Source organism: Notolepis coatsorum (assembly GCF_963971535.1).
Source record: "Notolepis coatsorum genome assembly, chromosome: 1".
In the NCBI taxonomy this organism is placed as follows: domain Eukaryota; kingdom Metazoa; phylum Chordata; class Actinopteri; order Aulopiformes; family Paralepididae; genus Notolepis; species Notolepis coatsorum.
This window is the reverse complement of record NC_140165.1, coordinates 293,666,289-293,788,184: the sequence shown is the minus strand read 5'-3', so window position 1 is coordinate 293,788,184 and position 121,896 is coordinate 293,666,289. Positions and strand designations below refer to the sequence as shown.

Sequence of the window (121,896 nt, the reverse complement as noted above, 5' to 3'; positions counted from 1 at the left end):
TATGGATCTTTGCCATAACTCAATAATCTACATGATTTGGGCGTGTATTAGTAATATACAAACCGGAAATGGATCGCCTCGATCCCCACCACATAACTGGGATCTGTTTGCTCCACTCTCATCGCCCAACGGTACGAGGAGACTGACGTGAGTTTCAGCGTTTTTGTTTATCATTTTCTATACAAACTGCTCTGATCAATATATCACCCATACTACATGAAGCATCGAACGACTATCACGGAATTATAAACGACCCCCCCCCTCCGTTCACCCGCGCATGATCAGTCATACCGTTTAGGACCATGTACAGTTGACATTTTTAATATAGCGTCGATCGGTATCAAACTGCATTTGATGATCTAATATATGCATTTGTGCCTATATCTCACGTTCTGGGAAATACTGCAGAAAACGTTAAAAACATATTTATACTCTAGATGGTATTTTCGTATGAATGTGTGAATGAAAAAGTTAAATGTTCCTACATCCTGAACGATAGATAATCGATGTTGAATGGGCCATAGTAATGTCAATTTAGCAATACAATTTAAAAAGTTATAGCCCTGCAAAGAAGGTGAACATCTCCATAGACTTACAGTGCTGGCAGAGATCAAACAGCGATGGATATAAGCGTGGCAGAGAATGGGTTAAAAAGGAACTGAAAATGTTCAGATGGCAAATCCAACTCTTCACAGTGACTCTGAGCAGTGCACTGAGGAAGCGATGTCGTTGCAGATGGCCCTGGCGGCTGTGTGGGTCTGCGAGCTATCCGGCGACTCGTGGCCCCGCCGCTCGGCTCCGCTCACCAGCCTGGCGTGACAGAGGAGCAGCTGTGCCGACGGCGCTCCGCTCCACGTCTCATGGATGTACAGGGACAACAGGAACAACCCGGCGTCTGGGAAGGAGACGGCGACATGCTGTAGGAACTCTCCACAATGACAACATTTAACACATCCAATGACAACAAGAACACATGCCACTACTGAGGTCTGAAAGTACAGAATACAGTAAAAAAATAAAGGGGATATTTAAAGGAACACGCCAACATTTGGGGAAATTAGCTTATCGTCTTCTCCAGAGAGAGACAAGAAGATAGATACCAGTTTCCTCTCTGTGCGTTCAGTAGAAAGCTATCTGGCTGCATGTTAGCCTAGCTTAGCACAATGAATGGAAAGCGGACATGACCGGTTAGCCTTCGGGAGAGGTGTTAGTTGGACAATGCCTAGGCTAACCGGTCATGTCTGCTTCCATTCATTGTGCTGTGCTAGGCTAACATGCAGCTAATTTCCCAAAATGTTGGCGTGTTCCTTTAAATGTTCTTTACAATGAATGTACTTTATAAATATTATTGGCAATAAAATATTGAATCTAAAGCTGTCAGCAGTAGCGTCTGTATATTTTCTGTATATTTGCCGTTCGCTGTATATTTATAACTGCTCAGATATAGAACAATAAGGTGCTCAAATAGATGGTATATAGCCTCTTACCCTTTCTGGACTGGTCATGTGCGGTTTCTAGCGAGCAAGCGCTTAGCACCGCCTGATGCAGGTCATCTTGGGGACAGCCTTGGGACTCTAGGAGATGCACCATGATGGTGGTGAACAGGTGAAGGATCTCCAGCCTTGACCGGGACCAGCCCTGATCCTGGGACTCCAAGGCCTGATGGTAGAGTCTGAGGAGATCGGCTCTCAGGCCGCGGTCGAGTAAAACCACTCCCACCGTTTCTTTGTGTGGCATCACAACCTTTTGGAACCACCGCAGGAAGTCCGCCATTCTGTTTTCATCGTACGGGCCCTCCGCCACGAACCTCAAGGACCACTTGGTGAGCAGGTGTGCGGTGTCACTGTCCAACCCGTCAGGGCCCTGTTTGTCGCTCGGTGGGGCGGGTTGACCGCTCCGGGGTCGAGCGAGGGCCCGCGCCGCAGGCCTCCAGTGTGTGAAGATGTTGCAGAGGAGAGGTTTACACTCTGTCAGCACACGCTGCTGTTGTTCCTCTGCTTCGGCGTCGTCTCCCAGCTCCTCCGCTCTGACGCGGCCCTGGGAGCCTTTGCCTCTGGCCTTATCCTTCCCCGTCCCTGAAGAGAGGATAAACAAATCTCCGTTTACTTTCAGACGTTTACTTTACACGTCTGCTACAAGGTAAATGGACTGCGTTTAAATAGCGTTTTTATCCAACTTATGCCTCACATTCACTCACACGTTCAAACACGGCGGAGGCAACCGTGCAAGGTGCCAACTTGCTCATCGGGAGCAGTTAGGTTAGGGGTCAAGTGTCTCGCTCAAGGACTGCAGGGAGGAGCCGGTAACCTTCCGATTACCAGACGGCCGCTCTACCTCCTGAGCCACCGTCTCCCCACAAGGAACACACTTGATTATGAAGTAGGGAGCGACTCTAAAGCTCCCACTATATGTACAAGGAAAGCATCAGGCGTCAGTCATGGTCACAGGATTTCGTAGAACTCACCGAGCAGGTCTTTTAATCGGTGCTTCTCAGCCGTGGTCTGTAACTGGCTGAGGAGGGCTACGTCGTGGGACAGTAGGGCCCAGTGCTGGAGCAGAGTGAGAGCTTGGGCACAGGAGAGAGCCTCTGGGTGGAGCGTCAGCCAGTCAGCCTCTCTGTGCACACCGAGAACCGTCCCACGATGCTGCAGCACAGAGTCCACGGTCTGCAGTAACAGGCTGAGCTGACCGGCCTTCACACCGATCCTGAAGAAGAAGACGACAGAGCAAATATAGGAAACCTTGAGGACGGGCTACAAGATCTATTGTGCATCGTGTTCGCTGACGATACAATCTCTGCTTCTCACAGGGTTCAGTGTTTTCACTTCAGTAAATCCATGGACAAAGGGCGTCGAGATTAATTGTCTGAATCCAAATAAAATCGATTACAAAAAAGGACTGATTCAAAATGACAGCATCGATTGCTGAAGCATTTCTCATTGGTGACGGTTAAATGTTCCAAAGCATATAGTCTGACAGAAATACAAAAGAAGAAGAATATTTTCATTCAGAGTATTAGAAGAGCATCCACACACTCAAATCTGTGCAAGAATCGTATTTATTTCCAAGCTTTCGGGGGTCAGAGACCTTCTTCAAACCTCCATGATCGCTTTGAAGAAGGTCTCTGACTTAGCTTGCAAATACATATCATTCTTGCACAGATTTGAGTGTGCGGATGCTCTTTTCATTCAGTCTGCTATTCATTAGCTCCTGCACCTCTCTGTCTGATATCGGGCGAGCGGTCTGTTTTTCTCTATTTTGATTTCAGAAGATATACAAGAAAAAATGAAGAAAAAATGCTCAAGACCCTGTTCAAGTGGACGCTTTAAAGGAAAACTGAAGTTAGACAAGAAGATACATACCTTTTTCTTCTCTGTGCATGCAGTAGGAGTAGGAAGACGTTGGGAACTAGGCTAATGGAGGAACCTACTTCCAGTGACTGACGCTAAGCTAGGCTAACGGTGCATGTCTTCCTACTCCTACTGCATGCACAGAGAAGAAAAAGGGTATGTATCTTCTTGTCTAACTCCAGGGTAGATGCCAAATAAGCTAATTTCCCAAAATGTTGGAGTTTTCCTTTAACATATTTCTGAAAAATCGAAATGTTCAATTGTGTTTTGGGGTGAAAATATGTCATTTAGATGCACCAATTAAATCATAAAGTAATCGTTGGTAGCAGCTCTATATACACACACAGAGTGTGAGCCAAGACTGGATAGGTTACCTCAGGTGTCTGATGACGCTGGACACGGCACACAGGAACTCGTTGATGAGTGGGAGCGGGAGGCACTTGGTGGAGCCGTGCGGCTTGTCCTCCGTCTGAGTCTCCTTCTGCCCCAGGTTGGTGAACCACAGCACATGGAGCAGATCTACGACCGTACCGAACAAACACTGGTCCAGATGCCTGAGTAGGGATGTGCGGTAAACAATGTTATTGACGATGACAACTCTTTCCATTTATTATCATTGATAGGCTATTTTCAGATACAGCCATTTGCATTTACAGACCAACGCTTCAGGCCCCTCTATATATGGCCTACACTGTAGAAATATTCCACATGTAAATGCTGGCTGCCCCCCCCCCCCTCAATCATTCTCAACCTTTCCCAATTCAATGCCTAATGTCTTATAGAACAATTGATTTCATTGCAGGACACTTTTACCACACTTGAGCCCACCTTCTCTCCACCACCTGTAGTATCCAGATCAGGAGCCCGTGGCTCTTGGTGAGGTTATAGGCAGCTTTGGTCACGTGGGCAGCCTGGCGCAACACCCTGGCGATCTGAACCTGGTGGATAAAACAAAAACATGACGTATGGTCAATGCACAGAACAGACTGATCAGGGTCATATTACGGTTGGGGCCCAGAGACCATATTAGGTAGGAACCAACTTAGAGAGATCAACTGGCTACCAGTGGAATCCAGGGTTACCATGGCCAGATTGACCATGGTACATAAGATCAGATATGGCGCGGTCCCCATATTCTTAAAGAGATGCTTTACTCAGGTAAGCAAAGTGCACAATTCTTTCACCAGAGCCAGTGTAGCAGATGTCATTAGTATAGAAAAGAGGGAGCACATGTTATTGTGTATCTACTGTATATGTCATATGTTTTTGTATTGAATGTATCTTTAACGTATTAACTGTTAATTGTATGAGGAGTTGAGGACCTCAATGGAAATAAGTCGCAGGACTTTCTTGTGACATCCTCGATTTGATGTAAATATGTTTTTACTGCTTTTCAAAATAAATCAAATCAAATCAAATCATCTTCAGACATCTTGCTTCAGGGACCGTTGGAGGCTCACAGAGCTAGGTTCCACCACGTCATCTGTCTGGCTCCCACGGTGTGTACCTGCGTGTGCTCGTCACAGAGGGGGCTGCTGCTGAAGCCTAGCAGGGTCTGGAAGATGCCCTGTTGGTCACACAGCTCATAGCAGTATCGATCGGTAACACCTTCCTCCAGCACGCCGAGGATCCACGCCCGCTCCACCTTGTGCTGCGGAGGAGGAGTCGCACGGTATTAGTTAGGCATGAACGGTATATCGGTGACCATATCGGTTATAGTGATTATTTTTATTGATAGCATTGGTCCAATGAGCAAAACTGGGCCGATGCTTATTTCACTGTCTAGCTGTATGTGTGTGTTTTTTTTTGTTTCTTTTGGCCACACAGTTTGTTTGGGTAAAGTTACTTGCATGTGACAATGACGCATCACAGGATTGCGGGCCAACATTGTACAAAATGTGATTATCGTAGAAATGAGTTTTATTTATACAGATCATAATATCGGTTATCGGCCATAACAGACATGTTAAAAACGGTTATCAGTGCATCCCTAGTGTTAGTGGTTTTGGCCAGAGGTGGTCCAAGAGAGATGTAGGCTTGAATCTCCACCGTGGCAGGAGGATATATCATTGGTGGAATAGTGAATGAGAAACACTCTACCATCCCTCAACGACAACCACGGAAGTGCCCTTGAGCAAGGCACTTAATACCCTTATCTGTGCCAAATGAGGTGCTCAGAGGCCGGCAGTAGAAGACTGGGCAGCTCCGAGGTGTAACTGTGTGTGTGTGTGTGTGTGTGTGTGTGTGTGTGTGTGTGTGTGTGTGTGTGTGTACAGCCTTGTTGAACAAGAGCAAACATGCTCAGCAGATCTTCGCATGATAAATAAAAGTTAAAATATATATATATATTAGGAAGTGTAACGGTACACAAAAACCATGGTTCGGTACGTACCTCGGTTTTGAAGTCACGGTTCGGTACATGTTTTCGGTACAGTGGGGGAAAGTTTAAGTTTATTTATTTGGCTTTCCATGTTCCACTCAGGGGTGATGCAGTAACTGTTAAGTAGGGCTGTCATTGAATATTCAAATGAATAAAAAAAATGTAAGATTGTGAGTGTGGTCCTGAATGCGCTGCATGACGGATAGGAGACATTGAACTGAATACAACAACAACCGCGACCACCATCCCTCAGGGTAAAACGTTATTGAATAGAGAAAGAAGCGTCATGCAGGTCCCCTAATGGTACATATTTCCTGTTTCATGCAAAGGAAAATATATCAATTCATGTTTATCACACCTTGTTTGGAGGCGCGTTGCTGTGTATGAATGTCCGTTATATATGCCGCAAACTATCATTAATTTGATCTCCGAGAGACGGCCCCTTCTCAATCTAGCACCAATCCTCCTCATGCACTGAGAGAGAGGGTGTGTGTGTGTGTGTGTGTGTGTGTGTGTGTGTGTGTGCGTGTGCGTGCGTGTGTGTGCGTGTGCATCTGTGTCTTCGCCACTCTATGAGGCTATGCTAAATTACAGGTCATCTCTCAGTGTTGTGCAACTTGTGCGTGGGTTGAACGAACATCCGGCCCTTTGCGCAAGTTATATTTTGGGAAGGGGTGAACTTGGGAGTTTTGAATTCAATTCTGCACGCAAAAAAAGGTTCTGCATGCGCGTTCCATTGGTGGTTAACATACCGTTGCATTCGTTCGGTACACCGCGCATACTGAACCGAAGGTCCAGTACTGAAACGGTTCAGTACGGATACGTGTACCGTTACACCCCTAATATATGTAAAAGCTCTCAAGGCTAGCCCTCTGCTCTCTTCAGATATTTTGACAGATAACGTGAGTCTGTATAAACATGAGGCAAAACAAACCACAGACGAAGGTTGTCTGCTGTTGATGTAAGCAGAGTGTGTTTGGACAAACAGTCAGTTTGACAGGCTGAAGTCCATCGGTTGTAAAAACAGCAGCAGCCTGCCTGCAGTACTTTACCTCCAAGTCGAAGCCGTAGAAGAGCTTGAAAAACTCAGGGACTCGGTTGAAGTCCAGACTCTGATGGGACAGCAGGAACCTGTTCACCACCATGTACATGTGATCCTCTGAGAAACGATCAAGACGACAAATATCAAACAAACACCCTTATTTAAAAATTCACCAACGTTCGCAATCACACAGGTCATCGACAAGTAAATAGACATTTATATATTGTAGTCTTCTGGTAATCTGGAGGTTCCCGGTTCGATTCCCGCTCCTCCTGGTAAGCACGTCGAATTGTCCTTGACACTTAACCCCTAACTGCTCCCGATGAGCAGGTTGGCACCTTGCACGGTTGCCTCAGCCGTCTGTGTGTGAATGGGTAAAAAATATATATATATATATTTGGATAAAAGCGCTATATAAACGCAGTCCATTTACCATTTATATAGCACTTTTATCCGAAACGCTTTACAATTTACATCTCACATTCACTCAGACATTTACACACTGATGACAGAGGTGATATGGAATAATTGTATCTCCCCCGCCATCCCAAATTGTAATTCCCCCCCTCCCTGACAAACAGCCCATTGTCCCCAATACTCAAGTTCTGTCTACCCTCCCCGACTCTCTCACCTTCAACCCCCTCACCTGATACCACCCCCCCCCTCTCCATCTCCTAACCCCCCCCCCCCCCACTTCCTTACCTCACCCCTCCTCCTCCTGATTCCTCCCCCCATCTCCCCTCTAATTCACCCTAAGCCTCATCCAATCCTGAACCTAGCAATTCTACCCAGAATTCCCCCCTCTCTCACCCTATAAAGAGCCACGCCTGAGTGGACTCGTGACATCACCTGGGACACACCAGCTGGTGTCCCAGTTTGGGTCATCCAGACCATATTACTCTGATCGGGTTGATTTCCCTCACAGTGGCAACCTGCTCATCGGGAGCAGTAAAAGTAAGATTTTGTAAAATATATATATACAGACCTGGCTTAAGCATCTGCTGGGCAACCTTGGCGATATACGTGGTTAAGACGAACGGCAGTCTGAGATTCTGCTGCCGAATGCCATTCTTCGCCATATCCAACAAGTAGAGCAGCTGCAGACAGAAACCCCTCGCTGTTATTGTGTTCATTATTACGCTGGTGTTTATGCTCGTAATCTATGGTGATTCTGATTTATACATTTGTGAACATTAACTCAAGATCCTCCGTCTACCTGTCTCTTCTCTCTGAAGCGGGCTCCGTCTAGGTGCTGGTAGAAGGCGCCGAGTACATGGTAGGCCGCCGCTCTCAGTTTGGGGTCGTAGCTACTTAGGGCCATGACGGTCACCCCGAGGGCATGGCTGGATACAAACTTCACGCAGTCGATCACAGATTCTGTCACGTAGAGAGAGGGAGGAAAGGGTGGCCGTCGTAAGCATTAACACTTTCTGTGCCGCGCTGTTTTCGGGCGACGGCTATACGAGGCCACGCATTAAACTAATGGAGTCCGTCACCTTGTTTGTAGAGCTATAACTATATTCTATATTATAGCTATGGATACAATACTATGGTCATTTGACACTGAGTTTCTAACGGTCAAGATGCAAAAAAGAAAAAAAATTCCATCCATACGTTCCCGTTTTATACCGTGGTGAATATGAGTGTTATTTCGGAATGATCTGGGCTAATTCCTGGGAGGCTGGTTATAAGCCAGAACGTGTATTATACTAAATCCATTGGCGTTTTGTCCCTACACATGCTACAATTAAAAAATCAAATGCATATGATAGGTATTATGTTTCATCATGAATGCATGAAAGGGGGGGGGGGGTAGTTTTTTGATGCGGCATACATTGTGGACTATCGTTACACACATACTCTCGGATCGCAATGAAAACATTCTTGGATCAACGCAAGATTGATATCATATAGCCCTTACCTTGACTAGGATGTACCCCGAAAAGAATATTCCAATTATCTGATCGGCATTCCAAGTATTGATGCCCATCATGTCGCCAACATAATCCATCCCACAACACCGATCTGGAGTATCTGACTTTTCTCAATCCGAGCGTTCTAAACGCTTGTCTTGTCCGGAGAAAAATAGCCAAGCCGGACCCATATAATCGATGCACAGCCCAAGAAAGACACAATGTTTCAAAGGGTGCTCGATGTCGCCGCCTGGTACGATGCGGCCGGTACTGCACCTTCGGAGTCCCAGTATGGCTTTTACAGGCAACATACAGCTCCCTGACATTGAATAGGGTATTAAAATCGAAAAAAAAGGAAAAACGACCCAGAAATTAGGCTATGGTTAGACTAGTGTATTCCTGGCGTTTTTTTATACGTTTTTGACGACGTTTCATGTCCTATCTACACAGAAATGCGTTTTTTGGCGTTTTTTTGTGGATACGGCTGAAACGCAAAATTGTGTTTGCGTTTGGAGATACGCAAAAAAAACGCTTCGGCAACAGCGTGTAGTCAGCACGGAGCAGTTGTTGCGAAAACGCCCATGCGCAGTAGATACCATCTGCGTGCCCTTCCTGTGTACAGTGTGTGTGTTTGGGACAGAGCTCCGTGTCCCAAATAGCTTCAGCTACCATGTGTTGTCAAGTTATTGTTATAAGGACCCCAGTCCAAGCTACAACAGTCTGCATTCCCTTAACAATTGTTTGTATTGAGCCGTATTGTATTGTACCCATATGCAATATGTTAAATAAAGTTTACATCCATTCATTCTGCTAGCATTACCGATTGCATGAGCAGCTGGCTAACGTGAGCTATCAGGATTCAGACCCTGTTAGCTCAGAGTTCCTCTTTCAACTTAAGAAGCATTAAACAAAATGGCCCAGTCATCTATTCACCTTTGTTTAATACACACAGCGTTGTCTCTAATGTTATCTAACTACTGATAGCTCGCGATATCATCAGTTTTGATGCTGGCTAAGTAGCGTGAGCTAACGTTAGCTTCTAGCCACAATGCTATATTGTTATAATGGCATACTCCATTGACGTTAGCATGCAGCTAACAATGCTACAATGCTACCGATCGTTTTTTAGCCTAAACTATCCGCTCTTGGTGGTCACTTGTGTTGATGTTAGTTTTGTTTCATCAACAAATGACAGGCAGAACACACAGTGAATGTATCCGTTTTGTTTATTGCACTTTTATTAGGCTTTGCTGAAAAATTATTGCTGCATTGAGTAAAGCAAGATGGTGGCGCGGCATAGGCGCCTGCCTTATTGACATTTTCTTTTGCTGGAGCTTCCACCAGGAAGTGTATTGGCACATTCGTTCTGATTGGTTGAAATTGCCTTCATGTTTGCCACCTACTGCCACCTACTGCTTTGGCAGTGTACTACATCAGTGTGCTTGGCTGACAAAAACAAAAAAAAAACGAAAGTGTGACTCGAGGCGCATGACGTTGCGGCGATACGCGGCGATACGTATAAGAAAACAATACGAAGATGATACGAAAGGTGTAACCTCAGCCTTAGAATCTTCGTTTATGGCACTGAACGACTTAGGCCCAGAAACGAGAATCTTCGTTTATGGCACTGAAAGTGTTAATAACTCAATCAATTGACTTGACGTAAAAAGGAAAAATCCACCACTCAGAAATATCGGCAGTGGGAAAGTGAACTGAACTGGAAGCTACTCATTTGGAAGAGCCATTATGTCATAATGACACATAGCTCTACCCTCATTCCGTTTTGAAGAACCACAGCAATGGAGTTTCCCCCGATACTTCGACCGCCCTCTCGATCAGCTTCCCACGCTCTCCCTCTCGCCAGGTAACATGAGTAGCCGGAGGTAAAAGCTCAGCCCCTCCCCTCCTCGTGTGTGTTTGATAGGAGTGGCGACCTTTGACTGGCAATGTCCGACGCCTGGCCCGCTTTCACCTCAGTTTAGTCCTTTGTAAAGCAGGAAGCAGTAGTTCAGGAGCAGTAGTTAAGGGCTCTATATGTGGCCTGATGATGAGTACAGAGCTGGCTGTGGCCTCGTTTTACTCTGCGGTAAAGCAACTTTACAGTCAATACAAGAGAGTCGCGACAGTGGAATACGCTCACCTGGCCGCAGCATGGCGCTGAACAGAGGCAACAGGAAACAGGGGTCATAGGTAGAGTTCCCCAGGTCCTTTGTGTCACCTTCGTCCTTGTAAAGCAGCTCTTTGCCCTCCTGTAAGTAGGAGACCATGAACATACATGTCTTAAAGGCCCAATCAGTGATCCAAATGTAAACGAATGGGTAGCCCCACCACAAGAAGAAATAACATTGGAGACATCTTTTCATTCTCTAGTTGAATGAACTGGAAAACAGTTAAATGTGATTAGATTAGATTGACTAATATTTAATTCGGTCGTTAAAGAACCCAGGACGCCTAACATAAAGAGTAGGGGGTTCCCCAACGTTCCTGGCCAAATTCCCAATCAGGTCTCTGACATCAAGGCCACCTAAATCATCCCTTCCTCTTAATTGGCTGATCAATCCCCGTCTCCTGAGCCGTTCAGCCATTGTGTAGTGTGATGTGTGCCTGGTGCCAGTGTATGGTAGCCATTGAGCCTGGTAGCCCAAGGTTGGGTGCTACCAGTGGTGGTGAAGGAGGCAATTTCCGTAACATCCTACGTTGTAAAGCGATTTGAGTCTGAGAAAAGCGCTATATAAATGTAATGAATTATTATTATTAGATTAAAATGTATTGTCATTATACAGCACCAGTACAGTACAATGAAAATAAGTTTGGCATCCAACCAGAGTATTATTAATATGTACAGTGATACAGATATAAAGACAGTATGGTAGTAGTCATACTGGCCAGCAGCGTAACTAGTAAGAGTAGGATATGTACAGATATATACTATGGTGTCTACAGATATGTAAAATGATTATGCGCAGGTAATTACACACAGGAGGGGATAGATATAAATGTACAGTGAGAATAAATATACAGTATATGGTATAGCATTATTGTGGGTTATGGGTTATATGTAGGTGTATATAGAAGTATATAGAGGGATTGTATACCATATCAATTGTATTCACTGAATTTAGTGGCTGCAAGAAGTCAGTTTATAATATTCAGTTGGTAATATTTGTACACACTAGAATAAAACAGATCTATATTATCATTAACAATGGGTTAAGAGAGAAATGTATGTGAATAATACCATTGAAAAATACCATTTATAAAAATCAAAGAAAATTCTGGATTAAATGAAAACAAGTGCAAGTGAATGAGAGTCGGATGCCAACCTGGAGGATGAGTCTGCGCTGCTGGGGGAAATGTGCGACAGTGTGGAGCATCCTGTCCTCACTGAGCAGAGCCAGCAGGTCCTCAGCGCTGGGCTGCTGCCACAAGGAGGCGCCCATGCTCTTCCTGGCCTTGTGGTGCTCCACCGCTGCCGGGCCCCACAGCAGAGACCTGGAGGTCAGAACACAGCGTGACATCCATGGCCCCTTCTCACACCAGTGTTGTAGGACTCCACTCCGAGTCCTGGACTCATTTTCAGGACTTGTGACTCGACTTGGACTTGAGCACTGATGACTCGGACTCGAGCATTAGGACGGGCTAACTGCCGTGGACTGGAGGAGCTGGGTTGTGGACTGTAACCAATTCATTGAATTATTTAACATCATGATTGGACTTGTCTCTTTTTCTTTTCACCACTTTTAGCTCTATTTTAGCTCTTTTTTATCCCTATGTATTTGTCCATCTTGTTTTTAACACATACTAATAAGTGTATGTTATGTATTAACTGTTTCCATTAACTGTTTTTACTGTTTTTAAATTGCTGTTATGCTGTGATGGACATCTGAATCTCCCCTCTGGGATAAATAAAGGTTTTCAATCAATTGACTGCATTCGAACTCTGAAGGTTAATTGATAAAGTTATTTTATTATTATAATAATTTTTTGTAATAGGCATTAATAATTTGGCATAAGATATTGATGGCTAGTGCATTAGTTTGGCTATTGTGTCACAAAGTAAATAAACTCCCTTTGAAACAGTGACCGCTGTGTCATTTAGGTTTAATGTAGACTTTTTTTTTTTTTGTATGTCAGCTCTTTGACTGCCAGAGTGGAGTGGACTCAACCTTGATGATTTGGACTCGGACTAGGGTAATGGGGATTCTACTCGGACTCTTCTTTGGTGACTTGGACTTGGACTCGAACACTGGGGACTCGAGACTCGACCTCGAGATTTAGTGACTCGACTACAACACTGTCTCACTCACACGCACGCATGCATTACGCACACTGTGTACTTACTGGAATTTCAACAGACTGATGTTGTTCTTCTCGTACTCCTGAAGGAGCAGTAACACTTTCTGATCTGCAAATCAAGAACAGGTGTGAGGAGAAGAGGAGACGGGAAGACCTTCAAAAAACACCAGGGTTTGGGATCAATTCACATTCAATTCTGTGAATTCAGGGAGTGGATTTTCTGTCTAATTAAAATACAGAAAAATGTATCACATGTATCAATCAACCTATTGGCAGGTAAATTAGTAAAGTAAAAATGTATTTGTTTAAATTTTTTATTTAAAAGGTCAGTTGAAACACACACACACGCACACACACCAATAAATGTATTTACCTGTAATGCTCAGTGTGGCTCCATATGCTCCCAGTAGAACAACAAAGTGATTGATGTTACAGACCGATGGACATTTCTTCACCAGACAGAGAAGGAAGGACACCAACGCTTCTAGAATGGGCGCACAGAGAATATATTTGTGTTTAATATAATTTGCAGGACATTGGAGTATTGTACTCCATCCCTTTACTACATTCAATTTGTTTTTAGGGTTGAAACGATACACATGCCTTCAGATTATATATGAATTCCAATGATGAGGTCACGATTCCATTCGATTTTCGATTCTTTATTCGTTAAAATGTATTCATAAATCGTAAACAATAAAAATGTGTCTGAAACTGAACGCCAATAGTGGTAGCCGTACGATACCACCAGTTACACTAAGAGAAAAAAAACCTAGTGAAGAGAACAAGAGAAGTTGAATCATCCACACAGTCTGAAATTTCGATACATTGAACCAAAGGCAATTTTATTTTGTGAACTTTCATTACACCCCCAACTCGTAATAATTTACCTTTGGCCTGGTGATCCCCACTAAGGTCCTGCTCGGAGACCAGCATGGTGGGCAGGAAGAGGGAGTGGCTACTGGCCATCATGTGCATGGTCGCTAAGGGCAGCAGGTCCCTGGGGTCATCGCTGCCTCCATACATCAGCTCCAGCAGGTGGGTCAGGGCGCTCAGGAAGCGGTGGTCTCTATAGCGATATCTTTGAGAGGGAGATCGACGTTTCAGGTTAAGACGTGATCTTTATCACAACGTCGAGCAAAATGGATGAAGCGGTGATTATATGAGGTATTTATATCGAACATCTCACTTCAGTCCGGTCTTCACAAAACTGTTCCATTTGGACGCCATGATGTCTTCAGGAAAAGTCTGAGGAAAGACATTTTGGGATCAATTATCACTAGGAATGCACCGATCCGACTTTTTCAGTCCCGATACCGATACCTGGGCTTTGGGTATCGGCCGATACAGAGTACCGATCAGATACCCATTGTTCAATCAATAAACTGTATGCGTCACTGTGTGGAAGAGACTGGGATCATTCTTTTGTGCAAGGCAACATCGGGCTTGACTTAAAACATTACTTTCCTAACTTAGTGAAACCAAATGTAACAAATTAACACAGAGATATTAATGTACTGAATTGTTATTTATTATTTTATTTATTATTATAATAATAAGAAGAAATCTGGGTGGCCGGGTAGTACAGCAGACTAAAGGGTCCGTCTACCACCGCAGAGACAATGGTATCGAATCCGGCTGTCAGCGGTGCCTCCGGCTTGGCCGGCCGTCATACTGACACAATTGGCGGTGTCAGCGGGAGGGAAGCCGGTGGGTGGTAATCTGGTCGTTGTAAACAGCAACTCCTACAGGTCGGTCAGGGCGCCTGCACAGCGAGGGAGGGAAATGGTGAAGGTAGTGTGACCTCCCACGCGTTACACTTCACCAATGAGAGTCCGCGTTGTCAGGTGAAAAGAGGCTGCTGGCTGTCTCCTATGTATCGGAGGAAGCATGTGATAGACTTCAGGGCTCCCTAGACCGACCAGTGGGGGGCACATGCGCGCAACGACCATGAAGGGGAGGGGGGAATTGGCATAACGACTAAATTGGGATGAGGAGAGGAAAATACAGAAAAACAGGAGGAGAAAAAGTGGACCAAACAAATAATAATAAAAAATCTGATATTAAAAAAAATTATTTATTAGATACCCGATCCAGCTATTTAGTCATATCGGGGCCGATATCCGATATCAATATCGGACCATCCTTAATTATCACATGCATGAAATAAATGTTTTTACATTCTTAAAAAAAAAAGTGAGGAAAATAAACCCACGACAAGTCGTTGCAGTCTCTCCAGGATGCTCTCTTCTTCAGCAGACGGGGCACTGGCCTGCTCTTTGGAGTGATTGTAAGAGGAGATCAGCCAGTTGAGGGCAGAGGTCACCACGGATGTCCTCCAGGTTTCTTTCTCCTCTGGAAGATCAGCCAGCTTTTCAGTGACTGCATCCACTAGCTGCCACCTGAAGATGAAACCAATTAATTTAGGAACAGCCAAGGAATGTGACGGGCAAGCACATCACAACAGAACATTTCTGACAAGTTTTTTGAGTCAGTGAGATGTTACCTTTCAAAATGGCCCACTGTCTGAAGCGCCGTTGGCAGTTTGTTGATCAAGTCCCCGATGTCCTTGACTTGTGCGACCAGCTTGACTAAGCTCGCCAGAGTTTGGACATTCTCAGACAAAGAGTCTTCTGGCTTGTCACACAGCACTGACGCACACAACCTGGCCAGCAGAGCTTGTTTCAAGGCTTCCAAAACACTGATTTGCACTGAACAACATTGGCACAGGGGGGGGGGGGTAAACAAAGGTATGAATGGCAAATGCAATCAAGTAATGTACCGTATTATTTTAATTTTTTTATATATATAAAATAATAATTCTGCCATCTACTAAGGCTTCTAGTTTAACTGAACTTGTCACTACAAACCATCTTTAGGTCTGGCAGGGTCCTCCCTGCTTGCCATCTGTAGGTATGTGTTGACCAGCGGGAGGAAGGCCTCCGTCTTCACGGAGAGCTGCTCCATGTTCGCCGGCTCCAGGCACCACAGCTCAAAGCGGAGGCGGTGGGTGGAGCAGTTCTGCAGCAGCAGGGAGCCGATGGCCCGGGTGGCCGGGAGAGGCTCCCGCAGGCAGTGCAGCAGCACCTCCTGCTGGAGGAACTTGGCACTGCCCGGCTCGCTGGTGAGCATCTGGAGGAGGAAGGCCTCCAGCGAGGGGCTGGAGCAAGACAGCAGCAGGGCGCCCAGGCCGTGGAGATGCGCCTGGGACAGAGACAGGTGGGGGTCCCGGGAAGGGTTGGCCGTGCTCTCTCTGAGGACGTGAAGCGCCGCGAGACCGTACTCGCTGAGCTCGGCCGAGCGGTCGCCGGCGCCGGCGGGGGTGATGAGGCTCTCCCGGGGGAGGAGCAGCAGGGAGGATATCACCTCCCGCAGACGAGAGGAGTCCATGTAGCCGTGCAGAGAGAGGAGGGCCTGGACGGATCGGGACCGCTTCTTCGGGGCCCGGGAGCCCTTCTCTCGCAGCTCTCGGAGCACGGCACTCTCCACGGCCCTCAGGTAGCCGTCGAGGACCTCCGGGTGACCGGCGTCTCTCAGGGCGGGAGCGCCGGCCTCCAGGAGGCCCAGGATGTCGTCGGTCAGCTGGCCACACAGGTGTTTCAGTGTGACGGGGTTCAGAGTGTGGGGAGGCAACGCAGACTGTTCCAGAGCCAGAAACCACTGCTCCAGACACGGATGCTTGAAGATGGAGCTCAGCGCGGCCACGAGGATCTGAAACACAGAAACGTGGTGATGTCATGTACAGTGTCACGTAAGGAAAAGAAGAAATTAACTCGATATGGTCATCAAGAGACATTTCCTCTATCAAACAACATGAAATCAAGCAAGTGGACTAATAATTTAAAATCTACAGTGCGCTATAGAGCCACATTCGACTGGAGCAATCTACCAGTCTCCACAAGGCTAGTAAAGAATAAATATATAGTTTTAAAAAGATATTAAAAGGTGAAATGATGTAAATTTGACTGATGTGATGTAGTATGATGTGATTAACTATTTAATGTTTTTATTTTACTTTTTAAATTAAATTGTTCTTGTTTTAATTGTATTGCTAATTGCATTCTGTATTTGGTCATTAATTTGACAGCTAATGTGGATCCTAATAAAACAAACAAACAAACAGACTTGGCGTCTCCAACCTGCTGGTTGTTGGTCTCCGGTGCAGATGACGGGCTGGTGTCCAGGAAGAGGTCAGATCCCTCTTGGACGCTCACTGCCACCGGCTCCGAGGGTACAACCTGCTGACATCCCTGGAGCTTGGTCACCACGTCCTTGAGTATTCCCATTAAAGCACTCAAAACCGGAACCGCTGTGCCTTTGGGGAGCTGTGTGTAAAGAAAAAGGAACAATACTCATTAAAATACATTTGGTTGGATTTGAAAGTTGACTTTGTTGGGAATACAACGCTGATTTCCGCGCTCACCGTGCCAAAGTTGTCCACTGTGGACTTGACGTAGAGTAGAATCTGCTTGATCGCCACTGGAAACTCGTCCATCTCCATGGTGACCAGAGACGCCTCCGCGTTGCTCCTGAAGGTGTCGTCCAGGAAGGCCGGGGGTCCTCGGATGTATGTAGCTTTCAGGGATTCCGCGAAAGAAGTAGAGGCTGGTAAGTCTGTGGAAGGGCTTTCAGACTCGAACTGTGAAACAGAAAAAAAGTTCTTAGATAATTGTTATATCAGATTTGGGGAAAATACATTTCGATATAAGGGATAATGATGACAAGTATATTTTTAACACATTAACTCGTTGACTGCCACGCTGTTTTCCCATCTTTATTCAATGGCGCCAGCGTTATTGACCATTTTCGCGATGTTTGCGGACCCATCGTGTATTCTGTATTATAGCTATGGAGACAATAGTATGGCTCATTTGACAGGCATTGTTTATAGTGCAACACTGACAAACCAGTTCATTTCTACATACTTTAGTTTGTGCGCTATTCCACGCTAAACATCGCCCCTTTCCAAAATAATCCAGTATTTTTTTCTAGATTGCGAGATATGACGTGTTATGCATATGCCCAAATCGTTCAGGTTGCCCGCCTGAAACCTAGATTATTTCCAAATCAAAGGTATATACCAGGGCTATTCAACTAAATTGTTCAGGGGGCCACATTGTCAGAAACCCAAGGGGCCAGGGGCCGGACTGCCACGGCGCCTCCCCGTGCTATGAATATATGTACACTTGACACAACACGCAACCACATTTTCACAACTTTTATTTAACTACATTGCAAAAGTAGTATACTTTTCAAAAAAAGTGATTCATTTATGTGCCACATCTGCAACATCTCCTGCAGAAAGTGCTTCATTTATGACTGTGCAACAACTGCAACATCTCCTCTTCAACATTTCAATATAAAAATAAAATAAAAAACAAACAAGTGCATGATGTGCATCTGAACATTCTAACATCAACACTTGAACAAAAAAACACATTTATAGTGCAGCTGAGCTTATGAAAAAGTGCTTCATGTCTGTGCAACAACAGCAAATCACAGCATCTTATTAGCACTTATTGTCCACTCTTAACTCTCAAACATCAGGGGGGTGGGGGGCAGACAGGCCTAGCCTACATACACACATCTAATGAGAGCGATTGCACTTCTTTGACTGGGCAATGGCAGAGAAAGAGGGTTCATAGGAAGTGAGGGCTACCCGCAAACAGTGATGCAAATGCTCATTTGTCAAGGAGGCACGTTGCTTGTTTTAATGGCATTCATGTGAGAGAAACTGGATTCACAGGTGTATGTTGAGCCAAACATTGTTAGCACAGATATTGCCAGCGTTTTTATTTTGGGGAATGTCTTGACATGAATACACTTTATCCAAAATGTTGTGGTGGATTCATTCTCCAAGTGCCTGCTTCAGAGCAGATGATGCTTGCATGTCAATTATTTCAAGTTGCAGGAGACCTTCATCAATGTGAAGTGATGCAAGGAACTCTTGTCCTTTTGTGGAAATAGCAGCTACATTGGCAAATGGGTTGCTCACAAAATGCATCAATTCTCTGGACATGTCAAATTCATCAAATCGACTTGCAAAGTTTTCCCTCAATTTATCAATGAGATCTGTCAATAATTGAGTGACTTTAGGCTCAATTGTGCGTGTTAACGTTGACATAAAAAGATTTTTTTTTTTTTTTTTTTTTAATTTTTTTAATTTTTTTTTATTATCATGTAATCTTTGGCGGGCCGGTCAGTTGAATAGCCCTGGTATATACCATATATAGATGTTTCTTCACAAAATCATCACAGGAACACACATGCACTGAGTCGCCGATGAAATGTCTCTCTGCACTTTTCCCATCCCGTTGTCCTTCCCCCCATGGGCAGCCAGGAGCAGATGGACCAATCCAAGTGCTCCTGTCCGTCTACGTCAAGGACGCCACAGCGTTAGCGATCTGTTGTTCATGTTTTTCCATTGGGTTTATCTTATCGGGGGGGAAACCCTTGCGAGCACGGGGAGAACATGCAAACTCCACACAGAAAGGCCTGGGAGATACCCCACCTGAGTACCTGGCATCATGGAAACCTGGTCCCCAAGCGGGAATCGAACCCTGGACCTTCTTGCTGTGAGGCGACAGTGTTAACCACTACACCATGTGCCGGGTTTGGCGCAGAAAGAGTTAAGGGTGGCAACCAAAGAGACTCTCACAAGGAAGTGGATGAGTCAGGTGGTGCTGATGGAGAGAGAATGGATAGATCTATGAGATCTATGTGATGGAAAGGTTGACGTATGCATTGAGACAACAGAGGGAGGGGTTTGATGAGAGGTGGGGGAGATGGTGGGAGTTGGTGAGGCCCACAAAGCGAGTATGTGTGAGTATTTGTGTATCTTGAATGGAAAAGAATAATGGTCAAATAAAAAACATATATATTAATTTTTTACTTAAGTGTTGTTTTTGTTTGTATGATTGAAGTGTCATAATACTAGGAAATACTGACCAGTTCCTTCTGGCACTCTTGGGGCAGCCATCTGGAGTAATACTGTTGAAGGCGTATGATAGAGGAGTGGGGAGCACCAGAGCCCTCCAAGGATCCAAGCTCTTTGTCGTACTGCAGCAGAGCCAGACACAGGGGGAGCGCTTCTCTCTGGCAGTGGAGCACATCTGAGAGCACTGCTGCCATGTATTCATACACCACACCTAGGGTTAAAAACGTACTAGACATTATTACCAATGGCATACTTGTCCCATCTCAAACCCTGTCCTCTTTTCTTGATCCTCCAATCACAACTGTTGCTTCCCTCGGGATCACTCATTACCTTTCCTTGACAAATGTCATAATACTAGCCCCAATAAAACTATTCTGAAATGGTCTCATCATCCATACATTTGCCGTGATATCTGAGGTAGGACATCTTTACCCTCCTGTGCCTTCAAGGCTGTGGGCAGTTTGTTGCGGGCCTCGAGAGCAGCGGGTACCACCGCGCTGAAGGGGAAGGTTTGGACGATGAGGTCGTCGCTAAGGGACGGCCCAAATTCCTCCGTCTTTCCGTCGCCGCTTTCCATAATGACGTCCACCATGTCGAGAACATCTGGAGGACATCGGCAGGTTAGTATGGAAGCCACACATTACACATAGGTTTAAGACAAGTCGACATCTACTGAATTTGTCGTCTCACCGTCGATGTGTGAGATGGGGATGCTGGCGGCGTCTCCCTCCTGGCCGCTCAGGTTAGCCTGCAGGTAGGCTGCCTCCTGGACCAGGCTGGCCACCTTATCCGTGTACGTGTACGGGTTGCACACCAGACGCACCAGCACCTGGGGAAAGACCCAGCCAGTTAGAGAAGAGGAACACCTGGGGAAAGACCCAACCAGTTAGAGAAGAGGAACACCTGGGGAAAGACCAGTTAGAGAAGAGGAACACCTGGGGAAAGACCCAGCCAGTTAGAGAAGAGGAACACCTGGGGAAAGACCAGTTAGAGAAGAGGAACAGGGATGGAGAACTGGGTTTTGGGGGGGTTGAAGGAACACTGCAACGTTATGGGAAATTTGCTGACCGTCAGAAAGGATAGATACTAGTTTCCTTTCTGTGCGTTCAGTAGAAAGCTATCTAGCTGCACGCTAGCCAAGCTTAGTACACTGAATGCTTCCTACTGACTTGTCGTACAAAACTTGTAAGTCGCTTTGGATAAAAGAGTCAGCTAAATGACAAAATATAAATTTAAATGAATGGAAGGGATTTGAAGCGATTGGTACAGGCTAACCTAGCTTAAAACTCCGGGACGACGCCTAGGCTAGCCTGGGCCAATCGCTTACATTCATCGTGCTAGGCTAGGCTAACGTGCAGCCAGAGATCTTTCTACTGAACGCACAGAGTAAACTGCCTGGTATCTACCTTCTTGCCTGACTCTGGAGAAGATGGTAAGCAAATTTCCCATAATGCTGGCGTGTTCCTTTAAGATTAAAATCTGTGGGAGTGTGGTCTATTGGAGCTTACTCCTAACCAATATGGCTGCCCATCCCATGTTCTAGAATACTGATAGACTATGACATGCCCACTCCCATAACCTCTGGACAAAAGATTTAATAGGTAGGGAATAGAAATAGGGACAGAAAAGGGATTTCTCTAAAGAGGACAGAGATGGTCTCACTCTTTCTAGGAAGTGGATGACAGTCTCTTGCTGAGCCGTCTCCAGCCTGGCCAGGTGGTTGAGCCAGAGCTCCAGCTCAGTCCAGGTGTATTCAAAGATACCACTGTCCTTTAGCACCTGTATTCAACAGAGGAAACACAAAACATTATTATGACTGTATTAGGGGGGCCATTTCCACCAGAAACTGTGCTTTAATCAAACCATTACATGGTGAAATGTATTTGTATGTAAAACGCTTGTGATTTAAAAAAAATAATGCATTTAATTGAGCATCATTAGTAATGTATAGAATGCATGTAAAGCAGTGCCTCCTGTCACATGAGGTTGGTCTCACATCAAAGATGAATGCCTCCTGCCACATGAGGCTGGTCCCACATCGAGCCACAATGCCTCCGGTCACATGGGGCTGGTCCCACATCGAGCCATAATGCCTCCTGCCACATGAGGCTGGTCCCACATCAAGCCATAATGCCTCCTGTCACATGAGGCTGGTCCCACATCGAGCCATAATGCCTCCTGTCACATGAGGCTGGTCCCACATCGAGCCATAATGCCTCCTGTCACATGGGGCTGGTCCCACATCGAGCCATAATGCCTCCATTTATGTCAAATGTAACATAAATAAAATGTCATGAAAGCATCACTGTGCTTCAAACTGTGCTGCCAAATGGCATGGATGCTTTCCTGGTGCTGCATCCTGATTTAAAGCTAAAGAGACTAGCGAAGTGGGGGTACTTCAATTTAGGGTTGATTTTACAGCAAGGGGCTATTACTGCGTGGTTGCAATGTTGTAACAAATGCAGATGAGGCGATATGACAGATTGCTATGATATTGTTATGCTTGTTGTGACTGTGCCAGGAGAGAAATACTTCCTTACTTTGAGGACCAGCATCCTGGTGGAGGTTTTCAGGTGGCTGTTGTTGTTGCTACTCGCAAACATCTTGAGGAGCAGGTAAAACACAGACTTCTCTCCAGATGTTGATTCTGTGTCTGCAATATCCTGTAGGAACAGACATACATTAAATACAACAAGAGAAAAGACATGCTAATAATAAAACATATAATAGCTACTTATCAAAAAAGATAAACAAAATAAGAAGAAAAACGGAAAGAATAATTGCGTTTTATTACATGGCGTTTTCACATTCGCCGAAATGCTTGCTTGTGATTGGTCAATAGCCCCCCGACAGCGGTCATTATTTTTCAATAATGACCGCTGTTTTTTCAATAATGACCGCTGTGCGCAGCTGTTGGCAATCAAGCCCACATCAGTGCAGCAAATCAGACACACCTGCCGCGCTGCACTGACAGCGGAGTGTCAGCGGAGCCAGCCCAGAACAGAGGCTGCCCGCGATAATAATAATCACTTTATTTGGGCTGACAGAGCCACAGAACAACTGCGATTTGTCAAATGAATTAGGTATATTGTTAGTAAGTTAGCCATGTAATAAGCGGGATAATGTATAGCGCTGCACTGACAGCGGAGTGTCAGCGGAGCCAGCCCAGAACAGAGGCTGCCCGCGATAATAATAATCACTTTATTTGGGCTGACAGAGCCACAGAACAACTGCGATTTGTCAAATGAATTAGGTATATTGTTAGTAAGTTAGCCATGTAATAAGCGGGATAATGTATAGCCTACTCGGTCATTGTCGCAAAATAATTGACCTTCACTACGTTTAAAACACCTCGGCGCGGCGCCTCGGTATTTTAAACTCCGTGTCGGTCAATTATTTTGCGACAATGACCTCGTAGCCATACATTATCCCTTACATATTTGGTGCGAGGTCTGTTACTTCATCACCTGTACGCTGAACCAGGTGAACTTGCTGGCAGGAAGATCCAAGGCCAGCTGCAGTATTTGATACTGCAGAACAGGGGGAACCCCTTCCCTCACCCCTTTCTCCGACACAATGCCTGGAGAGGGTAAACAAAACACGCCGCTCAAAGCCCTGTCATCACATGATCTAACCTACATGATCTGAATGCGAACCATGTCTATTCGGCGGAGAAGCCGTTACCTTTCAACAGCTTGCTGAAGTCGAACTTGCACTGGCTCACCAGATGCGGCACGACCTTCTGATACAGACATATGACCCGGAGGATGAGAGCCTTCAGCACGATGACCTCAGCCGTGTCTGTGCCCGCTGACACTGAAGGAAAACAGGAAGAGGACAAAAGACATACATATACCCATATTTATATTTGTTCTTTTATTGATATTTGATTTGTTATTGTTCTATATTTGTTTGTATGTCTGATTTTGATTTGTTTATTGTTCTATATTTGTTTGTATATTTTATTGGTGTTTTATTGATATTTGTTTTATTTTATGTTGTTTTATTGATTATTCTTGTTTGATTTGTATATGTTTGTATCCAGACCCCAGGAAGAATAGTCGCTGCTGAGGCAGTGACTAATGGGGATCTGAAATAAAGAAATAAAGAAATATAACCCCTCTATATACACTTTTACACCTGCATATAACCCATATAATAGCATGTACAATAACGCTGTATATACCATACATTTATTCTCACAGCATATATACCCATCCTCACCTGTCTGTACTTACGCGCACATAGTCCTTTACTATATCTATATCTGTACATATCCTACTCTTACTAGTTACGCTGCTGGCCAGTAGTAGTCATAGGGTCTTTATTTATTATACTACATCTCTGTACATACATCTGATTAGCACTACACTCAGTAGTAGTCATTTGTATATTTTCTACACAGTTTAATCACCTGTACATTGTATATTGCTGTTGCACTTTACTGCTACATTTGTACTCTGGTTGGATGCCAAGCTTCTTTTCTTCATTGGACTGTACTTGTGCAGTATAAAGACATTACATTTTAATCTAATCTAATCTATTCGAGAACACTGTTCAGAACACGCAACAGACATGCGATTAATAATGTTATTATTACCCAGCGCTTCAGGTTGAGCATCCACCTCTATGGAGACGTCTTCATTCTTGCCCTTCTTCTTATCCTCCCCCTCATCCTTGCCCTTCTTCTTATCCTCCCCCTCGTCCTTGCCCTTCTTCTTATCCTCCCCCTCGTCCTTGCCCTTCTTCTTATCCTCCCCCTCGTCCTTGTCCTTCTTTGTGAGCGATTGCCACTTTGACACGATGCTTCAATGTCTGGCAAAATCTAAAAACAGGGAAGGTGGCAATTTTAATCCATTAACCTTAAAAAAAGGACCACATCGGTCTAGAGATGAGTTTTAGCCTGTTTACTAATTAGCACCACATATACATTAGCATAGCTTACTTTTTAGATTTTGTTTTGTTTGCCTTTTTTGAAAAATGTTAACATTATGGTGATAAACCATAGAAATATATAGAAGAAACCTACTCAAAAGGATCTCCTGGTCGGGCTAACAATAGCTCTTTAGAAAACGTGTATCTCACTCTGCGCATATACTTCTTTGTTTACGATCATGAACTCTTTCCGTGGCATCTTTCTGGTTCCAACCTGCGCACTGATTTCTTTGATAAGAGGCAAACTATTCGTTAGAGCGACCAGGAGATTAATTCATCATAGGTTCATCACCACACCGGTATGATCCTTTAAGAAGCACATTGTCAAACACAGGAAAAATACAAAAACACATAATCACTTCTCTGCAGGTATCATCGTGGGGCACTTCCATTACCTTGCTTAGTGTCTCCCTGTACTGCTGCACCAAGTCCTCCATCATGTCCGCAGAGTATATGTCTGACCTCTGCCACTCTGACTTATCTAAACAGTATTCCATGTTCTTGTGGGCTCGTTTCAAGATGAACGACGCCATAGACAGGGTTGTGAGTTGTACGGCTGTGTTGGCCAGCTGTCAGACACAAGCCAGAGAGAACAATCAGAAATTACATGTTTTTCTTGGGTTTCTTTATGGGGGGGGGGGGGGGGGGGGGGGGGGGGGGGGTCCTAACATTGCGATATCGTATACACAATTCTATTGACTAAATTGATAAGAACTATAAAACTTGATCAGAAATATTTTGAGGGACCGTCATTTGAATATTGTAGATTTGGTTTTATGTCACACTTTACATTACCACGCAGTTCAATGAGATTAACTGGATTACATAACCCTGTGATTTCACACACGCGAGATAAAAGCCCTTATGAATATTGTGATATTGATTTCTTCCATATCACCCATATATATATATATATATATATATATATATATGAGGATTACTGACTTACATTGAGGCCTGTTCTGAAGAAAGCCTTGTTGCAGACTGGAGGTAGAGACGTCACCAGGACCATGGACAGCAGACGAGGTAGAGGAATGAACTCTCTGGTCCGGAAGACTTTGGACACATCTGGCTGAGCCTCATAGATCTGAAGAGCAATTGTGAGGAGGTTAACTATTACATAAAATCCCAGCAAGGTATCCATATAAGACTCCACACCAATACATCCTCACCACAGACATATTGGTAGGCAAACAGGTGAATGAAATAACAGGAAACGACAGGTCATTAAATGACCGTTTCTATGGCATTGCACCATACCGACAGGAGAGGCAAAGACACGTCACGAGAAATGAATTAGCAAATGTTAAAACCTGAGATTTTTTTTTTAAATATATATATATTAGTAGTAGCAATTATTACCTTCTTAAGCAGATTGATGTTGTCCTGCCAGGCACTTTTGAGACGTGGGGCGAATGAATACTGAGTCTCTTTGAAGTATCTGGTCAGAATATCAGGGCTAACTCTCAGTATGCTGACTAGCAGCTCTGCCACTAGCTCGTCCTCCGTGGCCTGCTTCAGCCCCACCAGGAACTGCAGTAGGACGATGTTACCAGCCCTGGTGGACAAGTAACACAATTACAAGTCAATAACCAAAACAAGTTGCCAGGAGGACAAGTTAAAAGGTGCTAAAGATAACATTCAGCCACTAGATGTCGCACTAGAGCACCAGCATGTTTTTATCCAATTGTATCCAATCAGGTGCATTCCACGTGGTCAAATTGGAACTAGGGAGGGGATACATGTAAACAACAACATTCATTTTGGACACGCCAATATTTTGTAATGATAAATTCAAGAATTATTTGAGGGGTAAATACTTTTTACTTTTATTCTGCACATTTCTAAAAGCTCTGTGGATGTAATATTATTTTTAAATGATTACTCGGGGGTGCCCGAGTGGCGAACCACGTAATGCGCTGCGTCGCAACACGGCCAACCCGGGTTCGATTCCCGGACCCGGTGTTCTTTGCCGAATGTCTTCCCCTGCTCTGTCTCCGATTCCTCGTCTCTCTCTCTCTCTACCGGACTGCCCGGTAGTAAAAACCCAATAAAAAAAAAAAATCTACAAAAACATAACTTGTCTGAAAGTAGGGATGTCCGATATTATCGGCCTACCAATATTATCGGCCGATATTGGCATTAAAATGTGATATTGGAAAATATCTGTATCGGTTTAAAATATATATATATATATTAGAGCTGGGCCGTTAACGGCGTTAACGTGCTGCGTTAACGCTATACTAGTATCGCGCGATAATATAATTAACGCATTAATCTAAAAAAAATCTAAATAATTTTTTTTTTTTAATCTTTATTTACCCAGGGTAGGTTCGCTGAGCACAGATGCTCTTTTTCAGGAACGCCCTGCTTCACATTCACACAGTTCCATTCACACCTGGGAGCTGCCCAGTACAACCACAGTTGACACCATTGGCCACTGAGCAACTCCACTGGAGCAGTTGATTCAAGCCATGTCACATAGTTAAAGTTTGAAATGATTCTTTCTGTTTTGCTCCTGAGAGTGTGCTAGATACTGTACTGTACTGGTAATATTATTTATTTGTGTTAACTTCTGAATAAAACAACTTATTAAACACAAGTACATCTTATTGAACATTATTTTGATATTTCATTACCAATTATCATAGCAAAACAGCTTTTTCAAACAGTCTGTAATGCATTTTGGAAACGGGAGATGGGCTCATGGTGTAATGGGCCACCTGGCCTGAGAAACATAAGGAGGAAAGAAAAAGTAAGGACTTACTTCTGGTCATTATTTGGGTAGAACACACATATTTTGAATGCCTTCGGCAGGTTTTTTTTAGGTTTTTTTTAGCCATTTTAATCTAGATTAAATCCAGGATTGCAGATAGATGAATCTAGATTAAAAAAAATTATCTATGCCCACCTCTAATATATATATATTTTTTTTCTATAACCTTTATTTACCCAGGCAAGCAAGTAAGAACAAATTGATTTTATTTATTGTCAAAAGTATGCATAATTTTGTGTTAATTCCACAACAAGAGATATGTAATGTTAATTACCTGAAATTATTCCGTTTTTTGGGGGGGGGGGGGTATATATCGGTATCGGTTGATATCGGTATCGGAAATTAAGAGTTGGACAATATCGGTATATCGTATCGGTAAAAAAGCCAATATCGAGCATCCCTATCTGAAAGGACAAGTAACATTTAAATGATTACTCAACATAAACATTTTATCTATAGCACCTTTAAGGCTCTCCGTTGCTCAGTCTAAATTACCTGCCGACTGTTCCAAAGCTGGCGTCGTAGAAGCTGAGGCCGTGCTTCCGGGAGCAGCACAAGTCCAACAGGAAGTTGTGGACGAGTTCCCGCACCACTGTTTTCCCAGAATCCTGGTTCTAAAACAATTAAGATAAAAGTAGTCCGAGGCTCAGTTAAAAATGACAACCCCCAGAGGGGCTTTTATTTCATGCACAACAAGTCGACCGCACTGCTACATACATACAGCTTTCAACATGAATGCGGGCGGTGTGAAAACTTTTGTTCAGGCATTATGAATGTATTATAAGCCAGAATTTATGTTTATTATTATAGTTGAGTCTCACCTTGCTCTCATCGGTGCTCACATCCATGATGCCGTTCCATTTATACAGAGATGCTATGTTGGCTAACACGGCCGGGGTGAAGAAACGCACTTTCTGGGTCTTGCTTATAGCCTTGTTCTGTACAACCTGCAGTGATAAACATAGAATTACAATACCTTAAAAAAATCTATTTTCTTTCTAGGCCTTTTAGTATTATTCTATCAGTCCAATCCCCCAATTTTGTCGTTATGCCAATTCCCCTCTGGTCATTGTGTCGGTCTGGGGAGGGTGTAGACTACCACATGCCTCTTCCTATACATGTGGAGTCGCCAGCCGCTTCTTTTCACCCGACAGCAAGGCGTTTCACTGGGAGAGCGCAACGCGCAAAGGGGTTCACACCATCTCCCCCAGATCCCAGGATCCCGACCGACCAGTAGGAGTCACTATTGCAACGACCAGGACTCATACCCCACCGGCTTCCCACCTGTGAACACTGCCGATTGTGTTTGTAGGGACGACTGACACTGGGATTTGAACCCCGGGTCTCTGCAGTGGCAGGCGAGTGCTTAGACCTCTACACTACCCAGCCCCCCCCCCCCCCCCCCCCCCCCCCCCGAGCATCAACATCTTCAATGGTGAAATTGTGCACATCGCAAATATGAACTCCCATCTATTATAAAATACATTAAAAGTTGAAAAACAAAAAAGAGAGTGTGACAAATAGCTAAGCCATCAACTTACTCTCGTCTTCAGTGTAGATAAAATCAGATTGACATTGGAGACCCTATCCTCCTTCAGCCCAGTATTTAGGATCTCTGGCAAGAAATCTGAAATTCAAAAAGTAGACAGAACGCACAGCCAATGAGGTGGTGACTATTGGGAATGAGACTGATAAAGAAAAAGTCACACACTCCTCTCCACACATTGCTTTCGTCAAGGTGTTATGAGGTTTCACTATGATGAAAGTCTATTTTCAATGCGCTAAAACATTGGTGCGTTAACGTGTTAATAAATTACACAGAAAGTGGAGGAGTGTGTGACTTTTGAATCAAGAAATCTGAAATACCAAATAAACAACTCATCGAGAAATCCTGATTTGTATAACCCCACAACAAAATATTACCTTTCATCTCCAATAACTGCCCGATTATTGCATTGTCACCGGACACCAAGAAGGAGAGGGCGAACTGAATAAAAGCCATGCGAACATCAGGTCTCCCCTGGAAAAAAAGCAGAAGAGAATCTGAGCAGATATACAATATATGGTATCTAAAAGCTTCAACTGTAATATGTACCGGCAACTGAAAAGGGCAGCTGTCAGATATGAGTTTTAGGGGGGGGGAAATGTGTTAGGCCTCTTCAATGTTGAGTATTTATTTTCTTGCGAGTACCCCAGGAAGACCAGCGGTCCTAATGAAAAACGCTCTCACCATCTTGTCTTTTCTCCTTGCCATCCCAGACAGGCTCTTGTTGAAGTGTATATGACTGTACACCTCTCTGGCTGCCTCTGGGCCCTGGGACACCATGGCAGACAGGAAACTGAGACACTGGCGAACAAACCTGTTACCAAGGAAGGAATACACAGTGAGAAGCGATGAGTGGCAAGTGTTGATAACATGACAGGCTTCCCCACTGGTTCTCTTAGGCTCTTTGCGGTGGCAAGCTGGGACGGGTAATAATGTTATTCTATCAGTCCAATCAGAGACAGGCAATAGTATTATTCTATCAGTCCAATCAGAGACAGGCAATAGTATTATTCTATCAGTCCAATCAGAGACAGGCAATAATGTTATTCTATCAGTCCAATCAGAGACAGGCAATAGTATTATTCTATCAGTCCAATCAGAGACAGGCAATAATATTATTCTATCAGTCCAATCAGAGACAGGCAATAGTATTATTCCATCAGTCCAATCAGAGACAGGCAATAGTATTATTCCATCAGTCCAATCAGAGACAGGCAATAGTATTATTCTATCAGTCCAATCAGAGACAGGCAATAATATTATTCTATCAGTTCAAGTTGGGACAGGCAATAGTATTATTATATCAGTCCAATCAGAGACAGACAATAGTATTATTCAGGAAAGCTTTGTGGTGGGCCACCACAAATACATCCATGCCTGGGGGAACAGCATACTTTAGGATGTGGCAGTGAGCTCAGTCAGCTCACCTGTGATCTTCAGAAGGGAGAGAATTCTGTATGAGTTTCATGTAGTTAGAAACAGCCTTTTTCACAATGGTGGTGCCAACCATGCTGAAGTGAGACAGGTCACTGGCTGTCCTCAGTAAGATCGTCTCCAAGCTCTGGAAGATCAGCATCATCTGGAAAGAAAAGCAATAGACTTCCTCCATCACAGGGTCACAACAACATGACTACACTGCTGGTAAAGTGGGTTGGCAGAAGTGAGATGATCACTTTCACTTACCTCCTTTTCGCTTTGCTTTTCTCCATCCAGCAGTTTGAATATGTCGGCACACTCCATGGATATTTTAATGTAGCCTTCAACAACATCGTACAGATCAGAACACGGCAGTTTCTTTGCAGTTGATACGAATGTCTCCAACCCTGCCAGCATGAATGAATGAATGAATGAATGAATGAATGAATGAATGAATGAATGAATGAAAACTTTATTTAACAGATTGCAGAATGGGTACAATACAGTACGGCTCAATACATACAATTGTTAAGGGGATGCAGACCAGAGAAAGACGTTTGTCTTGTTTACATCAGGGTCCCCCATTTTCAATTCATAGTGACATTTATGACATACACAACATACTCCATCATGACATTTATGGCATAGGGACATACATGACATACAGGTTCAATAAAGAAAATAAGAATTGGATGTTTAGCAAAGAAAGGGATTGCATATCACATGAGTCTAATTACTGTGTCAGGTGGACAACTTGTTATGTGTTTATTAAGATAGCGTTCATTCATACACTTACCCTTCATTGCTTTAATTGGGTCTTTCAGCATGGCTTTAAAAACGGTTCCATTGAACTCTGTCAGTTTCTCTTTTTTAGCGGGTGTGTTCGACCCTTTCGCGTCTTCACTAGGACGTTTTGTTGCCATGTTTTCACAGTGGATCCACGTTAATAACAGTAGTTATTTAAGTCATCAACGTTACATTGACTACAGAAGCGTCAGCCGGGTTGCCACACGCATGTTGTGGTAGGAACAAACAATTGAGTAACTCAATAGTCTTCCGTACAAGAAACGCTAGCGGCTGTACTTTGGTTCCGGACAGTGATATTAGCCACAGTAATAAAACGATCGATGATCATGAGCACAACTCGTACTACAGAGGAATATCCATTGACTACCTATAATAGCAATAAAACCATAACATTTATGTTTTTAACCTCATCATACATCTCTTGACCATTGACTTCTGTACACATTACACGAGTCACGACACGCGTACACACGCACGCACTCACGCACGCACGCACACACACACACACACACACACACACACACACACACACACACACACACACACACACACACACACACACACACACATAATAATACAATATCAAATAATTATCTTGTAATGAGAAAGACTTTCGTCTTGTTTACATCAGGGTCCCCCATTTTCAATTCATAATGACATTTATGACATATACACACAATATATGTCATACATATACAGATATAAAAATCTAATCTAATCATCTAATCTAATCATGACATTTATGACATACAGATATACAGTAATGTTACATTTGTGACATACAAAATATGCAAATATCAGTGGTGAATATTCCTGGAAGCCAAGGGAAGCCAGGCTTCCCCAAAAATATGAACAGTAAAAAAAAAAAAAAAATAATAATAATGTTTTTTTATATAGTTTACAATAATAATAAAAAAAAATCATTATTTTTCATCTCTGTGTTATAATTTTTTATTTTTATTTCCCCTCTTCTCCTTCTCACTCTCTCTAACACTCTGTCAGACTCAGAGACAGGGCCTGGCAGCGTCTGCTTTTACCAACGCGTTCGTGTTTCCGGGTTCCCGTTTTGCGCTCTGATTGGCCAGGTTATGTGCCATGTGCGCCAATCGTGGGACGGCAAGTTCTGCGCCTATTTCCGGGTCGAACAGCCTGCAAACTACCTAACGCCTAGTTTATCACTGGTTAAGCTTAGGCGACTCTTTCGCAGTTGGTTAAGGTTAGAGTTTGGAATCAGGGCAGGCGTTCTATCGCCATGCTCTAAGACAAACTCTAACCTTAACCAACTTCGAAAGAGCGCCTAAGCTTAACCAGTGTAGAAACTTGCGGTCCCACGATTGGGCGTACCTGTCACATGACCTGGCCAATCAGAGACACGGAAACACGAATGCGTTGGTAAAAGCAATCAGGCGGCCTGGCAGTCACTGCAGCTCAGGCAGAATAGAGAACATTTGCAGAGGGGGAGGTGTCTTTTTCTAGCGTCCACATTGTGGTTGTGGACTCCACAACCAATTATTAGCCAATAAGATTCGAGCTTAATAAAGGGTTCCCACGCCTTAACACGGGGCAGTCTGACAGCCAACTTCCACCCTACATTGTGGTGAGCGCTTTGTGTCTAGAAAAGAGCTATATAAATGTAATGATTCAATGAATGAATGAATGAATTATTTATTGGATTTCTGGATATTCTGGATATTTTAACTTCTTCAGCCTGGGAGGCGAAAAGAGAAAATGTACACCTTCACCCCAGCACCCATTGAGAAGTAAATAATACACTAGTACTCGCTGTGATGAGGGGACTGACCACAAACAGTCCTGTGGCTGTGACCCATGTTGGTTTCAGACCCAGAGTTTGACCACAGTGGCTGTGGGGTCCATGCCTTTATGTGCCTCTGTATGAACATGCCTAGTTCTTAAAGGGGAACACCACCCCAAATTCAGAATTGCAATATGTTATTCCCATGGTCCAGAAAAGTTCAATCAATATTTGTGAACATGAGCTACTCTCTCACAAAGCACAGGAACCAGAGAAGTAAGACTCAAACGTCATGGTATAAAGTCTGAAGCTGCTCCATTGATAATGAATGGGAGACTGATTTCTTTTTTCTTTTATAACCAAATGAGCCTTATTCTATAGTAGTGTTCTCAGTCCTGGAACAGAAAATGTACCAGTATACTCAGAACATTCCCCTGGGTGCTCTCAGTGTCACCTTTACTATCTTTCCCAATTCATTGAATATGGAGCAGCTTCAGACCTGATGACATCCTTGAGTTTTAGCATTCTCGTTTTTGGATTTGGGAAAGAGTTTTATGTGTTCGTTCATTTGGCCTGTCAACCATATGAATAACATGTATGATTTCTGAAACTGGGTGTAGTTCCCCTTTAACCTCTTACCTTGTGTGCTTTGAAATCTCATCACTTAACTGCTGTCTGTCAAATTCCAAATGGGAATAACATCTCATTCATAGCCTATGAGTTTATTTTTTATTTATATTTTGTTTAAATTTGTATTTTTTCCCCCCTCTATTATGGTTCCATTTGATACCTTTTTGTGTCTACAGTCAAAGCAAACTTGACTAATTAAAGTGACACGTTTGCTCTTGAATCATGTACAACAGTAGTTCTCAACCAGGGGGTCGCAAGATTATTTTGGATGTTGCAGAAAGACAAATCATCAGAGCTTTTTATATTAAACACAGGTTTAATATACCCAAATAGGTACAAGTAAATCAAAGAGTTACAGCTGGATGACTCAGAGTGGACACTGGCCGAGTGTATCCAAAGTGAGCTCCTGATCGCCAAAGTTGTTTGATTGATTGATTTAAAAAATGTTATTGCAGAATGGGTACAATACAGTACGGCTCAATACAAACAATTGCTAAGAGGATGCAGACCAGAAAAAGTCTTTCGTCTTGTTTACATAAGGGTCCTCCATTTTCAATTCATCAAGACATGTATGACATACAAGACATACAAATATACAGTACTACTGTGTAAGAAAAAGAGATCATAAAAAAATATACAGTACATCTGAAGGGGAAGAAACTGTACATTGGAGGGGGTTGGGTGGGTGGGGGGTGGGGATTTTGACATATACCGGGGCCAGTTTCTAATCGCAGCCACCCGTAGGTGCTCTTTGAGAGCGGTTTGGAAGGAGGGTAGGGATTCACATTCCTTTACGGCTGTGGGTAGGGCGTTCCACATTATTGTGGCATAATTGCGAAACGTGTTTAGTCCCTTGTTTGAGCCGAATCTGGGTTGCCCATGATTTGTGGAACTCCCTCTGGTGTTGTGGTCGTGGACTTCAATGACCTTTGGGAAGTATTTCGACGTGTAAATGGGTTTCTTAGTGGTGTAGTCGTGTATCTTGTAGACCAGGCCCATTGCAAGTTTCTGTACTCTGTCGTCTACTGCTCTAAGCCATCCTAGGTTGTCAAAATGGGCAGCGGTAAGGTGGGTTTTAGGAGTAAGGTCAAGCACTAGTCTGACCAGTTTGTTTTGTGATGTTTGTAGCCTTGTTTGTAGCCTTTTGTGATGTTTGGGCCTTTGAGGTGCTTTGGTACCATGAGGTGCGAGCATAGCCTTGAAGGAGTGCTCCTGTTATCTTCAGGGTATTCTTGTTTACCAGAGAGGAGATCCTGTACAGGAGGGGCTAAAGGTGTGTCCATTGTGTAGAGGTTTCTGTCGCTCGAGGTGCCCTGCTTCAATATCTCTGGGATCTGTGGAGAAAGAGGACATTATTGAGATGGTAAACAAATGCATGAATAAAACCTCCACAGATGGGGATGACATTGATATGTCTCTGGTAAAAAATATTATTCAAGGAGTTGTGGAGCCACTATCTCATATATTCAATTTCTCGTTCAAAATGGGAGCATTCCCTCAAAAAATGAAAATTGCAAAGGTTATACCATTATTTAAAGCTGGAGACAAGCATTTGTTTACCAATTATAGACCGGTATCCCTGCTATCACAGTTCTCAAAGATACTCGAAAAACTATATGTTGCAAGATTAGACACTTTCATTGAAAAACATAATCTCCTAATGGACAGCCAGTATGGTTTTAGAACAGCTAGATCTACCTCCATGGCATTAATGGAGCTTGTAGAGGAAATAACGGACGGTATAGAGAGAAAGAAATATGTATTAGGAATATTCATTGACCTAAAAAAAAGCTTTTGATACAATAGATCATGAGAAAGGACAAGTAACATTTAAATGATTACTCAACATAAACATTTTATCTATAGCACCTTTAAGGCTCTCCGTTGCTCAGTCTAAATTACCTGCCGACTGTTCCAAAGCTGGCGTCGTAGAAGCTGAGGCCGTGCTTCCGGGAGCAGCACAAGTCCAACAGGAAGTTGTGGACGAGTTCCCGCACCACTGTTTTCCCAGAATCCTGGTTCTAAAACAATTAAGATAAAAGTAGTCCGAGGCTCAGTTAAAAATGACAACCCCCAGAGGGGCTTTTATTTCATGCACAACAAGTCGACCGCACTGCTACATACATACAGCTTTCAACATGAATGCGGGCGGTGTGAAAACTTTTGTTCAGGCATTATGAATGTATTATAAGCCAGAATTTATGTTTATTATTATAGTTGAGTCTCACCTTGCTCTCATCGGTGCTCACATCCATGATGCCGTTCCATTTATACAGAGATGCTATGTTGGCTAACACGGCCGGGGTGAAGAAACGCACTTTCTGGGTCTTGCTTATAGCCTTGTTCTGTACAACCTGCAGTGATAAACATAGAATTACAATACCTTAAAAAAATCTATTTTCTTTCTAGGCCTTTTAGTATTATTCTATCAGTCCAATCCCCCAATTTTGTCGTTATGCCAATTCCCCTCTGGTCATTGTGTCGGTCTGGGGAGGGTGTAGACTACCACATGCCTCTTCCTATACATGTGGAGTCGCCAGCCGCTTCTTTTCACCCGACAGCAAGGCGTTTCACTGGGAGAGCGCAACGCGCAAAGGGGTTCACACCATCTCCCCCAGATCCCAGGATCCCGACCGACCAGTAGGAGTCACTATTGCAACGACCAGGACTCATACCCCACCGGCTTCCCACCTGTGAACACTGCCGATTGTGTTTGTAGGGACGACTGACACTGGGATTTGAACCCCGGGTCTCTGCAGTGGCAGGCGAGTGCTTAGACCTCTACACTACCCAGCCCCCCCCCCCCCCCCCCCCCCCCCCCCGAGCATCAACATCTTCAATGGTGAAATTGTGCACATCGCAAATATGAACTCCCATCTATTATAAAATACATTAAAAGTTGAAAAACAAAAAAGAGAGTGTGACAAATAGCTAAGCCATCAACTTACTCTCGTCTTCAGTGTAGATAAAATCAGATTGACATTGGAGACCCTATCCTCCTTCAGCCCAGTATTTAGGATCTCTGGCAAGAAATCTGAAATTCAAAAAGTAGACAGAACGCACAGCCAATGAGGTGGTGACTATTGGGAATGAGACTGATAAAGAAAAAGTCACACACTCCTCTCCACACATTGCTTTCGTCAAGGTGTTATGAGGTTTCACTATGATGAAAGTCTATTTTCAATGCGCTAAAACATTGGTGCGTTAACGTGTTAATAAATTACACAGAAAGTGGAGGAGTGTGTGACTTTTGAATCAAGAAATCTGAAATACCAAATAAACAACTCATCGAGAAATCCTGATTTGTATAACCCCACAACAAAATATTACCTTTCATCTCCAATAACTGCCCGATTATTGCATTGTCACCGGACACCAAGAAGGAGAGGGCGAACTGAATAAAAGCCATGCGAACATCAGGTCTCCCCTGGAAAAAAAGCAGAAGAGAATCTGAGCAGATATACAATATATGGTATCTAAAAGCTTCAACTGTAATATGTACCGGCAACTGAAAAGGGCAGCTGTCAGATATGAGTTTTAGGGGGGGGGAAATGTGTTAGGCCTCTTCAATGTTGAGTATTTATTTTCTTGCGAGTACCCCAGGAAGACCAGCGGTCCTAATGAAAAACGCTCTCACCATCTTGTCTTTTCTCCTTGCCATCCCAGACAGGCTCTTGTTGAAGTGTATATGACTGTACACCTCTCTGGCTGCCTCTGGGCCCTGGGACACCATGGCAGACAGGAAACTGAGACACTGGCGAACAAACCTGTTACCAAGGAAGGAATACACAGTGAGAAGCGATGAGTGGCAAGTGTTGATAACATGACAGGCTTCCCCACTGGTTCTCTTAGGCTCTTTGCGGTGGCAAGCTGGGACGGGTAATAATGTTATTCTATCAGTCCAATCAGAGACAGGCAATAGTATTATTCTATCAGTCCAATCAGAGACAGGCAATAGTATTATTCTATCAGTCCAATCAGAGACAGGCAATAATGTTATTCTATCAGTCCAATCAGAGACAGGCAATAGTATTATTCTATCAGTCCAATCAGAGACAGGCAATAATATTATTCTATCAGTCCAATCAGAGACAGGCAATAGTATTATTCCATCAGTCCAATCAGAGACAGGCAATAGTATTATTCCATCAGTCCAATCAGAGACAGGCAATAGTATTATTCTATCAGTCCAATCAGAGACAGGCAATAATATTATTCTATCAGTTCAAGTTGGGACAGGCAATAGTATTATTATATCAGTCCAATCAGAGACAGACAATAGTATTATTCAGGAAAGCTTTGTGGTGGGCCACCACAAATACATCCATGCCTGGGGGAACAGCATACTTTAGGATGTGGCAGTGAGCTCAGTCAGCTCACCTGTGATCTTCAGAAGGGAGAGAATTCTGTATGAGTTTCATGTAGTTAGAAACAGCCTTTTTCACAATGGTGGTGCCAACCATGCTGAAGTGAGACAGGTCACTGGCTGTCCTCAGTAAGATCGTCTCCAAGCTCTGGAAGATCAGCATCATCTGGAAAGAAAAGCAATAGACTTCCTCCATCACAGGGTCACAACAACATGACTACACTGCTGGTAAAGTGGGTTGGCAGAAGTGAGATGATCACTTTCACTTACCTCCTTTTCGCTTTGCTTTTCTCCATCCAGCAGTTTGAATATGTCGGCACACTCCATGGATATTTTAATGTAGCCTTCAACAACATCGTACAGATCAGAACACGGCAGTTTCTTTGCAGTTGATACGAATGTCTCCAACCCTGCCAGCATGAATGAATGAATGAATGAATGAATGAATGAATGAATGAATGAATGAATGAATGAAAACTTTATTTAACAGATTGCAGAATGGGTACAATACAGTACGGCTCAATACATACAATTGTTAAGGGGATGCAGACCAGAGAAAGACGTTTGTCTTGTTTACATCAGGGTCCCCCATTTTCAATTCATAGTGACATTTATGACATACACAACATACTCCATCATGACATTTATGGCATAGGGACATACATGACATACAGGTTCAATAAAGAAAATAAGAATTGGATGTTTAGCAAAGAAAGGGATTGCATATCACATGAGTCTAATTACTGTGTCAGGTGGACAACTTGTTATGTGTTTATTAAGATAGCGTTCATTCATACACTTACCCTTCATTGCTTTAATTGGGTCTTTCAGCATGGCTTTAAAAACGGTTCCATTGAACTCTGTCAGTTTCTCTTTTTTAGCGGGTGTGTTCGACCCTTTCGCGTCTTCACTAGGACGTTTTGTTGCCATGTTTTCACAGTGGATCCACGTTAATAACAGTAGTTATTTAAGTCATCAACGTTACATTGACTACAGAAGCGTCAGCCGGGTTGCCACACGCATGTTGTGGTAGGAACAAACAATTGAGTAACTCAATAGTCTTCCGTACAAGAAACGCTAGCGGCTGTACTTTGGTTCCGGACAGTGATATTAGCCACAGTAATAAAACGATCGATGATCATGAGCACAACTCGTACTACAGAGGAATATCCATTGACTACCTATAATAGCAATAAAACCATAACATTTATGTTTTTAACCTCATCATACATCTCTTGACCATTGACTTCTGTACACATTACACGAGTCACGACACGCGTACACACGCACGCACTCACGCACGCACGCACACACACACACACACACACACACACACACACACACACACACACACACACACACACACACACACACACACACACACATAATAATACAATATCAAATAATTATCTTGTAATGAGAAAGACTTTCGTCTTGTTTACATCAGGGTCCCCCATTTTCAATTCATAATGACATTTATGACATATACACACAATATATGTCATACATATACAGATATAAAAATCTAATCTAATCATCTAATCTAATCATGACATTTATGACATACAGATATACAGTAATGTTACATTTGTGACATACAAAATATGCAAATATCAGTGGTGAATATTCCTGGAAGCCAAGGGAAGCCAGGCTTCCCCAAAAATATGAACAGTAAAAAAAAAAAAAAAAATAATAATAATGTTTTTTTATATAGTTTACAATAATAATAAAAAAAAATCATTATTTTTCATCTCTGTGTTATAATTTTTTATTTTTATTTCCCCTCTTCTCCTTCTCACTCTCTCTAACACTCTGTCAGACTCAGAGACAGGGCCTGGCAGCGTCTGCTTTTACCAACGCGTTCGTGTTTCCGGGTTCCCGTTTTGCGCTCTGATTGGCCAGGTTATGTGCCATGTGCGCCAATCGTGGGACGGCAAGTTCTGCGCCTATTTCCGGGTCGAACAGCCTGCAAACTACCTAACGCCTAGTTTATCACTGGTTAAGCTTAGGCGACTCTTTCGCAGTTGGTTAAGGTTAGAGTTTGGAATCAGGGCAGGCGTTCTATCGCCATGCTCTAAGACAAACTCTAACCTTAACCAACTTCGAAAGAGCGCCTAAGCTTAACCAGTGTAGAAACTTGCGGTCCCACGATTGGGCGTACCTGTCACATGACCTGGCCAATCAGAGACACGGAAACACGAATGCGTTGGTAAAAGCAATCAGGCGGCCTGGCAGTCACTGCAGCTCAGGCAGAATAGAGAACATTTGCAGAGGGGGAGGTGTCTTTTTCTAGCGTCCACATTGTGGTTGTGGACTCCACAACCAATTATTAGCCAATAAGATTCGAGCTTAATAAAGGGTTCCCACGCCTTAACACGGGGCAGTCTGACAGCCAACTTCCACCCTACATTGTGGTGAGCGCTTTGTGTCTAGAAAAGAGCTATATAAATGTAATGATTCAATGAATGAATGAATGAATTATTTATTGGATTTCTGGATATTCTGGATATTTTAACTTCTTCAGCCTGGGAGGCGAAAAGAGAAAATGTACACCTTCACCCCAGCACCCATTGAGAAGTAAATAATACACTAGTACTCGCTGTGATGAGGGGACTGACCACAAACAGTCCTGTGGCTGTGACCCATGTTGGTTTCAGACCCAGAGTTTGACCACAGTGGCTGTGGGGTCCATGCCTTTATGTGCCTCTGTATGAACATGCCTAGTTCTTAAAGGGGAACACCACCCCAAATTCAGAATTGCAATATGTTATTCCCATGGTCCAGAAAAGTTCAATCAATATTTGTGAACATGAGCTACTCTCTCACAAAGCACAGGAACCAGAGAAGTAAGACTCAAACGTCATGGTATAAAGTCTGAAGCTGCTCCATTGATAATGAATGGGAGACTGATTTCTTTTTTCTTTTATAACCAAATGAGCCTTATTCTATAGTAGTGTTCTCAGTCCTGGAACAGAAAATGTACCAGTATACTCAGAACATTCCCCTGGGTGCTCTCAGTGTCACCTTTACTATCTTTCCCAATTCATTGAATATGGAGCAGCTTCAGACCTGATGACATCCTTGAGTTTTAGCATTCTCGTTTTTGGATTTGGGAAAGAGTTTTATGTGTTCGTTCATTTGGCCTGTCAACCATATGAATAACATGTATGATTTCTGAAACTGGGTGTAGTTCCCCTTTAACCTCTTACCTTGTGTGCTTTGAAATCTCATCACTTAACTGCTGTCTGTCAAATTCCAAATGGGAATAACATCTCATTCATAGCCTATGAGTTTATTTTTTATTTATATTTTGTTTAAATTTGTATTTTTTCCCCCCTCTATTATGGTTCCATTTGATACCTTTTTGTGTCTACAGTCAAAGCAAACTTGACTAATTAAAGTGACACGTTTGCTCTTGAATCATGTACAACAGTAGTTCTCAACCAGGGGGTCGCAAGATTATTTTGGATGTTGCAGAAAGACAAATCATCAGAGCTTTTTATATTAAACACAGGTTTAATATACCCAAATAGGTACAAGTAAATCAAAGAGTTACAGCTGGATGACTCAGAGTGGACACTGGCCGAGTGTATCCAAAGTGAGCTCCTGATCGCCAAAGTTGTTTGATTGATTGATTTAAAAAATGTTATTGCAGAATGGGTACAATACAGTACGGCTCAATACAAACAATTGCTAAGAGGATGCAGACCAGAAAAAGTCTTTCGTCTTGTTTACATAAGGGTCCTCCATTTTCAATTCATCAAGACATGTATGACATACAAGACATACAAATATACAGTACTACTGTGTAAGAAAAAGAGATCATAAAAAAATATACAGTACATCTGAAGGGGAAGAAACTGTACATTGGAGGGGGTTGGGTGGGTGGGGGGTGGGGATTTTGACATATACCGGGGCCAGTTTCTAATCGCAGCCACCCGTAGGTGCTCTTTGAGAGCGGTTTGGAAGGAGGGTAGGGATTCACATTCCTTTACGGCTGTGGGTAGGGCGTTCCACATTATTGTGGCATAATTGCGAAACGTGTTTAGTCCCTTGTTTGAGCCGAATCTGGGTTGCCCATGATTTGTGGAACTCCCTCTGGTGTTGTGGTCGTGGACTTCAATGACCTTTGGGAAGTATTTCGACGTGTAAATGGGTTTCTTAGTGGTGTAGTCGTGTATCTTGTAGACCAGGCCCATTGCAAGTTTCTGTACTCTGTCGTCTACTGCTCTAAGCCATCCTAGGTTGTCAAAATGGGCAGCGGTAAGGTGGGTTTTAGGAGTAAGGTCAAGCACTAGTCTGACCAGTTTGTTTTGTGATGTTTGTAGCCTTGTTTGTAGCCTTTTGTGATGTTTGGGCCTTTGAGGTGCTTTGGTACCATGAGGTGCGAGCATAGCCTTGAAGGAGTGCTCCTGTTATCTTCAGGGTATTCTTGTTTACCAGAGAGGAGATCCTGTACAGGAGGGGCTAAAGGTGTGTCCATTGTGTAGAGGTTTCTGTCGCTCGAGGTGCCCTGCTTCAATATCTCTGGGATCTGTGGAGAAAGAGGACATTATTGAGATGGTAAACAAATGCATGAATAAAACCTCCACAGATGGGGATGACATTGATATGTCTCTGGTAAAAAATATTATTCAAGGAGTTGTGGAGCCACTATCTCATATATTCAATTTCTCGTTCAAAATGGGAGCATTCCCTCAAAAAATGAAAATTGCAAAGGTTATACCATTATTTAAAGCTGGAGACAAGCATTTGTTTACCAATTATAGACCGGTATCCCTGCTATCACAGTTCTCAAAGATACTCGAAAAACTATATGTTGCAAGATTAGACACTTTCATTGAAAAACATAATCTCCTAATGGACAGCCAGTATGGTTTTAGAACAGCTAGATCTACCTCCATGGCATTAATGGAGCTTGTAGAGGAAATAACGGACGGTATAGAGAGAAAGAAATATGTATTAGGAATATTCATTGACCTAAAAAAAAGCTTTTGATACAATAGATCATGAGATTTTACTGAAAAAGATGGACAGTTTTGGTGTCAGAGGGGTTGCTAACTTGCTCTAGACTGGCTGAAAAGCTATATTAGTAACAGGCAGCAATTTGTTCTGATGGGTCAGCACAAGTCACAATGCTTAAACATTACCTGTGGTGTTCCACAGGGGTCAGTATTGGGACCCAAATTGTTCATTTTATACATAAATGATATATGTAAAGTATCTGACATACTGAAACTTGTTGTCTTTGCGGATGACACAAACATTTTATGTTCGGGGGATGACTGTAAGAGCCAAACCTTGAAAGTGTATATTTTGAATATATTTGTATTTTATATATTTAGTTATTGCATAGAAAACGAGCAGTAGTTTAATTTGTAATGCTGTGGTATGCTATAAGCCATATTTATAGTTTAGTTGCGAATTATTTCTAAGAATTAACATTACATGTACGTTAGATGTGTTACTGCGCATGTGCGAGAGTCTTTATATGCAGTGAACTTGAAGTGCCTAGTTAGTAGTGAGACAGTGCCCATGCAGTTTGGAAGCACATAACTTTTTGACCGTAGTCCATCGATCCTAGTTCGATCTATATCCTATGAAGAATGATGTTGTATATTGTGTGACTGCCCAAAGAAAGTAAAGAACCTTCAAACGTAATCCTGGAGTCCGTGAGTGTACATCATAATTGTGGATACAGATTTGTATTAGCCATTGGACACAAGTCTGAAACTTTTTTGCTGCACGCACTGAAAACGAAATGGTAAACAAAAGTCCAAAGAAATTCTGCCATTAAAATGACCTTCAGCAGCTTTTAGAAGTGGCAAACATAGAAATGGACAAATTAAAAGGTTGGTTCAACACAAATAAGTTATCACTCAATTTGAAAAAAACCAACTTCATGATATTTGGAAATTGTAAAATAATCACTGATCCTCAACTGAAAATTGATAATGTAAAAATGTAGAGAGTATATACAAACAAGTTTCTAGGGGTCTTAATAGACCACAAACTCTGCTGGAAACCCCATATAAAATATTTGTGTTCAAAGTTAGCGAGAAGTATTGGTATACTGGGCAAGACTAGATATATCCTGAATCAGAAAACTCTATATACATTATATTGCACACTCATTGTACCATATCTATCATATTGTGTTGAAATCTGGGGAAATATATAAAAGCAACTTACAAAAGATATGCACTGCAAAAAAGAGCCATACGGATATACATCATGGTAGATATTTAGATCACACAAATAGTATGTTTGTAAGGAGTCAAACATTAAAATTCATGGACTTAATCAAATTCAAATCTGCACAAATTATGTTTCTGGCAATAAAAAACAAATGACCAAGCAACATTCAAAAAATGTTCACGGCAGAGAGAGTGTTTATAATTTTAGAGGGACATTAGCTTTAAAGCAACCTACGTTATATACGTACAACTCTTAAAAGTATGTGCATTGCAGTTTGTGGGGTATCACTCTGGAATGGTCTGGATGCGAATATAAAATTAAGCAAAAATATCAATACATTTAAAGGTAGCTATAAACAAGCACTTATGGACAGATATAAGAGAGAGGAGCTTGAGCAGTAATGTGACTGCCTATAATTTTTTCTCATTTGGATATTTGGATATATAAAAAACTGTACCTTTATTTTATTTTTTATTTGTTATATTATTTTTATTTTTATTAAATTATAATGTCAAATATTGTAAGGAAGGGGCAGGGCTTGATAAGTTGTTTTACTTCCCCCTGTTCCTTCTCGAACACTTATTGGAAATAGTCTTTGACTATTTACCTTTTTGTTTTTTAAACTTGTTTTATGTTTCTATGTTCGAGACAAATAAAAATCAAAAAATCAAAAGGTGTGAGGTGTCTGGTCTTCGGGGGGGGGGGGGGGGGGGGGGGGTTCCGTGAGGGGGGGTGGAGGGTTTTGGGGTCGTTGGTCTGGAACGTGTTTTGGGCTTGTTGATATGGAGAGTGAGTGGTGTGGGGTTTTTGGACACAATGGAGGGTGGGGTATAGAAGGAGGAGGGGGGGGGGGGGGGGATTTTAGGTGAAGGGGGCGAGGTGAGGAAGGGCGGTAGAGATCTCCAAATAAATAACTTGATTTTCAAGATTCAAGAGATTTATTCGTCACATACATACACAAGAGATATAGTGAAATGAAGAACTAGTTACGTTACTTGTTAATTTTGCTTACCCCCCCCCCCCCCCCTCTGAAAAAGTAATGTACAACCTGGTTAGCTTCTGTTGTTAGCTGTCCAGATGTCAGCTCAGCTGTGGTGGAAACAAAGTCTAGCTCTCTGAATGTGGCCTTCAAATTTGCTTTCATTGCTGCATATTCTCTGTGCAGCTTGACATTGTTCTTTGTGGGTATTTTCTCTATGATGTGATCAAATGAGGGCGAGTCAACCATGGAAATAGTTAACATCTCCACAACGATATATCCAGCGACAAGCTTCTTCAGACCTTCTCCACTCAACGGGTGGTGTTTGCTCTGATCTTAGATCCAGTTTCTGTTGTTTCTCTGCATGGAGCACATCCATCACTGCCACTGGTAGACACTTCCCTGTCAGCGTCGGGGGGGTTTTATGCATCAAGTTTCACATTGTTGCACTGGCTCGACAAGATGTAGTATTTTTTGCGGTTGCAAACTTTTTGCTCCCTAGTTTACAATAGACAGCTATTGAAGGCGTAACATTACCCCATGCTGCTTTTTGGCTAGTAGCCGTCAAGGAACAGAGGACAGAGCAATCACGCATTAGACAATGGTGCGTCTGTTTCTAAGCTTTCACTATACAAATTTTTATTTTTATTTTTTTAAAGCACATGGTAGCACTGGCACATTGTCATAGTGGAGCTGCGCCCATATACCATTGTTTAGGGAAAGCCCTGTGATCATCATTTACAATCTTTGGTATACTGTATATTTATACCTCCTCATACTGTACTTTTCATCTGTACTTGTGCTCTCTCTCTCTCTCTCTCTCTCTCTCTCTCTCTCTCTCTCTCTCTCTCTCTCTCTCTCTCTCTCTCTCTCTCTCTCTCTCTCTCTCTCTCTCTCTCTCTCTTTATTTTTTATTTAACAAAACTAAGTTGTATGAATTGTCTGAAGATGACCCTCACAACCCCCCCTTTAACTGGAGGACATTGAACAATCAGAAAATGAAAAAAGTATGTACAACAGTATTACATAACTGTAACAGTATACATTCACTTTATTTAATGGCTGTTTTATTATTAATAATAACAATACACTTTATTTGTATAGCACCTTTCATACAGGGGATTGCAGTTCAAAGTGCTTTACATCAGTAAGAAATAAGACATAAAATCAGTGTAAAACAAGCAGCAAGAGCAGAGCATAAAGTGGGATAAAATAATGCAGATATATTAATCAACATCATATCAGAACCTAACGTTCCAATAGGCTTCTTGAACTTCTGTAATCTGTTACAAAACAAGATAAAGATCATATGCACCCAGCGGTTAGTGAGGCGTAGAAATAAAAGTAAAAAATAAGTAAAATAATAGGGTAAGACAGGGGAATAAAATTATAATATTGAGAAATGTAATTACGTCTCTCACCCTTTGTCACTTCAGCAACTTCAAACTGTCTGTTAACTGCGCTTACATGGAAAAAAAATAATGCTGTCTCTTTGGTTACCAACATTCCTTTTACAAAACATACTAACATCATGACAGTGGCGTCTTTCATTTCTCCTGATGAGAGATTAGACAATAATACCCTCCATACCGGAGGTGACTATAGCACCACACCAATACATATTATCGCTGTCTCCCATACTTTGACTTTGACCCTTCTAACCTCCTTCTCAGGGCGAGCCTCCCTCCCTCAGGGCGAGATTCCCTCACTCCCTCTCTTGGGCGAGGCTCCCTGTCAAAACGCAGTTCTAGACATGGGTCCCTTTCAACTCCAATTAAAGGCACCTGATGGTTAGTGTCCATATTGTTGCTGTCTCCTATACTTTGACCCTTCAACCTCTCTCTCAGGGCCAACCTCCCTCCCTCGGGGCGAGATTCCCTCACTCCCTCTCTTGGGCGAGGCTCCCTGTCAGGGCGCAGTTCTAGGCTGATTATGCTGATTATTTAATCTTTTTATAATTTTTTCCTTGCTAAAGAAAACATTTCCTGTTTATTGCTGCCTTCAAATGGAACTTGTGAGTTTGTGGTCTCGACTTAAAATGGGTCATGAGGACACTGTTGCTAGACAACTGGGCAATGTGTCTTGAAGCCACTGAGGCTAATGATTTTCAACTTCCACTTCGTTCATATGGACTATTCTCGTGAAGACGGAAAACACAAGTTCTATTTGAAGGCAGCACTTAACCAGATATGTTTTTATTAGCAAGGTTTACCGTTTTAGCGAAAATGCATGCGTTTGTGAAGTACTGTATACGACTGGATAAATGAGACTCTATTAACTTCAATTCATGAAGTATTATACCCTTTTTGGGATTCTACGTTCACTGTGGAGAGATGTGAGAAGAAGAAAAAATCTTCATGAATCCAAGGCATCACGAGTGAGTAATTACGGTGGCGGCATGGTGGTGTAGTGGTTAACACTGTCGCCTGCACAGCTAGAAAATCCGGGGTTCGATTCCCGCTCGGGGACCAGGTTTCCGCGTTGCCAGGTACCCAGGTGGGCTATCTCCCAGGCCTTTCTGTGTGCATGTTCTTTGCATGTTCTCCCCGTGCTCGCAAGGCCCCCCCCCCCCCCCCCCCATAAGAGAAACCGAATGGAAAAACATGAACAACAGATCGCTAACGCTGTCGCATCCCTAACGAAGACGGACAGGAGCACTTGGATTGGTCCCCGGGGCGACGCCCCTCGCCGACGCCCCTATCTGCTCCCGGCTGCCCTTGGGGGGAAGGAAGACGGGATGGGTCAAGTGCAGAGATTCAATCGCATCGGCGACCCAACTAATTGCATGTGTGTGTGTTCCTGTGTGTGTGCCGCCCATCGCATGTGTGTGTCTGCCTGCATGCCAAATAAAGACTTCTCCAAAGTCCAGTTATTATTATTATTATTAAAATGTTCTCCTTTAAATTGTAGACACTGCCACCAAATTTAACATGATACTTCCTAACAAAAATATCTGGTAATTTACAGAGATTTTACCCAGAGCCATTTATTACCATATATGGGGTATTTTATGTCCCCCTTTTTACCCTATACATATATTATTTTTAAATAAATCACAACAAAATAAAACAAATAAACCTCTGTAAATTAACTATTTATTTTTTCCTCACATGGAAATGGAAAGGTGAACTCTTGATTTAATCCACTGAGGGGAAAAAGGGTTCTCACATGCAAATCTTCTAAATATTCTATTAAGTATTAGCTAACATGGGTATTTTAAAGGAAAAACATAACAAAACTGCTATCTATCCATCCAGATCGTTTCGGTGTGATTCACCTATAGTTTGTGATCTGCTGTGGAGATATCTGCCTTTACTCCAATACAATTAAATGGAGCTGAATGACACTCAAATGGAGCTGAATGGCATTCGATTTGTGCAAATAAATAATATAGACAATAATAAAAACCCTAAAGCAATGGTTCCAGAAATCATGACCTATATGGTTACTCAAAATAATCCACAGACCTTGTTGTGAGCAGTTTCATAATAGGAAGCACAATATACAAGAGCTCTCTGACACGTGTTAAATAACGTAAAATGCCAAATATTCTGCCATCAGAGCATCAGGGTACACAGGACTCGGAGGACTGCTCCAATACAGTATGAATAAAATAACGAATGCTGATGATGCGACAATGCGACACACATGTCACCGTTAGATACTATATGAATTGAAAATGGGGGACCCTGATGGAAACAAGACAAACGTCTTTCTCAGGTCTGCATCCCCTTAACAATTGTATGTATTGAGCCGTACTGTATTGTACCCATTCTGCAATCTGTTAAATAAAGTTTTCATTCATTCATTCATTCAGATCTCCTCGATCTATTACCATAGATATTGCTGATTGCTCTGATTTGACGCTCCTTTCTCAGTGACTAGAGAGGCGCCCCACCTGAACCCCGCCCACCTGAACCCCGCCCACTGGGACATAAATAGGTCTCTCGGGACACCGGTGAGTAGCGACAGGTTTCACACAGACACTACACGTTTGACTCGAATAAGGTAGGTGTACTAGTTCGTTGATATTGTGCTGGTGATTTAAGTTCCACAGATTGAAAACATGCAGTGGCTCTTTCTAGTTTATTTATGTATCTGGTTTGTGTAGGCTACAAAGGGGTTTGTGTTTAGCAAAGGGGTTTTCAGGTAAAGTTTCATTGGCAGAGGGGATGTTGTGCTGCACTCTTATATATCTGCACTCAAGGTATACAGCGGTTTCATTTGAAACACCCAACACTTATTTGGGCTGCCATGAAATACCAAGAGAGATTGGGGAGTTTAAACCACCCTCTTTTGTGTGGCAATTTGGCAAATAATGGGTCAGGTGTAATCTTGGTAATTTATCCTTCCATAGAAAATTATGAATTAGTACATTTTCATTTAGTTAAAGATTGAAATAAATACAGACATTTTGAGAAACATTAAGAGGGGGCACTCACATTTAGAGGTTTTAATATGAGTATAGTGCAACGTTGGGGGAAGATATATGTCAAATGCCTCTTCCACCATTTCCAGGATTTGGGGCTTCCTTGGAAGATTTGATAAATGTCAATGGGAATCCTGCCAGCACCCACTCTTGGAGCTGTATTGGCCATCCTTCCCTCTTTGGGTAGCCTATAGGGAGGGAAATTCGAGCTCATGAACTTTGTTTGCAAATTGGAGTCCGAAGGAGTGTATATTTTCATAAATGTTTTTGTTATTTCTTTAGGGTCAGATGTTTTACGGTGCCTGATTTATATTTAGAATGTCACTTGTCACCTTCTCATGTTGTATTGCCTTGATATGCCAATATTTTGCCCACTTTTTCACCCTGGTCATAAAATGATTGTCTTGTCAGATTAGCCAGGGCTTTATTGGAAGATAGTTTAATTGTAATACGCTCTTTTTATGGCCACTCTATGAAAACCTGTACAAAAAAACCTACTCACCCTATTGGAGGTTATATTACTGGATTATGAGGGCTATTTAGTTGACTTCAGGATGTTTTAATTACCGTACTTTAAAATTAAAGGTTGGCCTGAATGATTCTCTTTAACATTACATAATAATTACTCTACATCAAACGCATGAATAATGCTCTCTCTCTCTCCCATCCAGAACTCCTGTCCGTGTGTCTGTCCATCCAGCCAGCCAGCCATCCATCCATCCATCCAGCACCATGAATTTCTTCACGGAGACTCTGTGGTTTTTGCTGTTATCTCTGCGGTACCACATGCAGGCCATCGTCCACCTGTTCATCCCAAAACAGAAGAAGAACATCGCCGGGGAGGTGGTTCTGGTCACAGGGGCGGGCAGTGGGATTGGGCGGCTCATGGCCCAGGAGTTTGCCCGTCACGGGGCAGTGCTGGTGCTTTGGGACATCAACCAGGACGGCATGCAGGAGACGGCCCAGCTAGCCAAGGATGCAGGAGCCAACAGAGTAGTTCACTATGTCTGTGACTGCAGCAATAGGGCAGATGTGTACAGGGTGGCTGACCAGGTAAGAGAGAAAGGGGTGTGTGTGTCTTGTTTTTACTATCCTCTGGGGTCCAAATGCCCCATAGGCTCTTTTTACAGCTGCCATTTTTACATGTCATTGCAGGGTAAACACGCGTGTAATTATATTATGTATTGAAAATAAGTTTGGCATCCAACCAGAATGCAAATATAACAGTAACATGTATCCTGTAGCTCAGTGAAGTTGACAATAAAAAGCGATAAAAACCAATACAACAAACAATAGAAGTCAGCGCTGAAGTTAAAAAGTTCCTATGAATAAATAAATAGTGAGCATTATTGCACAGTGTTAAGTTAAAGAATTGCAATATAAAATTGCACATTGTCCAATGGAGGAGGGCAGCTTGGAGCCCAGGTCATGAAAGAGACTGACAGACAGACAGACTGTGTTGAACAGTCTGATGGCTGTGGCAACAAAGGACCTCCTATACCGTTCAGTCCGTGAGCACAACCATAATATGAGCCATCCACTGCGACTACTCCTCTGTCCTGCCAGGGTGTGGTGGAGAGGGTAGCTGTCATTGTACATGATGGCCGCCAGCTTACTCCATGTGCGCCTCTCCACCACAACAAGTGAGTCCTGCCAAGGACTGAACCAGCCTTTTTTACCAGCTTGTCCAGCCGCTTGGTGTTCTTGACTGACATGTTGCCTCCCCAGCAGACTGCAGCATAGAAAATAATGCTTGCCACCACTGACTGATAAAACATGTACTGTTTTACTGCAATGTCACTGCAAACATCAAATGACCTGAGCCTACTTAGGAAAAACAACCGGCTCTGTGCTTTCCTGTAGAGAGGACATCTGTATTCAGGGACCAGTCCAGGTGCACACCCAGGTACTTGTAGGACTCCACCATCCCGATGTCTTTCCCTCTGATGTTGACTGGGTGAGGAGGCCATTCTTCTCACTCCCTCTCCTGCCCACTCCTCACACCAGCCACAATAGTTGTGTGATCCAAGTACTTCTGGACGTGGCAGGAGTGCAGCCGCAGTGATGGGGCTGTGACGGAAGGGAGGAGATGGTGGTGGAGGGGGAAACTGCCGCTGAAGAGGGGATGGGTGAGGCTGTGCCGGTGGCCGGTCAGACACAGGCCACCATGTCAAACCTGTTGTAGAACCGGTTGAACTCATTGGCCCTGTCCACATGCCCCACTGCTGCCTGGCTGCTGTTCTATTTGTAGCCAGTGATGGTCCTCATACCCTCCACACCTCTCTGGTGTTTGTAGCCAGTGATTGTCCTCATACCCTCCACACCTCTCTGGTGTTTGTAGCCAGTGATGGTCCTCATACCCTCCACACCTCTCTGGTGTTTGTAGCCAGTGATGGTCCTCATACCCTCCACACCTCTCTGGTGGTGTTCTGCAGCTTTCTCTCCACTTTCCATTTGTAGTCCTCCTTGGCCTGCTTTAAGCTCCTCTTTAGCACACGCTGCACTTGTTTGCGCCTCTCCTCGTCTCCGTCCCTAAAGGCCTCCTTTTTCTGGTTGAGTGTCTTAATGTCACTAGTGATCCAGGGTTTATTATTGGGATAGCAGCATGAAGTCCTTGCTGGTATCACAGTGTCCCTACAGAAGTTAATGTAGTCCGTGGTGCAGTCAAGTTGTTTTTCCTGTCACTCCAGCGGTACATCCCAATCCGTGCACTCAAAGCAGGCCCTCAGGGTCTCGCTAGCCTCTAGTCTGTCCACTTTCTGAATGTGCGGGTGGTTGCTGGCTGACTCACTAGACTGGGTTTGTAGGAGGGCTGAAGAAGGACCAGGTTGTGGTCTGATCCGCAGAGTGGTGGAAAGGCTGAGGCAATGTATGCCTCCTTGGTATTTGCATACAGCAGATCAATTGTCCTGCTTTCCCTTGTGGGGCAGTCAACATGCAGTGTAAAGCCTGTCAGATGGGAGGTGAGGCTGACATGATTCAAATCCGCTGATATCACAATGAATGCATCAGGGTGCTGGGTCTCTATTCTGGCGACAGTCTCGTGAGGACGTGAGAGAACTCTCTCTGTACATAGAAAGGTCTGAGTCCGACACAGATGGCTCTTCATTGGTAATGTACACTAGCTTGTTTCCAGTTCTTTCATTAATATATATATATTTTTTTGTGACTAACTTTTTATTTTATCTAAAAAATAAAAAGTTCAGAGGAAAGAGACATTCACATCAGCAGTTCATACAAATTCCCACAGTGGCATAAGAACGTGTCTTTTCAGTATAGTATATTTTTTTTAAGGAAGGAAGACGGAACTGAATACCTAAAGGCCAACTCGCATAGTTCTGTCTGGATCTGGCACAGATAATAAGTACAGGTTGGACGAGTGTCACTTATAGTTGCCAATGTGGCGTGATATGATGATAGTGCACAGATAGGAGGGGAGCAAACCATGAATGGACTTAGGAATAAACGTGAGCAATGAGTGACTGCATAGACGGAGAGGGCCTATTAGCTTTTGTGTACAAGGTACAGTGATGTGTGAGAGCTGTCACCAGTCACAAACCTCAGTGCACTAGTCGATACACAAATCAATACACAAGATCACAGCCTGGGCGAGCGCCATCTGATGGGACCTTTTGACCTTTCCCCCCCCTGCAGGTGAAGCATGACATCGGTGACGTGACTATACTGGTGAACAACGCTGGCGTTGTCACAGGGAAGAAGTTCATGGATGCTCCGGATGCATTGATCCAGAAAACCATGGAAGTCAACGTTATGGCTCACTTCTGGGTCAGTACACACAGGGCTACAGCAACACACACACTCACCACACATCACCACACACATGCATATACACACTACAGCCCCACTTACAGCTCAGCACAGACTTTCTAAAATAACCATGGAGGTCTACAGCATGGCTCTGTTCTGGCCTAAGTCTGTCAACACAATCGGAATAGGACTTGGCTTTCAAGTTTTGTTTTATTTGTTACATATAAAGTACATGTACATTACAGTGAAATGCTTGGTTCTGTATGAGCCCCTGAGAATGTGCTTCATACAGTAAAAAAGTAAAAAGAAGAATAAAGTCCCAACACTATACAACTAAAGTAAAACCTAAAGTACAATGAATTAGAAATGCAGACGATGAGAGAAAATGCTAAATGGATAACATTTTATGTACATATCATTAATGAATCAAGGTCTATGACTTATTTAGCTGTAGACGATGATGATATTCTGTGTCTCTGTGCCCCTTTAGTGGGGCTAGGCCGTATGGAAGCAATTAAAAACAGGATTCAGGATAATCATAAGGAATTGTTTTACGTGACTAGGAATAGAATCTATTCATAAAATCCCAAGGTTGATCTTTTGATCTGTGCCTTTTTTTAGTGGATGTGGGAAGAGCTAAATGTTATTTCTAGGGTGCCTCCTGTCCTGCAGATGTTTGCCTTGCGAGTTCCTGCTGAATTACTACTGAAACTCCAAATGACATCTTTCGACACAACAGTGGCAGGTGCTGGCCCCCTGAAACCAGCGCCATCAAGTCTAATTGAATCGATATGGAATGGAATCTCATTTCATTTAATTAAATCAAATTGGGACCATGTGAATGGAAATTGAATAGATCGGGTAATACAGATTTTAGGGATGTTCGATATTGGCTTTTTTACTGATATTGTCCAACTCTTAATTTCCGATACCGATATCTATCGATATATGCAGGGTTCCCCCCCCCAAAAAACGTAATAATTTCAGGTAATTAACATTACATACCGGGTATCTCTTGTTGTGGAATTAACACAACATTATGCATACTTTTGACAATAAATAAAATCAGAATTTGTTCTTACTTGTTTGCCTGGGTAAATAAAGGTTAAATAAATGTAATTTTTTTATTTATTTTTTGAAAACCGATACTTTTCTATATCATATTTTAACCCATTCTGTGCCAATCACGATGAATCACGAGTATAGTCGGGTTTTAATCGTTATTTCTTTTATTAGCGATATCTATTAATTTTCATCCATCCAACCTGATGTTATTGTTGGGAATGGATCTGAGCTCATTGCACATCATTGGATTGGCTGGGAATGTGCATCAGAAAAAAAACTCCGGTCCGGGTTTCCCTTCTCGGGCATGCAGTATCGTGTTACTTACCACATTGACTGGGGAGGCTGGGAGCAGCGTGGATTATGTGTTTTGGACTATAACGTTGGATCAATGGACGCGATCGATATTTGGATATATGGCGATCAGGAATTGGATTAATCTTTTTGCAGAACATCTGATGTGAGGTAAGGACTCCATGTTACCAGTCTTGGGTTAATCAGATGTTCCTTTCACCGCCATCGGAGCGTGTGTGTGCGTGCCGTTGGCGCGGAGCAAGACACGGATAAACTATTTTTCAGCCCGCTTCTCTAGCGTGCATAAGGACACGTATACTATCGATAATCTAGCGTTTATTTGAAAACTATTCATAAATCAGCAGAAAAATGACCGTGTTTTGTGTATTCCACTAAAGGGCTATTATCGCGTCTTTCTCTGGAATTACTAGAAATCTCAAACTATACTCGTATTCAAAAAGGTATAAAACGGAAATGTACAAAAAACAATCCGCTTCATACATGTTGACTGCAAGCAAGTCATTGATAAGCGACGGGTGTATTAGACCCATAGCCATAATTTAAGATATAGTTTAAGCGTTCGCAAATATCCCCGTCCTCCCATTGATTAAAGCGCTGGCCTACAAGCCCTAATTTGGTCATATCCGGCCGACTCTGAATGTGTTAATGCCAATATCGGCCGATCATATCGGACATCCCTAATTTTTGCTAAATGTTTTATAATGTGATTAATATGATATTCATCATATTTAACTGCATGTAAAGTGTGATCTTGAAACCAAAACTAATTTAAAAATATTTCCTCTTAAATACTGTATTATACGACGTTTTAGTATTTCATCGGATCTAATTTTGTGAGATATTGAGTTGACATGTGCTTGTTGTCTTTAATTTAGATTAAAGCACTAATGTTGTACCATGATATCACAAACGCACGCCTCCATGTTGCTCCCCACATCAAAGCCTTTGCTGTTTCTAGGTCCTGTTCTATTGTTTCTGTTGTACAATACATCTCTGATGTATTATACAAGGTGTTCTATATTAAAGGGCAATTTTGTACCCCTGGCCTTATTTCCTATTTACAATGTACATGATGATCGCTGTAGAGTCCTTTCTCGACACAATCCATGCTATTCTTCATACTGGATGCCTGCAGCTCCTGCTGGTTAGCCACAAAATGTGAAGTCAAATAGACTCTGGTCTGTACAAGCCCTAACTTAAACGCTGAAACCTATTCCACAGTGCAAAGTATGTTTCAGTGTTTATTTCAGGGCTTGTACAGACAGACTGAAGCTTGGCCCCATTACCTTGCTTTAGTATGTGGCTAGCTTGCTGGAGCTGCAGGTATCCAGGATGAAGAACGGCATGGATTGTGTTGAGAAAAAAACTCTATTCGACTTTTGATTCACCTCATTCTAGCTTAATTAGATGCATGTTTTATTCACATGGACAGATTCTCATTGGTTGCAGAGCATTCAGCATACTGTATATATGCTGTAAGGCAGACGGCAGAATGTATATAAGACTGTATATGTAATGGAAGGCAGACGACGGAATGTATATTTACTGTAAGGTAGACGGCAGAATGTACAGTATATAAGACTGTATATGTAATGGAAGGCAGACGGCAGAATGTACAGTATATAAGACTGTATATGTAATGGAAGGCAGACGACAGAATGTATATATACTGTAAGGTATACGGCAGAATGTACAGTATATAAGACTGTATATGTAATGGAAGGCAGATGGCAGAATGTACAGTATATAAGACTGTATATGTAATGGAAGGTAGACGGCAGAATGTATATAAGACTGTATATATATATATACTGTAAGGTAGATGGCAGAATGTATATAAGACTGTATTATGTAATTGAAGGCAGATGGCAAACTGTATACAGTACAAGATTGTATATATACTGTAAGGCAGACTGCATATATATATATAATGTACTGCAGACTGTATATATATATATATATACTGTAGGGCAGACGGCAGACTGTATATGAGACTTTATATATATATATATATATATATATATATATATATATATATATACACTGTAGGGCAGAGTTAAAGTTGGCTGTGGTATTGTGTGGTTACTCAGGCTCACTACATGGATGAATACAGTCTACTGGTCTTGTAGCACGACAATAAGTAGGAAATGGGGCTTAGGGGTCCAAAATTCTGAACATACCCTTTTAATGACTAATGAAATGTAATTTTCCACATTCACTGTTCCTAGTATGTCAGTTGTTGATGCTTTTACTAAGCTTTCCTTTCCTATGTTTTGTCCCGTCAGATGTACAAGGCCTTCTTGCCTGCCATGATAGCTAACAACCATGGCCATCTGGTCTGCATTTCGAGCTCGGCAGGGCTTATTGGACTCAATGGATTGGCAGGTAGTGTGTGTGTCTACACCTGTACTGTATATGTTTTGCACTTGGCTTAGCATAGCCAGCTCTGCAGGGCGTGTGTGTGTGTGTGCCTGGTATGCGTTTTCCAAATTATGGCTTTCTTTCATGAGGCAGGTCTGTGGGTCACCAGTCCTGTCAACATTATTCATCTTAATTTTAACATTTAAAATGTGGGGGAACAAAACTACTACTAAAATATGAAATGGTTATTCTTCATAATACAGGGAAACTTCTCTTAGAGAGAAGAGCTGCACTGGGATTTGATGGGGCCAGTTTCCAGATACCCTGTGGGCTGGAACCCAATTTTTAATAACCTCAGTAAGTCTCGTGCAATTAAACTAACATGCATTGTTGTCAACTTCCTGTTTGTCCCCCGTATCCTGTGATGTCAGACTACTGTGCCAGCAAGTTCGCGGCGGTGGGGTTTGCAGAGTCTGTGAGTCATGAGATGAGGATGATGGGCAAAGATGGCATCAAGACGACCATAGTCTGTCCATACTTCATCAACACCGGATTGTTCGATGGCTGTAAGACCAAGTAAGATATGAATAAATATCACTATATTCAGAGGCACTTTTTATGTTGATATCTGCTCAGGTAAGGAACATGACATGTTGGATAGTATTAGACTGCATGGTAATGGGAGTCGGGAAGTGTGATGCAATCGGAGACAGCCTTTATAATGAAGAGACTGAATGCCATGTATTGGTGTGAAGGCAGACATCTCTAGAAGATATAACTAGGAGAATCACACAGAAGCTATCTGGATGGATAGATATTACTCTGGTTGAGGGGGAAAATATATTTTTATTTTACGTGAACTGCCCCTTTTAAGCTTTTTAAGCAGATGGCATAATGAGGTAATGTAGACATGTACATTACAGCAGTAATGTAGACATAAAATAGACATAATGTACAATTGTACATAATCTCTCTCTCAGATGGCCTAGAATGATGCCTATCCTGGAACCTGGGTATGTGACTAAGAGGATTATCAATGCTGTTCTGACTGACGAGGAATACCTGCTGATGCCTAAGCTCCTGTACTTCATCTTTGGCTTCAAGAGGTTAGTAGTCTGCCCGCCTGCCTGCCTATCTGTTTGTCTGTCAAGCAATCTGTTATCGATCATCACATCCATCTCCGTTTGTCTATCTATACATCCGTCTTATCTATCGGTCTATATGTCTATCTTATCTATCTGGAATGTGAACGACAGTTATTTTTGCTAGTCGATGTGTCAGAGGTATCTACACTACTGAGTGTAGTGCTAATCCGATGCATGTACAGAGTTATATTAATATGTACAGTGAAGACAATATGGTAGTAGTCATACTGGCCAACTAGTAAGGGATATGTACAGATACACATATAGTATCTACAGAAGGATTACCTGTAGGTATGTACAGACAGATGTGGATAGATAGACATGTGTACAGTAAGAATATGTGTTATATACATCATTATTGTACATCTTATGGTTATATGCAGGTGTATATAGAAGGATTATTAACCAAGACACTTACTTAACCCCTAATTGCTCCCGATGAGCAGGTTGGCACCTTGCCTCTGCCGTTGGTGTGTGAATGTCTGAGTGAATGGGTGAATGTGAGGAACAAAATAAAATGTCTAGTCGTGCAGATCCGGTTCAATATCCCCTAGCTGTCACTCACCCTGATAGAACACCTACGGGAGACTGCAATTCGAAACTGGCCCATGTAAATGTCCTAACCCAACCCCCTCCAATGTACAGTAAATGACCAAGTATGGTTGTCAATATTCCAATGTACAGTTTTGCTTGTACAGTTTTACAGTTTCCCCCCCCCACCCCTCCTGCCCAACCCCCCCCCCCCCTCCAACGAACCACCTCCAATGTACAGCCATCCCCCAACCACCCCACCTACCCAACATCCCCCAATGTACAGTTTTTACGTCAAATGTGTATATACTTTTTTCTGGACGCTTTTTGTATCACAAACGGTACTGTATTTGCAAATCTGGTATGTCATAAATGTATAGATGTAGCAGTACTGTCTATCTGTATGTCATGTATGTCCTGATGAATTGAAAATGGGGGACCCTGATGTAAACAAGACTAAAGTCTTTCTCTGGTCTGCATCCCCTTAACAATTGTGTGTATTGAGCTGTACTGTATTGTACCCATTCTGCAATCTGTTAATAAAGTTTTCAATCAATGCTGCTTGACTGCAACAAAATGTCAGATCTCCAGAGAATATTATCATCACAGGTATTGTTGTGAAGCCATGTGTGATGTGAACGAGTCATATTCTAGTTCATTAGAAGATTTGGCCTAAGTATTATCTAAATGATAGCAAGTATATGATGTATAATGACTGCTTTAATCCTGTTAACATTCTACATTTTTAAGAATAATCTATTATTACAAAGAAGAGTTAAATAGACTCGGCAGTAGTTTACTAGATTAAGGCCAAACTCTCTATCTAAACATACGCAGTTTACCAAAGAAAATGACCATCTAACCCTAATATGAGAGAGGGAGATCTAACTTTCATCATCTGTGTTCTCTCCCCAGTATCCAGTCCATGAAACAAAGCATCCTGATGGGAGATTACTTGGGGGCTTTCAACTGCATGGACTCGTTCAAAGGACGCTCCAAGAAGCTGGAGTAGAGAGGTGGAAGAGGAGGAGAGGGGAAAAGAGAGTGGACGACGGCTTGAAAAAGAAGGGGCAGATGAAACCTATTCAGAACCTGTTGCAACGTTTCAAAGATAACATCACTGTCAACCTGAAAGTGACCGTTTTCTCTTATTTTAGGTTTATCATCCTCTTTTTGTTGTTAATCTATAATCTAAAGGGTCATTAGCTGTTGTGTTGGACAGGAGTAAAAACGAACGTAAGAATGACTTGATATGCATTTAATGCACTGTTACCAAGATATTATGCTCGTCATGATGGTTTCACCCGTCCACACGAATACACAGGTCTACTTTAAAAATGTTTCTGAAAATCTTCACTCTGGCAGGAGTTTTCAAAAAGGTCTGTTTTCAGTGACCTAAAACTGTTTGCGTGTGGACGAAAGGCCAAACCGCAGAGAAAAAGCTACAGTCCAAGAAATACCAGCGTACGCATGGACTAGGTCTTAATCCTGAAAAATAAAACTGTTAATGACCAAAAAAAATAGAGAAGATTATTCAGATTGATAAAATGCTCATTGCTGCTAAGATCTTCCCATTAACGACAGGGGCTCGGTAGGTAGAGCAGTGAATCACTATCACTATGAATTGAAAATTGGGGACCCTGATGTAAACAAGAAAAACGTCTTTCTCTGGTCTGCATCCCCTTAACAATTGTGTGTATTGAGCCGTACTGTATTGTACCCATTCTGCAATCTGTTAAATAAAGTTTTCATTCATTCGTCAACCATTTACCCGCTTCCTTTACCCTTGGTTCTCAACTTGGGAGTCTGGGCCCTCAAGGTTCTACAGCAGGGGTAGGCAACCCTAGGCACGTGTGCCTGCACGCGGGGGCATTTTCATAGGCACAGGGGGCAGCATTAAAAAAAATATATATATATATATATTTTTTTGCTTTGAAATATTATAGTGAAATATTTTGCACTGTTGTCGCATTTATCTTGTTGAAATCCTCCCACAGGTTCTTTTTACTACCACATATTTAATTGAGACCCTTTATTTGTTTATTATTTCAATTTAGCTGGAAATACATTGCTACATCATTCAGTAACATTTGCAGAGCCTTATAACAAAAACATTATTACGGTCACCATTGTGACCAGTGGGATTAATCAACACGTTTTATTATTTATTTTTCTATCTCATTGAACATTGCACATGTTAAAAGCTATTTGTTTTAATCAAAATGTGAGTATTACCTAGTCAACTTGTGTTCTTAAAACAATGACAATAAACATAGTTTTATTAGGTTGAAATAATGTGGTTGTGTACTTATTTTTCTGTTAACTTATGGATTTAAAACTGAACCTTAATGCACAGTAACTGAACTCAATATTTTTAAGTTCTGGTAACTTATTATTATAATTTTTTTTACAGTGTAGTCTTGCGATCAATCAAAACTTATTTACACGATATACCTCACATTCACCCTCTATTCACATCCTGGTGTTCTCTATTAGGCCTGTAGGTGGAGCTATGACAGCACACGTACAGTACACACACCGATGTTGTGTGATGTGTCCAAAAATGAATGGGCAAATGTGAGTGAAATGGTCGCACTGTATGCAGCTGTTTGTCTGCATTGCATCCCCCCCCCCAACTCAGATTTAGGGTTGATACAACCATCATAATAATATTGTTAATAATAACAATAACAATAATGATGTAATGTATAAATTATCATTAAAAATACCTGATTATGAGAAATATTTACGATGCATGGAATATTGTTGAGGCACACTAGTTACAACTATATTTCAAACAGGCACTCCATGTCAAAAAGGTTGCTGACCCCTGTTCTACAGTATAGATTCCTACTAGTGTAGCAATGTAAAATATATACAGTACACACACAGAACACGCAAATCCATTGTTTATAAAGTCTCATTATGAAATTGAATGATTTGGTTTATTATAAAACTATGCAAATAATGTACAGAGCTAAAGCAAAGTTACTCCCAGACGGGGTGCAACGGTTTTTTTCAATACATGAAAGAAAATAATGATTTGAGAGATATTTGTAAATTTACTGTTCAAAAAGCTATAAGGAATTAAAAGGAGGTGTATCTCTATTATTGGGGTTACTTGTGGAACAATTATGATATACAGTTAAGAATGAGTAATTCACTTTTGGGTTTTAAGAAAATTGTAAAGCAATTTTTGAAAACTATAAAGGTGAATAATACTGTTTTTTGCTATTTTCATTTAGAATACTGTTTTGGAGTCTTAATTTTGTTAAGAATATAGCACAGGCATATATAAGCATTATGCTTCAGTTTGTACCTTTTCAGTCACTGTAAAATCAAATATTGTTAAATGATTGTGTATATTGTATTGTGTGAGATGATGACTGAAATAAACTACTACTACTATATATTCCTACTGGCATAGCAATGTAAAATACATACAGTATATATTTATACTGGCATATAAACATAGGATTGTGTTGATACTTTGGATCAGGGATTTCTATATGGGTGATGTATGTGATCAGCCACTGGAGTTCATACAGTTCCTCGTTTAACTACCTTTTTATTGGATGCGATGTCTGATCGAATGTATTGTCCTATGGAGTGTACTGCATGCAGAGCGAGCTTGCTGACGGTCCATGGGTCTGACACATCGAGCTAGGATGTAATGAAATTAAAAGATTGACATTGAGATTAAAATAATAATGTACAAAAAAAATTAAGATTAGATTAGATTCCAACCTGTTAAGCCTTAAGGTCCCCCTATAGGACCCCCTGCTTTTCTTTATCATAAATCGTTCAATAGAGGCCTTATTAGATCCCCAATTATCATATAATGGGGTATCATTGGAAAGCCACACTCATTGGCTACAACCCTGTGCAAAGATCTTCGAGATCGCCAAATGACGGAACTAGAGCCCCAGGAGTCGGGGGGTGGTAATGTGTACTTTTGTGTACTTTGGGGCACGCCTCACATATCGGCATGTAACTCGAGAACCGCTGAACGGATTTTGTCACCTGAATGGGCAATCGACAGGCAACAAATAGGGCTTTAATTATATCTATATATTGTATTAAAAGAAATGCACACCCGAGCCACTAGAGGTCGGCAAAGAATCGTCCACATGTGGGCCCTTGGATGTTAAGAGGTTAATGTTTTAAAATAAAAAAAATTGTAGCAAAGAGTAAAATCCATAACCCTATCAAAAACAGTAGTCAAAGTGTATATTTTCATTTTACCAATGTTTTATACGATTTATCGGAAATACGAATTTATCGGAAAATGCAAATTATCGTAAAAACCGCAAGGAAATGACTGAATCCAGATTCAACCCTGCCATTGGAAAGAGGAGCATTTTCAGGTCAAATATGAATTTATAATTCAAATCGATTATCATTAATTACTGTATCTACAAATCCTTCTGTTTAATCATCTTCCCTTTATTCATTTGCTTAGATTTTTTGTACACATGATCTCAATAAGGTGGTGAATGAGCTCAGTGAGCATTTTCTCCTACCCGTATACATTTTTGATCAAAGATGCAAAAATCATAAATCATAATTTATATTCTCCCTTTCTTCATTACAATTTACTCAGCCTAGTAACAGACACAATATTTCTGACACTGGAAATACATACCCCCAGGTCCCTAGATGTGCCTAGATACCAAGAACATGCAAATTGACCTTGCAGAAGTGGAGCAATCTTCCATTTACTTAGGCATGTACCTTTAGGCGAAAACGGTCTACAGATTAACAGGGACCACACAGCCAGGCTGGTGGAATTTGTTTTCAGTGCATAATCATTGTTCCAACATAGAACATCACTTACAGTTCATACTACATGCAGTTAAATACATAAATACAAAAACCACAATATCACAATTTATGTCCATAACAGCAGAGGTAGAGGGATTGTTATAGAGTTATAGAGTGTCCGTATGGCAGTGGGGAAGAAACTATTTTAAAAATGGGATGTTTTGGTGGTCAGAGATCTGTAGCGCCTCCCGGAGGGCAACAGCTGGAACACATGGTGAGTGGGGTCAGTCAGATATGATTTTTCTTGCTCTTCTTATTATTCTTTGGTGGTGGAGTGACAGGAGGGGGGGGTGCAGATTATTTTGGAGGATTTATTGATTATTTGCCGTTTGTTTTTGGAGTGAGTGTCCAGACTGCTGTACCAAACTGTTATGGAGAAGGTGAGGATGCTTTGTATGATGGCCTGGTAGAAACGGAGCAAGAGATGTTTTCTAATTCTGATTTTTTTTAGCTGACTGAGGAAGAAGAGTCTGTGATTGGCTTTTTTGTAGGTGTGGTCTGTGTTGGTTTTCCATTTGAGATTATTGCTTATGTGGGTGCCAAGAAATTTGAAAGTGTGGTGATTATGGGTTCGCTGGAGATGAATACGGGGGTTTTGGGGTTTGGCTGGCGTCTGAAGTCGATGATGAGTTCTTGGGTTTTGGATGAGTTGAGGAGGAGGAGGTTATTGTCTGTGCACCAGGTAATTGTTTGGTTGATCTGTGTACGGTATTCTGTTTCATTATTGTCTGTGATGAGGCCTATGATGGTTGTGTCGTCTGCGTATTTGTAGAATTTGACGGAGTTGTAGAGGGATATGAGCAGGTTGGTGTATAGAGAAAAGCCAGGATGAGAGGACGCAGCCTTGGGGGGCTCCTGTGCTGAGATATAGAGTGGGATGTGATGTTGTTGATTTTGACCTTCTGTTGTCTGTTAGAGAGGAAGCTGTGGATCCAGTGACAGATGCAGGGGTCAATGTTCATGTCCAGTAGTTGATGAGTTTGGCTGGGTTGATTGTGTTGAATGCAGAACTGAAGTCCATGAACAGAATGCAGGCATAGATGTTGCGGGTTTCCAGGTGTTGCAGCAGGTGATGGGTGGCTGTGTTGACTGTGTTATCCACATACCTGTTGGTTCTGTAAGAAAATGTATGTGGGTCTATGAGGGGGGTGGTGCTGGTTTTGAGGTGGGTGAGAATGATGCGTTCAAATGATTTCATGACTACGGATGTAAGGGCAATTGGTCTGTAGTCGTTGAGGCAGGAAATATTGTTGGATTTTGGCACGGAGATGATGGAGGACTGTTTGAAACACTGGGGGACTGAACAGTTACGGAGGGAGGTGTTAAAAATGTTGGTGAATACGGGGGCCAGTTCTTCAGCACAATGATGGAGGACAGATGGGCTGATGTTTTCTGGGCATTATATATATATAACGTGACACAAACATGCAAATGTAATATGTAGAGGCCCAAGGCTTACTTCTCTGTGATAGATTACAAAAATATAAACAAACATAAGACTTTAAATAAATGTAACTCACATCTTTAAGGTACAAGATACAATAATTAAATAAATGATAAATAAAAATACAATAAACAGAACCCTCCCAATCAAACAACCGGCTGAATCCCCCCACCCCCACTCCCCAAGAATACAGGGCCCTGGTGGAGAGCTTCGTAGGGTGGTCGGACAGTAACCAGCTCCAACTCAACGTCAGCAAGACAAAGGAGCTGTTAGTGGACTATCGGAGAGGTAGGAAGGGTCCGGGTCCCCCTTCTCCCATAATCCTCGGAGGGAAGGAGGTTTTGATTGATTGATTGATTGAAAAGTTTATTAACAGATTGCAGAATGGGTACAGTACAGTACAGCTCAATACATACAATTGTTAAGGGGATGCAGACCAGAGAAAGACTTTCGTCTTGTTTACATCAGGGTCCCCCATTTTCAATTCATCATAACATATATGACATACATGACATACAGATAGACAGTACTGCTACATCTATACATTTATGACATATCACATTTGCAAATACAGTACTGTTTGTGATACAAAAGTGTCCAGAAAAGGAGTGTATATACATTTGGCGTAGAAACTGTACATTGGAGGAGGTTGGATGGGTGGGGTGGGGTTGGGTGGGTTGGGTGAGGGCTGTACATTGGAGGTGGGGGGGGGGGGGGGGGGGGTTGGGTAGGGGACACACACACATTTTACACTGTACATTGGAATACTGACAAAGCCTTACTTGGTCATTTACTGTACAACTAGGTTAGGACATTTGTAGGGGCCAGTTTCGAATTGCAGTCTCACGTAGGTGTTTTTTGAGAGTGTTTTTGAAAGTGGGTAGTGATTCACATTCCTTTACAGCTTTAGGTAGGGCGTTCCACATTGATGTGGCATAATTGCGAAACGTGTTTAGTCCCTTGTTTGAGCCGAATCTGGGTTTTACATGATTTGTGGAGCTCCCTCTGGTGTTGTGATCGTGGTATTCACTGACCTTTGGGAAGTATTTTGACATGTACATGGGTACCTTGGTCGCATAGTGTATCTTGTAGACCAGGCCCATTGCAAGTTGCTGTACTCTGTCGTCTACTCTAAGCAGGGAACAAACTTAACTTTTTGACTTACCAGCCATTTGGCTGGTAGATTTTAAAAACTACCAGCCATCCAGATTTTTTACAAGCCAAAAATTATAAATAGCTTTTTAGTATATCGCCATGTGTTATTATTACTATATAATACTCTCGTATGCTATTTTCAATTAATATCATAAACAACATAAGGAATATTAGCCTAATTTTGAGTGGACTGAAGGAATGAGTCAGCGTTAATAGTTTTAAATGCAAATAATTTATTGCGAATTTATTTACAATATGGAAGCAAAAGAATTAAAGAACATATTAAAACAACTTCAAACAAGATAAACAAATCCATACTTGCCACCTACAAGGCAACAAGGGATGTTAGCGGAGTCTGTAATGCATCCAGCCTTGTATGGAATAATAATATAATAATATATAATATCATGCATTGTTATGTAAACAATTCCACTGGGTAGGCTTTACAACCATAATTAGCTGAAAGTGAAAGCCGACACACCTATATGAACATGCTGGACTAACGTTATAAAAAAAACACAATAAACTTACTCGCACATCCAAGTCCCTGTATGGTCTTGATTTTTTCGCTATAGCGTGGGCGTTACGGAATAGTATCCGCATTTTAGCCAGTCGACTCTGACAGCTTGGTCAACAGTCGGAGCAGCCAGGAGCGGAGTAGACTGTGCTTTGTATACAACAGAGCAGTCCCTGTGACAGCGTGACGTCTCGTGGCTTTTGATGGCTTCCAGTTTCATCACCGACGTCCCGATGACAAATGAATTTCGTTTTCTTTTATCCGTTGCTTTGGCACGACATGGTATACAAAACTTTACCCCCCCCCCCCTCAAATTTAAGCCATTCTCGTGGTTTCCCGGAATCAGATGTGTACCATTTCTGGTTAAATTTCCTAACTACACCGACGCTAGTAGCAGGTGCAGTGTTATCGGTGGTGCTGGTGGTAGCAACTGACTCGTCAACGTTAATGTTGTCGCCTGTTTTTCTTAATTTTGAGGGGGGACCCGGGGGAGCTACTCCGGGAATATGCCTCCACATATTTGGTCAAATCAAATGCAAAATTAAATATCAGAGCACAATCAAAAACGCGATTGCAGGTTTTTTTTGTAGTAGGCTAAAGAACGGATGAAGACAGATCTCATGTGCGTCTCAAACTCTCATGTTACAAACTTGATCTCGTGAGCAGAGCGCATCTCACACACACACACACAGTTTCACTTTCGTTTCAACTCACCACGCCCGCATCCAATAGGGTCCAGCTGCAGCCCCGGAGATTGTTCCAGATTGGGCAACTTCCACCCGCTCCCACGACATTTCTCCCGCTCAGCTGGACTACTCCCTGCATCATGCAGTGGATTTAGTTGGCCGCCAGATGGCGCCCAGGCCTTAATTTATGACGGCCAAACATTATATCTACAAGCCTGTGGCGGTGGGCGTGTGACTATTTTGTCTAAGCCGTCCTAGGTTGTCAAAGTGGGCAGGGGTGAGGTGGGTTCTAGGAGTCAGGTCAAGTAGTAGTCTGACTAGCTTGTTTTGAGATGTTTGTAATTTGTTTTTTAGTGCCTTTGAGGTGCTTTGGTACCATGAGGTGCAAGCATAGTCGTAGTACCCTTGAATGAGTGCTCCTGCTAGAGTCTTCAGGGTATTCTTGTTTACCAGAGAGGAGATCCGGTACAAGAATCGCGTTCGTTGGTTGACTTTTTTTTATTACATTGGATGCCATTTTGTCACAGGAAAGATTAGCCTCTAGGATGGAACCCAGGTAGGTAATTTCATCTTTCCTTGTGATAATATTGTCACCCACTGTAACCGAGAAGCCGTCGGTCTTGCTGAGTTTGTTATTTGAACCGAAGAGAATGGACTCTGTTTTGCCCATGTGTAATGATAGTTTGTTGTCGGCGAGCCATATGCAGATTTTGCCTAGTTCCGAGCTGAGGGCTTTTTCAACCTGTAACTTGTTCTTGTCAGAGACCAGCAGGGCTGAGTCGTCCGCAAACAGGAACAAGTTGCAGTCACAAGCTGACGACATGTCATTTGCATAAATTAGGAATAGTAGCGGTCCTAGTATGCTTCCTTGTGGAACACCACAGCTCACTGTGAGGGGGGGGGGGATAGGGTATCGTTTACTTCCACCATCTGTTCCCTCCCCTCCAGGTAGGATTGTATCCAGCTCACTGATAAACTATCAAAACCAATTGCTTTTAGCTTGTCAATCAGAATGGTGTGATTGACAGTGTCGAAGGCCTTTTGTAGGTCCAGCATGACCATGCCGCAGTATTTGCCCGCGTCCACCTCTTGTTTGATGTGGTCGTTCAAGTAGAGAAGGCATGTGTCAGTGGAGTGGGATGTTCTGAAGCCAGATTGGAATTCGTAGATTAGATTTTTTTCCACAAGGTACTTTTAGATCTATTCGTATACTATTTTTTCCATGACTTTCGAGATGGATGTAAGGATAGAAACAGGGCGGTAGTTACCCGGGTCTAATTTGCTGCCCTTTTTGTGCAGGGGTGTTACTCTCGCAATTTTGAAGTCCTTGGGGACGTGTCCCTGTTTTATGGAGAGGTTTATTATGTGTGTGATGACTGGGGTGATGGCTGCTGCTGAGTCTCTGAGGAATTTGGAGGGGATGTTGTCATGGCCAGTGGCCTTGTTTGGTTGGAGGGCGCTCAGTTTTTTGAGTACCTCATCTGTAGTTACCATTTCCAGTTTGATAGAGGTAGAGATGGTGGAGTCCTACAAGTTCCTCGGAGTTCACCTGAACAATAAACTGGACTGGTCGGACAACACTGAGGCCCTCTACAGGAAGGGACAGAGTAGGCTGTTCTTCCTGAGGAGACTCAGGTCGTTCGACGTGTGCAACCGACTGCCGCTATCTTTCTACCAGTTGGTTGTAGTCAGCGTCCTCTTTTTTGCTGTGGTGTGCTGGGGGGGGGCAACATCAACTCGAGGGTCTCCAGCGAGCTGAACAAGCTGGTGAAGAAGGCTAGCTCAGTAGTGGGTGGTGAGCTGGATAACCTAGAGGTGGTGGCTGAGAGGAGGATGAGGAAAAATCTAGAAGCCATCCTGGAGAACCCCTCACCCCCTCTACGAGGAGCTAACCAGAATGAAGAGCACGTTCAGCCTGTATTTGTATCTATACTTTAAGTGTACCTATAGTGTATATAGGACTGTTAAGCTATGCATCCCCCACACTGTATCCCCCCCCCCCCCATGCTGCTTTGACACCCGAATTTCCCCAAGGGGACCAATAAAGGATCATCTTATCTTATGATTCTTGTACCGGATCTCCTCTCTGGTAAACAAGAATACCCTGAAGACTCTAACAGGAGCACTCATTCAAGGGTACTACGACTATGCTTGCACCTCATGGTACCAAATCACCTCAAAGACACTAAAAACAAGATTACAAACATCACAAAACAAACTGGTCTTGTATTTTTCAAATTTGTTTTATTATTCATGTCTTCATTACTAGTGATGAGTTAAATTATCCAGTTTGTTGGGTATCTTAATGTTGTGTTATAGTTACTGTCTTGCAAGAGGTGTTCATTTTATATGTACTTTAAGAGTTGTTGAGAGCCAAGTCTGTAGCTGTTTTTTCGGCTGTTTCCAGAAAGCATGCACAATGGAATAATTTTAGTTTGCCTTTAATACATGTATCTGACATGACACTGCTTTTTATGTTTTATTTTGTCTAGAGTATAATACTAATTTGGATTAGTCTTACATTTTAATTTGTTATGTCACTGGTCATCCCAGTCCCAACATTCACCCTAATTATTTATTGGGCCCCTCTCCAGATCTTACTGTCAACCTCCCCTAATATATTCACATCATATGTACTCAACTCTTTGTAGATTTTCTTGATACGTTAGGAACTAGTCCCTCTATAATAATGGTGTCTATTTTACGTATACAAATTATAGTTGTTTCATTTAAATGTTTGGGCGCTACCTTCCAGGCAGCAAATGACCAATTGATCACAGTTGCACGTCGCATCAGCAGCCACAGGACTCACGCCCGTGATGTGATCTACTCTTTATGGTTTACTTTGGGGTGAGCTGACATCTGTTGGCCATTTAACACTTTGAGCGCCACACCTGGTTTTCCGTTTTACCGGCTGAATGCCACCATCGGCGCCAATGTTAACGTTAATATCGCCTAATCTATGTTTTAAATTATGGCTATGTGTCTAATCTGCCCATCGCATTATCAAAGACTATTTTCCAGTCAGTGCTGTCAAGGCAGATTGTTTTTTATCGCGTCGTTTCCGTTTCAGAGCAGTTAGAAAAGCCCCCATTTTGATATAAAAAACAGCTCATTCTGGAGCATTCTATGAAAATCGTCTTTTAGTGGAATATTCCACAACGTTGATATTCGTCTGCCTTTTTATGAATCGTTTTCAAATAAACGCTAGATGATCAATATTATACGTGCACGCAAGCACATTACGGCCGCGCACGGATAATCGCTCCGTTGATTTCCTCACGGACTTTTACAGTGAAACCGAAAGAAGACATTTCACAAAACAGCTTATAACTTCATCAAACTTACTCTGATTATCCTAACACTGATAACATAGAGTCCTTACCTGACATCAGATGGTATCCAACTGGTATATTCCAATTCCTGATCACCATTCGAAAAAATCGATAAGTGTATGGATCCAACGCGATACTGTAGATCTCCATGATCAGCGGGGATCTGAGGTTCCAGAATGAACTGTGGTAACCCCGGCTGGATCAGTGAACTGGAAAATGTGGAGTACCGGATTTTTTTCCCCATTCATTTTCATTGAGTCCATTCCAAAATCACTTATGTCATCTGGGAGACGACAGGGGGCGCTTTTTTCCACAGTGATCGCCGGCGCCGCTCGGCTATACTCGGGTAGGCTCGGGTGATGCAATAATTTTTCAGATCGAAAAAAAAAAAAAAAAAAAAAAAATCTGAGAAATCTCGTGAGTGGCTAGCAACCACCTATAAAAAAACCAGAGAAATCTCGTGAGTGGCACTCAAAGTGTTAAAGGCACTACTTTATGCAAACATAAAGTCATTTCAGAGAATATTTGACTTCAATGCCATTGATTTATTTCCCATAAATATTTCTTCCTTGTCGTTGGTTCATGATTTATTTGGTTGTAAGTTAACGCTTTGTTTTGATATGAATTCTTGCTAAACCATTTTCTCTCTTTTAAAGGGAAGATTTTGAAGATTTTAATTAAACCCAATCCTATTGTCCTGTTACGAGGAGGACATGTGAATCAGACATCATCATCATCAACCTTTATTTATTCTCGAAATTACAATTGAGGTCACCCTCATTTTCAATGTAGTCGAGACTTTACAGACATTTCAATGCACACATTTCTACAATATAACAATAATAAATATGAATAGCTATCTACATAGTACTCTCAGTCCAGAGTGCACCACAGCAATTAGTATACATTTTTTTTAAATAAAATAAAAATAAAAATGAACATGGGCATAAAATCAGCACACAAATTGACAAAATAAAAAATTGCATAAACTTCAGACATAAGAATAGGTATAAAAGACAATAAAAGTAGTGTAATGTAGACGTGCAGATTTAAGAATAGGCATAAAATAAGTACAATAGTATAAGGTCGCTCGATAAAACGTACTAATGTTCTGTGTCTCAAGAGCCTGACCGCAAGGTGACATCATCTGGCGGACTTGGGGTGCCGGTGTGGCCAGGCTCTCCACACACAAAACATGTCATTGATGTGACATAATTGCGAAACGTGTTTAGTCCCTTGTTTGAGCCGAATCTGGGTTGAACATGATTTGTGGAACTCCCTCTGGTGTTGTGGTTGTAGAATTCACTGACCTTTGGGAAGTATTTCGACATGTACATGGGTATCTTAGTGGTGTAGTGTATCTTGTAGACCAGGCCCATTGCAAGTTGCTGTACTCTAAGCCATCCTAGGTTGTCAAAATGGGCAGGGGTAAGGTGGGTTCTAGGAGTAAGGTCAAGCAGTAGTCTGGCCAGTTTGTTTTGTGATGTTTGTAGTCTTGTTTTTAGGGCCTTTGAGGTGCTTTGGTACTGTAGAGCGACTATTTTAAAGTGACAACTGAAAAGCCGCTGAGAGGGCTTGGGCAGGGAGATCTGTCCGACACGCAAGTCCAATGAATGAGCTTGAGTCCGTAGCTGCAGTTTAAGGGTGTTTATTTTAGCCTTCGGTTACATGCTCTTGCAGATGGTCATGGTCATTACCACCTCTTGTTTGATGTGGTCGTTCAAATAGAGAAGGCATGTGTCAGTTGAATGGGATGTTCTGAAGCCAGATTGGAATGAGTAGATTACCTTTTTTCCCGCAAGGTGCTTTTCGACCTGTTCGTAGACAATTCTTTCCATAACTTTCGAGATGGAGCTAATTTGCTGCCTTTTTTGTGCAGGGGGGTCACTCTCGCAATTGTGAAGTCTTTGGGGACGTATCCCTGTTTTATGGAGAGGTTTATTATGTGGGTGATGACTGGGGTGATGGTCGTCAAGGTTGATGCGGTGGATGGTCAGTCTTCTCCATCTGGGAACAAAGGACAAATGTGTGAGCTCTGGTGTGAGGTGAGTTCTAGACTAACCTGTCTTCTTCCCTTCATGTGGGTGCTGCTGATGAGGCTCGGTGAGTTCCTGGCATGGGGAATTGGCTACCAGCTGTATAGGTGATAATTGCAATGCTGCCTGTCTGACTATACCTTCAAATATAATCCTTTTTACATACCTGAATGAATGAATGACTTTATTTGACAATATATAAAAATAACATGTGGCAGATGCACAGTAGTACCTGTATATACTATATCTATATCTGTATATATCCCTTACCATAGTTTTTTTTATACCTGTATGACTACATAATATAACGCTGTAGATAGATCTGATTATCATTATTACGCAGTAGTACTCTTCCTGTTTTTAACACTGATTCAAACACCAGTTATAATTGCTGCAAGTTATAATTGTTCTCGGGAGAAACTACTTCTAAATTCCCAGTGACATAATATACTGTATGTAAGTGAACACAAGGACATATCCGGCATAAGCCATTGCCTATCCTAAAAAGACAAGTTCAACTGGTTCTTTCTCAAGTCTTTTGCATTCTCACTACAATTTGACTGGCAAATATCACTTTGAATGCTCAGTTTAAGATGAACTTGTATGTGTCACCTACCAAGTATCAAGTGGGTACATTTAGTAAAACATTCACAGGTAGGTAATTTTTTTTATCTATATTTCAAATTAACGTGACCAGCACAGCGTAAGAAAAAGTTACACAAATTATTTTATTCACGGCATCTTCTAACTCTGTAAAGGCCATATGAGTGTTTTGTTTATTTATATTATTATTATTGTGCTTAGGATAGTGTCTTATTTATGTTTGAACACTAGAGGGCTCTCCGCCTCCATTATAGCCACTCTTCTATAAATAGCCTAGCTAATTAACGTAATCCCATGCACCTGTGATGAGGATACATTTTTCTTACCTGTCTCACCGTTTGGAACTGACAATGGAGCACTTGACAACTGTTCTGATTTAACCCTTCATTCACCATCATTCACCTTTGGACAACAATAAACCCTGTAAACCGAACCGGCGGCAACTTTGGACATTCAATTCATTCAACATCACAAACTTTGGGACTGAGTAAGATAAGATAATTGCGGGTGCATCGTGGACTCAATAATCTTTTTTTAAATAATAATACTTTTGTTGGCATTACTTTGGGAGTCCTGTTCAGTTGAGGATTAACAAAGAAAAGAATGATATACGGGAACAAATCTTGGTCATACTGATACTGGTGGGCATGACGCTGTTATAGCAGAATACCTTTTTTTCTCCCTCTCAAAAGGTGAGATATCCCACATTAGACGCTGAACCTTTCCATCATCATGTTGCGGCTCAGCTCATAAGTGAGGAAGAGTGCTCCGTTGGCAGGGAACGTCCGTATCAAGGTAGGGGTCAGGCCTGAGTATAGAGGACGGACCCCTGTGGGACAGAAGAGAGGGACATATTATTGATTTGAAAGCTTATATACAAATCCATAAATGGTTTAGCACCTTCATACATTACTGACTTCTTGTCATTTTATGTGCCAACTCGAGCTCTTAGATCGACCACAGCCGACCTCCTTAATGTACCCATTGTAAAAAACAGTGTGCTTTCAGCTACTACGCCCCAAAACTTTGGAACACTCTCCCGTAGGTCATTAGGACAGCAGACTTGGTTGGCACTTAAAACAGCTCAAAACATACCTTTTTAAACTAGCTTTTAAATAAATTATTATCTTTATGTTATTGTCTTAGTTTGCTTTATTTCTATCGTTTTCATCATTTTATTTGTTATTTTTTAATGTCTTATTTTTCTGTTATTAAATGTCTTTCTTATTGTTTACTGTCTAATTTAGCTATTATTATTAAAAAAAAAGTAATCAGGGGCAGTATTTATACCTGCCCATTACTGACTTCCTTGTCGCGCCATTGTTTTGTTTCTACCCTTGTGTTCGGTCACGTACTCTGTTCACCTTTGTAAGGTTTTCCTGTATTTCCCAGTGAGTCCGTTCCTTATTCCTAGTCCACATTTTCCAGCTTTGCTGAGGATTTAATTTCCCGTGTTTTCAAGTTCGGTTTTGGTTTGTCCTTTGTAAACGTTGATTGTTTACTGTTGCAGTGCTCAGTAAAAGCCTGTTTACTTTCACTCCATCGTCTCTGCCTCCTCTATCTGTTATCGTGTTCAGCATTTGGGTTCTCCTCACCTCCCCTCGCCACAAACCATTACAGAAACAGTCTGGGCGAAATTGGAACGAGATGCTTCATGCATGTCTAATTGAAGATCACTTCATACAGAACCCAGTAGTGTTTACACAAAGGAGTCAAAAGAGTCAGGGAAAGTGATAATTGTGATTTGGGTGGATGATTTGATCATCGCAGCAGACAACACTAGAAACCTAGAGCAGGTGAAAGGTATGCTCTCCACCAGATAGAAAATGAAAGACCTAGGTAGGTTAAAACATTTTCTAGGCATGGACTTCGAACAGTCTGCCAGTTGTGTAAAAATATCCCAGAAGAGATATGTGGAAAAGATCCTGAATCGTTTTGACATGCAGGAGTGTAGAACTAGGGAAACACCATGTGATCAAAAGCTAGACTACAATGAGGATGCTCAAAAATTTACAGATGTAAAAATGTACAGAGAAGCTGTAAGCAGCCTCATTTATTTGACAACATGTACTCGCCCTGACCTATGTTTTGTAGTGAGTAAGTTATCACAGCATTTTGCTGATCCCACAGAAGAGCACTGGATTACAGTAAAACATGTTTTTCGTTATCTAAAAGGTACAGCAAATAAACAGCTTTGTTTCAGAAAGAGCAGCGAGGGCTTAGGGCTTCAAGCCTATAGTGACGCAGATTGGGCGGCAGACGCCACAGACAGAAGTACCACAGGGTATTGTGTGAATATGGGTACAGACAGCTCACTGGTTTCATGGAAAACAAAGAAACAGCCCACAGTGGCACTATCAACTTGTGAAGCCGAATATATGGCTCTAGCCTTAACAATACAGGAATGTATTTATCTAGAACAACTGCTCGAAGGGATGGATACCTATGTATATAAGAAAACTGTTGTTTATGAAGACAACCAGGGAACCATTGCACTTGTCAGAAACCCTGTGTGCCCACAGAGGTGTAAACATATGGATATAAAATATCACTTCATTAGATCTGTCATCAGAGAAGAAAAGATGACACTCGTTTACTGTCCTACAGATGACATGGTTGCAGACGCTATGACCAAGCCTGTCTCCAAACTGAAATTGAAAAAAATAGCAGGGGTCATGTTTGGTGGGTAAAATATTGCCTGTTATGTAATATTGACTGCCATGTTATTTTGATGTTTTGAACTGTTATTTTTCTTGGAAAAGTTGTACAATACACGTCATTCATAAGTGGGAGTGTTAAGTGTAAGTATTAGTATGTTTGCATGTAACTGCACTTTAACTGTTCCACAGTAAGAGGGCGCTATAGGCGTAAGGAGACGCAGCTATTGTAGCTGACGTCAGGTAGCAGGTATAAGGGATTGTTCCCTCCCCCTCTGTCTCCCTCTCTCTAGCTCTCACAGAGAGCAGGTCTAGTGGTGCAATGTACAATAAACCACGCCAGTTAATGCTAAAGAAGACCTCATCGTCATGACCAGTTATTGCTCCCCATGTGACTCTGTCAGTGTCAACAGTACCTGTAGGAGCTATTTGAATCTCAAACAAGCCTCTTGTTAAATGAGATGGTCTGGTCTACGGATGAGATTGGGGAATCCCCCATGTCATGGCAGCATATATGCCCATATATGGACCAAGAGCGGTTCAAAATGTCTGTTATATTTTGTATTAACTGGCTACGCGTCTTGCTCGCTCTATTGGATAGCTCGTTTATACTTATTGTATACATTGAAAGCATTTACCATGTACCCTACATTTACCCGGCCACGCCCACTCCTCATGAATATACTCACGGCTTAGAACGCTCTCGACCAATCACTGTTAGTCATCTGAATCAGATGGATAAAAGCGATGGTTTTGTCCAGATAATTAGATTATTGACACTTCCACTAAATATATTAATCTAGCTACTAACTGGGGAGACTGATCAATTACGGATAAAGGAATATAGCGGGACGATCGATTACGATAGTTAACCTTAGTTAATTCTTGATTAATTGAAAATGGAGGACCCTTATGTAAACAAGACGAAAGTATTTTTCTGGTCTTCATCCTCTTAGCAGTTGTTTGTATTGAGCTGTACTGTATTGTACCCATTCTGCAATCTGTTAATAAAGTTTTCAATCAATCAATCAAACCTCACATTGTTAAACTGGGCATGCGTCAACCAAAGTCCTGTCGCAGCCGCCCAATCTCCGAAAACGTTGGAGCAAATGTCCAAACAAGCGTTATTTGGACGAACTGACTACATAATTGGAATCTAAATGGGCACATTCTCACTAGATTTTTATAATAATAATACAAATAATGGTCCTAGGCCGTACATTAAAACAGCATTCCACCTTGGTAAATAGGTGGTCGGACCTACCTGTTGTATAAATTAGAATAATACGTCATTAGTTTGCGTTGCCAAGCTGGTTGATAGCCTACTCCATTTGAAATTCCATAGCAACGATACATCTTTAGGAACTATTTTTCTACGCCAAGTTCACTGAAATCAATACAAAAGACCCTAGAATTGTCTGTATTCATCCTATATTTTCCCCGACGGTGCAACTTGCTGTATAAAAGCAATAATACACTCGAACCAGTGGAATATCAGGAATATTGGCACTCTGTGATGCCTACGCCACTCGAGCTTCACTCTCGTGGCTGCGGGCGCATCACAGCCATGTCAATATGCCTGATATTCAACTGGTTCTTGTGTATTATTGCTTTAAGTGTATCATGAATATACTCACAGCTTAGAACGCTCTCGACCAATCACAATGCGTGGTCGGACCTACCTGTTGTATAAATAAAGTTATTATTATTATTATTATTTACACCTGTGTCATTTACTAACGAGAGGAAAATCTCCCCTAAACATTACGTCATCTGGTGGACACCTTTATGAGATAATACAGCAAAGCCGAGGTTGTAGAACAACTTAATAAATGATGTACAAACTGATGACAAACACAACATAGCTGTCTGGAGTGGTGGCCCTTATTAATAACTTACTGATTTCATATAAATAATTATGAAATATGTATTAATAGAGGCAACATAAATGAATAGTCATTACAACTGTAACAGCACAATCCGCGACTGCAGTAAAGTGCCTTTTATTGAAACGGTGTTGCCCCACTACTGGGTCTGTTTTTAAAAATTATCTTTATTAGCTTTTTCCTTAGTCGCGCCGGACCGACAGCTTTTTCTTGGCCACGCAGCGCCGACAGAGGAGAGAGGGAGAAACGGGAGGAGAAGAAGGGAAGACATGCGGCATATGGTCACCGGGTTTGGGAAACGAACCCGGGACGACAGCTTCACGACTCAGCACGCTATGTGGTGTGCTACTGGAGCGCCCCACTACTGGGTCTGTTAATGATTTATTGGATTTAAGTAGTTTTTTCACTCAGAAATGTATTGTTTGAGCACTTACGGTGTGTTATGGCTTAACATGAGCTTTACCTGAATATTCAGGCTGTAAATGGTTTGTTTGTAATGTTAGAGTAAAAAAGACCTGCATTTTGAGTTGTGATGGGCGGATAAAGTCAAGTCCAACTCTTAAAGGGGACATGCATTATAAATGGCTTTTTTCTGTGTTTAGCATGTTTTTATAGTAATAGGAGTTAGTATCAATGAGTCTGTGTCTCTAATTACCATATTGACTCATCAGTCTAGTCTCGAGTTCACGAGATCCTCCCTCACTCAACTAAGCTGTTCTGATTTGACGGTTTCTGTGACGTTAACATAGCACTGATTTGCATAACTAACGCCCCCGCATAGCGCACAGTGAAACCCGACACTTCCTCAAACGGGAGGCAGAGGGAGGGAGAGAGAGAGAGAGAGAGAGAGAGAGATAGAGAGAGAGAGAGGGAGAGACAGAGAGAGATAGAGAGAGAGAGATAGAGAGAGAGAGGAGAGATCGCTCCGAGAGCACGCGTGTGCGCGCTTCGAGTCGCGATGCAGGTGGACTCGGGGAGAGACAGAGGAGAGATTGCTCCGTATGAGCCTCTCTCTCTCCCTCTCTCTATCTCTCTCTCTCTCTCTCTCTCTCTCTCTCTCTCTCTCTCTCTCTCTCTCTCTCTCTCCCTCTTTCCCTCTCTCTCTCCCTCGAGTTCCTTAAGGTCCATGTTACACTCTTTACATACCTTCAGTGCGTATGATGCCCATGAATGTCTTGAGGAAGCCTGCTTGCCTGCCAACTAAGGAATGCACCTGGATCCTGGACTTGACACAGTCTATAGGGTAGACTACCAGCCAAAAACATTCTCCTCCTAACCCACCACTGATCATAAGTGGAAGAACTCCTGTAAAGACAAGGGTAGGAATGAACAACCCTCAAATGTAACTGTGCCAATCACTCAATTACTCTCAGGTTCTGTGGCCTTTAATAAACAGTTGCACCATAAAGATGAATACCCTACCCAGTAGGCCTACTATCAACCTGTTATTCGTTTTAACCAGAAAGATAAAAAGAGTTGTATTTCTCCTGGGGAGGAAATTGTGTCATTGTAAGCAGCACCACACAGCAATATACAGTATGGCAGTACTAAGAGATAATCTCACATTGACACAAATACGTCCCGTACAGTACGTTTTTCATTCCACTGAAGAAAGCTGCGCTTAGACTAAACAAGGGACAGTAATTCAACAATACCCGTGCCTATGGCTATGACAATTTTTTTTTATAATAACTTTTTTATTTTTATTTTTTAACATGTGAACATACAAATATGTAGCCTATGACGCATATTCTGAAATCAACTCAATAATCACTATTTTGTTATCACCCTTTATGCTGTTGAGGCTCTTTTCTGAAATGGTAGGTAGCACAATTCAATGCCACGCCACTGTGGATAAATGGGGCTATCGTGGACAGGGTGAGCAGTTTTAAGACTCCACATCACAGAGGACCTGACATGGACAACACACATAGACTCTGTGGTAAAAAAGGCGAAACAGCGCCTCTATCACCTGAGACAATTCATTAAGGAAGTTCAGAGTATCGGGGAAGATACTCCACTCCTTCTATTCCGGGGCTGTAGAGAGCATTCTGACATCACTGCCTGGTTTGGAAACAGCACGGCCCAGGACAGGAAGGCCCTACAGAGAGTGGTGCGCTCAGCAGAGAGTACTACGGGTATTGCATTACCGCCCCTGCAGGACTTATATAACAGGAGGTGCAAATCCAGAGCCTGCAGAATAATGAAAGACCCCCACCACCCCAACAACAGCCTGTTCAAGCTGCTGCGGTCAGGCAAGCGCCTACGCACACACACAGCAAGGACAGAGAGACTAAAAGGGGCCTTTCTCACTCACCCATTCGGTTCCGTTCCATTCCGTTCTAATCCGTTCCGAGATCTGATGCGAACTCCCCCCCCCCCTCTCCCCCCTCTAGTTTGTGTACACACTCAGTCTTGGTGCGCTCTGGGTTTTGTTTACGGTTTGCGTTTTGACCTTGTAAGCTTGCCGTAGGCGATGATGTCACGCTCGAAAATGTAAACAGGAAGACACGGTGGAGACTGGATGCTGATATAAAATAAAACAAATAACTAGGGATGCCCCGATCACGTTTTTTGCCACCGATACCGATCACCGATCGTCGTGAGCCATATCGGCCGATACCGATCCGATACCGATCGTTTTTGATTAAAAAGAAATTAAAATGTTTTATATAAAAAGTTTTTTTTTTTTATAAAATATATATATTATATAATTAGACTTGTACTTGTATTATCTGCGAGACATCGCCACCACGCAACAAGTCAAAATGCTCGCTATCTGCAAACAGCTCCACTGTCTGTGTGTACTCTAGTAGCCTCGACCAGCTCCAAAAAGGATTCTCCGGCGCTGCAGCGGGACCCTATTGGTAACGTTATGCTTTGGTCATTTCACATTCAGCAAGCCCTCAGCTCGAATACGCATTCAATCAATGTTATAAGACATTGATATCAGGAGCTATCTGTAGCTACTGCTAGCCGGCTAGATGACGTTAAGACAACTATTTAGTTCAATCGGACATTTCGTTTTTAACAGTGAACTAACGTCAGCTAACGCAAGCTAACGCAAGCTAACGGAGATATCAACATGGATATACTAGACTTCCTGGGGCATTTGTTGATATCCGGAGCTATCAGTAGCTAGCCGGCTAAATACCGTTAGACAATGCCTACTAAAAGTGAATAGTTGACTGGGTAATTTTGTTTAAACAGTAACGATAGCTAGGTAGCTAACGTTAGCTCAGGTCGAATGCACTATCTAGACTCAGCAGAGGAGGTCCGCCTCCTCTGTGTTTACAAACTCTACACGGGTACGGGCGGGGCTAGGGAGGAGGAGCAGTTTGCAGGTCCTGTGCGTCTGAGACAAGCGAGTGAGATATCCACTTGATCAGTTTCCGCGATCGGCGAATATGACTAATTATCGGAATTCCCCGATCGCATATTTATACTGATTATCGGCCGATAACGATCGGTGGCCGATCGATCGGGGCATCCCTACAAATAACCAATAAATATGAAGTTATATTTGAACCTCTGTTGTCAAGCCTTGTCAATATAACCCACCCCCTTTTCTCACGAATGGATGGTGTTGTAGAGTTCGCTTTTGAGCGTTTCCCAGGGCTAACGCTAAGCTAACGCTAGTTAGCTTAGCCTAGTACTAGTCTAGTATAGCCACTGTAGCACTTATTTTTCAGCAAAGAACGTGCAATAAACAAAACGGATACATTCACTGTGTGTTCTGCCTCTCAAACTAACATCAACACAATTGAACACCAAAAGCGGAGTTCAGGGGTGCAGTCGTAATATGGGCGAAGGCCAAACGCCTGTGCACGCGCGCACGTGCACGCGCATACATGTTCTCTCGGTTGCGCACAGAACAGATGATACACCTTGTCTCATCCTTCCAGTCGGTAGATCAAGCAACCCCCCACCTACAGGGCTTGTATTTGGTTGTCGGTATCCTATTATTATGCAAAGTCTAGGTGATAAGTGCCGCGACGAGTCATTTTTGTGTCGTCGCGCCGGCACTTATCACCTAGACTTTGCATAATAATAGGATGCGCGCACTTCGGCCTCAGTGACGAAGCCCAAACGTCGTTTGACCGCGTATGCCCAGCACTGCACCCCTGGCGGAGTTTAAGTCTCATAGGCGCTGATTTTGTTAGCTTACATGCTAACGTGAATGGAATATGCCAGTATAATAGTATAGCATTGTGGCAAACGCTAAGCTAACAGCTAACGCTAGTTGGCTTAGCCTATTCAGAAGCTAACATTATCCCATCGCTCGTGGCAATTATATAGCATGTCATTGATCTACTGGTCGACCACGGCCGACTGGTTGGGCACCACTGGTCTAATAGAAATAAATGCATTTGAACATTGTCCAGTTGTTGCTGTGTGTTTTTATCTGCCCAAAATTCAAGCAAGCATGAAGCATGACAGTAACGATGCTGTGTGTGTCAGCACGTTGATACAGAAGCCTCCCGTGTTTTGGTACAAGCTTGTACACCACGCCCCCCGCTCCCACCGGCGCGCACTCGAAACCACCTATTTCAAGCGTCCCAGGTTCACCGCCCCCGGGGACGAATCAGCGAGGGGCGGGGACGGGGGTGAGCGTTCCCACTCAGACAGACACACCCCTTTTGGGCGCGACCCGGCGCTGATTCGGCCCCGAGTAGTGAGTGAGAAAGGCCCCTAAGGCTCAGCTTCTTCCCCCAGGCCATCAGAACATTGAACACTGAACTCTCCACACACAAGTATACATGAGCACACACATACACACACACAACACACATTCTGCATTCGCTCACACACAAACGGTCACTTTAAACACAATGGAAAGGACACTTTAAAGGAAAGAGGCAAATAAAGGTCACTTTAAGGAAAGAACTGTTGTGGTTCTTGTATATAATAGTTTAGAAATAGCAAGTATAGCATAAGGATATAGAGTAAAAACTGTATATTGTATAGTAGTGTACATAGGACCCAGTGCCTTAATTCGTAGCTAACATTGTATTGCATTATCTCAGGACTTTAACATGTCTATTTTATCATGTCTATTTTATGTCTATTTTATTACCTGTTTATTATGTCTATTTTATTATTTAGTATTATTGCACAATAAAAGCGCTGCAGGCATTTCACTGTATGCCCTGGTATGTATGTGACAAATAAACCTCTTGAATCTTGAATCTCAATTGCTCATGGATGGGGTAGGACCGTTTATTAGACCTATTCCAAATACAGGACATTGAACAGCCTCAAACTGAACAGTGACATCTCCTTAGCAAATTATCTCAATACCTTCTATGCAAGGTTTGAGGCTGTGAATAACAACACCAGCCTACAAGCCACGGCAATGGGGAGGGGGGGGTCTGCCGATGGAGATTCAGTGTTCAGAATAACAGAACATGAGGTGAGGAGGACCTTTAAGAAAGTGAATATCAGGAAGGCAGCAGGACCGGACGGCATCCCCGGCCGCGTCCTAAAAGTCTGTGCCGACCAACTGGCCCCAGTATTCACTGACATCTTTAACCTGTCCTTAGAACAGGCTGTCATCACCACCTGTCTGAAGAAGTCCACTATCATCCCTGTACCCAAAAAACGACTCAACGACTACCGCCCTGTAGCTCTCACCTCCATAGCCATGAAGTGCTTTGAGAAGCTAGTGAAGGGCTACATCTGTTCCTCCCTCCCCATCAACCTGGACCCCCTGCAATTTGCATACCGCCCTAACAGGTCCACGGAGGACGCCATAGCCCATGTGCTGCACACAGCAGCATCACACCTGGACAAGAGGCAGGGGAACTATGTGAGAATGCTGTTCATCGACTACAGCTCAGCATTCAATACCATAGTCCCCTCCAAACTCATAGCCAAGCTCAGGGACCTGGGCTTGAACTATGACCTCTGCCAGTGGGTCTTGGACTTCCTGACGGGCAGACCCCAGGTGGTAAGAGCAGGCAACTGCACCTCCTCATCCATCACGCTCAACATAGGGGCCCCCCAGGGCAGGCCTGTACAGTGCGATATATATGTCGCACGTGCGACACTGACGTCAGTCTGTGCGATGAATGAATTGACTTCACTAGCACGGGTGCGATGGCCCGTGGCGCAAGCAAAAAAAAATAAAAAATAAGTGTGACGGTAAATTAATGGACCACGGCGCTATCCACTTGGTACTTGTAGTCTTGTGCGATTAAATACAATGTCCCTTCTGCGTAAGACTCCATATATCAAACACCAAATCCCATAATCCCTAGCGAACAATATCCCCGCGAGTTGCGAGCAGTGACTCTATCCGCTCGGCTCAGCTCACAACACAGCAGGTGAGCAGGACTCGTCTCAGCAGCAGACAGTAGCCTTTGGAACGCGGACATTGAAACAGAGCTAGTGGATAGTGTTGTCGCGACCCAAAACAAATCCCTGCTGTTTTATTCGGCAACAGGGCAAATGCATATAATATGCTTTGCAATCCTCGCGTCATAAAGTCCGAAATGAACGTTACGTTAGCATGAGCTAACAACAAGCGGTTCATAGCCATATAGAGAGAACAGAATGCTCTACTAGGGGTGGGAATCACCAGTTTCATCACGATACGATACGATATAGATTCTTCAGAGTGAGGAGGAGGGGGCAGACATTCTCCCTTCTCTGTGTGTGTGTGTGTGTGTGCGCGTTTGGAAAGATCACATGAAGTCAGACGAGTATATTATATTGATAGTAAATGTACTGAGGGTGGACAGATAATGTTGATATTTAAACATAAAAAATACAATACAAAATAAATGTATTCATGATCATGCAACATAAAACGGTTGCGTGTTGTGAGTTCCAAAACATTTAACTTAAAGTTTAAAGCTCAATATATCAAAACGTGGCACTTTACAGTGAACAGGAGGTCTATGTGTATTAAAAACAATAGATTGTTTTTCCTTTAAAAGTCTGGAAGAGGTCAAAAATAAAAATGTCAAATGATATTTCCGTTGCCTTTTTTGAGTTGATCTAAATGTTACTGATTGTGTTAAATGGGCTTATGTAATTATGATATCGTCTCATCGATTGCAGGCACCTGCATCGTATCATATCGTGGCATATATCAGCAAATATCGTATTGTTGTCCAAAGAATCTATATCGTATCGTATCGTGATGAAACTGGTGATTCCCACCCCTAGTAGAGTCCATACACCCAACACCAAATCCCATAATTCCTTACACGTAACGTGTCTGGCTGTGTGATGTCAACTTGTCAGCATAAAATGACAGCCAAACATGGCACTGCAACTAAATAACACAAATACAATAGGCACATTTGTGACTGTTACAAATATAACACATTTTATACTTGTGCTACAAGATTTTGGCCTGTGCTACAAAACGATCAACCTCTGTAGCACCAGTGCTATGTGCAAAAAAAGTTAACGTACAGCCCTGCCCCAGGGCTGTGTTCTGAGCCCCCTCCTCTACTCCCTGTACACACATGACTGCGTGGCACAGCGGAACAACAACACAATCATCAAATTTGCTGATGACACAGTAGTGGTGGGCCTGATCTCTGCCAACGACGAGAGGGCCTACCTGGAAGAGGTAGAGAATCTGTCACAGTGGTGTCAGGAGAACTGCCTCTCCCTGAAAGTCAGCAAAACAAGAGATGATTGTGGACTTCAGGAGGTCGGGGGTCAAGGACTACAGCCCCCTCAGCATCGACGGGGCACCGGTTGAGAGAGTGAACAGTTTCAAGTACCTCGGAGCCCACATATCCAAGGACTTGACATGGACCACACACATTGACAGTGTTGTGAAGAAGGCACGACAACGCCTCTACTTCCTCAGGCGCCTAAGGAAGTTCCAAGTCAGTCAGACGATCCTTAAGAACTTCTACTCATGTACAATAGAGAGCATCCTGACTGGCAACATCACCTCCTGGTTTGGGAATAGCACCGCACAAGACCGTAGCAGACTACAAAGAGTGACACGTTCAGCCGAACGCACAATTGGAGGGGGGCTTCCCACTCTCCAGAACATTTACAACAAGCGGTGCAGGGGTAAGGCTAAGAGAATCATCAAGGACTCCAGCCACCCGAACAACTGCCTCTTTGAACTGCTGCGGTCAGGCAAGCGATACCGGAGTCTCAAGGCGAGCACAGAAAGACTCAGAAGAAGCTTCTATCCCCAGGCCATCAGGCTGCTCAACGAACAATAAACACCTTGCAACAACCATCAAATGCACACAGCACACACACCCACACTCACACACTCACTTTAAACAAACAACACACTGCAGCACCCACTCTCCACACTTTAGATCACCTAAACACACTTTATATTTATTGGTAAAAGGATTTGCACTACAACTCGTACACCTTACTGTAAATTGTACCTAAATTGTACCTCATCCCATTTCTGCTTTGCACTATATAGTATTGTATATTAGTACATTGCATAGTATATTGTATATTGTATGGTAACTCAGTTACTTCTATTCTGCATCGAACATTGTACATATGTCTATACTGAACACTGTGACCTCTATTTTTACTTCTATTTTACATGCTATACTATTTTATTTCATACTTATCTTGTCTAGCACAGTCTCTGGAGCGTAACAGTAAGAAGCATTTTGTATAAAAGTATTCTGTACTTCTGTATGACAACTATTAAAGAAACTTGAAACAATGTTCAACTTACTTCAGCCAGTGGTATTGCAATATTACCCAAAACTGTGACATCGTTTGGAAGTGATTTGGAAGATGCCACACCGTAACAGCCATACCTATGCCATCCTTGTCCGTGCCCATGTAATTGGCGAATGTAGAGCGGCTAAGTTCATAGGCCCCGAAGAAACAGAAGTAGCCTGGTATCTCCCTCACAATGGTTGTTGTCAAGCCTTGGTAGAACCCCAGGGGGCCGTTATTCTTCAATACAGTCTTCACTACAGTCCACACTGTGCTGAAGATCACACCAGGAGACACCACACAAACAACACCAGTTAGAATCACACTAGAGCTCAGGGTGTAAAACTGAGAACCCCCCTTTAAAGGAACACGGCAACATTATGGGAAATGAGCTTACCATCTTCTCCAGAGTCAGATAAAAAGACACCCATTTCTGTGGGTCTAGTTAGTAGAAAGGCTGGCTGCACATTAGCCTAGCTTAGCACAATGAATGGAAATGGATGAGAAGTGTCTAGCCTAGCTTAAAACTCTGGGAGAGGTGTTAGTTGGCCAATTCCTATAGCCTAGCTGCTGTTCATCCCCTTTCATTCATTTGTGCTAAGCTAGGCTAGTGTGCAACTGGATATCTTTCTACTTGAACGCCCAGAGAGGGAATTGGTGTCTAACTTTTTTTTTTTTTTTATACATTTTTTTTTATTACATTTTTCAAAAACAAACACAACATTGACGACAACAATAATTTCAGAATTGGTGTCTATCTTCTTGTCTGACTCTGGAGAAGAAGGTAAGTGAATTTCCAATAATGTTGCTGTGTTCCTTGTATTTTTTTTATAACTGTACAGCCAATTGAACCACAGTTAAGATCATTTGTATTTTTTTCTTGCAAATGCAACATACTAGATATGTAATATTTGCTTTAATGATAAAAAATTACTTTGATGTAACAGAATTACAGGAATTAATGTTCATAAAAATATCTAGTGATTGTGTTTTTTCTTTCCTCCATCCTAAGACCCACTCTGTGATTTATTTTGTATCATAATGTGTGATATATTTATACATTCTTGAAGAGTTTGATCTGTAAAGGGAAAATAAGAGTTTTGGAACTTTGTTAAAATATCATAAAGCAGAAATTATACTGTAGGTCTGTTTTACCCCAGTGTTTATAAACACTACATTAAAACATTTTACATCCACAAAATACCGCAAATAAAATAGGAAAAAAAGTCATATTTAGGCTACCTGTCTAAATAATGTCTTCATTCCTATTTCTTTTTATTTTTGGTCATGAGGCTTCCTATTGGTTGACTTTTGGATCACAGATAGGGCCTTTGATGTAACTGACAAAACAATGACAAAAACTTTCATCCAAACATCTCATCTCCTTCTGATCTCACTGACTGACCTCTTCTGTCCGCTTGCTATCTTGCCAGATGCCTGCATTTCATGCATGGCCTGCAGGCGACATTTCACCAGCCCTGTAGGACATGACGCCAGGGAGGAGAAGATGGAGGACAGGGACCCTGCACACGCCTTCTGGATATCACTGATCACAGGGAACAAAATTACTGTAAACAGATGTACCAGGTAAAGAGGAACACTGCTGAGCAGTTATCCATAAGAGTGAATGTTCCCCTCACTCTTTAGCTTATTTCTAGGGCTAGACAGATATTATCGGTCAATGTTAGCCTTTTACCAATGTTGTGAAGGATCAGATTAAACCGAATATATATATTTATTTATGGATATATATTGAATAGTATTTGTATATCGTTTGATATCCCTTGTATATTCCTTGTACATATACACGGAATACCCCTTTAGTCTACTATAGCCCATAATAGTTAATTCTCTTATTGGACAAGGAACTGGCGCCAGGAGACAAGCCCCTTGGAGCCAAGTTCAATGGTACCGACGAAACATGTCCCTACTAGCCCCGGCTCTGCGCAGGAATACGGCTACCGAAAAGAGAGTGGCACTATTTGTTCACCGTGCATATAAATATGGCGCAAGTAAATGTAGAAGTCCTCTTATCCCTTAGTCCTTTACCCTTCTACCCAACTAAGTAACAGAACGTGAAGCCTCACCCCACGATACCGCGTGCGGTGTAGTATGGCCTGTTTGGCCTTAGAATAGCATTGAGACCTCGTGCGAATTAATAGCTGAATTGTCAGAGTTTGGCACCGTATTTCTATTAAGTAATAATAGTCTATTATGTATGGTGCATCGTGCGGTTAGAGTTCTAAAGTGAGCAGCACCCCCATCGCTTCCTCGTGTTATCTAGAGTCTTAACCAGGTTGGGCAGACCACACGTGGTGCTTTCATCCGAGGAGTTCTAGGCGAGGACCGAGTGGACCTGTACATTGGATTACCTACCCGACGACTGCTGAGCCCTATGCGGCATGGAATATATATTTGCTTTGGTACTTTGATTTGTGGAGCGGATAATCGCCAACACCGGTGAGTGTTGGATTTACCCCGGGAGGAGTCAAGGTGAGACGGCGCTCAGACCAGACTGAGGTCGCCTCGCTTCTTCTTCACTGTGGAGCTACAGCTACAGCTACAGCCTACAAGAGAGCCAAGGTGTATTCATCTGTGGATCAAGATTCTACTGCACTGTCTTCTGTACGTGAAGTCTCCCTAGACATCGTTGACCAGACGGGATACTGCCGACGGCTCTCCTACCCCCCCTACCGGCTTACAACCGGGAGGACCCCTACAGTATATCCAGCTATAATCATTAAGTGTGCCATCGTTATAATTCCCTAAGAGCCAGGTTGTATACTTGCTTCCTGCGTAACCAGAGATTGGACATTCAGTGTTGATTTGCCTACGAGTACTCATTTGCCTTACAAGTGCATTCAAATCATAAACGTAATAGTGAATGTTATATGTACCCTTTGCTATATATTAAATATTTGATTATTACCTTTGTGTGGACCCGATTTCATTGTGGGAAAGTGTTCATCATATTTAGATATCGTGTACTGTATGGCCAGTAGTTAAAGTACATAAAGCGGTAGTGGTTTAATGATACCATACTTATCAATACAGTCAGGGAATTGTACCCCTCAGTTACAATTGGTCCTTCGAGCCGGATGGTAATTAGTGTAATATTAATATAGTGGTATTAATATTGAAATGGCCTATGATGAACACTCCACGAAACGGTCCTCCTAAAGTAGAACGCCCGCAGCGTAGACGACAGCCACCTCAGTACTTAGAGGATTACGCTGCCAGTATACTACCTAGCCTTCTACAAACGGTAAACGCGGTAAAAGTAGAAAGTAAAATTATGTCCCACCCTATCAACCAGGATACCCCGACCACAGAGGCCCTAGTGGGTTCTAATGTAACTGACCAAGCTCACGGTGGGGACCAGGAGGGAACTGACACGACTTTACCCCCCGCCAAGACCGAAGAAGTAGTCCCCCAAGAGCTCCGGGAGGAAGACAACCCTCCAGAGATGGAACTCTGCACGGAACAAGAGGAGGAGAGCGCCGAGGAGATAGAGCTCCAGGACTCCCCGCAGGGGAACGCATCCCCAACGGGTACTGCCAGGAGCGGCTCACCTCAACAAGCGTCTTCCCCCAGCGAGGCAGAGAGGATGCTGTCACAGGCGTTCCTCGCCACCCTGGCAGCCTCTACCGAACGCGATCGACTTCAGGGTGAACGCGATCGACTTCAGGGTGAACGCGATCGACTCCAAACACAGCAACGGAGCGAAGAAGAGCACATACGTCTGGAGCTGAGACGCCTTCAGACGGAAGAGAATATGGCAAGAGACCGGGCCGACACCCAGCGTGCCGCTGCCGGTGCCCAAAGAGAAGCAGATCTCACCAAGCGCGAAGCCGAGCGCGACAGACTACAAGCGCAGCTAATGGAGCAGCTGATCACCAAGGCAACACCCCCTCCCTCCACAAGGGGTTCCAGGGCCTCGTCAAGACACGGGTCAAGGGCACCCTCCCCTAACCGATTAAGCGACCCTGAGCCCGACCGCCAGCGAGAGCCCACACCCCCCTCCGAACTCCTTCCCCGACCGGTCCAAGTGAGACCCAGCTACAAGGAAGGAACAGCGGACACCGCGGAGAGGCTAAATAGACGACTACAGGATCTAGAAAACCTGGCAGAGGAAGAAGAGGGAGAAGAGGAGAGTCAAGCCCGACAGCAGCACATTACTCCACAGGACCAGGAGGTCCAGTACAGCCCAGGCTATACCCCCGCGGCTCTGCGCTACAGACCCCCGACTCGATTCACGGGTGAGCATGACGCACGACCAGTCCCGAGGAATAGCACCTGGACCAGCGGGCCATGGTACCCTGCCAGTACCAGCCCACCGAGAGGCGTAAGAGGAGACTCGCCCAGGAGGCCTCTCTTCCAACGCTCACCGATGTGCCAGCCATCCACGGCGTCATACATTGGCACACCGACGTTTCCAGACTTCACCCATGAGAACCGAGCACAGTACACGGAGCTACGGATGTGCTTAGAGACAATGATGGTGGATGTAGCTGATGAACGCCACAAGTATGCGATCCTATTGAAGCACCTGAAAGTGCCCAGAGCGCACAACATAGCGCTGGCCTATGCCACCTCTACTACCCCATACACAGCGGCTCTAGCAGCACTAGACCAAAGATATGGACGTATATGGGATTACGTAATACAAGAGATAAGGCATATTGACCGCCTACCCCCAGCAACAGACAATCGCTCACTAGACGACCTGTCTATCAAAGTACAATCCCTGGTAGGGATGCTGGGGGCGCAACGAGAAAAGGGTATGCACGAACTATACGCAAACTCGAACGTCGAGAGGATTTTAGAGAAGCTGCCGCCCGCCCGACAGGAGCGCTTCAGGCGGCAAAGAGACCACCGTGATCCTAACGGTCCCGAGCCATCCCTCCTAGACCTAGCCGACTTCCTGGCGAGAGAAGTCAGCAGCCTACGGCTGGATACGTTCGTGCGGAGCACACCAAGCTCCAGAGAGGGACCTAGGAGAGTAAACGATGGCCGAAGATCGGTGACTGTCATGCACCAATCAGAATCAGTACCGAGCAGCAAGAACCACAGTACCCCCTCGATAAAAGAGAAGTGGAAGATGGTGTGCCCGTACTGCGAGAAGGAACACTGGTTGTCACAATGTGACCAGTTCAAGAAGATGACCGCTGAAGAAGTGAGTCACTGGATAAAGTCCAACAGGCGCTGTTACCGATGTGCGCGCAGTCACATGGCAGCCGAGTGCCGCCTCAAGAAGAGGTGTAGTCGGTGTGACGGAGCCCACCTAGATGTCCTACACGACAGTAACAAAAGAAAGCCTGCACCATCCAGCAGCACAAAGGCAAGTGTTATGTACATTGACCCCGCTAGCAGCAGCGGCGCCCAGGTGCTCTTAAAGGTGGTCCGCGTAACACTGAGTTACCAAGATAAGGTCATGGACACTTACGCCGTCCTTGACGACGGGTCAGAGAAGACCCTTCTCCTCGCGTCCGCTGCGGCCCAGCTGGGGCTGCGGGGGAGCGAGAACCAGATGACGATTCGGACAATAAGAAGAGATCTAAAGACGATAAAGGGCGAGAATGTCTCCTTCACTATCGCAGCCAGCGGGCAGCCCGAGAGACGGTATAGGATTACTAATGCTTTCACCAGCCAAGAAATAGGACTATCGCAGTACACCTACCCCATCGCCAAGCTGATGGATAAATATGTGCACCTGCGTCAACTCCCTATCCCGCTCATAGACGGTGCCACCCCGACCCTGCTGATAGGCTCCGACCATGCAGACCTCATAGTCCCGATAGACCGGGTCCATACAGGACCCCGAGGTTGCCCTGCAGCAGTCGAGACCCGCCTAGGATGGACATTACAAGGCCCCCTCGCCAAGTCTCTTAACCGAACAGCAGCCACTAGCTGCCTCCACTCCAGAGCGACAGAAGGAGACACCACACTCCTGCAGCATGTCGAGAGGCTATGGACACTAGAGACAATGCCCTTTAAGAACGAAAAGAAAGACATTCGTTCTAAGGAAGATATCTACGCTATAGCCCTCCTCGAGCACGGGACAAAGAGAGTCAACGTCAACGGAGTGATGAGATACGCAACTCCACTCCTGAGGCGAGAGGGAATGCCCACCTTTCACGCCACAAAAGAGGCGACGGAGCGGTATCTATTGAACACAGAGCGGCGCCTAGCCAAAGACCCCGCTCAAGAAGCTGTGTACCGCGCTGAGATTAACAAACTAATCACAGCGGGACACATAAAGAAAATTGACATTAAAGAGGCCGATCAGACGACCGAATCATGGTACGTGCCGCACCACAAGGTCCACCACAACGGCAAGGATCGCATTGTGTTTAACTGCAGCTACCAGATCGGATCACAAAATCTGAATAAAGAACTCTTGGCCGGCCCAACACTCGGCCCCTCCCTACTAGGCGTGCTACTACGCTTCCGCCAGGACAAGGTGGCTATCAGTGGCGACATCAAAGGGATGTTCCTGCAGGTGAGACTAGTGGAGGAGGACAAGCCCCTGCTGCGGTTCCTATGGAGAGAGAGGATCGGAGATGAGCACCCAGCCATCTATCAATGGGAAGTCCTCCCTTTCGGAACCACATGCAGCCCATGCTGTGCTACGTTTGCACTACAAAAACACGTCGCAGAGGACCCAGCAGCAGATGAAGAAGTCCAACAAAGTGTGACAAATAGTTTCTACGTGGACAACTGTTTACAAAGCGTCTCGACGCCAGAAGAAGCCGAGGCTCTCCTACTCAAGCTCCGCGCCTCCCTGATCAAAGGCGGCTTTGATCTCAGGCAGTGGGCCAGCAGCGACCCGCAAGTACTGCGAAGCCCAAGAAATGACACTAGGACTAGTCTGGCGCTTCAAAACAGACTCGCTCCATTATAGACACAAACCCCTGACCAAGGAGCAGGGAAGGTCGACGGCAATACCGACCACCAGACGGAGTGTATACCGAACACTCGCCAGACAATATGACCCGTTGGGATGTATTCTACCTTACACCACCAGGGCAAAGATGATTGTAAGAGCGCTATGGGACAAGGACCAGGGCTGGGACGATCCCATACCCGAACACCTTGCATCCACATGGAGAGAGTGGGAGACGGAACTCCGCTCACTCCCATGTGTTAATATACGCCGCAGCTACTTCCCACCCACAGTGAGGCCAGAGACATGCAAGATCGACCTGCACATATTCAGCGACGCCTCCGAAGTAGCCTACGGTTCGGTGGCCTACTTGCGTGCCCGAGAGGAGGGAGGAGAAATACATACTGCTTTCATCCTGGCTCGCTCAAGAATAGCCCCACGAAAGCAACAATCTATCCCGCGTCTAGAGCTCTGCGCAGCCCTAGCAGGAGCGCAGCTCGCCACGTTAATCCAACATGAACTCACCATCCCGGTGCAAAGAACAATCTTGTGGTCAGACTCCACGACCGTACTCACATGGATCCGGTCTGATTCGTGCAGATACAAGGTCTTCGTGGGAGTCAGAGTCACCGAGATTCAAGAGTTAACAGAAGTAGCGAGCTGGAGGTATGTGGACACCAAACACAACCCAGCTGACGTCATCACCCGGGGAATGTCCCTGGATGACCTCACCCGTCACAACCTCTACAGTGACGGACCAGAGTTTCTCAAGCTCCCCGAAGAAAAGTGGCCTACACCCACCCCACGGGAGGCGAGTAAAGAGGAGGCAGAGAACAAGAAACCTATGTTCTGTGGGTTGACACACACACTCGTCCCCACAGACCCCGATCTAGACGATTGCCTCACCCTACAGAGTGCGCAGCTAAAGACATTTCTGTGGCACCACCCAGAGGTTCAGCCCACAACTGACATTTCAGCAGCTGACTACGAAGAAGCAGAACTTCTTCTACTACAACGAGCCCAGAGAGACTCGTTCCCCGATGAGCTAGCCTGTCTACAGGGAGCAAAGCCAGTCCCATCAGACAGCAGACTGCTCCACCTGGCACCCGAGAGTGACGCCCATAGTCTCATCAGAGTGGGTGGTCGTCTGCGGAGAGCCCCAGACTTACCGGATGACGTCAAGTACCCGATAGTCTTGAACAGCCGACACAAGGTCACAGAGCTGATCATAAAGAAATACGACGAGGATGTGCACCACGCAGGGGCAGAGAGAGTCTTCGCGGAGATCAGACGTCGTTATTGGATACTGCAAGGGAGAGAAGCAGTGCGGCGCTTCCAGCGAACCTGTCTAGACTGTCGTAAGTGGCGAGCCCAGCCCAGTATACCCCGGATGGCTGATCTACCTCCCTGTCGCCGCCGACTCGGCGACAAGCCTTTTCACTCCACCGGTATGGACTGTTTCGGCCCGCTGTATATAAAGAAAGGAAGAGGAACCGAGAAGCGGTGGGGTATTGTATTCAAATGCATGACCACCAGAGCGATACATATCGAACTCCTTCCAACCATGAGCACAGACTCATTCCTTATGGCCTTCCGAAGATTCACATCACGGAAGGGAAAACCGTCTACATTATTGTCTGATCATGGGACAAACTTCAAAGGCGGAGAAAGAGAGCTGAGAGAGAGCTTCCAAGCAATGGGCCCAGAACTTAAGACCCACCTCGCTCCATCCCAGATTGACTTCCAGTTTAATCCCCCGAACGCACCTCACTTCGGTGGAACCTGGGAACGAGAAGTACGTTCCATAAAGACAGCCCTGTACGCCGTGCTTGGGGCCCAGACCGTGGCGGAAGAAGTCCTAATGACAGTCCTCACGGAGATCGAGGGAGTATTGAACTCAAAGCCCCTCGGTTACGTCTCAAGTGATGTAGCAGATGTCGACCCAGTCACCCCCAACACACTCTTGATGGGGCGGCTGGACCCCGCGCTACCCCAGACAATGTACAGGCCTGAAGAAGCGAACGGCCGAAGAATGTGGAGGTACAGTCAAGTACTGGCTGACAAGTTTTGGAACAGCTTCCTACTCCACTACCTACCGTCTCTACAGACCCGCCAGAAATGGGTGAAAGAGAGAGACAATTTGACAGAAGGAACAGTCGTCATGATTATCGACCAGTCACTACCCCGAGCTATGTGGCCGGCTGGCCGCGTAAGCAAAGTGATCACCGGTGCCGATGGAAAGGTCCGAGCAGCTGAAGTGCTCGTCCAAGGGCGGACTTACACCCGACCCGTGGCGAGGCTAATAGAACTGCCAAGGCTCCCCGATACTATCGATGACGACCATGACCCTATGACTTTGTGAGTTGACTGACCTTACAGCGGACATTGAGTAGTGGACAGTGCGGTTAATCTGTCTCTGCTTAGCTAATTAGGTGGGACTAATTAGGGGGCGGCTGTTGTGAAGGATCAGATTAAACCGAATATATATATTTATTTATGGATATATATTGAATAGTATTTGTATATCGTTTGATATCCCTTGTATATTCCTTGTACATATACACGGAATACCCCTTTAGTCTACTATAGCCCATAATAGTTCATTCTCTTATTGGACAAGGAACTGGCGCCAGGAGACAAGCCCCTTGGAGCCAAGTTCAATGGTACCGACGAAACATGTCCCTACTAACCCCGGCTCTGCGCAGGAATACGGCTACCGAAAAGAGAGTGGCACTATTTGTTCACCGTGCATATAAATATGGCGCAAGTAAATGTAGAAGTCCTCTTATCCCTTAGTCCTTTACCCTTCTACCCAACTAAGTAACAGAACGTGAAGCCTCACCCCACGATACCGCGTGCGGTGTAGTATGGCCTGTTTGGCCTTAGAATAGCATTGAGACCTTGTGCGAATTAATAGCTGAATTGTCAGAGTTTGGCACCGTATTTCTATTAAGTAATAATAGTCTATTATGTATGGTGCATCGTGCGGTTAGAGTTCTAAAGTGAGCAGCACCCCCATCGCTTCCTCGTGTTATCTAGAGTCTTAACCAGGTTGGGCAGACCACACGTGGTGCTTTCATCCGAGGAGTTCTAGGCGAGGACCGAGTGGACCTGTACATTGGATTACCTACCCGACGACTGCTGAGCCCTATGCGGCATGGAATATATATTTGCTTTGGTACTTTGATTTGTGGAGCGGATAATCGCCAACACCGGTGAGTGTTGGATTTACCCCGGGAGGAGTCAAGGTGAGACGGCGCTCAGACCAGACTGAGGTCGCCTCGCTTCTTCTTCACTGTGGAGCTACAGCTACAGCTACAGCCTACAAGAGAGCCAAGGTGTATTCATCTGTGGATCAAGATTCTACTGCACTGTCTTCTGTACGTGAAGTCTCCCTAGACATCGTTGACCAGACGGGATACTGCCGACGGCTCTCCTACCCCCCCTACCGGCTTACAACCGGGAGGACCCCTACAGTATATCCAGCTATAATCATTAAGTGTGCCATCGTTATAATTCCCTAAGAGCCAGGTTGTATACTTGCTTCCTGCGTAACCAGAGATTGGACATTCAGTGTTGATTTGCCTACGAGTACTCATTTGCCTTACAAGTGCATTCAAATCATAAACGTAATAGTGAATGTTATATGTACCCTTTGCTATATATTAAATATTTGATTATTACCTTTGTGTGGACCCGATTTCATTGTGGGAAAGTGTTCATCATATTTAGATATCGTGTACTGTATGGCCAGTAGTTAAAGTACATAAAGCGGTAGTGGTTTAATGATACCATACTTATCAATACAGTCAGGGAATTGTACCCCTCAGTTACAACCAATATATCGCTATCGACAAAAGTACCACCGATGTTCCATGTTTTTGTTCTGATAGAACATGCCTAGGCCTGTTGATGTATCTGCCATTGTTCTTATTTTAAGCACACGGCTATTTATTTGTGTAAGAAATGTCCATTAAAGCAATAATCTATACAAAGTTTTTATTTGGTTTCTTTCAATCTTTATTGACTTTTCTCTTTTTCTGTTTTCTGTTATCTGTTTTATTATATATGTTTTCGTTTCACAGCAAATTATCGATGTATTTCTTTTTTATTATTGTTATTTCTTTATATTTATTGTTCGAAATAAAACTATTCATTCATTCATTGACTTTTCTACGTGAAAAAACTACAATTTGTGGATATTTACAAGGAGTTGTCTGTTTTCATACAGTCTTAGAAGAAAAGTATACCGGCATATCGATTATCGGAAATTGAAGCTCCCGAATATCAAAATCGGTCTCAGTAATTTCACCACTGTTGAACTTCATAGTTTCTTAATAAATAGCAAAACCCTATTATTCTATGTTTTAGTTTACAAACCCCCAAAAACTGAATAGGGTCAACATGTATCTGTCAATACTTTTAACCTGCTTGGAGGACCAGGATAACAGTTTATTATACCTGGAGGGGAACTGTAGCGTTGTCAACAACACTGTACAGTATTACCTTATTTTGATCTTTATTTGTATTTTTACTCTCTCCACATCATATCAATAGTGTCATTTATGTTTATGTTTATTAGGATCCCCATTAGTCATCATCAACGTGTTGACTATTCTTCCTGGGGTCCTCACAGATATACACATACAAATATAAAACATTCAGTGTAAATCAGTCATATATCACATCATCAATAGAAAATAAAACAAGGTCATAGGTGAATCCATTTCATCATACCTTTAAAGAAAAACACAAAGTAAACAGAAGCTAATTCATACCTCATTGCACCTTACCCTAAGTTGTACCTCATCCCATTTCTGCATTGTACTGTATACTGTATTGTATTGTAACTCAGTTACTAATTTTTTTCTACACTGTATTGTATATTGTATATATGTATATTGAACACTTTTTGTTTACACTTTGTTTACGTACTTGACTTTCTATTTTATACTTTATCTATTTTTATCTAGCACACTCTCAGGAGCATAACGGAAAAAAGCATTTCATATAAAAATATTCTGTATTTTTGTATGACAACTAATAAAGAAACTTGAAACTTGAAGATAAGTAAGGGATAATGTATAGCTACGAGGTCATTGTCGCAAAATAATTGACTGACACGGAGTTTAGAATACCGAGGCGCCTCGCCGAGGTGTTCTTTAAACGTAGTGAAGGTAAATTATTTTGCGACAATGACCGAGTATAGCTATACATTATCCCGCTTATTACATGGCTAACTTACTAACAATATACCTAATTCATTTTACACCATCGACAAGACGAGATCAAATGTAATAACGGACCTCTGACGAGCGCTATTGACCAATCACAATCAAGCATTTCGGCGAATGTGAAAACGCCATGTAATAACATTGGATAACATGGCTGCAGCTACACTCATGCATGCATGACATATATTGATTTATTTCCGGATTATGGCTCCTTTAAGTTTCTTTTTTGTTTTCCGTCCGTATGATATGTAATGGGATCCTATTCCAATATGTTATGGCTCTATACATTGCAGTTTTCTTTAGAGCATTGGTTCCAGGCAGTGGCGGCCGGTGTGAACTACATTTGGGTGGGCGCGGGGGGTGAGGGGGGGGGGGGGGGGGGAGGCAAGCGGACAGCTGACCAAGCGAACACTGACTCGACATAACGTTACCCCGTTTCCAACGTTAAGTCGAGTTAATTCATACTACACTAGTACACGTATGATCAATCCAATAATGAACACATATGTATATCTTGTCATTTTAAACAAGTTACCATTCATTCATTCACCCATTATGCATCACCCGCGGCGAAATTAAATGTTATAGTTCAACAACAACACGCTGTGTTGAGAGAGCGAGAGAGAGAGAGCGAGAGAGAGAGAGCGAGAGAGAAAGAGAGCGAGAGCGAGAGAGAGAGAGAGAGAGAGAGAGACCGCATTAACTCACTTTGTTTAGTTGAAACGTGGTCCAGGAGGGCTTGATAAAGTGTATATGTCCACTGTCCCACAGTCCCAGACTGTTGATGTATATCCACTGTCCAGACTGCATCCAGCTAGCCATATAGCTTCTTGTTAGCCAAGTTAGGCACCACAACACAAGTACTGTGATGAGCTGTGTCTTTGCCCATTTCCGCGTCGAACAGCCTGCAAACTACCTGGCGTTCTATCGCCCTGCACTAAGACAAACTCTAACCTTAACCAACTTTGAAAGAGTGCCTAAGCTTAACCGTCGAAAGAACTTGCCGTCATGCTCTAAGACAAACTCTAACCTTAACCAACTTCGAAGAGTAACTAAGCCTAACCAGTGTAGAAACTGACGTCGGCCAATCAGAGAGCGTCTCTGAGAAAAGCGGCTACGGAAAGTATAGACGCTGCTTGCTTAGATGATATAGATCGCTTGAAAACGCGCCCGGTTTCCATCATATTACATCATATTTCAACGCACAGTGCGTTACGCACTGATAGGCGAAATTTATTTGGTTGACCTATTTCATTGGCTGCGAGGAAACAGCAATGAAACCAGTGCACGCCCTGCCGTGCGCGATACGAGTCGCCCGGCCTGAGAGCTATAGTTACTAGTGATGACTTCCTGTGAATGAAAAACAATTATTTATATTTGATATATTAACGTTATATTGTGCATTGGAAACACAAACATACTTAAAATGAGTAAATATTATTCATTTTAAACATGTTTATTTTATTTCTAGGGCTCTAAAAAAAAGAAAAAAAAGTCTTCTTCTCTCTTTTAACCAGGGAGGGCGGCGCTCTAGCGCCCACTATGGACGAACCGCCACTGGTTCCAGGCAGAGGTAGGGTAAAGCAACTACTTGAAGCATGTCTGGTTGGTATTATGGTCATGTCTATCATTGGTGGATAAAAGCATAGAATACAATTGAGTGGGTTTACCCAAGGTACAAATGTTGTTTAAAAATGTAATCAAACTGCATGCTAGTCTCTCCTCCACCCTCATCCATGACAGTCTAGCATGCATTCCCTCCACACTATTCCTTATAGAGCAGTGAAGAGTGAGTTGGGCAGCTCTATTTTGAGTTTACTAAGCTCTTGCTTTGACGTGCTAGACCAAATGGCTGGGCAGTAGTCAAGATGGGACAAGACTAAAGATTGTACTACCATTTTAATTGTTGTATTCATTAGGAGGCAAGCATTTCTTCTAATTATGGAGATGTTTCTACTCATCCTGGTAACCATGTTAATCTGAGTAGACCATAATAGCCTCGTCAATAGTTACACCCACCAATTTGGCCTCCTTCACATGCTGGAAATCAGAATTAATGTTGTCATTTGATTGGCAACAGAATTGTTGCAACAGACTAGCTAAATCTTTTCAACTATGTTTGAGCTGCATCTCACATGATTCTATAACATAACATCAGGAAAGCATCCGGGCCAGATAACATCCCAGGCAGGGTGATCAGAGCATGCGCGGCGGAGCTTGCGGGGGTGTTCACGGACATATTCAAGTTTCAAGTTTCAAGTTCAAGTTTCTTTATTAGTTGTCATACAGAAGTACAAAATACTTTTATATAAAATGCTTCTTTCTGTTATGCTCCAGAGATTGTGCTAGATAAAAATAGATAAGTATAAAATAAGTATAGTAAGTATAAAATAGAAGTCAAGTACGTAGACAAAAGTGTTCAATATATACATATATACAATATACAATGCAGAGTAGAAAAGTAACTGAGTTACAATACAATATACTATATACTATACAGTACAATGCAGAAATGGGATGAGGTACAATTTAGGTACAATTTACAGTAAGGTGTAATGAGGTATGGGTTGTAGTGCAAATTCTTTACCAATAAATATAAAATGTGTTTAGGTGTCTAAAGTGGGTAAAGTGGGTGCTGCAGTGAGTTGTTTGTTTAAAGTGAGTGTGTGCATGTGGATGTGTGTGCTGTGAGTGCATTTGATAGTTGTTACATAGCGTTATTGTCATTTAGCATTCTGATGGCCTGAGGATAGAAGCTTCTTCTGAGTCTCTCTGTGCTTGCCATGAGACTCCGGTATCGCTTGCCTGACCGCAGCAGTTCAAAGAGGCAGTTGTTTGAGTGGCTGGAGTCTTTGATTATTCTCTTAGCCTTACCCATGTTTGTTGCTTGTTGTAAATGTCTTGGAGAGTGGGAAGCCCACCTCCAATTGTGCGTTCGGCTGAACGGGCCACTCTCTGTAGTCTGCTACGGTCTTGTGCGGTGCTATTCCCAAACCAGGAGGTGATATTGCCAGTCAGGATGCTCTCTATTGTGCATGAGTAGAAGTTCTTAAGGATCTTCTGACTGACTTGGAACTTCTTTAGGTGCCTAAGGAAGTAGAGGTGTTGCTGTGCCTTCTTCACAACACTGTCAATGTGTGTGGTCCATGTCAAGTCCTCGGATATGTGGACTCCGAGGTACATAAAACTGTTCACTCTCTCAACCGGTGCCCCGTCGATGCTGAGGGGGCTGTAGTCCCTGACCCCCGACCTCCTAAAGTCCACAATCATCTCTTTTGTTTAGCTGATGTTCAGGGAGAGGCAGTTCTCCTGACACCACTACGACAGATTCTTTACCTCTTCCAGGTAAAGAACAACGTGTCCCTCTCCTTGAGTAGAGTCCCTTCCGGCAAGCGATACCGGAGTCTCAAGGCGAGCACAGAAAGACTCAGAAGAAGCTTCTATCCCCAGGCCATCAGGCTGCTAAACGAACAATGAATGAACACTACACAACAACAACCACCAAACGCACATAGCACACACATCCACACGCACACACTCACTTAAACAAACACACTGTAGCACCCACTCCACACACTTTATAGCACACACCCACTTTAAACAAACACACTGTAGCACCCACTCCCCACACTTTATATTTATTGATGAAGGATTGCACTACAACTCGTACACCTTACTGTAAATTGTACCTAAATTGTACCTCATCCCATTTCTGCTTTGCACTAGATAGTACTGTACATTAGTACACTGCATAGTATTGTATATTATATGGTAACTCAGAACATTGTACATATGTCTATACCGAACACTGTGACCTCATTTTCTTCTTCTAAATTACATGCTATACTATGTTATTTGATACTATCTTGTCTAGCACAGTCTCTGGAGCGTAACAGTAAGAAGCATTTTGTATGAAAGTATTCTGTACTTCTGTATGACAACTATTAAAGAAACTTGAAACTTGCTTTAAATCCGCCCACATTGTGCCACTACCGAAAAAGAGCAAGGTAACAAGCCTCAATGACTGGCGCCCAGTTGCTCTTACCCCCATACTGAGCAAATGCTTTGAGAAGCACATCAAGGTACTGCTCAACAGCAACCTACCGCTCAACCTGGACAAACACCAATACACCTACAGACAAGATAGATCCACAGTCGCAATGAGGCCATCACCCACCTGGAGAAGGCGGGGAACTATGTGAGGATGCTGTTTGTGGACTACAGCTCAGCGTTCAACACCATAGTCCCCGCCAGACTCGACACCAAGCTCAGGGAACTAGGAGTCAACCCCAGTCTGTGTGACTGGATCCTGGATCCTGTGGTGAGGATGGGCCCTCACACCTCCGCCCCCCTGACTCTCAACACAGGAGCCCCCCAGGGCTGCGTCCTGAGCCCTCTCCTCTACTCACTGTACACCTATGACTGCGTAGCCACACACAGCTCCAACACAGTAATTAAATTTGCCGATGACACCACAGTGATCCGAATCACCAAGAGTGACGAAACGGCCTACAGGAGAGAGGTTGACAACCTGGCAAATTGGTGCCAGGAGAACAACCTCTCCCTCAATGTGGAAAAAACGAAAGAGCTGGTCATAGACTACAGGAGAGGGGGAGAGAAGCTGGACCCCATCACCATCGACAGGGCTGCAGTGGAGAGTCAGCAGCTTTAAGTTTCTCGGTGTCAACATCACCGACAAAGTCACCTGGGACGTCCACACAAATCATGTGGTAAAGAAGGCCCAACAACGCCTCTACCACCTCAGGGGGCTGAAGAAGTTCGGCATGACACCCAAGATCCTGAAGGGGTTCTACAGAGGGACAACAGAGAGCGCCCTGACGGGGTGCATCACCGCCTGGAGGGGGAACTGCACCGACCTCAACCTCAGAGCGCTGAGCAGAGTCGTGAGGACAGCTAAACAATTCTGTGGATGTGAGCGTCCCTCCATCCAGGAAATATATGAGAGCCGGTGCATTAAAAAAGCCCTTAACCACCCCAACCATGGACTGTTCAAGCTGATGCGGTCTGGAAAGCGCTACCGCAGCCACACAGCCAGAACCAACCGGCTGAAGAACAGTTTTCCCCCCCAAGCCATCAGACTCGTCAACAGAGCCCATTGACGCCCCCCTAACCCCCCCCCCCCCCCCCCGGACTACACTTGAGAAACACTGTTGCTGACGATAGAACACTGTATTGCACATTGCATTCTACGCACTGCTGAAATTTGCACATTGCTCATTGCACATCACACAACATACTTTTTTGGAACTGTACATAGCCATTTTGTTATTCAAATTGTATAGTATAATATCTACATCCTGATCTGCAATGCACACTTTTTTAGAACTGTATATAGTCATCTTTATTTTAGTCATCTTATTTTATTCTATGCTAAATGTATTGTATTGCACTGCACACTTTTTAGAACTGTATAGTGATCTTATTTTAGTCATCTTATTTTATTCTATGCTAAAATTATTGTATTTTTATTATTGGAAGCTGCTATAGTCGAGGGACCACAATAAATAGATTTTCACTCTTAAGTGACAATAAAGGAATCTGAATCTGAATCTTAGGGTCCTATCTTTCCCTGATGGTGTTTATGACACTTGTATGAGCCACCTACTGCTGACATGTGACCAATATATACTTTGTGGGACTTGAGGAAGAGAGCATTATACCAGTAGAGGTACATTATAGTGTATTCTCCTGTATCTATGTTGACTTTAAATTGTCTGAGCAGCAATGGTGGAAGCTATTTTCATGTAATGGAAGATGGTGTAGGCCACTATGGATTATTATTATTATTATTATCATCATCATCATCATCATCATCATCATCATCATCATCATCATCATCATCATCATCATCATCATCATCATTATTATCATTATTATTATTATTATTATTATTATTATTATTATTATTATTATTATTATTATTATTATTATTATTATTATTATTATTAATAATAATAACAATAATAATAATAATAATAATAATAATAATAATAATAATAATAATAATAATAATAATAATAATAATAATAATAATAATAATAATAATAATAATAATAATAATAATAATAATAATATTGTGTTGTAAAGGTGCCCCTGGCCCTGACGCCACCCACTTGGCACCTAAGGACAACCCAATCAGAGAGCTTCATTTTATAATCTCTTTATATAATCTGGACCTGCCAACAGATCCGGACGATTAGCTGTATTTCACAGGCTCTAGTGGGCAGATTATCTGAGCATGCACGAGGCTAATGGTATCAAGTGACTAAAGATCACAGAGAATCCATAGATATCGGCCAGACTAAGCCTAACCCAATCACAACCAGCCAGACTAACCCTAACCCTAACCCAATCACAACAAGCCAGACTAACCCTAACCCTAACCCAATCACAACTAGCCAGACTAAGCCTAACCGAATCATAACCAGCCAGACTAACCCTAACCCTAACCCAATCACAACCAGCCAGAATAAGCCTAACCCAATCACAACCAGCCAGATTAACCCTAACCCAATCACAACCAGCCAGACTAACCCTAACCCAATCACAACCAGCCAGGGTATGGCTGGGCTGTAAAAATGGGATTCCTGTGGATTGAATGAGCCCAATTGTATTTCAGTCAGAAAACTCTTGAAGTGAAATACAAAATATTATAATATTATAAATTATATAATATATTGAGCATAAAACTTCAGGCTCATTCCATGTCTTATTCCATGTAAGCAGCAACTGTTGGTTGAGCTGCAGAAATGACTTCTAAATGTGTTTTCTTCAAGTTTTCTCATCTAATCTCTAATCTAATCCAATCCAATCAATATCAAATCCCATTGGTGCCCCCCCCCCCCCACTACTGCACGTCTACAGTTATACACACAGTATAGTAATTCTATAATGGTTGTAGGGCTGGGAGGTATACCGAATATGAAGGTATACCATCGTTGATCAATGCAAAGGTATTGGTTTTCACTATACCGTCGTCCGCGATATACATATAAAACATAAAGAATACATATATACAAACTATATTTTTAAGTGAATCCAAAAAATATTCATTGCAGCAGTAACAAATATGTAATATCATAATATTATTTGCACTGGAAAACTATACAGTCGCATACCACTCAAATCAATAGAGTTATAATTCACTCTACTCAAAATCAAATTAAATCAACGTGCCTGGAAGGAATGTTGCCAGCCAGTCAAAACAAATTCCGGACGACTCACCAAGGACGAACCAGAGAGCTGCTGATAAGACTTTGCAGTGAGACTCCATTATTACTATCAAAATCAAATGTAATAATTGTGGAATATTACTATAATGAGCTGTATGTGTATGAACCAAGCATCCTTTGTGAAGCACTTTGGTTGACTAACCATACTGTCATGCACTTGTCCTAATAAACTAACCTACACTGTAGCACTCAACACTTTGATGAACATTGTTACTCAGCTGATAAGAGTTGTGCCCTTCCTGATGGCTTGTCGTACAGAACTTGTAAGTCGCTTTGGATAAAAGCGTCAGCTAAATGACTAAATGTAAATGTAAATGTAAGTGTCATGTTTAAATGTGCTATATAAATAAATTTGATTGATTGATTGATTGATACCGTCAAAAACGATGGAAAATATCGTGATATTTTGGTCATATTGCCAAGCCCTATACGGTTGTACAAAAAAGTAAATTCTTAGTTGCAAAAAATGTCAACATCCAACCGACCTGAGAGTGTCATCTGTGTTCATCCTTGACACATAGCGGATCACATCTTGGCAGCAGCCGTAGCTCAAGAAGAGCACAGCGTTCTCCGAAATGTTGGCTATCAGGGCGGGAGCCGTGCCCCGGTAGAGGCCCCGCAGGCCCACCTGTCTGTAGGTCGATACAAAGCAGTGGACAAACCCCCTGTACATGGAGGGGAACGTCTGCATCTTTACTTTAGCCGTGTCAAACGGCTGGCCGCTCAGCACACAAGCTGTACCACCTACAGAGAGTGAGAGTCGTGGGTCAGATGAAGTGGTCCATGAGAGAGGACGTACTGTTGTTTTGAATATAGGTATATAGTATATAGTATAGGCTACATCCTCAAGGTCTACTGGTCTACCGTACGGTACTCCCATTACTCTCGACAACATTAAATAAAGGGGCACTTCACCAAAAAGCAATGCTGATTTATTTTGCACATAATCTCACAGACATCCAAAAAACTCCAAACTGTTTTGCACGCATTCATTTAGTTTGACAGTTATTGTGAGTAAATAAGTTGGAGTGATGACCAGTGGTGTCATTGGGGACACTGAATCATTGTGTTGTGTTAATTACATCACCGTGATGAACAAATAGCAATACCTTGTCTTATAGGGACTGCTACCTTATCATTTCATTGAGCTGTAATTAACACAACACAGGGATTCAGTGTCCCCGATGACATCACCGGTGGCCATATACAAACCCATTTACTCTCAATAACTGTCAAACTAAATTAACGTGTGCAAAACGGTTTGGATGTGTGTGGGATTATGTGCAAAATAAATCTGCATTGTGCTCCTTTAAATGTACTAAACTGACTGACAGGCTGACTGATTGACTGACTGACAGCACAGACAATGTCTGGTATAGCTTACCTATTGCTCCAGCCGAGAGATCGATGACTGCTTGGATAACGGGGTGTGGTGCCATGATTCAACGGGTGCCGTGAGCCTATTGATGTTAATAAAAGAAAACATGATCGAGCGATAGGGCACCATCCGGCCTATACAGTAATATTAATGACTTCCTGCAGTGGTGGAGCAACAACCCTCCTTCAATGTATGAGTCAAGTGATTCAGTATAGCTTCGGGTATAAAATGCCTTTGTAATAACTGTTTTGGTATTTGCGTGTGTATACATGTGATACTTTGATTGATTGATTGATTGATTGATTGATTGGTTGATTGATTGATTAACTTTATTAACAGATTGCAGAATGGGTACAATACAGTACGGCTCAATAGGGGATGCAGACCAGAGAAATACTTTCGTCTTGTTTACATCAGGGTCCCCCATTTTCAATTCATCATGATATTTATGACATACACGACATACAGATACAGGTATACAGATATCATGACATTTATGACATACATGACATACAGATATACAGTACTGTTACATCCAGACATTTATGACATACAAGATAAAAATATACAGAGATCCTAAAAGAAAATATATACATTCGAAGGGGAGGAAACTGTACATTTGAGGGGATTGGGTGGGGGGGGGGGGGTCAGTTTCGAATGGCAGCTTCCCATAGGTGCTCTTTTGAGGGCGGTTTTATTTAATTTATTTACTTAAATAAAATGTGTACACTATTGAAGAGCTTAAGACTATTCACACATCCGTTAGGTGTGCAGTAGCTCGAACTACTTTAATAATCAATTAAGTAAGCTGATATTATATACAATTGCTCTTAATGACGTTTGTTCTCGAAGAAAAAAAACTACAATATACCGTTCCGTTCCGTCTTATCATGTCTAATTAATTCATTACTTGTCGTTTACTTGCCTGGTTGTTCGTTGTGCAGTAGTATGTCCTTATTAAATCCCCTGGCTGTGATGAGTCAATCGTGCGGGTGCGCGGATTTACGCACAACACAGGAAGCAAGATAAGAAAGGTTCACAGCGATTTTAGTAGTCAAGTCAAGCCAAGAGTTTTATTTGTCACGGGGTAGATGCTTATAAAGAGTGTTAGTTAATTAGTAGCCAAAATGCGGGGGGTAGATGCTTATAAAGAGTGTTAGTTAATTAGTAGCCAAAATGCGGGGGGTAGATCGATGCTTATAAAGAGTGTTAGTTAATTAGTAGCCAACAATGGGCGAAAATTACACACACTTCGCCGAAAAACAAAGCTGTCGTGGCGTGCCTATTTTATACTCTTCCGCCTATTTAGCATTTTTTTAAACCTGAAAGACTGTCAACTGTGTGGACTCAGGCCCAGAATTACGCCCCGAGAGAGGGAACTGCGCCCTGAGGGGGAGGTTTGGCTCCTTCCAGAGCTTTCGCACGAGTGGCACCACACAGTCACACAAGTGTAAAATAGGTGTCAAAACGACCGGCTTGGTCCAACTCGAGTTGCTATTACTTTTTGAAAAGTTGCACCGCACCGTTTTGGTACTACTAATCGACTATAAACGGGCAATTTTGGTCCATAGAAAACTACAAAGGTGAATAATACTTTTTTGTTTGTTAATTTCTTTTAGAATGCTGTTTTGGAGTCTTAATTTAGTTAAGAATATATGACAGGCATGTATAAGCATTATGCTTCAGTCTGTACCTTTTTAGTCACTGTCAAATCAAATATCGTAACATTATTGTGCATTCTTGTATTGTGTGAGATGATGACTGAATAAAAATACTACTACTAATATTGACACCTAAATGCCCAAAACCCCCACCACCTCCTAATAGACAGTCTCCTCCCCACCGCATGTATATATTCCCTCCCCGCCGTATGTATATTTCCCTCCCACCCACCCACCCCCTCCTAATGTACAGTCCCCTCCCCATCATATGTATATACTCTGTCAGGATCTAGGGGTAACAGTACTGTATATTTGAATACCGATTATGTCACAAATGTATCAGTACTAAATACCTATATGTCCCTATGCCACAAATGTCATGTATGTTGTGTATGTCATAAATGTCTATATGAATTGAAAATGGGGGACCCTGATGGAAACAAGACAAACGTCTTTCTCAGGTCTGCATCCCCTTAACAATTGTATGTATTGAGCCGTACTGTATTGTACCCATTCTGCAATCTGTTAAATAAAGTTTTCATTCATTCATTCACACCTGCATGTACATAAAAAAAATTATCTTTGACTTAAAGGGACAGTGAGCCTCTTACACTTTCACAGGAAACCAGACACACACACACACACACACACACACCCCGCCTACCCAACCACCTCCAATGTACAGTTGCCCCCCCCCGCCCCACCTACCCAACCTCTTCCAATGTGCAGTTTCTTCCCCCTCAAATGATACTCTCTTTTTAGACTATTTTTGTACTCATAAACAGTACTGTATATTTGTAGATCTGGTATGTCATAAATGTCTAGATGTAACAGTACTGTCTATCTGTATGTTATGTATGTCATATATGTTATGATGAATTGAAAATGGGGGACGCTGATGTATACAAGACGAAAGTCTTTCTCTGGTCTGCATCCCCTTTTACCAATTGTGTGTATTGAGCTGTACTGTATTGTACCCATTCTACAATCTGTTAATACAATTTTCAATCAATCAATTCAAAACGCACACACACATGCTTATGGAAGGTGTCAATCAACTCAGTACAGACTTCTACAGACTTCTGATAACAAACTATCATTACACCTGGGTAAAACAGAGTCCATTCTCTTCGGATCAAATAACAAACTCAGCAAGACCGACGGCTTCTCAGTTACAGTGGGTGACAATATTGTCACAAGGAAAGACAAAATGGCATCCAATGTAATCAAAAAAGTCAACCAACGAACTAGATTCTTGTACCGGATCTCCTCTCTGGTAAACAAGAATACCCTGAAGACTCTGGCAGGAGCACTCATTCAAGGGTACTACGACTATGCTTGCACCTCATCATGGTACCAAAGCACCTCAAAGGCTCTAAAAACAAGATTACAAACATCACAAAACAAACTGGTCAGACTACTACTTGACCTTACTCCTAGAACCCACCTCACCCCTGACCACTTTGCCTACCTAGGATGGCTTAGAGTAGACGACAGAGTACAGCAACTTGCAATGGGCCTGGTCTTCAAGATACACTACACCACACAGGTACCCATGTACATGTCGAAATACTTCCCAAAGGTCAGTGAATACCACGCCCACAACTGCAGAGGGAGTTCCACAAATCCACAATCACATTTCGCAATTATGCCACAACAATGTGGAATGCCCTACCCACAGCCGTAAAAAGATGTGAATCCCTACCCACATTCAAAACTGCTCTTAGCACCTACGGGAGGCTGCAATTCGAAACTGGCCACCGTAAAGGTCCAACCCCCCCCCCCAAATAGACAGTCTCCTCCCCACTGTATGTATTATTTTCTCCCCACCGTATATCTAGCTGACTGTACCCCTGGCTCTCTTATCATCAGCATTATGAGATAGTAACTAAATAGTAACGCACAGCCACTTGGAAAAGTAACTGTAATCAGATTACTGGCTTGTAAAAAGTAACAAGTTAGATGACTATTTACTGAAAAAAGTCATCAGATTAGAGTAACTAGTTACTTAGTAATTAGTTACTGGCATCACTGGTCACAAATGTAACAGTACTATATACCTGTATGTCATGTATGTCCCTATGCCATAAATGTCATGATGTCATGTATGTTGTGTATGTCATAAATGTCACTATGAATTGAAAATGGGGGACCCTGATGTAAACAAGACAAACGTCTTTCTCAGGTCTGCATCCCCTTAACAATTGTGTGTATTGAGCCGTACTGTATTGTACCCATTCTGCAATCTGTTAAATTCGTCGTCCTTCCCCCCTAAGGGCAGCCGGGAGCAGACATGGGCTGCGGAGTGCGCCGCGCCCGGGGACCAATCCAAGTGCTCCTGTCCGTCCTTAGTGCTATCATACATGCTATCATACAGAGTTATAGGTATGAGGTAGGTAGTTAAGATTATTATGATTACATAGGGGTGTAAAGGACACGTATCCGTACCAAACCGTTTCTGTACTGGACCTTCAGTTCAGTACGGCTGTGTACCGAACGAATACAACGGTACGTTAACCACTAATGAACACACGTGCTGAATTTAATTCAAAACTCCATGTTCAGCCCTTCCCAAAATATAATTTGTGCAAAGGGCCGGGTGTTCATTGAAATTAACAAGTCGATTATTAATTTCAATATAGAATATTCGTTGACAGCCCTACAAGTACAATTAGTTACTGCACACTACATCACCCCTGAGTGGAACATGGAAAGCCAAACTTGACTTCAAAACCGAGGTACGTACCGAACCGTGGTTTTTGTGTACCGTTACTTACACCCCTAGATTACAGTGTAGGGCAGTGGTAGTGTGATGTGACACATGATCTCATCCCTTCTCGACAGTAGAGCAGTCTTCTGGTAATCGGAAGGTTCCCGGTTCGATTCCTGCTCCTCCCAGGCAGCGTGTAGAAGTGTCCTTGAGCAAGAGACTTAACCCCTAATTGCTCCCGATGAGCAGGTTGGCACCTTGCATGGTTGCCTCTGCCGTCGGTGTGTGAATGTCTGAGTGAATGGGTGAATGTAAGTAACAAATTGTAAAGCGCTTTGGATAAAAGCGCTATATAAAAAAGCAGCCATTTACCAAAAGCAGCCAGAGGAAGTAGGAGTCGCTATTGCAACAACCGGAACTCATACGCCGCGAGCTTCCCACCCACCAACACTGCCAATTGTGTTCGTAGGGACGATTGACCAAGCCGACTGACAGCTGGATTCAAACCCAGTCGCTGCAATACCCGGCAGCGCCCGTATAATCAACTTTTTGACGCATATACTAGTTTCCATTGGTGGTGGTGCGATCAGCCAGATGAGGTCTTAATTCTGGTCCAGACCTTCTAGCAATACTTAAAACCTAATTTGGTTGTAAGAGCTCACACACAGCCTCATACATTCTAAATTCAGAGCCCCATTCATTGTCTATGGAGCAGCCCCAGGTTTTACATCCCAGTTACATCACTGATTGGAGGGTTCTCTATGATTTCTAGCTCTAGGAAAGAGTGGTGCATGTTCACAACCCCCTGAACTGTCCCGGGGCACAGGAAGAACATAGTGTGAATTCTTGAAATGGTGTCCCATTCCCATCGTTCTGTTGTGAGGACATAATCGGCTCTAAAACGTAACTTGTTTTGTGTGTGGAGAACCTGGCCGCACTGGCACCCCAAGTCCGCCAGACGATGTCACCTTGCGGTCAGGCTCTTGAGACACAGAACATTAGTATGTTTTATGTCTGATTATCACATGTCCTCCTCGTAACAGGACAATAGGATTCTGTTTAAAATCTTCAAAATCTTCCCTTTAAAAGAGAGAAAAGGGTTTAGCAAGAATTCATATCAAAACAAATATTTAATTACAACCAAATAAATCATGAACCAACGACAAGGAAGAAATATTTATGGGAAACTCAATAGCATTGAAGTCAAATATTCTCTGAAATGACTTTGTTTGCATAATGTACTGCCTTTAAATGGCCAACAGATGTCAGCTCACCCCAAAGTAAACCATAAAGAGTAGATCACATCACAGGCGTGAGTCCAACTGTGATCAATTGGTCATTTGCTGCCTGGAAGGTAGCGCCCAAACATTTAAATGAAACAACTATCATTTGTATACGTAAAATAGACACCATTATTATAGAGGGACTAGTTCCTAACGTATCAAGAAAATCTACAAAGAGTTGAGTACATCATGATATGAATATATTAGGAGAGGTTGACAGTAAGATCTGGAGAGGGGCCCAATAAATAATTAGAGTGAATGTTGGACAATGACCAGTGACATAACAAACTAAAGACTTATTTATTAACAGAATTTATTATACTCTAGACAAAATAAAACATAAAAAACCAGTGCCATGTCAGATACATGTATTAAAGGCAAAATAAAAGGCTTACATTGTGCATGCTTTCTGGCAACAGTAAAACTCTTACTTCTGGAAACAGCTACAGACTTGGCTCTCAACAACTCTTAAAGTACATGTAAAATGGACCCCATCACTCTGTCTCTTGCAAGACTAACTATGACACAAGAATAAGATACCCAACAAACTGGATAATTTAACTCATCACTAGTAATGAGGACATGAATAATACAAACTAAAATATTAGAATACAAGACCACCCTCAAATCACATGTTTAAATCTTGCCATAGAGAATAATATGTTACGGATTAGTGGTGATAGGACCCACTAGCAGACAGGACAAGGGGGAAGCAGGCAGGCCACGGCGGGTACTGATTCAAACAGAGAGCTTTACTTAAACAAAGGCACCAGAAACAAAAACACTAGAACAAAACTTCAAAAAACAAAAACAAAAACCTCTCAGTAAAAACTGGAAGAGGGGAAAACGTAACACAAGGCACAAAACTAACACAGGGAAACACTTACTAACATGAGGAGACCAGGAATGATAGCAACATGAACAACGACCACGACAGGAAACATGAACAGCTAATACAATGAACCCACAAAGAGACAAGGAAACACAGAACTTAAATAAATACACAAGGTAATTGACACATGAGGTCCAGGAATAAGAGGGGGGAAGAGGGCAGGACCGGGTGGAACATAACATAATAAGCAATTTCGTTAAGTATGGAGTGCAATATTACAAGCTATTTAGATTTGTATTACAAAATATATTGTTTTCTTGCTCTCTCCCCGTTTCTTCGCTCCAGGCAGTAGACAGAGAAGTTGTCTTCCAGTTGTCAAGGTTTATGTGGCAGTCGGTCAGTCTTCTCCATCTGGAAACAAAGGACAAATGTGTGAGCTCTGGTGTGAGGCGAGTTCTAGACTAACCTGTCTTCTTCCCTTCATGTGGGTGCTGCTGATGAGGCTGTAGCCCTCGGTTGTGTGGCTCTGTGACCTGGTGAATGCCCCCCCCCCATGCGACACACACACCTGTGGGTGAGAGTCCAGAGGACAAGGCAAAGTGAGGAGCAGAACACACTACAGAGGAGGTGGAGAAGGAGGAGGACAAAGTAGACCTGACCAGAGAGCATGCATCCCTGACAGGCCATCTGCGTTCCCATGGAGCACCCTTGACCGATGCCAGACCTAGACAGAAGTCCTAGACAGAGAGGAACCACCTGGTCACCCTGGCATTGGAGTACATCGCCTTGGCCAGTAACAAGAATATTCTGCCATACAGATAGAACCTTAGTTTGTGGATGGCCCACGTGAAGCTAGTGTTCAGCCACCCACTGGAGTTGGGCCATCTGAGCATGAGGCGGTACTCCCAGAGTGTAACTCCAGGCGTTAAACGGTTGTGCTGCCGTCACAGGTGAGAGCCCCGACCATGACAGGATTCAGCCATTAGAGTTTCATAGTCGTGGGCCTCAGCAGTGGGAAGGGGCCTGCTGTGAGGAAGGGCTCTGGGCCCAATTCTCACGCTCTGCAATGATTTCAAAAGGTGTGTAAATAGGCTTCCACTTCATAATTTTCTGATCGTTTTGTGAGGAGTGGGTGGGCTACCTGGCGCGGTTCTGACAGGGCAGTCCATTGGGCCTGGTCCAAATGAGAGCAAAGAAGGTCTTCAGTGACCGGGCCCAGGTTCACTGCCAACTCCTGGGTGACTTTTTTGCTGCTCCAAGGATGCCTCCAAGAGGTGCTTTAGCACGGCATCCATGTTGGCTTGCTCCACTCAACTGAAGAGGAAGGGAGAGAGAGCGAAACCCAGTTAGCAGGTTTCCACCCCTTCTTCTATTATTACTGTTCTAGTTGTGTGCCTGCGTTCTCTGGTGTGGCGTGGGGACACACCATCTGGGCAAGACAACACAGACACAGTAGTAAAGGGCAAACAAGTCCCCCAGAGGGGTGTTTTAATGAAAAGCAAAGTGAGAGGAAAGAGTGGTGAGCTGGTAGGGGAAGGGTAGGTGTGGTCGCCTGGGCCGTGGTGAATCCCAAGGAAGTCTGTGTGGGGGGAGAGAGGGGCAGCCGGTCCAGGCAGCAGGCAGAGAAATTGTCTTCCAGCAGTCGTCAAGGTTGATGCGGCGGACGGTCAGTCTTCTCCATCTGGGTACAAAGGACAAATGTGTGAGCTCTGGCGTGAGGCAAGTTCTAGACTAACCTGTCTTCTTCCCTTCATGTGGGTGCTGCTGATGAGGCTCGGTGAGTTCCTGGCGTGGGGAATTGGCTACCAGCTGTAGGTGATAATTGCAATGCTGCCTGTTCCTCCTCTGAACTCTGTCGCCTATTCTCAATTTATACCCACCTTACACTGTAATCATAACTACCTACCTCAAACTATAGTCTACCCATATAACTCTGTATGATAGTATGTACAATAAATAATGCTGTATATACCGCATATATATTTATATTTACCATATATATATTTATCCACATCTGTCTGAATATACCTTCATAATCCTTTTTATATATACTATTATATAGACCTGTATACTATATCTATATCTGTATATATCCCTTACCATAGTGTTTTTATACCTGTATGACTGTACATAATATAACAGATACATCTGATTATCATTATTATGCAGTAGTACTCTTCCTGTTTTTTTAACACTGATTCAAACACCAGTTTATAATTGCTGCAAGGGATCAAAGTTACTGCCTGAGAAGAAGATCCCGGGAGAAACTACCTCTAAATTCCCAGTGATATATCATGTCTTCTTTTTGAAAAGTGGGGTTATGACATATAAAACTGTTCTAAGCAGTGAAAGGTAATGCGACTTTGGTTTACTGGTGGGAGTACATGCTGTAAGCTATTTAATGACACTGAACACCCATCTAGATACATCAGAAGTAGCAGAGGAGCGATGGAGATGATTAAAAAACAGAATAAACCAATATTTGCTTTGGACATATATACTGTATGTAAGTGAACACAACGACATATCCGTCATAAGCCATTGCCTATCCTAAAAAGACAAGTTGAACTGGTTCTTCATCTACCACTCTACTAAGTCTTTTGCATTCTCACTACAATTTGACTGTTAAATATCACTTTGAACTTGTATGTGTCTGTGTCACCCACAGTACCAAATATCAAGTGTGTACGTTTAGTAAAACATTCACAGGTAGGTAATGAACCTTTATCTATATTTTAAATTAACGTGACCAGCACAGCATAAGAAAAAGTTATGCATTTAATTTAATAATTTAATTCATGGCATCTTCTAACTCAATAATAAAAAAAAAAAATTAAATAATACTTTTTTGGCATTAGCCTACTTTGGGAGTCCTGTTCAGTTGAGGATTAACAAAGAAAAGAAAGTTATACTGGAACAAATCTTGGTCATACTGATACTGGTGGGCATGACGCTGTTATAGCAGAATACCTTTTTTTCTCCCTCTCAAAAGGTGAGATATCCCACATCAGACGCTGAACCTCTCCATCATCATGTTGCGGCTCAGCTCATAAGTGAGGAAGAGTGCTCCGTTGGCAGGGAACATCCGTATCATGGTAGGGGTCAGGCCTGAGTATAGAGGACGGACCCCTGTGGCTGTGGGACAAGAGAGGGACATTTAATGATTTTAAAGTTCTTTTACTTATATACAAATTAGGGATGTCCCGATCACGTTTTTTTGCTCCCGATCCGATCCCGATCATGTGATTTTGAGTATCTACTGATACCGATCTTTCCCGATCCAAATTTCTTTCATTTTTTTGTATCCCAATTTCTCACATTACATTCACCCTGAATGTTGACGTTATCCAGGTGAAAAGTTAACTTCATTCAAGCGAGGCATTGCAATTCTTGACATAAATCATTTGATGTATAATTAAATCAAAGGAAATGCATTTGGGTCTGAGAGTGTGGCTGGTCTGCCGTTCTGCAGCTGGATACTATTGGTTTGTTTTGGCAAAATTCTTCTGCTCTGTGTGACAATAAATAAATGAATTTATTGCAATATGCAATTTTAAACCAAAACTAAGGCCTCAGTATGAGTTTAAGACGTGAACATGGTCATGTTTGTTAAATAAAAGAAAAAAAGTAAAAAAAAAAAAAAGAAAAAAAAATCCAGTTTTTATTTTATTTTTTTTGTCGATCCCGATCTTCGGAAAATTACGTGATCGGCCCCGATCCCGATCACGTGATCGGATCGGGACATCCCTTTTTTTTTTTTTTTTTTATTTCTTTATTGCAGGAAAAAAATATTGAACATTTACAGTTGTAGATATTGTACATTTTCCATATTTTTTCTTTTTTTCCCTCTCATTTCCCCTTCCCCTCCCTCATTCCCACCCCATCCCCCCCACACCGAGGTTGTTGACAATCACATCTGCAAAATATACAAACACATAGCATAGATGTTGCTGGGAAAGAAAAACAAAAAACAACAACAATATCAATCAGACCCATCTGCATTGTGCACAATTATTTTAGATAAAAAGAGATAAAGAAAAAACTAAAAACACAAAGAAAAACTCTCTAGCACGGATGTGGCTGTGGAAGAAAGTCATCAATGATATTATGTCACTCTTTCCCCCACCCCTACTTATAGTGTTGTGGTAGTTCTTGAATAGTTTGATCTTCTGCATGATCGGGACATCCCTAATACAAATCCATAAATGGTTTAGCACCTTCATACATTACTGACTTCTTGTCATTTTATGTGCCAACTCGAGCTCTTAGATCGACCACAGCTGATGCTGACCTCCTTAATGTACCCATTGTAAAAAACAGTGTGCTTTCAGCTACTATGCATGCCCTAAAACTTTGGAACACTCTCCTGCACGTCATTAGGACAGCAGACTTGGTTGGCACTTAAAAAAAAAAGCTCAAAACATACCCTTTTAAACTAGCTTTTAAATTAATTATTATCTTCATAATTGTCTTATTTTACTTTATTTCTATTATTTTACTTAAAATATTTTATTATCATTATTTATTTTGAACTTTCTTTTATTTTGTGTCATAGTGAACATCACGTTGCATTGATCATACAGTATATACTTGATTCACATAATCAATCAATTCAATTTGTTTTCCAAGTATTCAGCATAAACAAAATAAGCAGTATAACCCGAGTACCGAGTTTTATTATCATTTTATTTGTTATTTTTTAATGTCTTATTTTTCTGTTATAACATTTCTTTCTATTGTTTACTGTCTAATTTTGCTATTATTATTATAATTCTTTTTATCCTTTTGTTGCCTTTGAGCTGCACTTTAAGCTACAATCTGTATGAATGGTGCTATATAAAGTCATTATTATTATTTACACCTGTGTCATTTACTAATGAGAGGAAAGATCTCCCCTAAACATTACGTCATCTGGTGGACACCTTTATGAGATAATACAGCAAAGCCGAGGTTGTAGAACAACTTAATAAATTATGTACAAACTGATGACAAACACAACATAGCTGTCTAGAGTGGTGGCCCTTATTACTTATAACCAATTCATTACAATTACGCAACAAATTAATTGACTGATTTAATATAAATAATTATGAAATATGTATTAATAGAGGCAACATAAATGAATAGTCATACAACTGTAACAGTGGCAAAGTGAATCTCGGGATGCATCGGATGAAATGTATTGTTTGAGAATTTGATATTGGATTTACGGTGTGTTATGACATGAGTTTTACCTGAATATTCAGGCTGTAAATGGTTTGTTTGCAATGTTGGAGTAAAAAAGATCTGCATTTTGAGTTGTGATGGGCGGAGCAAGTCAAGTCCAACTCTTAAAGGGGACATCAAATAGAAGTCACATAGTTATTGCTATAATATTCAACAGCTACATTGAAATACATTAAAACAAATTTGGATATACTGTACAGTGTAATAGCTCAAACAAAGATTCTGTGAGTCCACAAAGTCACCAATTCATTGTCAATGGACCAACTCCAAAAGGTGTCACTTGATGACAAGAAGATAGATACCAATTTCCTCTCTGTGCATTCAAAGCTATCCGGCTGCAAACTAACCTAGCTTAGCACAAATTAGGGCTGTCCCCGACTAAGGATTTGGATGGTCGACTATGATTGGCAAAAATTTGCCGTTAGTCGACTATTGGTAAAAAAAAAAAAACGTATATATTTTAAATATTTTAAATATATTTTTATTTTTTTTATTTTTTTTATCGTTCCATTTGGGCTGTGGGGGGTTCTTAATGTCTGAAGGAGTTGACTGAAGGCTTCTTGTCCTCTGCAAAAACATGCAATTGGTCCACTGATGGATACATCTTGATATTTGTCTAGTGTGTTCATTAGATGGGTGAAATCCTCTTTCAGTGCCTCTGTGCCTGTTTTCATAGGCAGTTAGCCTCTGGTATGCATGCCATTAGCGTTAGCCACGCTTCTAGGCCTCTTTTCTTTTGGAAATAATGATAATTTTTTTTTTTTTAATTATAATTTTTGATTAATTTTATTTTTTTTATATTCGACCAAGAGGTTGGCTAGTCGACTACGGCTCCTTTCGACCGATTAGTCGACTAATAGACTAATAGGGGTCAGCCCTACTAGGGCTGTCCCCGACTAAGGATTTGGATGGTCGACTATGATTGACCAAAATTTGCTGTGTCGACTATTGGTCGACAAAAAAAAGAAGAAAAAAATGTATAATATTTGTAATTATTTAATTTTTTTAATTTTGTATCGTTCCATTTGGGCTGTGGGGGGTTCTTAATGTCTGAAGGAGTCGACTGAAGGCTTCTTGTCCTCTGCAAAAGCATGCAATTGGTCCACTGATGGATACATCTTGATATTTGTCTAGTCTACTCTAGTGTGTTCATTAGATGGGTGAAATCCTCTTTCAGTGCCTCTGTGCCTGTTTTCATAGGCAGTTAGCCTCTGGTATGCATGCCATTAGCGTTAGCCACGCTTCTAGGCCTCTTTTCTTTTGGAAATAATGATAAAAAAAATTAAAAAAATTATAATTTTTTATTTTTATTTTTATTTTTATTCGACTAAGAGGTTGGCTAGTCGACTACGGCTCCTTTCGACCGATTAGTCGACTAATCGACTAATAGGGGTCAGCCCTCCATTTATCAAACTCAGCCCGTACTTGAGCATTAGCATCTGCAGCTAATGTATCTGTCCCTATTAGCATACCCCATAGTCCTTTAGCTTTTAGCAAGTGCTCCATCTGAAACTTCCAGTTGCCCAGTTCTCTGGTCCGCTCAGCCGGTCAATAAACAGCTTGTCATCCATTGTGAAATCCTACATTACTGTTCATCTCACACAAAACTGTGTAGCTTCTTAGCGTCGATCTGGGCCCATAACCTGTTGTATATTTACCAGAGCTTGTTGCACCCATAGATATATATGTTCTATATATATCTATGGTTGCACCATACAGCATTTACAAGCAGAGGTGGTATTTAGTGATAGTGCCATCCAGTGGTAAAAGTACTACAAGAGAAAAATCTGATCTGCTAATGATGAGATAATACAGCAAAGCCGAGGTTGTAGAACAACTTAATAAATTATGTACAAACTGATGACAAACACAACATAGCTGTCTAGAGTGGTGGCCCTTATTACTTATAACCAATTCATTACAATTACGCAACAAATTAATTGACTGATTTAATATAAATAATTATGAAATATGTATTAATAGAGGCAACATAAATTAATAGTCATACAACTGTAACAGTGGCAAAGTGAATCTCGGGATGCATCGGATGAAATGTATTGTTTGAGCATTTGATATTGGATTTATGGTGTGTTATGACATGAGTTTTACCTGAATATTCAGGCTGTAAATGGTTTGTTTGCAATGTTGGAGTAAAAAAGATCTGCATTTTGAGTTGTGATGGGCGGAGCAAGTCAAGTCCAACTCTTAAAGGGGACATCAAATAGAAGTCACATAGTTATTGCTATAATATTCAACAGCTACATTGAAATACATTAAAACAAATTTGGATATACTGTACAGTGTAATAGCTCAAACAAAGATTCTGTGAGTCCACAAAGTCACCAATTCATTGTCAATGGACCAACTCCAAAAGGTGTCACTTGATGACAAGAAGATAGATACCAATTTCCTCTCTGTGCATTCAAAGCTATCCGGCTGCAAACTAACCTAGCTTAGCACAAATTAGGGCTGTCCCCGACTAAGGATTTGGATGGTCGACTATGATTGGCAAAAATTTGCCGTTAGTCGACTATTGGTAAAAAAATAAAAATTATATATTTTTAATATTTTAAATATATTTTAATTTTTTGAATTTTTTTTATCGTTCCATTTGGGCTGTGGGGGTTCTTAATGTCTGAAGGAGTTGACTGAAGGTTTCTTGTCCTCTGCAAAAACATGCAA

The 121,896-nt window shown here is 42.6% G+C and overlaps 4 protein-coding genes across 4 annotated transcripts; 1 reads left to right on the top strand and 3 right to left on the bottom strand.

Annotated features, from left to right (window-relative positions):
• Nucleotides 1–279: 279 nt before the first annotated feature.
• Nucleotides 280–31,595, bottom strand: LOC311235914 (nucleolar pre-ribosomal-associated protein 1-like). The gene is given in 40 exon segments (XM_084323440.1): nucleotides 280–895; nucleotides 1,488–2,075; nucleotides 2,465–2,706; nucleotides 3,725–3,904; nucleotides 4,179–4,288; nucleotides 4,858–5,001; nucleotides 6,783–6,889; nucleotides 7,758–7,869; nucleotides 7,989–8,149; nucleotides 10,826–10,934; nucleotides 12,009–12,177; nucleotides 13,027–13,090; nucleotides 13,355–13,465; nucleotides 13,872–14,062; nucleotides 14,171–14,229; nucleotides 15,197–15,383; nucleotides 15,488–15,692; nucleotides 15,852–16,692; nucleotides 17,121–17,306; nucleotides 17,405–17,620; nucleotides 19,930–20,129; nucleotides 20,351–20,521; nucleotides 20,609–20,747; nucleotides 21,581–21,697; nucleotides 22,459–22,581; nucleotides 23,386–23,498; nucleotides 23,603–23,728; nucleotides 24,630–24,728; nucleotides 24,731–24,743; nucleotides 25,249–25,422; nucleotides 25,803–25,940; nucleotides 26,216–26,411; nucleotides 28,125–28,243; nucleotides 28,451–28,576; nucleotides 29,171–29,256; nucleotides 29,553–29,649; nucleotides 29,860–29,989; nucleotides 30,603–30,754; nucleotides 30,859–30,998; nucleotides 31,388–31,595. Coding segments are annotated over 40 exon segments (6,774 nt in total). The 5' UTR covers nucleotides 31,515–31,595; the 3' UTR covers nucleotides 280–689.
• Nucleotides 31,596–34,034: 2,439 nt separating this feature from the next.
• Nucleotides 34,035–39,158, bottom strand: LOC311237304 (nucleolar pre-ribosomal-associated protein 1-like). The gene is made up of 9 exons (XM_084325119.1): nucleotides 38,951–39,158; nucleotides 38,418–38,557; nucleotides 38,162–38,313; nucleotides 37,419–37,548; nucleotides 37,112–37,208; nucleotides 36,730–36,815; nucleotides 36,010–36,135; nucleotides 35,684–35,802; nucleotides 34,035–35,115 (listed from the first exon to the last, which is right to left on the bottom strand). Exons 1-9 carry the CDS (start codon nucleotides 39,075–39,077, stop codon nucleotides 35,100–35,102), a joined length of 993 nt encoding a protein of 330 aa, XP_084181245.1. The 5' UTR covers nucleotides 39,078–39,158; the 3' UTR covers nucleotides 34,035–35,099.
• Nucleotides 39,159–49,305: 10,147 nt separating this feature from the next.
• Nucleotides 49,306–61,171, top strand: LOC311237821 (epidermal retinol dehydrogenase 2-like). The gene is made up of 7 exons (XM_084325798.1): nucleotides 49,306–49,332; nucleotides 50,425–50,806; nucleotides 53,408–53,539; nucleotides 57,184–57,283; nucleotides 57,691–57,835; nucleotides 58,240–58,365; nucleotides 59,851–61,171. Exons 2-7 carry the CDS (start codon nucleotides 50,486–50,488, stop codon nucleotides 59,945–59,947), a joined length of 921 nt encoding a protein of 306 aa, XP_084181924.1. The 5' UTR covers nucleotides 49,306–49,332; nucleotides 50,425–50,485; the 3' UTR covers nucleotides 59,948–61,171.
• Nucleotides 61,172–71,626: 10,455 nt separating this feature from the next.
• slc25a15a (solute carrier family 25 member 15a) lies at nucleotides 71,627–107,565 on the bottom strand. The gene is made up of 7 exons (XM_084316756.1): nucleotides 107,509–107,565; nucleotides 106,610–106,868; nucleotides 88,157–88,297; nucleotides 86,850–87,025; nucleotides 79,225–79,383; nucleotides 74,206–74,364; nucleotides 71,627–72,903 (listed from the first exon to the last, which is right to left on the bottom strand). The coding sequence occupies exons 1-6, from the start codon at nucleotides 107,561–107,563 to the stop codon at nucleotides 74,243–74,245; spliced, it is 912 nt and encodes a 303-aa protein (XP_084172882.1). The 5' UTR covers nucleotides 107,564–107,565; the 3' UTR covers nucleotides 71,627–72,903; nucleotides 74,206–74,242.
• Nucleotides 107,566–121,896: the final 14,331 nt, after the last annotated feature.

What these genes read in the sequence shown, in the direction of transcription:
- LOC311237821 (XM_084325798.1), top strand. Translation starts at nt 50,486, where the DNA reads ATGAATTTCTTCACGGAGACTCTGTGGTTTTTGCTGTTATCTCTGCGG. An exon ending in TGTACAGGGTGGCTGACCAG is followed by an intron (nt 50,807 to 53,407) that starts GTAAGAGAGAAA and finishes CCCCCCCTGCAG; the next exon opens with GTGAAGCATGACATCGGTGA. An exon ending in TTCATCTTTGGCTTCAAGAG is followed by an intron (nt 58,366 to 59,850) that starts GTTAGTAGTCTG and finishes TTCTCTCCCCAG; the next exon opens with TATCCAGTCCATGAAACAAA.
- LOC311237304 (XM_084325119.1), bottom strand. Translation starts at nt 39,077, where the DNA reads ATGGCAACAAAACGTCCTAGTGAAGACGCGAAAGGGTCGAACACACCC. An exon ending in CTCCCTTCTGAAGATCACAG is followed by an intron (nt 37,549 to 38,161) that starts GTGAGCTGACTG and finishes CCTTGGTAACAG; the next exon opens with GTTTGTTCGCCAGTGTCTCA. An exon ending in TATCTACACTGAAGACGAGA is followed by an intron (nt 36,136 to 36,729) that starts GTAAGTTGATGG and finishes TTATCACTGCAG; the next exon opens with GTTGTACAGAACAAGGCTAT.
- slc25a15a (XM_084316756.1), bottom strand. Translation starts at nt 107,563, where the DNA reads ATGGCACCACACCCCGTTATCCAAGCAGTCATCGATCTCTCGGCTGGA. An exon ending in TCTCTCGGCTGGAGCAATAG is followed by an intron (nt 106,869 to 107,508) that starts GTAAGCTATACC and finishes CACTCTCTGTAG; the next exon opens with GTGGTACAGCTTGTGTGCTG. An exon ending in AACACAGATGACACTCTCAG is followed by an intron (nt 88,298 to 106,609) that starts GTCGGTTGGATG and finishes CCCTGTGATCAG; the next exon opens with TGATATCCAGAAGGCGTGTG.